Below are 115587 nucleotides of genomic sequence, written 5' to 3'. Positions count from 1 at the left end.
GCTTCTCCTCTCTTCTCTAGACTGGCCTGGAGGTCCCTGCAGATCCCCAGGGAGAGCAGAGCTATAGTTCCAGCTCCCCAGGCCCCCTCAGTCTGGAGGGCTGCCGCCTGGCGTATCCACACCTCTTCTGGTCCCTGCCTCCTCAAGAAATTTATTCTAGATACTGCCCCAGGGTGGGCTGGACTCTTTCCTACTTTTTTTTTTTTTTGGCTGATGTTGGTTCCACCACATCTGCCACAAAGCTCCAGGTGCCACCAGTCTCCCCTGGGACCTCCTCTGCCCCATTCCAGCCTGCTCCCAGCTCACGCAGAGGGAGAGCTGCACCGAGGGACCGCACAGGGCCTTGCTGTCAGCTGCAGACCGGTTCCCTGATCAGCCCAGAGTCAGAAAAGACCTTCAGGCTCTGGAGGCAGCTGGAGGGGGCAAGTGGCCTCGGCAGTTGGAACTTAGAAGCTGCTCAGCCCGGGCTGGCCTTGCCTCCTCTTCCTTTCTGCTGGAACATCTCACCGACGACTCAGCCCTTGACCTTGGCCTGTTTTGCCCAGGCCTCCTCTCTGCTGGGATGTCTCACCAATGACTGGACCCTTGACCCTGGCCTGTTTTGTACAGCACAGACTTCTTGGCCCTGTTGTCAGGGTTGGGGGGTATGGAGGGGACCCCAGAGGTGGGGAGTTGGGGGATGCACTACCCCTTCTGCCCCTTTTCATGCCCTCCACACCCCAGGCATCTACCAAGGGCAGAGACTGTCTTGTCTCTTTGATACTTTTCTGCATAACTTGAACTTGCAGGTCATCTCTGAACAGGGTACCCCTGTCCCCTCTCCTAGGCCTCGTTACCCTGTCCCAGCCTCTTTGTCCTCCTGGCCCACCTCTCGCCTTGCGATATGCCCAGGGTCTGCACCTATGGGCAGTGCTTGGAGCCGAGGCATGAGTGTATGTGTATGTGAGTGAAATGTGTGTGCGTGTGTGTGCGTGTGTGTGAGAGTGTGTGTGTGTTGGGGGGCAGGTGAGAAGTTTCTCCCCCCTCCTCCCACTGTGGGAGCAACTCCCTTCCCCTTGGCAGGGAGCAGGTGAGGGAGACTCCTGGTATGTTTTGAACACCCCTCATTCCCCTATGGGTCTGGCGGCAGAGCCATCTCGCCCGGGGAGCCTCCCTGCCCTGGGGCCTGGAGAGCTCCCCTCAGCACTAGTAGCTGGTGCAGACCAGCTTCCTCCAGCGCCCCCTCCTCGCAGCCTGGACCCGCAGGGAAGGGGCAGCGCCCTGCAGGATGCTGGGGGAAGCCGCCTTGGACCTCGGAGGAGGGGAGAGGGTCGCTTGAGCTCCATGTGTTTGCCAACCTTGTGTTCATTTCCACAAGACTTGGACCTGAGAGGGTTTCCAAGACAGACCCTAGAAGTCCCCTGCCTCCCCACTCTGGACCCTAGCTGGAATCAGATGCTGGGGCCTGGTGGGTTCCTGCCACGTGTAACTTACCAAGTCCCAACCCCATTCCTCCATTTCTCCTGGGCAAACGCCTCCCCGCAGTGCTCTGGTCCCAGCGCTGGGCTCCCCTTCCCCCGCAGCGCCTTCCTGGGCAGTCCAGTCGGCCTAGGATAGAGGTGCTGCGGGACAGAGGGTCCAGGTTAAATGCGGGAGGGTGTGGGAGCCCCGTGGAAGGGAGTGGGGGTAGGAGGGAGTTCCTCAAATATGCAAACCAAAGCCCGGCATTGGAGGGGAAGAGCAGAGCTAGGAGAGAGTGAGGGGAGGGGCGGAGCAAGCGACTGGGAATGGAGGAAGACACGGGTGCGGAGAGGAGGGGTGCAGAGACAGGGAGATGAGAGACGACTGGAGAAGGAGCGAGGGGGACGGAGAGGCACAGAGAGAGATAGCTCGAGGAGAAGAGATAGAGAGAGACGGGGCAGAGGCTGAGAGAGATGAGAGACCAGCTGAGAGGCTGCCCGAGAGCTTGGGGTGGGGGAGGGGAAATGGACGGAAAGGCGGAAAAAGGACTCGGGAGCGGGGAAGAGGTAAATGGATATGTGGGTTAGGGGGCAAGAATGGGATGCAGAGGAGGGAGAGGAGGATGAAGGAGTCAGGATGTGGGGCAGTGGGGAGCGGGTTTCTGTCTGGGCACTGGGTGAGGGGAGAGCTTGTTCCCTCAAGGACGCCTGCTACCAGGTGTCCTTGCTACACCTTGTTCCCCAAGGACACCCACCAAACCTGTGCCCTGGTGAGGGGGTTAGAACTGACCCCTCAGCGGCTGGAGGCCGGGGGCACAGGTAGCCAAGGCCACATCCTTTTGGGGAGGACTGGAGTGAAGGAAGCCACTTCAGAGGGCAGAGGGGGCCCAGCTGACTTAGGAGTGGGTCAGCGCTGGGTGGAGAAGAGGGAGGCTAGTTCCCTGGTGGGGTAGCCTGGCAACATTCCCATGCCACCGCACCTGGCCAGCTGCCATCTTGGCAGAGCCCGGGAGAGATGCACCAGGGAGTCTGGGGTCAGGAAGGCAGAGTTGTGTGGGCTGAAGTCTGTGGGAACCCCAGGGTGACACAGGCAAGGGGTAGAAGTCAGAGTGGGGACCAAACCATAGAACGGGGCCCTGGGTTCTACAGACCTGTGGATGGGGTGGGTGGCAGGTGCTCCAGTGGGGGGCCCCAGGTGAGGCCCTGATGGCTCTCCTGGGGCAGTAAAGACATCATGGGAAGAGGGCTTTGTGGTTTGCCTCTGCTATGGTCAGGCAATCTGGCTTTAGCCTTCAGGAGGAGATAAGCAGAGGAGATCAGTGCCTGTTTCTGACCCCAGGAGGGCCTTTTTGGGCTCCAACCTAGAGCCTTCTGGCTTCAGGTCCCAAGAGAAGTACCCCCCTAACTGTGACCGGATCAGGGGTCTACCACTGCCCGATTTTCTCTGCCTGATCTGAGGACTCAGGAGAGGCCACGGCAGCCACAGCCTAGGGGTGTTCAGTCCCTGGCCCACAGCGCTGGTCAGTTGAGTCCTTCTGGGAATTGGAGCTATGAAAATTTTCAGCTTTGGGGACAGGTACCCATGGAGGAAAACTTTCCTGAGGGGGTGAGGACCAAAGAATCAAGATCCTTTTCAAGGCCTGCGATAGCCAAGATGATGAGAACTTTTAGATAAGACTGTGGGGAGAGTCCCTGGCCTTTTGAGCGTCCCGCTTGGGCACGCGGGGAATAACCCTTCTCCAGCTTCCAGTGTGAACTGAGAAAGGGAAATCCTGCCTTTGGAGAAGCTGGGATCTTCCCAGCACCAGAAACTTCTGCAGGCCCCTGCCTGGCTCACGGCTAACCTTTGGGTGGGACTGGAGTTTCCTGAACAGGGAACAAGGGAGCCTTCCGCAGAGCTCTGACAGGCAGGCCTCTGAGGGCCTGTGCTGTGTGCTGTTAGGATAGCTTGGTGTTGTCTACACCCCATTAGTAAGTTCTGTCTGAGTGTGTCCTCACTGTTCATTGTCTAATTTGGTAACATTTATTTTGGTCCTGACCCCTTCTGCTGCTGCTGGGTTTGAGCTTCAGTGCAGGTGGAATGACATTCAAATAAAGAAACACTTTCTATCACCCATGCTGGCTGCTACTTCTCTGAGTCACTGGGATCAAGAGGGGTAAGATTCCAACCCCATGGATCAGGTTTGGCTGGTATTAACAGAGCCCTACTACTGTGGCTTAACAAGATAGTTTATTTTACCATCACATTAAAAAAAAAAAAAAAAAAAAAAAGCCTGGAGATGGGTAGATCATGGCTGATATGGCTTTCAGTGTTATCCAGAACCTAGGCTCCTATCTTTCTGCACTGCCATTTTCTTTTCTTTTTTTTTGAGACGGAGTCTTGCCCTGTCGCCCAGGCTGGAGTGCAGTGGAATGATCTCAGCCCACTGCAAGCTCTGCCTCCCGGGTTCATGCCATTCTCCTGCCTCAGCCTCCCGAGTAGCTGGGACTACGGGCACCCGCCACCAAGCCCGGCTAAGTTTTTGTATTTTTAGTAGAGAAGGAGTTTCACCGTGTTAGCCAGGATGGTCTCAATTTCCTGACCTTGTGATCCGCCTGCCTCGGCCTCCCAAAGTGCTGGGATTATAGGCGTGAGCCACTGCGCCCGGCCTGCACTGCTATTTTCAATCCTGGCTACATCCTCAAGAACACCTCATGGCCCAACGTGGCTGCTGGAGCTCCAGTCACCTGGTCCACATTTCATTTGAAGACTTCTGGAAATTCCATAGGACTGTGTCACATGGGCCACATAACTGTAAAGGAGGCTGAAAACATGTGGTCTGTTATCTCGGCACATTGCCAGCCCAAATAAAACTGGGGTTCTTGGCTAGGCAAGGTGGCTCATGTCTGTAATCCCAGCATTTTCGGAGGCTGAGGTGGGTGGATCACCTGAGGTCAGGAGTTTGAGACCAGCCTGGTCAACATGGTGAAACGCCGTCTCTACTAAAAATACAAAAATTAGCCAGTCATGGTGGTGCGTGCCTGGAATCCCAGATACTCGGGAGGCTGAGGTAGAATTGTTTGAATCCTGGAGGCAGAGGTTGCAGTGAGGTGGGATGGTGCCATTGCATTCCAGCCTGGGCAACAGAGCAAGACTCCATCTCAAAAAAAAAAAAAAAAAAAAAAAATAGAGTTCTGTTACAAAGGAGAAAGGAGTGAATAGAGGGAGTGATACAGTAATCTCTGCATACTTCTGACAGCACAGGTTTGATTTGTCCAAGTCCACACAGGCAGAAAAGAGTGGAGCCTCGTTCACTCTAGCCAGAGCGCTCAGTCCAGTCACTTTGCCTCACTCTAAAGCCCCGTTGAACAGAAAAAACAATAGTGACTCCCCGCAAGGGAAGCTGTAAGCAACACACCAGGAAATGTGTGTACATCGCTCTGCAGAGTGTCTGGCATGCTGTAATGTGCCCAGTACCAGGTAGCTACATTGGAGACTTGGAAATGGAGTCCTCTTTCAACACATTTTAAGCACTTAGTGTATGCTAAGCACTTAAGCTAGAAAAAAAAATGAGCAAAACAGAGATGCTGTCTTAAGCATAATTCTGGCTGTGGAGATGAACATGTGAAAATAATACATGACTTGCTACGGGCAGGGTATTGTGGGTGTCCTAGGCAGGGACACCTTAAATGGCTTTTGGTGACGTGGGCAGTGTAGGAGGAGGTCTTGCTGTAGTATGAGAAGTTAGGCAGGAGGGGTCAGGAAGGCCATTCAAAGAGAAGGCAGCTTGAGGAAAAAGACTGAGGTAGGCAGCAGAACTGTTTATGGAGGACGAAAAGCAACTTAGTTTGAAGCGTGAAGTATGAGGCAGGGAGGAGTCAGAGATGAGTCTAGAGAGACAGGCCAGGGCCAGACCATGAGAAAGCTTGGGGGCCATGGACAGGAGTTTGGACTTAAGAGCAATGGGGAACCACTGAAAGATTGAAAGCAGAAGGAAAAATGACTCAATTTGCATTTTAGAAAGAGCAATCTGGTGGTAGCATTAGGGGGCTGGATTAGGGGTAGACTGTTAGCCCATTTTTGCATTGTTATAAAGCCATACCTGAGACTGCATAATTTATTTTATTTATTTATTTATTTTGAGATGGAGTCTCCCTCTGTCACCCAGGCTGCAGTGCAGTGGCGCAATCTTGGCTCACTGCAACCTCTGCCTCCCTGGTTCAAAAGATTCTCCTGCCTCAATCTCCTGAGTAGCTGAGATTACAGGCGTGCACCACCACACCTGGCTAATTTTTGTATTTTTAGTAGAGACGGGATTTCACCATGGTGGCCAGGCTGGTCTCAAACTCCTGGTCTCAAGGGATCCACCTGCCTCAGCCTCCCAAAGTGTTGGGATTACAGGCATGAACCACTGCACCCGGCCTGCATAATTTATTTTTATTTTTTTGAGACAGGGTCTTGCTCTGTCACCCAGGCTGGAGTGCAGTGGTGAGATCACAGTTCACTGTAGCCTCAACTCCCAGGCTCAAGTAATCCTCCCACCTCATCCTCCCAGGTAGCTGGGACCATAGGCACCACCATGCCTGGCTATCTTTTTTTTTTTTTTTTTTTTTTTTTTTTTTTCAGATGGAGTCTCACTCTGTTGCCAGGCTGGAGTGCAGTGGTGTGATCTCAGCTCATTGCAACCTTTGTCTGCCGGGTTCAAGCAATTCTCCTGCCTCAGTCTCCCAAGTAGCTGGGACTACAGGCTGTGCCACCATGTCCAGCTAATTTTTGTATTTTTAGTAGATATGGGGTTTTGCCATGTTGGCCAAAATGGTCTCCATCCCTTGACCTCGTGATCCACCCGCCTTGACCTCCTAAAGTGCTGGGATTATAGGCGTGAGCCACCACTCCCGGCCTTATTATTATTATTTATTATAGAAACGGGGTCTCGCTATGTTACCCAGGCTGGTCTCAAACTCCTGGGCTCAAGCAATCCTCCTGTCTCAGCCTCCCAAAGTGCTGGGATCGCAGGCATGAGCCGCTGCACCTGGCCAAATTGGGCAATTTATAAAGAAAAGACTTATTTTGGCGCATGACCCTGCAAACTGTACAGGAAGCATGTTGCTGGCATTTGCTTGTAGTGAGGCCTCAGGAAGCTTACAATCATGGTGCAAGGTTAAGGTAAGCCAGCATGTCACATGGCAAGGGCAGGAGCAAGACAGAGAGAAGAGGGCAGTTCCAGGCTCTTAAACAGCCCGACCTCATGTGTGCAAATTAACTGTGCGAGAACTCACTCATCACCAAGGGGATGACGCTAAACCATTCATGAGGGATCCACCCCCATGATCCAATCACCTCCCACAGGCCCCAGCTCCAACACTGGGGATGACATTTCAACATGAGGTTTGGCGGGGACAAACAGCCAAACCATATCAGAGACCACTTCAGTGAAAGAGAAATCAGAAGCCTGGCCTGAAACAAGGAGGTCACAGTGGGTTTAAGAGAAGAAGGTCCATCTTCAGGAATTAAAAGGGAACCAACTGACTGTGGGAATAACGTACAGGCTGGCAAAAAGAGGGTTAAAGTTTTTGCTTGGGGACTAGAAAGATCTGCCAGTATGGCAGGGGAGCAAGACGATCAGTTCAGTCTGAGATGTGCAAAGTTTAAGATGCAGGCCGGACGCGGTGGCTCACGCCTGTAATCCCAGCACTTTGGGAGGCGGAGGTGGGCGGATCACGAGGTCAGGAGATCGAGACCATCCTGGCTAACATGGTGAAACCCTGTCTCTACTAAAAATACAAAAACAGCCCGGTGTGGTGGCAGGCAACTGTAGTCCCAGCTACTCGGAAGGCTGAGGCAGGAGAATGGCGTAAACCCGGGAGGCGGAGCTTGCAGTGAGTGGAGATCACGCCACTGCACTCCAGCCTGGGCGACAGAGCGAGACTCTCAAAAAAAAAAAAAAAAAAAAAAAAGATGCATGTGAGATGCCTTAGTGGAGTTGTCCAGCAGTCAGCTGACACATGGATTTGGAAGCTCAAGAGAAAAATCTGGGTCAGAAGCATCGGTATCCAGGTAGTGGTGGAAATCGGAAGCATAGAGGAGCCTGCCTGCTCTGGGTGACTATGTGGTGTGGAGACAGCACTGAGCTCTGGAATGCTGGAGAGCACTGCAAAATAAAGCACTGTCAGAGGAACAGATGTCCGCAAAGGAGAGGACAATGGAAGAGTCAGGGTCAAGAGGAGAATCATGAGTGTGGCTTTATAGAAACCAAGGATGTAGAGTTCAAGGGGAAAGTCAACTGGTCAGGTAGAGCAGAGAGGACCTGTATAAGAGACTGAAAAAAGTGTCCACTGGATTTGGGAACAAGGAGGCCACCCCTGAAACTTGATAAGAGCACGTTCAGGAGTGCAGGGAGAGCCAAACTGAGGTCTGTTCAGGGAGGGAGTGGGCGGTGACGGGTTGAAGATTACTATTTGGAGACGTGTGGATAAGAAGGGGAAATGAGTGATTGGAATTCATTCAGGCAGCAACAGTTACACTCCATGAACCAGCAGCGGGCAAGGAGCAGCGTTACCTGGAGTAGGTGTGGAACCTCTCTTTGATTACGGGGCATTCCCAGTGCTCACTGGTCATGGCAAGTAAGAGGATAATGATAAAGAAGAGAGGATGACTAAAGGAACAGGGTCCCCAGGGAGGTGAACGCAAGGCAGCCCAGGGTATAGGGGGTGGTCTTGAAGATAAAAGAGATAACCTATTCAGAAACACTGGGGAAGAGGTGAGGGAATGAAAAGACGTAGGTCTCTTTGGGGTAGAGGGCAGGGCAAAGTTCAATGCATTCTTACCCGATAGCATCCATCTTCTCAGTGAAGCAGGAAACAAGGTTGCTTACTGAAAGAGAAAAGGGGGTTCGGCCAGGAGCACTGGCTCATGCCTGTAATCTTAGCACTCAGGGAGGCTGAAGCGGGCTGATCACTTGAGGTCAGGAGTTTGAGACCAGCCTGGCCAACATGGTGAAATTCTACAAAAAACACAAAAATTAGCCGAGCCTGGTGGTGTGTGCCTGTAATCCCAGCAACTCGGGAGGCCGAGGGAAAAGAATCGCTTGAGCCCAGGAGGCAGAGGTTGCAGTGAGCCAAGATCACACCACTGTGCTCCAGCCTGGGTGACAGAACAAGAATCCATCTTAAAAAAAAAAAAAAAAAAAAAAAAAAAGGGGGGGGTTCGAGAAGAGTGGTGAAAGCTTGGAACTGCTGCTAAAGGAGCTAAGGCTATATAAAAGGAATGACAGACGATCATGAATCTGTCGTGGCACCAGAAGACAGGAGGGTGCACACAGAGAAGGTAGACTGTAGAAAATAGGTGCAAGGTGAGTTGAGTGTCCTGAGTGTTTGAGATCCACCATGAGATCTAGGCTGCGTGTTGAACATGGGGAGCCCTGGATGGAGTCAATAAGTGGAGAATGTATCAGGACAAAGGGACCGAAGTTTCTGTGAAAGAGCTGGGAGGACAGGAGATTGTGGGTAGAGAGCTGAGTGTTTGACTTGAATATTCCAAGGAGATCTTGAAGAAGACTTTAAGATGACAGGAACCCTGGTTAGGATGTCCACCTAAATAGTGGGGAAAATGTCAGAAATTAGGGTAGAGGGGCAGACTAGTCAAAGTTATCTAAGAATCAGAGAGGGGCTGGAAGATTAAAAGATAACAGCAATGAAGAGGTATAGGCTGGGCGTGGTGGCTCATGCCTGTAATCCCAGCACTTTGGGAGGCTGAGGCGGGCAGATAACTTGGGGTCAGGAGTTCAAGGCCAGCCTGGCCAAATGGGGCAACCACATCTCTACTAAAAATATAAAAATTAGCTGGGCGTGGTGGCATACGCCTGTAGTCCTAGCTACTCAGGAGGCTGAGGCAGGAGAATTGCTGGAACCCAGGAGGCAGAAGTTGTGACATCGCGCCATTGTACTCCAGCCTGGGCGACAGAGCGAGACTCCATCTCAAAAAAAAAAAAGATATAATCACTGATGCTGGGAGCATTGGTAGAGGAGTTTTTAATCTGAAGGACAAGATGTATGTGTCTGGACAAATGTAGGGAGAACCTCTGTGCAACAAGATATAAAAGATCCAGCAGCCTCCACTTCAGTGGGTTGCAAGGTAGGCGGTGTCCTAATGGAAGGCCACAATTCAGCAAGGGCCAAGAGATTTGATGGAGGGAAGTAGTGTTTTCTACCAAGGAAACGCGAAGGTGTCCCGAATACACAGCAGAGAGCTTGGGAGAGAAAGATGGACAGGGAAAAGAGAACTGCTTTGTAGGAGTAGAGTGTCGGTAGGCCAGAGGACACAGAACATGCTCTTGTTGAAAGGGATGGGGGACAGAGGGTGAGGGTGGTGGAGTTTACCAGACGCACTTCCAAACACAGCCCTAGTTTGAAACTCCCTTCCAGTCCACTTAGGCAGAGCAAAAGGCTGGGGGTGCCCACACAGATCCATCCAGCAGCACTGGAAAGCTCCGTGAGGTGCCAAAATGGGTGTGGGAGTGGGTTGGAGGCTTCTTCAAACTTATGTACTCACCCCACAAAACATTTATTGAATACCTACCCTGGTCAGGTACTGTTAGGCTCTAGGCATACAGAAATAAATCAGACATGAGCTTAACAAATTACCTCTTAGTAGCAGAGCTGTTCGCCAGTTTATATTGGCCAGATAAGATTCTGTTTGTTTTCTTAAACATAACACACACAGAGAATAAAACAAATGTACAGCTTAATGATAGCATACCCTTCTAACTGCTACCAAGGAGATGGGACCCTGCCAGTCACTCCAGAGCTCTTCACGTCTCCTATAAACTCCATCTCCTCCTTCCCTCCTAAGAGTAACCATGATCTTTTTACTATAATAATTCCCCAACTTTTATTTATATTTTTTCACCCAAGTGAGCATCTCTAAACAATATAGTTTAACCTTAATTTTTTTTTTTTTTTTTTTTTTTTTTTTTAGGCAGAGCCTTGCTCTTTCTCCTAGGGTGGAGTGCAGTGGCGTGATCTCAGCTCACTGCAACCTCCACCTCCCAGGTTCAAGTGATTCTCCTGCCTCAGCCTCCTAAGTAGCTGGGATTACAGGGATGCACTACCACACCCAGCTATTTTTTTTTCTTTTAGTAGAGTTGGGTTTTTACCAGGTTAGCCAGAGTGGTCTGTTAACTCCTGACAGAGTGATCTGCCCCGCTCAGCCTTCCAAAATGCTGGATTACAGACGTGAGCCACCACGCCTGGCTAGATGTTTTTTTTTTAAGAGGCGAGGTCTTGCTATGTTGCCCAGGCGGGCTGACCTCAAACTTCTGGCCTCAGCTTCCCAAGAAGCTGGGACTACAGGTGCATGCCACTGCACTGGGCTGCCACTTTTTTTTTCTTAATGTCTTTCCCCACTTCATCTCTTTTTCTCCTTTGCAATTTACTGCTGAAGAAACCAGACCATTTGTTATGTAGTGTTTCACTGTTGGAATTTTGCTGGCTTCATTCTTGTGGGGTAGTTCAGTAAGTTCTTCTATTCTCCTCTGTATTTTCAGCAAATTGATAATTGGATCTAGATACTTAACCAGATTCAGGGTGTATGTTCTCACATTTTAATAACTTTTTTTTTTTTTGTCAAGAGACACTTAACATCGAGTTTTTTTTTTTTTTTTTTGAGACGGAGTCTCGCTCTGTCACCCGGGCTGGAGTGCAGTGGCCGGACCTCAGCTCACTGCAAGCTCCGCCTCCCGGGTTTACGCCATTCTCCCGCCTCAGCCTCCTGAGTAGCTGGGACTACAGGCGCCCGCCACCTCGCCCGGCTAGTTTTTTGTATTTTTTAGTAGAGACGGGGTTTCACCGTGTTAGACAGGATGGTCTCCATCTCCTGACCTCGTGATCCGCCCGTCTCGGCCTCCCAAAGTGCTGGGATTACAGGCTTGAGCCACCGCGCCCGCCCATCGAGTTGTTTTTGTTTTTGTGTTGCTAGTTGCTGTTAATCCTCAATACTTACATCTTTAATTCTTTAAGAGTCGCAAAATAGTGATGTTCCAATTCTATCATTCTTTATTTACTTGTGGAAACACTTCTATAAACAGAAACTTACCATCATTTGCTATGTAGTTACTCAGTGGTACAACTCAGTGGTACAATTCTCTTTAAGTTGCAACACAATTCTCTTTAAAGCTAACCCTAATTATCTTTGATAGTATCCTTGATGACTGGTATGACAAGATGTTCCAGGCTAATCTTATACATTTCTTCCCCCAAACCTGGAGTCAACCATTTCTCTAAGAAGCCCTGTCTTTCCAGTTGACAGGGCAAAGATACACATGATAGATGATACATAGATAGATAGATACATAAATACACAGATAGACAGATGATAGACAGACATATGGGATCTCTTTGTACCTATGGTAAAATGCCTCATGAGTTAATATTAATACTTAGGGTTTTGGCTAAACCTCTTCACTCTTCAAATTTAACAGCTATACCTCCTTTTCCCCAACACTGGGAAATATTGGTTCTGAAGGACACTGTATTCATTTGTTTTATCACACGTTAAAGCACTCAGACTACTGCCAGGATGACTATTTAAAACATTCTTTCCTGCTTATTTATTTAAAGTTGTACTCTATCTACATTGTGCAGGTCACATAAACCATTTTATACTATACACTCTCATATCTCTCATTCAGTCTATTCTGCATGTAAGTATATACAAATAATACTATCAGGCTTTTTGTTGTTTGAAGCTCAGTTTCGTTTTTCTTTTTCTTTTCTTTTTTTTTTTTGAGACGGAGTCTTCTTGCTCTGTCGCCCAGGCTGGAGTGCAGTGGCGTGATCACGGCAACCTCCATCTCCCAAGTTCAAGCAATTCTCTGCCTCAGCCTCCCGAGTAGCTGGAATTACAGGTGCCCGCCTCCACGCTCTCTAATTTTTGTATTTTGAGTAGAGACGGGGTTTCACCATCTTGGCCAGGCTGGTCTTGAACTCCTGACCTCGTGATCCACCTGCCTCGGCATTCCAAAGTGCTGGGATTACAGGCGTGAGCCACCGTGCCCAGCCTTGAAACTCAGTTTCCAATAGATCCCTAAAGAAGAATTAATGAAAATAAAATTCCCAAAGTTTCTGCATGATGATGATGAGTTTGTGGCTACTACCCTGGAAAGTAAGTTCAGTTGGTACAAAATTCTTGGCTTGTCTCTTTCCTTATCTTAAATTATCCCATTTGCTTTTGACTTTTTTTTTTTTCTTTGAGACAGAATCTCACTCTGTTGCCCAGGCTGGAGTGCAGTGGCGTGAACTCAGCTCACTGCAACCTCTGCCCTCTGGGTTCAAGCGATTATCCTGCCTCAGCCTCCCGAGTAGCTGGGATTACAGGTGCTTGCCACTGCGCCTGGCTAATTTTTTGTATTTTTAGTAGAGACAGGGTTTCACCATCTTGGCCAGGCTGGTCTTGAACTCCTGGCCTTGTGATACACCCACCTCATCCTCCCAAAGTGCTGGGATTACAGGCGTGAGCCACTGCGCCCGGCCTCTTTTGCCATTTAAGTGTTGCTGTCAAAAAGTCTGATACAGTCTCATTTTATTTCCCTTATAAGTAACAAATACGCGACGCGCGTGCACGCGGACACACACACACACGTCATGTACTGCACGCTTCTCTCCACGATGGACCGCATAATGGTCCCATGAGATTATATGCAGTATTTTTACTGTACCTCTTCCATGTTTTGATATGTTTAGAAACACAAATACTTATATTGTGTTACAATTGCCTACAGTATTCAGTACAGTAACATGCTGTACAGGTTTGTAGCCTGGGAGCAATAGGCTATGCCATACAGCCTAGGTGTGTAGTAGGCTACACCATCAAGATTTGTGTAAGTGCACTCTATGATGTTCATATAACAATGAAATCACCTAGAGATGTATTTTCCAGAATGTATTCCTATTGACATGATTTATGTGTGTAAGTATGTGTGTGTGTATTTGCCTAAGATTTTTTGTTTTTAAAATCTAACAACTTTACTATAATATCTCATTATTTATCATTCTGGATTGAATTGACTAGGTATGCAATACGCTTTTTCAATTTGTAGTTTAAAATATTTCAGGAAACTTTCCTTAAATTATAGCTTTTATTTTTATTTTGAGACAGGGTCTTGCTCTGTTGCCCAGGCTGCAGTGGTGCAAACTTGGCTCACTGCAACCTCCACCTCCCGGGTTCAATAGATTCTCCCACTTCAGCCTCCCGAGTGACTGGGACTACAGGTGCACATCACTACACCTAGTTAATTTCTATATTTTTTGGTAGAGATGGGGTTCAACCATGTTGGCTAGGCTGGTCTTGAACTCCTGATCTCCAGTGATCCATATCTGCCTTGGCCTTCCAAAGTGCTGGGATTACAGGTGTGAGCCACTGCACCTGGCCAAATTATAGCTTTTGATATTTGCTCTGTTACCTTACTTTTACTTTTTTGGGAACTCCTATTATACATATGGTGCCTCTTCTTTACCTGTCTTCTGTGTTTGTCCCTTTTAGACTTTACTTTTCCTTCTTTTTAAAACATTAAATTAAAAATTTAAAAAATAGAGACAGGGTCTCTTGTTGCCTAGGCTGGTGTTGAACTCTTGGTCTCAAGTGATCCTCCCACCTTGGCCTTTCAAAGTTTTGAGATTACAGGTGTGAACCACTGCACCTGGCCTTAAATAGACGTTAGTTTTCAGAATAGTTTTTTTTTTTGAGACCAAGTCTCGTTCTGTCACCCAGGCTGGAGTGCAATGGTGCCGTCTTGGTTCACTGCAACCTCTGCCTCTTGGATTCAAGTGATTCTCCTGCCTCAGCCTCCCAAGTAGCTGCGATTACAGGCATGCACCACCACACCCCACTAATTTTGTATTTTTGGTAGAGGCAGGGTTTCACCATGTTGGTCAGGCTGGTCTCGAACCTAAGGTCAGGAGACCTCAGGTGATCCACCCGCCTCGGCCTCCCAAAGTGCTGGGACTACAGGTGTGAGCCACTGCTCCCATCCAACAGTTTTAACAGCAAAATTTAGTGGAAAGTACAGAGTCCCAATATCTCTCTTTTCTCCCACACACCCACAGCCTCCCCGCTATCAACATTCCCCACCAGAGTGGTACATTTTTACAACTGATGAACCTGCATTAGCACATCATTATCACTCAAAGTCCATAGTTTACATTACAGTTCACTCTTGGTGTACATGTTATGAGTTTTGACAAATGTATAATGGCATGTTTAGCCACCATTAGAGTACCATACCGAATAGTTTCACTGCCCTAAAATGCATTGGTGCTCTACCTGTTCATCCTTCCCTCTCCCCTAACATCGGGCAAGCACTGATCTTTTTGCTGCATCCTTATTTTTGCCTTTTCCATAATATCATATAGTTGAAATCATATGGTATGTAGCCTTTTCAGATTGGCTTCTTTCACATAGTATATGCATGTTAGGTTCCTCCATGTTTTTTTTCACGGCTTGATAGCTCATTTCTCCGCCCCACTCCAGCTTTGAGGTACAGTTGACAACAAAAAATGGCACATCATCAAGGTGTACATGACGTTTTGAGAGAGAGAGAGATATATACACACACACACACACACATTGTGAAACGATTACAGTTGTGAAATGATTACAATTAAGTTCACATATTCGTCACCTAACACTTACCTTCTTCTTTTCTGGTGAGAATGCTTTTTATTTTTTAATTTTTTGAGACAGGCTCTTGCTCTGTTGTCCAGGCTGGAGTGCAGTGGCATGATCACAGCTCACTGCAGCCTCACCTCTCTGGCTCAAGAAATCCTCCCGCCTCAATCCCCCAAATAGCTGGGACTACAGGCACATGCCACCATGCCCAGCTAATTGTTTTGTGTTTTTTGTAGAGAGGGGATTTTGCCATGTTGCCCATGTTGGTCTTGAACTCCTGACAAGTGATCTGCCCACCTTGGCCTCCCAGAATGCTGGGATTACAGGTGTGAGCCATCATGGTCAGCCGAGAATACTTAAGATCTATTCTCTTAGCAAATTTCAAGTATACAACATATTTTATTAACTACAATTACCATACTGCACATCGGTTCTCCAGAATGCACCCATAACCGTAGCCTGTACCATCTGACCAACACATCCCTGTTTATCCCCATTCCTTGACCCATAGTAATCACTCTTCCACTCTGTTTCTATGAATCTGACTTTTTTAGGTTCCACATATAAGTGAGATGCAGTATTTGTCTTTTGCTGTCTGGCTTGTTTCACTTAGTATAATGTCCTTCAGACTCATCCATGTTGTTGTTGCAAATGGCACGATTTCTTCTTTAAAGGCCAAATAATATTTTACTGTTGTGCATCTCTCTCTCTCTATATACATATATGCAGTGGAATATAATAATATTGTACTATGTGTGGGCATATCTATATCTATATATAGATAGGTATGCACACACATATCTAACAGGTATGAGGTGATATCTCATTGTGGTTTTTGGCTTGCATTCCCCTGATAATCAGTGATAGTGATGGTGAGCACCTTTACATTTTTGTATATATAATGCATCTCCAACATTTTCTTTATCCATTCATCCATCGAGGGACAGTCAGGTTGTTTTCATATCTTGACTACTGTGAATAATACTGCAATGAAAATGGTAGATGGCTCATTGAGATAGTGAGATAGCCTATAGTTGGGATTTGTTGTTTTTTTTTTTTTTTTTGAGATGGTGTCGTGCACTGTTGCCCAGGCTGGAAAGCAGTGGTGCTGTCTCGGCTCACCGCAAGCTCTGCCTCCCGGGTTCACGCCATTCTCCTGCCTCAGTCTCCTGAGTAGCTGGGACTACAGGCGACCGCCACCACACCCGGCTATTTTTTGTATTTTTAGTAGATGGGGTTTCACCGCGTTAGCCAGGATGGTCTCGATCTCCTGACCTCGTGATCCGCCCGCCTCTGCCTCCCAAAGTGCTGGGATTACAGGCATGAGCACCACGCCCGGCCGAGATTTGTTTTTTATCTACTTAGCTGCTCTGTCTTCTGATTGGAGAATTCAGTCCGTTTACATTCAAGGTAATAATTGATAGGCAAGGACTTACTATTGTCATTTTGTTGAGTGTTTTCTGTTTTTGTAAATTTTTTGTTCCTTTCTTCCCCTTTTGCTGTTTTCCTTTGTGATGTGATGATTTTTTACAGTGGAATGGTTTGATTCCTTACCCTTTGTGTATCTAGTATAGACTTCTGCCCTGTGGTTACCATGAGGCTTACACAAAACATCTTGTAACAGTCATCTATTTTAAGCTAATAACTTCACTTCCATACAAAAACTGTATACTTTTACTTCCTCCCATTTAAATCTTTGAAGTAATGACTTATATATTTTTATACTGTATATCCATTAACAGATCATTGTAGTATAAAATTTGTCTTTTAACCTTCATACTAGAGTTTATATTAAGTGATTTATACACCATTGTAGTACAAGATAGCCCATTTCTTTGTAACACTGAATAATATTCATTGGACGTATCACCGTTTACTTAGCCATTCACCTACTGAAGGACATCTCGGTTGCTTCCAAGTTTTTGCAATTATGAATAAAGCTGCAATAAATGTTCACATGCAGGTTTTTATGTGGACCTGTTTTCAATTCTGGGGAAATTATCCAAGAGTGCAACAGCCAAATTGTACGTTTACTTTTTAAAGAAACTGTTAAAGTGTATTCCAAAGTGACTGTACCATCTTGCATTCCCATCAACAACAAATGAAGAGTACCTGTCACACATCCTTGTCAGCATTTGGTTTTGTTAGTGTTTTAGATTTGACCATTCTAGTAGGTGTATGGTGGTATCTCATTGTAGTACTAATCTGCAATTACTAAATGATTTATGATGTTGGGAATCTTTTTGTATGATTACTTGTCATCTGTATATGACGTGTCTATTTAGATATTTTGCCCATTTTTAAATTGGGTTTTTATTTTTCTTTTGTTGAGTTTTCAGAGTTCTTTGTATTGAACAGTCCTTTATCAGATATGTTTTTTACAAATATTTTCTCCTACTCTGTGGCTTGTCTTCTCAATCTCTTGACAGTGTCTTTTGCTGAGCAGATGTTTTAACTTTAACGAAGCCCAGCTTACCAACTGCTTTTTTCATGGATCCTTTTGGTGCTGTACCTAAAAAGTCAGTCAAATCCAAGGTTATCTGGATTTTCTCCAATGTTCATTATTTTAGGAATTTCATAGTTTTACATGTAGGTCTACATTCTATTTTAATTTTTATGAAGGATGTAAGATCTGTGTATAGATTCATATACATATATACACATATATAATACATACACACACAAACACATAGCATGTGGATGTTCCAGCACCATCTATTGCAGACTCTATTGTTTTGCTTTTGCTTCTTTGCCAAAGATAAGATGATTCTATTTGTGTGGGTCTACTTCTGGACTGTTTATTGTGTTCCAGTTATCTATTTGCCTTATCTTTTGCTAATATCACACTGTTTTGATTACTGCAGCTTTACAGTAAGTGTTGAGGTAGTGTTAGTTTAAAACTTTAAAATCAGCCAGGCATGGTGGCTCATGCCTGTAATCCCAGCACTTTGGGAGGCTGAGTCGGGCAGATCACTTGAGGTCAGGAGTTCGAGACCAGCCTGGCCAACGTGGTGAGACCGCCCCTACTAAAAATACAAAAATTAGCTGGGCATAGGGGTGCACACCTGTAATCTCAGCTACTCAGAAGGCTGAGGCAGGAGATTCACTTGAATCTGGGAGGTAGAGGTTGCAGTGAGCTGTAAGATCATGCTACTGCATTCCAGCCTATGCAACAGAACAAGACCCTGCCTTAAAAAACAAAACAAAACAGACAAACCCCCTTTAGAATCAGCTTGTTGATATCTACAAAGTAACTAGCTGGTATTTTGGTTGGGATTGCATTGAATTTATAGATCAGGTTTAGAAGAACTGATATCTTCACAATATTAGTCTTCCTATTCATGAACATCTCTCAATTTATTCAGTTCTTTGATTGTTTTCATTATAGTTTTCGTCACGCAGGTCTTATATGTATCTTGTTGGAATTACACCTAAGTATTTCATTTTTGGGTACTAATTTATTTTAATTTTATTTATTTATTTATTTTTGAGACAGAGTCTTGCTCTGTTGCCCAGGCTGGAGTGTAGTGGTGTGATCTCAACTCACTGCAATCTCTGCCTCCTGGGTTCAAGCAATTCTCCTGCCTCGGCCTCCCGAGTAGCTGGGATTACAGGTGCTCTCCACCATGCCCGGCTAATTTTTGTATTTTTAGTACAGAGTTTCATCATGTTGGCCAGGCTGGTCTCGAACTCCTGATCTCAGGTGATCTGCCTGCCTCGGCCTCTCAAAGTGCTGGGATTACAGGCATGAGCCACCACGCCCGGCCTTTGGGCACTAATTTAAATAGTACTGTGTTTATTTTTTAGTATCAGAGTATTACTCTGTCATCCAGGCTGGAGTGCAGTGGTATGATCATGGCTTACTGCAGCCTTGAACTCCTGGGTTCAAATGATCCTCCCACCTCAGCCTTCCAACTAGCTGGGACTACAGATGTGCACTCCCATGCCTGGCTGTTTTAAATTTCAGATTCCATTTTTCATTGCAAATATACAGAAATGTGATTAACTTCTGCACAACAATCTTGTATCCTATAGTCTTACTATAATTGCTTAATTAGTTCCAGAGGTCTTACAGGGCTATTTAGGGTTCTTCTGGATTTTCTACATCAACAATCATGTCATCTGTGAATATGAAGTTTTATTTCTTCCTTCTCAATATATAGCCCTTTTAGTTCCTTTTCTTGTCCTGTTGCACTGGTTAGGACTTCCAGTACAATATGAAAAAGGAGTGGCAAGAGGGGACATCCTTGTCCTGTTCCTGACCTTACCAAGAAAGCATCTAGGTTTTTGTAAATGTTCTAATTAAATTGAGTAAGTTCTGCTCTACTTCTGGTTTCCTGAGATATTTGTCACTTTTGAAAATTAAGAATTGTTTTTTTTTTTGAGATGGGTCTGCAACCTCTACCTCCCAGGTTCAAACGATTTTCATGCCCCAGCCTCCCGAAAAGGTGCGATTACAGGTGTGCACCACCATGCCTGGCTGATACCATGCTGGGCTAATTTTTGTATTTTTAGTAGAGATGGGGTTTCACCATGTTGGCCAAGCTGGTCTCAAACTACTGACCTCAAATGATCCAACCACCTTGGCCTCCCAAAGTACTGGGATTATAGGTGTTAGCCACTATGCCCTGCCATTTGTTACTTTTTAATGTTTTATCTGCATGTCTTTGGCATACTTTTATTGTCTCTATAGATGTTACTCTGCTCATTTTTACCTGTAGGTTTTTAAGACTTGGTTTTTTTTAAATCAATTTTTATATAGAATTAGTGATTCTGCACTTTTAAAAAGCAGGCATGACTTATGATAGTTTTTCATTTCATGGCTGTATTCTCATTTTTGGTGTATATGTGAAATATTGAAATATGGACTGTGTGAACCATAGCTATTTAAATTCAACAATTCAACACAATATACTTGCAACTTTATGAACAATTGTTTCAGGAGTTAAAGAACAAGTTATTTAATATCCTTGTATTACTTCTGTAAGGATAGTACATTCTGAATTTTACAGGATAATCATAATTTTATTTTTCAAAATACTTCATTTAATCCAATGAATTTAATCGCTCTACACCCCCTCCCATCGTTTTGCATGTCCTGTTCAGTTTGGATTCTAACAAGGAATTCTGGGGTGGGGCATTGTCCTATAAGGGCTGTGAATTAAGTTTCTTAGGTCCAGACCGTTCCAGTCCTTTCAGGCCTAATCAAGCATCCTTTGTACTCACTGCAAACGCCACCTAGTTTCTCAAATTGGCTTGGTGAGCTTTCAAGTGTACTTTTTTTTTTAGATGGAGTCTTGCTCTGTCGCCCAGGCTGGAGTGCGGTAGCTCGATCTCAGCTCACTGCAAGCTCCACCTCCCGAGTTCACGCCATTCTCCTGCCTTAGCCTCCTGAGTAGCTGGGACTATAGGCACCCGCCACCACGCCTGGCTAAATTTTTGTATTTTTAGTAGAGATGGCGTTTTACCATGTTAGCCAGGATGGTCTCAATCTCCTGACCTTGTGATCTGCCTGCCTCGGCCTCCCAAAGTGCTGGGATTACAGGCATGAGTCACTGCTCCTGGCCTCAAGTGAGTACTTGTTATTTTGAATTTCTGAGATCCATCAGAAGTGCCATTGCTTCCACTAGAACAGATAGTGATACCATGCCGGTCTTCTGGCTATTAGTGATTTCTCTCTACCCATTTTTTGTTTGGGGGTTTCTGGGGATACCTAGTTTTGCTGTCAAGTTGTCCAAGGTTTCCAGGTTTCCTATCATGACTGCTTTGTGGTGCTTTAATGGGTAATTTGAGAAACAGTAAAAACTATAATTTCAGAATCCCTGCCAGTTAATTTTTTAATGCAGGAGCAGGTAAAAGTTACAAGAGCACCATCTCCTTCAATAAGTATGCTTTTCTCCAAACTGTTTCCATCATTTATCTTTAGAACTGATCATTTTAAGAACCCTAGGCAGGCCGGATGTGGCGGCTCATGTCTGTAATCCCAGCACTTCAGGAGGCTGAGGCAGGAGGATCGTTGAGCCCAGGAGGTTGAGACCAGCCTGGGCAATATGGCAAGACCCTGTCTTTACAAAAAAAATAATTAGCTGGGCATGGTGGTGCAGGAGAATTGCTTGAGCCCAGGAGGGTTAACGTTGCAGTGGGCTACGATTATGCCACTGTGTTCCGGCCTGGGTGATAGAGTGAGACCCTGTCTCTTAAAAGAAAAAAAGAATGAACCCTCAGTAAACTCCTTTCTCTCTCTGAGATTCACAGCAGAATATGGAGGTTGTCACCAGTGCAGTTTAAAAGCAAAGGGCCTGCTTCATTTGGACAACTGCATTTTTTTTTTCCCTTCAGGGTAACCTCTGCTAAACAGAGACCCCTACACTGTCAAACTGATACCTGGGGGGCAAAAGGGCCAGACTGGTGTTTTTAAGATAGTAAAGGGTATCATACACTTTTTCAGTTAGGTAAGTGGTTTCTGGTTGTAGTGTCACAGTATCTCTAGCTGTTTCTATTTGTTTTCTGGGTTAACTGCAAAATTTCCAAAACTGTTGGTTTGGGTCTGCCACTTAAAAGAGAGAAATCTTGGGTAAGTTGTATCTTCTGAACTTATATCTACCTTATACATTGTTACATGTAAATGAGGTAGCTGATGACTTAAGAGTCCAGGAAAATGTAAAGTGACATAGAAGGTGCCACTGTTGCACTAGCTTACTTCTTTAATTGTCTAGCTTCTATTTATAGCAAACTTGTCCAACTCACAGGTCATGGGCTGCACGTGGCCCAGGATGGCTTTGAATTCGGCCTCACACAATCATAAACTTCCTTAAAATATTGTTTTTTTTTTTTTTTTTTTTTTTGAGACGGAGTCTCGCTCTGTTGCCCAGGCTGGAGTGCAGTGGCGCAATCTCGGCTCACTGCAAGCTCCATCTCCCGGGTTCCCGCCATTCTCCTGCCTCAGCCTCCCGAGTAGCTGGGACTACAGGCGCCCGCCACCACGCCCGGCTAGTTTTTTGTATTTTTAGTAGAGACGGGGTTTCACCGTGTTAGCCAGGATGGTCTCGATCTCCTGACCTCGTGATCCGCCCGTCTCGGCCTCCCAAAGTGCTGGGATTACAGGCTTGAGCCACCGCGCCCGGCCTGTTTTTTTTTTTTTTTTTTTTTCTCATTAGCTATTGTTAGTGTATTTTATGTGTTGAATAATTCTTCCAGTGTGGCCTCGGGAAGCCAAAAAGATTGGACACCTCTGATTTACACCATATCAAAAGCAAAGTACCTAGCAACACAGTAGGTACTTGAAAAGAACAGCAAATAGGTTAACTCTGAATGGGCAGTTGACTGTCTTACCTTGATATTCTCAGCACCTCAGATATAGCCTAACACACAGTAGGTGTTCGGCCAATGGTCATGGAACAGAACCTTCCAATTATGGCAGAAATCAGTTAGTTTTATTCATTATCAGAAGCCCTGTGGTATAGCTGAAACACTGTACTAGGTCTCAATTTCTCATCTTTAACTTCTGGCATTTGGCTTGCTTTCTTCACACAATTATGAGTCGAAGGAAGACACTGTATATGGAAATACTTTCTAAAGACCATGCACACTGTTCTCATCCTACCCCAGGCGGAATTAGGTTGTGGTTGCTGGTAGGTTACCTAGGTACTCCTAGGTCATTTTGGAGGGGTCTTCTAAGAAAACAAGCAGTTTTGTTATGTTTCCACTTACTTCCTTTTTTTTTTGAGATGGAGTCTCACTGTCGCCCAGGCTGGAGTGTAGTGGCACAACCTCTGCCTCCCGGGTTCAAGCGATTCTCCTGCCCCAGCCTCCCGAGGAGCTGGGATTACAGGCACGCGCTACCACGCCTGGCTAATTTTTGTATTTTTAGTAGAGATCGGGTTTCACTATGTTGGTCAGGCTGGTCTCGAACTCCTGACCTCGTGATCCGCTCGCCTTGGCCTCCCAAAGTGCTGGGATTACAGGTGTGAGCCACTGCACCCAGTCTTCCAATTACTTTCTAACCTCCTTCAACTAATAAATAGCATCTTCATCTTTGAATTCCTTACGTGCTTCGCAAAATGCAGTCTACCTTAGTTACTCAATAAACATTTGTCAAACAAATGTTAGAACACAACACTGCCAATTCAATCCATTGGCAAGTTCTGCTGTGTACTTGCAAAACATATCCTGATTCCAATCACTTTTTGTCCCCATCATTACCGTCTTAATAGAAGCCACCATTGTATTGTTGCTTGCCTGAACAACCGCTCTACCTTCCAAACCAGTTTCTCAGCTCCTATTCTCTCTTTACCAACAGGATCAAAACAATCAGAGTAATTTTTAAAAATCAACCAAATATAAATTAGACAATGTCACCTCTCTCCTTAAAATACTGCAATGACTCCTCCACTGTACTTACTGAATGCAGTTTATTTAAATTATACCTACAAGGTTCTACATTAGGGACCAGCAAACTACAGCCTGCAAACCAAGTCCAACTTGCCACTTGTTTCCTGTAAATAAAGTTTTATTGGAACATAGCCACATATTGTCTATGCCTACTTTTGCACTCCAATGGAACAGCTGAATAGTTCTGTTTTTTTTTTTTTTTTTAAGACAAGAGTCTCGCTCCATCGCCCGGGCTGGAGTGCTGTGGCGTGACCTCGGTTCACTATAACCTCCACCTCCCAGGTTCAAACAATTTTCCTGCTTCAGCCTCCTGAGTAACTGGGATTACAGACGGCACCACCACGCCTGGTTAATTTTTGTATTTTTAGTAGAGACAGGGTTTTGCCATGTTGGCCAGGCTGGTCTCGAACTTCTGACCTCCAGTGATCTGCCCGCCTCGGCCTCCCAAAGTGTTGGGATTACAGGCATGATTCGCACCCAGCCAAAGGGCTGAATAGTTATGACAGACACCACATATGGCTTGCAAAGTCGAAATATTTACTATCCGGTCCTTTATAGAAAGAGTTTGCCGACCGCTGCTCTACATGATATGACCCCTATCTCCCTCTTACAGGATATTCTATCCTCTTGCCCGGCCCCACCCATCTACTACATCTTAACCAAGCTTTTTCTACCACAGAGTCTGCAATGTTCAAGAACAAACTTCACTCACATTGTCCCAGGACTGCCTCCTTGTCACTGAAGTCTCAGTTTAAATGTCAACTCCTCAGAGACTTTTCTTGACCAACCAATCTAGAGTGGCTCCTTCATATCTGCTATGAAACAATTAACTGTTAACATGGCAATGACTATTTAAGATTATATACTAGTTTAGGTCTCTCCTCCATTAGAATGTAAACTCCATGAAAGAAGAGACCTTACTTTGCCCACCCTCAACCAGCATTCTAATCACAATAAGCCCAGCACCAAAAACAATGTCTGGCATTGTTTTTGAATGAAAAAGAAAAAGACCAATGAATAGCTGCTCCAAGATCAGGAACACTACTCAAGTTCAAGGCAGTTTTTAATGTTCACGTGCCCTATTGCAGGGTCTGCCTTCACACTGTCCTGACTGCAATCATAAAAAGCGAAGGAAGGTCAGACAGTATTCCTGGCCCCATTATGATGGGGAAAACAACTCCACCAAGAGCACATTCTCCTCAGATAAAAATGGCATTAACCAGGTAAGGCAGGGCCACAAAATTGGACAAAGAAGTTCTCAACTTTATGATTATTATGGTTAAGAATTTTATTATCAAAATTATTACATCTCTTGTGAAAGTTCAAATGTTACAGCAAGGTGTAAACACTCCACTTGAGAAAGAAGTGATACTTCTTCCCTTCCAAGAGTTCCCCCCACCCCCCCGCCCTACCCCCCCAAGAGGTCTGGTCTTGACAGCACCCTGCCCACACAGAGTGGCTGGGGTCTCTGCACGTGCCAGGCAGGGTGAGGGCCGCCTGCCCGCTGGCCTCTCCCCTTGGTTAATAGCCAAGGGGAGAATGCAAACCCCAGCCCAAATGGAGAGACATTTACATACGTTTTATATAATATACAAAGAAACCAGCATCCCAGGCAACATGATTTCCACTCCCAATGCTCTCCCAGACTGATGGGTTTGTGGGGGAAACAACAAAAAGAAAAGTACTCTGCTGAGGTCTCAGCATTAAAAAAAAAAAAAAAAAAAAAAAATCTCCCCTCATTTGAGCAAACACCTGATTTCGATTTTGAAAAGTGAAATTTTGTAACAGTCACACACAAAGAGAGAAGACTGTGCATATGATAGTTGTAGGACAGGGTAGAAAAGAAGGGGATGCAAGAGGCTGGGGGAGAAAAGGAAAACAAATTAGAGGGAAGGAAGGAGGGAAACTCACAGTATTATCTTGTCCAAAAGAAAGAAGGTCCACTGCAGCACCAGGGATTACACCTGTCATATATTCACTACCCCTACCATGGTTATAACTGAATACAAAATTAGATAAATAAAAACACGCCAGATATTACAGTAAACAAGTGAAAGAAATAAGCTGGCAACCATATGGAATTTAAAAAGATTGTGTACCCCACCTGGGCTGGCTCCAGGGCTCCTCCAGGGGTGTACAACAGGCACAATGCACTGATGGGGAGAAGCCGGTCTGCTCTCGTCTCTCATCCAGAACAGTGTTAGGGGTGTGGGTGGCTTGGTAACTCTTTCACTGGGCCCACTCTCACGTAAGCATCCCCCAAAGAAATGTGGGGCGGGCCCACACACAATCACAGTCCTGTCGGTGCCACTCCACAAACCTATCTTCCCACTCTTACCCTGCAGTCACAAGTGCATGCTCCCCAATCATGGAGGCGGTCCTGCTCATGGGATCATCAACTCCTGATTAATTGGGAGTAGAAAAAATAAAATTCGAAGCATTCCCAAACCACTCGGTATCCTTCCTAATCAAATTTATTGCCAAAAGCTGGTAAGTAGCAATGCAATTGGCCTATATCCTGTCTCATTCCTCTTTTCCTTGTCTACTTACTTCATGGGTTACTGAGCTGCAAAATAGCTTGGGAAGGGGGAGTAGGATAGCAACAGTTGGAAGCTCAATCTACTCAGATAATCTGCTCCCGAATAATCAAGAGCTGACCATGAGCGTTTCTTCGAAGAGCCAGGCACCCTCCAGTCGGTGCAGGTTCCAAGCTTTACTATCCCTGCCTATTTCTTGGTGATCTTAAGACACAGATAGGCAGTATTCTTGGTGGACACACATTGGCCAGATACCCGCTTTTGGAATGGTTGTCTTAGGATGAACATTTATATACCTACCTTTTTTCTTAAGTGCATAAAACCCTAACAGTACTCAGATGGCTTGGGGCCTTTGAGATTGGCTCTTTTCACTTTTTTTCCTTTGAAAACTTTTTTTTTTTTTTTTTTTTTTTAAATTGAAAAAGATGTCCTCACTGCACAAGTGACTACAGGCTACAGGCAAGGATGGGAGACGGAGGCTTCAACACAACTCATTGCACTTAGAACCGTTACTAACTGAAACACTATTTGCTTGTCAACAATGTACCCTTGACAGCAGGGAGAAACTTCTTTATAGTCTCTGCTTCAGACAAGATTTACATCTTTCTCCAAGGCCAGAGGCCAATTGTGACCACAAGTCTTGTTTCTTGTCCACCAGACCCAATCCTCTGGCACCTTGTATCCCCCCTTCCCCAGCAATATGCTCGGCCTAGGTTCCAGAGGCAGCTGGAAGGAAGCAGCTATGGGCTCATTCAGTTCTGTTTGCCCAAATCCAGAAGCCCTAGGAAAGTCCTGTCTGAGTCTTGACTCCTGACCCTTGCAGTGGCTGGAGTCGGTACTGGTGCACACCCCCACTCCCACGGTGTGGGTAGTGCTGTGAATTGGAAACCGCAGATACCCTGGAGGCCTGGTAGACAGCTGACTGCCCAGCACTGGGCAGACTGATAGTCCGTAAGTCTGATGGCAATGATGACCTAGAGTTCTGAGGAAAGGAGGTGGAACTCAGAGTTCCTGTGCTGGACTGAGAAACCGAGTCTGAGGTTGGCGAGTCTGAGGGTCCCTGCAGGGTAGGGCTAGCAGCACTAGAAGGGCAGCTCCTCCTTGGAAGATTGCTGCCAGTGCTGTTTCCAGAATGTGGCTGGCTGCTAAAATACCCTGGTGTCCCCGTAAATGGGGCCAACGAGTCTGTGGACACAGGGTGGGCGGGGCTGGAATAGGACGTGGAAGAGAGGGATGATTCTGAAGAACCGTGAGAGGGGGGGTTTCCAGGTCTCAGTGCAGTAGTTCGATAACTGTATCCTGGAGATTGTGTAGGATGTCCTCTGAAAGGGGAGGAACTCTGCTGAAGGAGGCTTTGTGATTCTGTCCGAGGACTATCACACTGCAGGAGCTAGCAAAGTTGGGAGGAAAAGAATAAGGAGGTGAACAAGTCCCTTAAATGGCTGACTTTTAATATAAATGGTGAACGTTTACAATACCCTATGTTTTTTTTTTCTTCATCTTTTCACCATGTATTCCTTTTAGGAAACCAAAGGCAGTAAAATGTCTGTCTTTGATCACCTTATTCATTTTCTGGCATAATTTATTACCTGAGGGCAAGCAGATGATGACTTATTTCCAAGGTTGCTGAAACTATATGCAAAGACAGCATCTCAATGGCAAAGGATGGCCAGGACAATTTGGAACCCAGAACACACTCCTACATCTAGGTATCAGCAATTTCTCATCTCACCTGGTAGCTGTATCTGGAAGGGCTGTAAACAGTTGCTCCTTTAGAGAGTGCTGAGCTCAATGTCTCTGGACCTTCTCCATCTGCAGGGTCTGGAAGGTAACACATAAAAAAAAAATCAACTTGGCTTCTTAGAATAAGTAAGAAACAGCCATTGTTCATTCAAATCACCAATGCCATCACCAACCCATGTTGCTCTCTTTGTGACAAATTGGGTGAGTGCAGCATGCCAGAAGGGCAAAAGGAGTGGTTAATTATGGGCTATGTTCTAAATGCCTGATCTGATTCCCGTCTCCTTCTTTCTCTTCATCCTTCATCGAGGTAGATTTCCAGGACTTTGGAGAGATGAGAGTTACAGAAAGGTATTCCTTGGGGAAAAAAGAGCAGACAGAGAGCAAGCAACGCTAGATCTTACAAATGTTATAGCCCAAATGAGCATAAGTGGGCTAGAACCTAGCATACGGCAGAGTCCAACTGCATCAGAAACTGACTCACCTCAACTCAGTACTCAGCATGAACTGTACAGGACTTGGCTCATGTGTCCCTGAATGTGGTGGCAGTAGAAGGCCATGGGCTCACCTGAGTCTTTCTCTGTGATGTTACTCTCCCACGTGGGAGAGGGCTCTCCCTTTGGGGCCACCCTCACACTGCTTCGGAGGACCTTAGGGATGCTTCCTCCTTCTCGGAGTCGTTCTACTGATGTGGGAACCATCCTGTAAAGGCAACAGGGTGCAAGTTCAAGCCACAGGACTTAACCAAAACAAATGAAGCCCTAACCAAGGTGCACAGTGTATTTTCTTAAAACAGCCTCTTAAACAACACTTTCTTCAGAACCAATTTAAAACAAGGTATTTCCTCTGCCTCCAACTATGTCAGGCACAAAAGAGAAACATCATCATCATCATCAACCACCACTTTTAACAACAACAACCACTTTTAACAACAACAACAACAACAACAACAACAACAACCACTTTTAAAGAAAAAGAAATCGGCCGGGCGCGGTGGCTCAAGCCTGTAATCCCAGCACTTTGGGAGGCCGACACGGGCGGATCACGAGGTCAGGAGATCGAGACCATCCTGGCTAATACGGTGAAACCCCGTCTCTACTAAAAAATACAAAAAAAAAACTAGCCGGGCGACGAGGCGGGCGCCTGTAGTCCCAGCTACTCGGGAGGCTGAGACAGGAGAATGGCGTGAACCCGGGAGGCGGAGCTTGCAGTGAGCTGAGAGCCGGCCACTGCACTCCAGCCTGGGCGGCAGAGCAAGACTCCGTCTCAAAAAAAAAAAAAAAAAAAAAAAAAAAAAAAGAAAAAGAAATCAAGGAAAAAGTGGATTAAAGATGTCAACTTCCCTTAACCCCCATTTAAAAATGTTAAAATTTCTCCTTTGGGAAATCATGTGCCTGATACATAGTAGTGGTTTCATAAAGGTTTCATAGATTAATGAACATTAAACATATGAGCCAGGACTCTTCTTTCTCAGACTTATTTTTTCAGTTCAAGATCCCTGAACTCCTGTGGTTCATTCTCTATTTCACACATTTGATCCTCAGTATTTGCCACCAGTATTATTCATTTTTAAATTTGTGGTCTCCCCTAAACCAGACAAGTCCTTTCAGAATGTCTTCTTGCTCTGTATATGCTAACTATGTGGAAGAGAGACATTTGTTGTTAATTCATGTGGAACTTGGCTGGATTCTTGACTCACCTTTCATGTGAAATGAGAAATAGAAGAGGCAGTATTAGTGCCCACCAAATAAAAGAGCTCATCTGCATCCATAACTACATGTCATCCAAAGCGCTGCTCCACAGGCATGTTGGTAATTCTTAATTCTGCAAAGCTGGGGGGTTGCAGCTGACACTATTAAATCAGCTGAACAGGACAGATGGTACTGTTGGCTGGCTGTCTCAGATGTTCCCATCAAGTGTTCCCATAGATTTTAGGTAAAACTGGGAATGATCCTAGATATATACTCCCCCCACCCCCAATTTAACTATAAAACATCAGATATAAACTTACCACCTACTGCTGATATTCTCTTGAGGTCTGCAGTGAGATGAAGAAGTGCCTCTGGAATCTGATGGGCTTACCGCCTCCAAATGGGACATAGAGGAATGAGATGGGGAGAATTTTTTGTGAGGGGAAGATGGGGTTCGGGCTGAGGATCCCTGCACACCATGGGCACCAGTGTCAGAAACGGAGTTACTGCTGCCTTGCCCAGTTCCTGCAGACTTGCTTTTGCTCTGGGCAGAGTCACCTCCCCCACCAGCAGAATTTTCCTTAGCTTCTTGTTTCCGTTTTCGGTACTCCAGCAGGGATACCTAGAAAGGAAAAAACAAACAAAAAATGGTACTCTAGCTGGATATCTTTAGTGGATCACTAGCAACAGGGAAAGAAGGAAAGATGGTACCGTAGTAAACCACTAGCCAAGCCACGCCAACAAAGCAGATACCAACCCTGACAACTTTTTTTGGGGGGTGTGAAAGAGATATGAGCACAGCTACATATTTAAGACAGCTGGAAATTGGTAAGAGGAAGATAATAAACTAGGAGGTAAGTTTCTAAAGAATGTTTGCCAATTAGACCACCACGCTTTTTTCTGTCTTCAGAAAAACTTGTGAGGCTACCGTTACACAGTAACAGAAGTGTGCTATCATAGTTATTTGCAACAATGGGAGTACCCAGAGAAGGGAGAATTGGAAGCTTGTATAGTTTAAAAAGCCTCCCAGGTGACTCTGATGGCTCTTCTGCACTCCTTGGGAGCCCCTAGAATTAGCTGTTTGAGAGCATGAGAGAGAGAGAGAAGCAGGGAGAGGAGAAAAAGGAGATGGAGGAGAGGGAGGTAGACAGAGAGAGAAGGAAAAAAAAAAAAAAAAAAAGAAAAGAAAAAACCAATGCTCCAGGGTACTTAAATATGCTCAATTTTTCAAGAAATAAATAGGAATTTATTATTGTTTCTGTCTTAGACATAGATGTAATTAATGTAAAAAGAGGAAATTATTATTTCCAGTTTATACTTTTAGCAAGCTAGCTCTAGAAAACAACTTGGTAACTTCTCCCCAACTTCCCCTCCATCTCCCTAACACTTGCTCATTCTTTTCTGACAGCAGACCCCCCACCCCACCCTGCTGACCATAATCCCTGCCCTGCCTAGTACACCTCCTCTTTGCTGTTCTGACACACTACTTACACAGGCCGTAGAATCTACTACTGTGTCTTGATTGCTCCCTGAGTAAACTATAAGTTCTAGGAGGGCTTTTTATCTTAAACATCCAGCACAGAATTTGGATATGCTTAAATTTATGCTTGCATATGCCCAATAAATTTCAGAAGTGTTTCTGAAATAACACACTATGATTTCCATGACTTTTGCACATAGTAAATATTATAAAACCAGAAATCTAAAGATTGTTTTCATCTTTGTTTCTGGTAGTCAATGCTGTTCATGCAACAATCTTTGAAATCAATTACTATCCTAATCCAAATTATCTGCCAATGTTTCCTCCTCCTTCTATCCCCTTAGGGTTCTCATTTTTCTGTGCAAATGTAACAAATATAGCCAGTTTTGCATATGCATTTTCTATACATAATTTTGGAAAGAAGTTAATAAATTCTGGTAATGAGTATTATTATAATGAAAATATAAAAAACCACTAGGTTTCATTTCAATGAGGATTCTACAGATGTTTGGCCATTACATGGTACTGTCCCCTACACAGGACATTCAGCATCCCTGGCCCTGCTCAATAAATGCAAGTCACTGGGATAATTCAAAACACTCCAACACATTCCCAAACACACCTAGTTGAGAACCATTTATACAAAAGCACATTTTTGGCTTTGTGACTTCTAGATCAGGCATTACTTAGAAGTGGAGTCCCCACCCATTAGCAAGCTCTCTATGGCCTGGCCCAGCCCAGCACTCTCTGCACTTTCCTCCTGGCTCTCCCAGCCTTCCACCTGATACAACAACATCCAACTGTTTGCACCACACTGCATGCCTGCTGCCCGCCCAACTGAGTGCCACGTAATTACCTGTTCTACTCCCTCTACTGTAACATGCCTCACCCTCATTTGTTGGTTGGCTGACTCCTACTTATTGTTTGAGATTCAGCTAAATCAGTAACCTGCCACCTCTCTCTCTAGCCTTATCTCTCAAACTGGGTAGTATCCTGGTCCTTCCATTTACTAGCTGTGTGACCATGGAAAAATTACTCAACTTGCCTTAGTTTCCTCATGTGCAAAATGGAAAACTGCCTATCTTATAGGCTTACTGTGAGGATAAAACACATTTAAAGAGCTTAACACAGTGCCTAGAACTTGGGACACACTAAATAATAGGTAAAATTTCTTTTTCACTGTTCTAACCTTTCAATGTCTAGCAAGTGTATGGCACATACAGGCATTTACATTTGCTGAATATGTACAACACTCACCAAGTTGTACTGAAACAGCCTTTCACTGGATATGGCAGAGACTATGTCTCACTTGTTTGAGAGTAGTGCAGAACACATAGCAGAAACTTACGAATATCTACTGAATTACTTGGTTAACATTCTTGAAAAGTTCACCGATACAACATGAAATACTTACTTTTTTCCTCTGTGGTGGGTTCTGGGGGGCAGATGGGACTCCTTCACAGGCCCTTTCACCACCAGGTGACAAGGATCCACGAGAGAGGTCTTTCATTAAGCCATGTTCATATCTGCTGGAAAATCCTTCTGCAGGCGAACAATATCCCCCATCCAAATGTAAAGGCTTCCTATCCCCCACTAGAGGAGAACCTCGATACAGTCCATCTGCTCGAGGCATAGCGTTCAAAGGGGAGTAGGCATACATCAAGTTGAACTCTGTCCGAAATGCCTGGTCTGAGTTTCTCACGAGGGTCTGATGTCCATCTCCACTTCTGCTTGGGAAACCAGTCTCAGAAGTGGGTCCGATGGAGGGATGAGGAGCCAGGTCAGAATGACTAGAGTTGAGTAGGGAAGGTCTATCAGCACAGCTGTTAGTGTTGGAGTCAAGGTATCCTACTTTTGCCAAATCCAGGTCTTTTCGGTGACAAAGCTGAAAGAATAAAAATCAACGGAGACATGGGGTAGGGGAGAAAGGAAAAAGTCAAAGGGCAGAAAGGAGGGGAGAGGGACACAGGTGAACAGGGAAAGATAAGAGGGATGGAAGTAGAGCAGATAAAGCCATTATATTCTGTAAAAGTCCCACGTAGCAACAGTGTATATAGGACAGAGTACTAAAGAATCCCGGCCTTTCCCAAATTGCTTTCAAGTCTTTCTGGATGGGAAATACTGGGAAAGTTAGGTAATTGGCTAAATGTGACTATTTTGCCTGCTTAGCCTTTCATCAGGTTGCTGAGTCACCTTGTACTACACTAAGGGACAAGTGGTATAATAAGGAATTTACCTTAGCCCCATGCACACTACAAAGGTGAGACTGGTGTCTTAAGATAACTGGCTTCTGGGGTTATCAATTTCTAAATTAATATTGATGCAAGGTGAGGGGGAGGGAAAAAGGTGGAGGAAGAAGAAAGTAGACGGAAAGGCAAGTATTTAAGTTACTGGTTCAGTAAAGGAGGATGGCATTAAAGACATCAACCAACCAGTTCTTCACTCACTTTCACTGTTAAAGAAGGTGTGTTTCTCATACAACTTTCTGGCCACTCAGTTCTTCTTTCTTTATCCTCTAATGTATGTCAACATACCACAAGACCACTAATGCTCATCACTGCAGATTCTGAAATGCTGAAATGTACCAAAAATAAACCCCACCTACTATTTGGTTATCATAACCTCCAAACTTCCAACACTAGGTCAACTACAGCTAACCGCCTACAAAGAATGGTACCAGAAAACCAGATACCATACCATATCAGTCTTCAAATTATGCTATCTTAGAATCTTTCAACAACTGAGGAGAGAGAGCTTTACTTTCCTAATAAGCTAGAGTCAAAACACCAAGAAAATCTCTAATATACTAGTGGAATACAACCTTTTTCAGTTTCACATTAACCTATGAACTACTACTGATTCAGAACTTACTAGACTGTCACTGAATTATGCCCTAATTTTTTATTGGAAGGGGTGGGGTTAAAGTTCAGCTGAATATTTCTGAGAGACTCTAACTTTCTCTTCAAGAGAAAAAAGGTCCCATGTATTAACAGATTCAGAGTTCATTGTTATTACATCTGAAAGCTTGTAATAGAAACTCTAGCACTAAAATCTGAGTTTGACATATCCACAGCAGACGGGTTTGTGAGAAAACCACTCTACTGATATCCTAAGAGATAACACTTGTATAGCAACCATATCCTAACCATTGCAGAATGGTGGCCTGTGACACAAAGCCAGGGACTCACTTGGTTTCCTTGTGCACCCAGTAAGGAGCTAGAGAAAATGTAGGAAAGCTGAAAGACAGAACGACTTTCCCTTCCTGAAGAAGCTGCTCAATCTATCAACCAAAGGCCAAAACATCTGGTTTAGAGAGCTGTTAGATTAACCCTAGAACAAAGCATAAGTCACCACCCAACTCAAAAAACAGCTCTTACCAACTTTTGACTCAATTTTCCTTATTTATTAGCCTTTCTTTAACAAGGCTCCTACCACATATCAGCATCTTGACTTCTAGATTCTATTCTTTAATAGAACTCCAGCCACCCCCTCCCCCAAACAACAAAAACCAACCCCACCAAACACACACACACCACACACTCACGCACACCCCTACTTCATTTTCCTCCATCTACATTGACAGGCCTGTGTAGTCACAGTCACACAGGAAGGCTCATTTAACTTAACTGTGACTGAGTGGCCGCCCTCCAGCCCATCACCCCACTCACTCAGATCCCCAGCCCTCCCCACACACTCAGGAACACATTCATGAACACTCACTCTCAGCCTCCAAGTGTGATTGAGATGGTGTGATAACTACCTCGGGTGACAGGGACTCGGGCCTATGCGCAGGGGAACTCTCAGGGGAGGATATGTTCTAGAGGAGGGAAAAGCATCTTGTTATTATTCATCTACTCGAAGTCAAGAAGCAAAACAAAACAAACAAAAAATAAAAGCAAGCATAGATGTTAGCCACAACTTTTTTAGGGGGCGAAGAAGTTGAATAAGAATGCATAGGGGAAATAATTAACTGCAGAACTCATCTCGATGGACAGAATGACTTGTTAAAATGCTTCCTGGTATCTTTGAAAGCATTTAAGGATAAATTGGTTATAATGTTTCATGCTGTAAGTAAACATCTCAAGCACATATAAGGAAAGAGTTAGACTGGTGAAATTTTAGTGTTATACGTCTTTGTATTTTAGATGAGAGTTTAGCAACCTATAGTATTTGTTATTGAGGGGCACCCTACCCCTTATTCCTCCTTAGATGGACCTTGTTCCTTCACCCAATGCCTCTTCTGCTTGTCACATTTCTTTATTCTCTTATATGCCTCAGGTCCTCCCACTGCTATCCAGGGGGAGACGTTAGTGTGCTGGGGGCTGACCTGGTTAGGGAGATGGCCAGTTCTTCTTGAATGAGTTACAGGAAATGTGATTGATGGAATCCCTAGCTCACAGGCTAGAGGTGGTTCTAAGCATAATCTAATTAGACCTGAGCCACCCCTATTTATGTTATTTTGTAAAATCCATTGTACTTTTGGCAACAGAGCAGAAAAAGCATGTATGTGTATACTTAAGTCCCTGCATCCTATAGAGGGTAGGATTTCACCTTGGGACTTTCAGGTGAGGCAGCACTCCCATAACAAACAGAGACTGAGCAATGAGTGCTTAATGGAAAGATGTAAATGGGAACACGTGAAGAGAGTGATGGTGGTAGCGTGACAGTAATTCAGGGGTGCTAGGGCTGAGGTAAGGACAGGGTGCCTAATGTAGACTCTGAATAACTGTGGCCTAGGTGGCAGGCATATGCTGAGGTAGGGGAAATGAGGCTGCTTCAGCAAAGCAGGGTTTTGGCTGTGAATTTTACTTGGCATGGAGAGTGAGTGGGTGCTGTACATCTATGTGTGAAATGGTGAGTGGAATATGGCTGTCAGGGCAAGAAAAGGAGAGGCTTATTCTGGTAGAAAGGAGAGGCTAATTAAGCTTGCCCTCCCAATGTTGCTTCCACTGTTCTTTCTAGATGCTTTCCCCTCCTGAAAATCTTGTTCTGTTCTCTTCTACTGTTTATCTTCTTACCTTCTTCCCTTAGCACTTAAGGCTTCTTACCATTTTCTTGAATGCTTTTTTCCTTTTCAAAAATATCCGTCCCCAAACTAAGTGTTTTTTTTTTTTTTTTTTTTTTTGAGACAGAGTCTCCTTCTGTTGCCCAGGCTGGGATGTAGTGGCGCAATCTTGGCTCACTGCAACCTCTCAGGCTCAAGCAATTCCTGTGCCTTAGCCTCTTGAGTAGCTGGGATTACAGGTGTGTGCCACTGTACCTGGCCTAAGCTGGTCTTTTTTTTTTTTTTTTTTTTTTTTTGAGACGGAGTTTTGCTCTGTCGCCCAGGCTGGTGTGCAGTGGCCGGATCTCAGCTCACTGCAAGCTCTGTCTCCTGGGTTCACGCCATTCTCCTGCCTCAGCCTCCCGAGTAGCTGGGACTACAGGCGCCCGCCACCTCGCCCGGCTATTTTTTTGTATTTTTTTTAGTAGAGACGGGGTTTCACCATGTTAGCCAGGATGGTCTCGATCTCCTGACCTTGTGATCCGCCCGTCTCGGCCTCCCAAAGTGCTGGGATTACAGGCTTGAGCCACCGCGCCCGGCCTTAAGCTGGTCTTTTAATTAATTATTTTTAGAGATGGGATCTCACTGCTGCCCAGGCTGGCATGTAGTGGCACAATAATGGCTCACTGCAGCCTTAAACTCCTGGTCTTAAGTGATCTTCCTGCTTCAGCCTCCCAAGTAGCTGGGACTATAGGTGTGTGTCACCACACCTGGCTAAGTTTTGTATTTTATTTTTGGAGAAATGTGGTCTCACTATGTTATCCAGGCTGGTCTCAAACTCCTGGCCTCAAGCAATCCTCCTGCCTCAGCCTCCCAAAGCACTGAGATTACAGCTGTGAGCCACCATGCCCAGCCTAAGCTGGTCTTTATATGCGAAACCTTTTTGATATTTCACAATGTGTCACAGCCTTTGATACAAAAAAGCCTCCCCACCTCTCTGTACTAGAACACAGCAAAGAGTATGGCTATTAAAATGGTGATTAGAATGGTTCAGGGTGGTGAAATCTGTTCTATTATTGATGAGAAAGGAAAATTTTCCTTAAATTGCAAGTGAAACCATGCCTTGGACCTTTTACTATTTAGTATTTTCCTTCCCTCCTGGTACTCTAACATTAAGGTTGGACTGTATTTAAAATGATCACCAATTAAAAAAAAAGAAAACCAAAACTACTTTATATTTGCAGTGTTTAATAGTTATCCCAAATGCTACAAGGGATAAGGAACACACTGAGTGCTGAACCTGCTTGTTTTGGAAAGTGACTTACCTTCCAATTTTCTTTTTCTTTTCTTTTCTTTTTTTTTTTTTAAACGAGACGGAGCCTTGCTCTGTTGCCCAGGCTGGAGTGCAATGGCACAATCTCGGCTCACTACAACCTCCACCTCCTGGGTTCACACCATTCTCCTGCCTCAGGCTCCCGAGTAGCTGGAACTACAGGTGCCTGCTACCACGCTTGGCTAATTTTTTGTATTATTAGTAGAGATGGGGTTTCACCGTGTTAGCCAGGATGGTCTTGATCTCCTGACCTCATGATCCGCCCGCCTCAGCCTCCCAAAGTGCTGGGATTACAGGCGTGAGCCACCATGCCCGGCCTCCTTCTAATTTTCATAATCCCACATTTATAATAAAGTCTGTATTGATAAAGTATGAAACTCTATTCCTATAATCGTACGCCCTCCAGGGAGAATTCCTCTCATGATACCTTACTGTAAAGCTCTAGGTGCCAACTGCAAAGTCAATTGCAAGTAGACAAAGTTAGAAAGGCTTGAATCAGCTGCTGTATTATCTGGCTGAAAGAATTCCATAAAGAATCTGGTAAAGAGTAATTTCTCTAGATAACTCATATGTAACCAGGAGGTTTTTTCCCTCAGCCAGAAAGAGGTCTGCTCCAAAAGTAGAGATCTAGGGTAAGACAGAATATAGTTCTGCTTTCAATGTTGCTAGCTACCTCTTAGTTACTCATATAAAAATCCAAGTATTCTGAATCCTCATACTTGGAAAAGCTGAATAGGAAACATAAGATTGGTTAGGACATTCACCTTTCTCAAAAAACACATCTGGAGAAGTACAAGCAAGGGGGCAGAGCAGCAGAGTGTGTTTAGTGGTCAGAACAAATTTTTCTGAAGAAGGAAGGAAAAGACAGTGTCCATTTTAATTACAAATCAAAGTAACATGCAATAGATGAAGTGTTTTAAAAAAGTATACATGGATTCTGTTGAAACCTGCTGTCACCCGAACCTGAACACTAAAGTGATTCAAAATCACTTTTTGAAATAGCTGAGGCAGACATTTCTAACTTAATCCCAGTGAAGGTAATAAATTTGTCTCATGAATACATGTTGCTAGTCTCCTGTCTACTTCTCACTCTTAAGACATTATAACAAAGAGGGAAAGTAACCTGGAGTGGAAAAAATCCGCATTCGCCATAAGTCATACCCCAATGTTTTCTAAATCTGTTCACTAAGGCCACAATGAAAATACCAAACAACCTGGGAAAGACACTTCACTTATTTAAAGGCCTAGAAACGAAGACACAATCAATCAATATCATCTGTGCTCTCAGGCTGGTGTTACTAACAGATACTACAGGCAGCTAGAGGCCTATTTTGACCAAAGTTTACAGTAAAGATAACGATGGAGATCTAGCATGCTTACTACCTAAACATATGGAGACTGATGGACTGCATGCAAAAGATACACAAATGGGATCTGTGGTAGCACTATGCCTATTTTGGGAAGTACAGGGGCTGCCAAGATGAGAGGTGACCAGGTAATAGGCCACAATGACCCTGAGGTTTCCCATTCTCTTACTGAGATGGGGAAGGAAGATAGTAAAGAAATATTTGGAATGGTATTATATTTGAAATGAGAAGGTACAAATGGTGATTTTCATATCCAGCACTCCCGGCAACCAAACCCAAATCACCTCAAACTGCAGAGGAGTGTTGCAGCGACTAGCAGTAGTAAGAGATGTGACTGGTGAAAACATGAGACTGTATCCATTTCGACACTCCTCTTCTCCTGGGTGAGATGAGCCAGGCGTGGCCAGCTGGGGGCTCTTTGAGCCTGAATTGGGAGGGGGTGGTGTGACTGGAGACAGAGGCCGAAGTAACTTGGTGACATTCTGCTCCATCAGATAGCGAGACTTCCATTTCTTTAATGGGCTCAACAAGTCTGTGAAACACAAAGCTTGGATGAGAGCTTGAAATCACAGATTAATTTAAGGCTCTACAGTAAAGCCATTAATCTGTAATCTACAATGGCTCTTAACTGTTTTCTGCCTCATCCCATTAAGTTATCTCCTCCAATCAAACCAAAATCCCAAAGAAACTCTTTAATTACCACACTTAAAATGATTCTGAAAACATTCTATCTCCCAAACTCCAGGTAAATCGAATGTGACTGATCTCTAATTTAATTTCTACCAGTGCAAAATATAAAATTCTTTCATTTATTCATTTATTTATGTATTTATGAGACAGAGTCTTGCTCTGTCGCTAAGGCTGCAGTGCAATGGTGTTATCTTGGCTCACTGCAACCTCCATCTCCCGGGTTCAAGCAATTCACTGCCTCAGCCTCCCGAGTAGCTGCGATTACAGGCATGCACCACCACACCTGGCTAATTTTTGTAGTTTTAGTAGAGATGGGGTTTCACCATGTCTGCCAGGCTGGTCTTGAACTCCTGACTTCAGGTGATCTGCCCGCCTTGGACTCCCCAAGTGTTAGGATTACAGGCCTGAGCCACTGCTAAATTTCTTTCTTTTACATTGAGTTTCTGAAAAGTCTTCATTACTGTGTTAAAGTTACTCTCTACTAAACTGCTATATCACCAACTAAAGGTACGGGGATGCTAAATCCAAATTCCTTTCACCATCTCTCATATATTGTGTCCCTTTTCAGAAGCTCTTTCTATAATGTTCTTATATGATTTCCTGATCCACGTCTAGCCCCTTTTCTACCTAAAAAGCGTGAAATGATTTCTACAGAAACTTCTCTCAACCATTAAAAAATTAGGTTTATATTCTTTTCTTTTTTGACTAGAATAATCCTATTTTCTATACTTCTTAGATCCACTTAAAAAGCAAGTTACTACACTTAAATATTTTAGTAACCATTTAGGCGAAAGCACCTTTCTCACTTGATTCTCAGAATAAAAATACAGTTTTATTCATTTACAGTTAAAAAGATACATATTTATTTAATACCTACAGACTACTGAACTAGGTATGAAGGGAAAAATGGTCATCAGTCTATTTTCAAGAGGCTTAAAATTTGTAAGAAATAGAAAGAAGGCCAGGTGTGGTGACTCACGCCTATAATCCCAGCATTTTGGGAGGCTGAGGCAGTCAGATCACTTGAAACCAAGAGTCTGAGACCAGCCTGGCCAATATAGCAAAACCCTGTCTTTACTAAATACACAAATAGACTAGGCAGATGTGGTGGTGGATGCGTGTAGTCCCAGTTACTCAGGAGGTGGAGGCACAAGAATCACCTGAACCCAGGAGGCAGAGGTTGCAGTGAGTTGAGACTGCGCCACTGTACTCTAGCCTGGGTAACAGAGCGAGGAGACTGTCCCAAAAAAACAAAACAAAACAAAACAAAACAAAACAAAACACCAAAAGCAAAAAACAAAAAGAGAACATATTAGTAAGATCAAGAAAGGTGATCATATTGCTATGCGTTTAAAAAAAAAAAAAAAAGCTGTATTCTAAATGATTATTATATACTATGGACTATGCCATGTGCTTTACTGTGAAATATCTAATTTTAACAACTCCATAACAAGCACTATTATTAACATCCCCATATTAAAGGTGACAAATTTGATGTGTGGAGAGAGACAAAACACGTATTCTTGCTCCCATCTATCTACATTCTTAATTTTTGTATTTTTAGTAGAGACGGGGTTTTGCCATGTTGGCCAGAATGGTCTTGAATTCCTGACCTCAAGTGATACACCCACCTGAGCCTCCCAAAGTGTTGGGATTACAGGCATGAGCCACCACGCCTGGCCCCATCTTTCTGTATTCTTAATCAATAAAGTATATCCCCAAGTCTTGGTGGATGGAAGCAGTGACATTTATTCCAGGCCTTCAAGGAAAATTTTTGGGTCAGGAAGATTATCTGGAAGCAATGGTCAGTATGAGACTAGTAACTGGGAAACCATCTGGAGTTAATACAGTAGTTAGCAAAGAGTTATGAGGCACTAAACTAGGGTAGGAGATGTTTAGATGAAGAGGGAAGAATAAATGCAAAAAATTATTGAAGATGCGTATTTTTCCTTTCTGATATCTCAGAATTTTTAATATTCCTAGACTGGAAGTATATTCACATTTTCCTTTTGTTCCAGACACTAAATTTTCTTTCCTTCTTTTAAAAAGTGCCTAGGTATAAAACAGAAACAAACATGTAATTCATGGCTTATATTCGGAATAACTTTTACATATTTAATATTTCAAGGGTCTTAAACAATGGAATCTTTCAGAAGATCTCTGTACTGCTAGGTCCAACACTATAACTACTAAAGTCAATTATGTTAAGTGATGAAGTTAGTTGTAGAAAAAAGTTAGAAGATACAGGTGAAATGTGCCATGTGCAAATCAATGTACATGGCATTCATTCAACATATATTTACTGAGTACTTATTATGATACTGTATTCAACAAGAGACCTGATGTCTGCCCTTAAGAAGTTTACAGGCCAAAGAAGGCCAAATAATTTGTCCACTTTTTGTCTTTTTCCTGCATACATAGTTTCCAAATTTTATATGGTCAAATCTATCCATCTTTTATTTATTTTTTTAACCTTTACTCAAAAAATAACCAAGGTTATATAAACACATACACAACCTGAAAATCATATCCACAAATAAACACATGCTAATATCCTGGTAAATTTTTATCCAGACATTGCTTCACTGACTCTTGCCTTACCTACACTACTCAGTAACTATTTTCACTCAGAAATACATGGTCAACATTTTTTTTATGATAATGAATAGAAATCTACAGTTCAGGTTTAATGGTTGCACAACATGAGTATTATCAAAATTTAACCAATTCAAGTATTTTTCATTTTTTGCTATTAGAACAAATGGCTACATGTAGGATTATTAAATAAAAAAAAAAATCTACATATGTGCAGTAACTTTATATTTAGTCCTGTGAGAACTGCTGGCACCTGTTCTTTAGCCTGCATTCTACTGGGGTGTTGGGGTCTTTTTCTTCATCTGTAAGGGCTCTTTAAATAGTAAGAATGTTGACCCCTTATCAATAAAATTACAAATGTATTTTCCCAGTTTACTGATTGCCTTTCAATTTTATTTACAAGTCTCTGCTATATGTTTTGTTTCTATTTAGTCAAATGGACCACTTTATTTTCTGCTTCTGATATCACATCTTTGCTAACCCACCCTGACATTGTAAAAATGCCAGCCTATTTTCCTTTTATCTCCATGTTTAATTTTTAATTTAGATCTTAATTAAAAAAGAACATATTTTATTTCACACTGACAAACTGCCATTAAAAAAAAAAGGAAAAAAGAACATACTTAAGTATGGGGTAGCAATTAATCCATTCTCTTCCTATAGCAAATAGCTAGCACCTTCCAAAATCTTCTGTAATTGTAGAATAACTATAATTTTCCCATTAATTTGAAATATATTTATCTTATTAGATTCTTACATATACTGGGTTTATCTTCAATACCAGCATACTTTTTACTAAAATTGTTTGGGCAATTCCAGTTATTCTAGTCTAGTTCTCCAAGATGTTTTAGCTATTTTAGCAATGAACTAACTATAGAAGTCATTCAATGACCATGCTCATACTATTAAAAAAAAAAAAAAAAGGTTAGGATTCTGATTGGTGTTACATGAAATTCAGGAGTAGTTTGAGAAGCATTCTTAGGAACATGGCATAATCTTTATTATTAACATATTGATTTATGTCCCTCTTCATACCACATGTCTAATTAAGTTTATCCTTCAGCGTTCTTTAGTTTTTTTTTTTTACTACTATGAAAAAAACATATCTCCCCCTTTGTTATCTAAATGTTATTAACATTTAAAAAGTTTACATACTTATTTTTTATCCAGTTACTATACTAATCTCTACCAGTTTTTCAATTAATTCTCTAGGTAGATAATAGTATTTCTACATGATAACACATTAGTACTCTTTACCAGTACTTATATCTCTTATGTTGATTTTCTTTTTTTGGGGGGGGAGGGGAGTATAATTACTTTGGCTAACAATTACAGACTATATTAAATAATAATGGTAATAGTGGTATAATTTGATAGCCTATTTTGATGTTTAACTAGTTTTCATGATGCATGACAACTGGCAATTTCTTCAGCTAGATGTTAAAAAATCATAAGTATGTTATTTTATCATTAAATTGATAACAGTCACTGTGTTATGACTTCTCCTCCCCCATTTGACCTGCTAACAAATGAATGTCATTAAATTTTCAAATATTAACTTATCCTTACATTCCTAGAAGGACCTTAGTCATCATGTATTATTCTTTTAATATTCTTACAAATTCAAGGTGCTAGTTAAGATCACAAATCTAATTCAAAAGTGGTACTATGCTGTTTTGGAGGGTAGAGGGAGTTAATTTGATAAAATGAATGAAAAATAAAATTTTCAATAAATACTATATGATACTCCATTACAAGTATGTGCACAAGCAGATAAAATTACAAATTCTACCATTCCTGGGGTTGGAATTCAGATTATTTTTAACCTATAGTTTTTGCAATTGTTAATAACTAAGAATTAGTTATTCTAACAACTAATTCATTCAACTTTTGAAGCTGTTGAACAAATCTGACTACAAAGTTTTGTCTCACCCTCCAGGTTCACCTGACCTCTCGCCAACCAAGTACCACTTCAAGCATCTGACAACTTTTTGCAGGGCAGGTGCTTCCACAACCAGCAGGATGCAGAAAATATTTTCCAAGAGTTTGTCAAATCCTGAAGCATGGATTTTTATGCTACAGGAATAAACAAACTTATCTCTCATTGGCAAAAATGTGTTGATTGCAGTGGTTCCTATTTTGATTAACAAAGATGTGCCTGAGCCTAAAGTGTTTTAAAATTAATGGTCCAAGACCGCAATTACTTTTGCACCAACCTTATATATAAATTTTGGTTTCTGTGTCTATTTCTGTAGGAAACATACCAAGCAGAACAAATGAATACTAGGTTAAGGATTATGAATATTTTTAATGCACATGATAAATCTTATCAAATTGCTAGCAGGGCTCTCCTGTCAGTTTTACTGCAAATCCTTTCCCCAATGTATTAATCCTCTATTAATTCAGAGGCAGTACAGACACAAAAACATGGTTAATACAGATTGAATTATTTATTATTATTATTATTATTATTATTATTATTTTTTGAGACGGAGTCTTGCTCTGCCGCCCAGGCTGGAGTGCAGTGGCCGGATCTCAGCTCACTGCAAGCTCCGCCTCCCGGGTTCACGCCATTCTCCTGTCTCAGCCTCCCGAGTAGCTGGGACTACAGGCGCCCACCTCGTCGCCCGGCTAGTTTTTTGTATTTTTTAGTAGAGATGGGGTTTCACCGTATTAGCCAGGATGGTCTCGATCTCCTGACCTCATGATCCGCCCGTCTCGGCCTCCCAAAGTGCTGGGATTACAGGCTTGAGCCACCGCGCCCGGCCGAATTATTTATTATTTTTAGAGAGAGATGTCTTGCTGTCATTCAGGCTGGAATGCAGTGGCATTATCACACCTCATTGCAGCCTCAAATTCCTGGGCTCAAGCCACCCTCCTACCTCGGCCTCTCTAAGGCTACAGGCAACACATCATCATGCCTGGCTAATTTTTATTTTTTGTAGAGATGTGGGCCTCTCTCTGTTGCCCAGGCTGGTCTCAAATTCCTGGCTTCAAGTGATCCTTCTGTCTAGGCAATCCAAAGAGTTGGAAATTGCAGGTGAGAGTCACCATGCCAGGCCCAAGTTTGAATTAAAAAATATATATACATTTGAATGTGCCTAGAACTTTCTTTGGCAAAGGACCTTGTTCTTTTAAAGACAGGGTCCTGCTGTGTGGCCCAGGCCTAACTTGACTCCTGGGCTTGAGTGATCCTCCTACCTCAGTCTCCAAAGTAGTTGAGAGTTACAGGCATGTGCCACTGACAGTCCAGCTAGAATCTAATTCTTTTTCAATCTCCTAAGTAAAAATTCCACGACAATTTACCAACTTTTACATTTATATTTAGGCCTGTTATGACTATTTTGTTCCATATATACATCCATTCTTGCATCAATATTATACTAAATTTAGCTATTAGCTTCATACTAGAAGCTAGTCTTACACCTCAAGAGAAAGTACTTCATTATTATTTTTTCAATTTTTTCTTATTTTTTAAAAGGTAGACTTCAGAATCATTTAATCAAACTCCGAAAACAAGGCAGTTTCATGGGAACTATATAAAAGAGAGAGAAAAAGAAATATATATATACACATATATATCTTTACATAATGAACATGAAATTTATCAAAGGTTCATATGTTTCATGAAAAAAAAGAAAAAGTAAAAAAGAAATTTCAATTTCCTCAGACTTTAAAAATATTTCTCAGTAACAGTTTACTCCATATATCCAACTAAGGTTATTCCTAGGCAGTTTCTTAGTTTTGTTAAATTTGGTAACAAAAAAATTGGTATTCATTTACTGTCTTAGTATATAAATGATTTAAAAAAATTTATTTATACTTTTTATATATTTACTCTTCTATCTAGTAATATTAATAAACTCATTATTATCAAAAAAATTTTTTTTTCTTTTTTGAGACAGCACTGCAACCTCCACCTCCTGGGTTCACACTATTCTCCTGCCTCAGCCTCTCGAGTAGCTGGGACTACAGGTACCCGCCACCATGCAGAGCTAATTTTTTGTATTTTTAGTAGAGATGGGGTTTCACCGTGTTAGTCAGGATGGTCTTGATCTCCTGACCTCGTGATCCACCCGTCTCGGCCTCCCAAAGTGCTGGGATTACAGGTGTGAGCCACCATGCCTGGCCTAAACTCTTACTATTAATTCTAAGTTTTCCAGATGATTATTTAGGCTCTTCTAGGAATACACCCACATCATTTACAAATAATGAACATCATGCCCCTGCCCTACTTTGATAATAACTTTTATTTCTATAAAGTTTCAGCTTTTAGGAACTTAGAATCTTTAATGTATTTATTTATTTATTTTTGAGATGGAGTCTCACTCTACTGCCAGGCTGGAGTGCAATGGCATGATCTTGGCTCACTGCAACTTCTGCCTCCCAGGTTCAAGCAATACTCCTGCCTCAGCCTCCTGAGTAGCTGGGACTACAGGCGCATGCCACCACGCCCAGCTAATTTTTTTGTGTTTTTAGTAGATACGAGGTTTCACCATGTTGGTCAGGATGGTCTCAATCTTTTGACCTCGTGATCTGCCTGCCTCAGCCTCCCAAAGTGCTGGGATTACAGGCGTGAGCCTCCACGCCCGGCCAGAATCTTTAATGTATTTATTAATACACAAATACTCTATGAGAGAGTATTCTGTTTAGAATAATGACCGTATAATAATTACTCTTACCGGCCTAATACTAAACTGAGAACTTTATATACATTATTAATTCTAATGTTAGTCCTATAAAACAGGTATTGCTATTCCCATTTTACAGATGAGGCTCAGAGACTTCTTTTTTTTTTTCTAAAGACAGAATCTCCCTCTGTCACCCAGAATGGAGTGCAGTGGCACAATCTCGTCTCACTGCAACCTCCGCCTCCTGGGTTCAAGCAATTCTCCTGCCTCAGCCTCCCGAATAACTAGGATTACAGGTGCGTGACCAGGCCCAGCTAATTGTTATATTTTTAGTAGAAACAGAGTTTTCCCGTGTTGGCCAGGCTGGTCTCGAACTCCTGACCTCAGATGATCTAGCTGCCTTGGCCTCCCAAAGAGCTAGGATTACAGATGTGAGCCACCACACCTGGCCTCAGAGACTTTTAGTAACATGATATAGTTAGTAAAGGGGACAGCTGGTTTTCAAATAAAGGTCTGTTTGATTCTATTATAGAAATCCTTTCTCTTTTCTTAATATCGCTTTGGTATTCTTGAAAAAAAAAAAACAAAAGAGCCAACAAATAAAAATAATTCCTCAGAATTTATGCTAATTTTGTAGCAATATAACTTGCGCATTTTACAGCTGCTTGATTTTTAAAATCAAATATTTTCCTATGTTGCTCTTTAAGGGCAAGGTGTGTCCTGTGAATGTTTCTCACTGTTAGACTAGGGCAGAAGCTCAACAACAAAAAAAAAGGCTGGTGACTAGGAATCCTCATTTCCTTCCATCCAGGACATGTAATAACAAAGACACTTTTTCCATAATCCTTTGCTAGTCAGGATGTGAACTGCTATACAATCTCCTGTTCCCGACCTTAACTATACACATGCATTAACATGCACACCATAAAGATACACAAACATGATAGTCTATTTCAGCTAAGTTATATTCTTAATACACCTTTAACGCTGTTAAAAAAGAAATAATATAAATGGAAATCTGGTACCAAGATTTCTTTATAGTACCTTATTTGACTAAATCTCCCTAATCTTTGGTGAATAACAGAAGAAAATATTTTAAATAAACAGTATAATTTATCTTTCAGATAAATGGAATTTTATTATCCTGATATACAGGTGGTAACTTATGAGGTATAATCTAATCTAGAGACAGAAGAATAAACCAAATCCATAATTTAAAAAACGGCAATTCACAGCCGGGCATGGTGGCTCATGCCTGTAATCCCAGCACTTTAGGAAGCCGAGGTGGGCGGATCACCCGAGGTCAGGAGTTCAAGACTAACCTGGCCAACATGGTGAAACCCTGTCTCTACTCAAAATACAAAAATTTGCTGGGCGAGGAGGTGGGTGCCTGTAATCCCAGTTACTTGGGAGGCTGAGACAGGGAGAATTGCTTGATTCTCCATCTCAACAACAACAACAACAACAACAACAAAAAGGCAATTCACATTTTCCGAAATAAAATCTAAAAAGAAGTAAAATCCAAATGAAATAAGAACTTTAATAAAATTCTGATTTTAGTTGCAATATCTGTTGCTAAAAAATTATCTAATTAAATTCAAGTTCATTATATTTATTCAGCATGTTGGTAAACAGGAACAATGAGGTGGTTTTTTTAATGAAAATCTGAAATATTCTGTTTGTTGCAACCTGAAAGGTTGCTTTAGCATCTAATTTACTTTGGTATTTTGACTGTCTAATATTTAAAAAACGGATTTAGAGACAAAGTTATGAAAATCACAAAGAACTTTTCAATTAAGCTGATATTTGCAAGAGAAACTGTGGTAAAAAGATTGTCACAAAATACATTAAGATATCACAAGTGCTTTCTTTCTTTTCTTTTTTTTTTTTTTGAGACGGAGTCTCGCTCTGTCGCCCAGGCTGGAGTGCAGTGGCCGGATCTCAGCTCACTGCAAGCTCCGCCTCCCGGGTTCCCGCCATTCTCCTGCCTCAGCCTCCCGAGTAGCTGGGACTATAGGCGCCCACCACCTTGCCCGGCTAGTTTTTTGTATTGTTAGTAGAGACGGGGTTTCACCGTGTTAGCCAGGATGGTCTCGATCTCCTGACCTCGTGATCCGCCCGTCTCGGCCTCCCAAAGTGCTGGGATTACAGGCTTGAGCCACCGCGCCCGGCCCCACAAGTGCTTTCAATTAGATCCTTTGCAAGTCACTGTGAAAACCAATGGACCAGATGATTTTTCATTGACATCTAGTTTAAAAATGCACAAGGACTTTAGATTTAAAGCTGTCTGAAATTTTTTTTTTTTGAGACAGAGTTTCGTTCTGGTCGCCCAGGCTGGAGTGCAGTGGCATGATCTCAGCTCACTGTGTAACCTCCACCTCCTGGGTTCAAGCAATTCTCCACTGCCTCAGCCTCCCGAGTAGCTTTAGGGAGGGATTACAGGCACCTGCCACCACACCCAGCTAATTTTTGTATTTTTGGTAGAGACGGGGTTTCACCATGTTGGCCAGGTTGGTCTCAAACTCCTGACCTCAGGGGAGCCTCCCATCTTGGCCTCCCAAAGTGCTGGGATTACAGGTGCGAGCCACAGTGCCCAGCTGTTCTTTTAAAAATTGTATGCTAATTATATAAGCCCCTTTGAAAACAATCAATTGATAATAATTTCTCACTTACTTTATTCATCCCCTACTCCCTCAACCATGTCCCACCCAACTTAATCACTTAGAATTTTAATTATTTCCTGAATATTAGTGTTCCACCACTTTCTTGCCCTTTCCCCATCTTATAAATATGAATATAAATTTCCTAAACTTACTACTTTAAATGTATCTAACCTTTTTTATAACCATTTCTGCTGTTATCTGTACACTGTCTAGTCCTTCTTTGTCGTCCTGGGAAAACTGATCCCTGACTTGAGATCTCTCTCTTCCTCTGTAAAGACAGATGTAAAGTAACTATTTAGAAAACACGCCATTTCTTTTTGTATCAGAAGTACTCATACTGAAATTTTTTATGCAGACCTGAAACAATCATTGGTCACATATTCAGAAAGGTTTTAGATACGTACCTGCGTTGTCTTTGCAGATACTAGAAGAGCTACTATTCTCATTACTTTGGTATAGGTGCTGAGTTCTAGTCTCTTGGGGTACAGATGATGTTTGAGTCATCCCTTCTTCTAAGGCTTGTTTTATCCAGCGCTATAATTGGAAAAGAACCAGAGAATTATCAGTAATTATTTAAAGCCATTTAGTACACCTGTTTTAAATGTACATCAACTGGTGAGTGATACAATTCAACACACTAATTCAGCTACACAGTCAAGCATTTTATTGTCCTGTGTCTCAGCATATTGGAACATTGCCCTATCAATTCCTTTTAACTGACAGAATTGAGGAAAACTGGATTACATATAATGAGATCCCATCAAAAGACAAAAACCAATAAAAAATGATTACATCTTTTCACACTGTTTGGGATGGTGTAAAACGGCAAGACTTAGGAAGAAATCTTAACATTTATTTAGGAGAGACTCTGATCGTATAGAATAAAACTAACACATAAAATAAGTGCCTAGAAAGAAGATAAAGATCTCTTAAAAGTTGTCTGCCCTGTGCTGGAGACAAGTGAAGAGGTAATAAAAAAGATTCATAGGAAGATTTTGGATGAGGATTAACAGCTCTTCAGTACAGGTACCAAAAGGTTTATCTCAAATGAAATAACCTATGGGATCCCCCCTCCAACAAGTAGTTTGGTTAAATTATGCATGAGTAATGCAAATCACAAAATGAACTTCTGTAGAAATAAAAAAAAGGGAAAAAGTCAAAAAGAAGACCTATCAGTCACAAGTTTTTGGTAGTAAAGATTAGAACAATAAATTGACGAGAAATAAATTTAGGCGAGATAGTAAGCCTGCAAAGATTAGGATAGTAAGATTATGCATCCTGTGGAAGACAGAAAATTTCTTACCTGTAATTGTGTTCTCTTAAGATATACAGTTGTAGGTTGCTCACCACTCTGTGGCTCTCCTGCCCTGACATAAGACAGATCGAATTTTGATAAACATCAATTTCTGAGTAAGACCCTCCCCCAACAGGAAGAGCAAAGGTGAATTATTATAATTTATACCTTTAGAGAACATGTATTACAGGTAAGTAAATATTCTCTTCACCAAAGAGAGCAATTCTTATAGATTTTCCCTCTTAGAAACCTAGGAAATAATCCACAAAAATTTTACTAAAAAAAAAAAAAAAAAAAAAAAAAATCTTATACCAAATGTCATTGTGGCTGGTCAAATGAAAGCAAAACTAATATTGTAAACATTTGGAAGGAAGAGTGAACAAGTATATAAAAAAGAGCTCTCAATGGTAATTTGAATTCATCACATAAATATTTTAGGATACAACCAGGTCTCTGAAAAGCAAACACAAAAACAAAATAAAAAACCCCCAAGAACGAACTCTCTTAGATACAGAATATTGATGTAAAGATGAATTGTCAGAACCACACATATAAGCCTTAAAGCTTAGAAGAGAACTCAGAAGTCATCTTGTCCAAAGCACTCATTTTATAAATGGAAAAATTAGGCTCAGGAGTGAAAAATCTTTTGTTATAGCCACTTTTAAGTTTTTCTTTTCAGAGCAGAAAACAGACTCATTTGGGGTCACTGAGCTTTCCTATATGACTAATTTTTTAATATTTCCAGGATCTAGTAGATGTACTCAAAAAGAATTTACATTCTGGATCTGATGACTACAAAAAGGGAACATAAAACCAGAACAGGAGTATTCTAGAAGAAAGATGTTACCATGGTTAGCTATGAGGTGAAACACAGCAAATACGACCAAACCTACTCCTCCAGGTTCTGTTGTATAATTTTACAATATTTCAGGACTCATATAAAAAAGGAACATGGACATTTGTCTATATCTAACAAGATACAATTAACCTCATGGATAATAAGTTAATTTTAAATGCAGCTACTCAGCAAGTTGTTAAAATCAAAAGAACATTTCTCCCTTCTCTGAAACTCTGTATTAAAGTATATCGCACAAGAGTTTTCTGGGAGGCTCAAAGATGGATAAATGTTTTAAAGGTCTCATTATTATGGGGAAAGAACAAGGAAGTAATACAAGTTTTGGAGTCCAAAAGCCCTGGCTTGACACTTGGCTGTGAGGCTGGGCTCAGTGGCTCATATCTGTAATCCCAGCAGAATGGGAGGCAAAGGTGGGCAGACTCCTTGAGCTCAAGAGTTTGAGATCAGCCTAGGCAACATAGCAAAACCCTGTCACTCCAAAAAACATGAATATTAGCCAGGCATGGTGGTGTGCCTGTGGTCCCAGCTACACAGGAGGCTGAGGTAGGAGGACCACTTGAGCCCAGGAGGTCAAGGCCGCAGTGAGTCTGTGATGATGCTACTGCACTCCAGCCTGGACAACAGTGAGACCCTGTGAACCCTCACTACCCCCTACCAAAAGAAATTTGGCTCTTGTCACTTACTAGCTGCCTCACTTTGGGCAAGTTACCAAACATTTCTGAGACAAAGCTTCTGGATATATAAATTTAGGAAAATGATTCCAATTTCATGAATAGTAAGTGAGACTATATACGTGAAGAAAGCTTATAGTACAGTACTGAACACTCAGCAGGTTTTCAACGAGTCCTGGTTCAACTAAATTTCAATGTAATGTTTGGAGATTTACAGAAAATGCTCCAGTGTATAAAATGAAATATTAATATCAATGTAAAGCAGTGTTTCATTATCAGTCAGATTGGTTTTTCTAAGAAGTCTGGAGACCAAATGCCCTATATACATTGCGTTTAGAAGAGGAGTTTAGAGAGAACAAGCTGAAACACTACCGAAAGCCTTGTTGGCCACTTATAAATGCTTTTAAAATAACAACTGAGGATCTAAAAAAGGATATACTATAAAATGCTTTTTAAAAACTATGATTCAATTTAGAAACTCCAGGAATATCATAAAATGGTCTGTCAAATACTTGAACTTCTCCTCTTTTCAGAAGTAGCAAAATAATAATGATAAAAATAAAAATAAATAGCATAAGAATCTGAGTACAACTATACAGATACAACTTTAATTTGTCCTACACTGGTAAGTTTTTAACTTACGAGGCCAGGCCCTCACCTCTTTAGTGAGATATGAAACAGTGAGCCTATGACCCTATTAGAAATATACATTGTTCTAAATAATCCCATGGAGGGTTGTTTTTCTCACTTATCTGATTAACTTATATTCTGAGGGATTTTCCGAATTTTATTAAGATTTTGTTGAATAATGAAAATGTTCTTAGGTTCTGCATTAGATAAGTCCTCTTTAACCAATCTAAGAAATCTTCTTCACTGCCATAAAGCCAAGTTCAATTATAGCTAAGACATTCAATTTCATTGTATTCTGCCTCATAAAAAGCTGTATTTTAAAAAATAGACTCTTTATATGTGAACAGCACACAATAACGCAATGATTTAAACTTAAACAGTTTTAAAAGACCCTATTTAAACAGTCTTGTTATGATAATCCTGTGTATGCAGCCTAAACTCTTCCTAAAGACTAACCATGACACACAGATAAAAGTGCTTGAGTAGAGCCTGTATAAATGAGATTAAGGATAGTCAGATACATTTGGAGAATATAACACAGACTTGCGTTAAATGGAATTTCTATGTTGTCTGTAGAAATTTAAGGATGTGCTATAGATAGAAGTATAAAAGCAGAACCAGGTTAAAAAAGCTTAAAGAAATGCATTTTCTACCAGATTTGAAGTTACGGTCCTAGACACATGTTTTTGGTTTTTGTAAGTCTCTGCTAGTTGGAAAAGATGGAAACAGAAAGACTGCAACCCAGCATTAGAATTATCAAGAAGGAATTTCAATTCAAGAGCCTAGTTCATATTATTTGCAGCTCAGATTTCATTACTAATCTGTAATAATCACCTACACTCCTAAAAGGACCAAAATAGGATATTGTATGACCTGGCTGGGTAAGACGCTTCAACAGTTAACATCCTTAGAAATGGTTAAATTTCTCTTTAGGAATTCTTCTACTAGGGTTTCCCCGAACAAACCAATGAGTGATTCCAATACTTAGGTAAGATGTGCAATTAGGAAAAGACTTTCTGCAATTAGAAATGGTTAAATTTCTCTTTAGGAATTCTTCTACTAGGGTTTCCCCGAACAAACCAATGAGTGATTCCAATACTTAGGTAAGATGTGCAATTAGGAAAAGACTTTCTGCAATGTGCTGCTCATTCAGCAGTAGTGTCCTTCCTTTTTGCAGATTCCTATTGCCCTCCTCCCCTCCATATCCCACACCACTTTGGCTCATCTTTCATGCCCCTCTCCCCCCAAGAAATAATTTCTGTTCTTTGGGGAAAGAGAAAAGCTTTAAGTTTGGAGGAGTCAGGGAAGACCTGCCTGGAGTTGGAGACTTCATCACATCAAATAATCTACATGCAGCATCCTCATGTACGTGATGCCAGTGGAGGAGGGCAATGGCAGACACTGAGGAAGGCAGCCTGAATCCAGATCTGAGGATAAGAGAAAAGGGTGTTCCAGGGAACAGACTCTACCTCAAAGAAAGACCAAATGAAAGGGTGTCCTATACTTCTAGAAACACGGAAAACAACATCATAGATCTGAGGGTGTGATCTATTCCTAAGAGACACCTTTGGAAAATATGCAGGGCTTCTGGGAATTAAGAAAGAGCATTCCAAAACAACACCAAACGCTACTGCCACTAGATCCAAAAACAGTAAGTAACTAGAAAGAGGAGAAAGAGGCAGAAACAGAGAGGGAGAGACAGTCTTTTAGGGTAGATTCCGTATTCGCTGGGAATAAACAGTCCGACTTTTCATTTGATCAAGGAACAGGAATTATGTCAATTACAATAGGATTTTTCCTCTAATTTCCTTCAAGTGATGATAGTGGATAACAGTGGTTCAATTGATTCAAAACACAATTCAATTATTTTTCATTTATGCAATAGTGTTCTAGAGGACCCAGGGCCTAATCTCACACAATCATCATAAAAGGACATGTTAACCCATACTACAAGAGCACACAAAAAATATATCCGTCCCTACCCAGTCATCCACTGCTGTGTGCTCTCCCTCAGGAACCTCAAAGGTTCTCAGAAGAGACATCAGTGACCAGTCACAAATCTGAGCACCAAAAATGCAGTATATTCATTCCACCACAGTCTCACAGACTCTTGAAGAATCAGTATTTATGGCTGAACAACTAACTCATTATAAACTCACATGGGCAGAGTGGCTATTAGAGAACATGTTATTTATGTCATGATGATAGGAATCTTAGGCTTAAAAAAAAAAGCACACACACACAAACACAACACACACACAAAAACACAGACATACCTTCTTACAGGAGCTGAATGTGCCATCAGGCAGAAGAGGCCTTCGACGTCTCTCAGGGATAAAGGGTGAGCCAAAGCGAATGTAGTGTTTGGGGGTGGTGCAAATTAATGGGGAATGGATAAGACCTGGTAACATGTTTAGGGTCGTTGCCAGTACAGTTGGATCCGTCGTGATACGTAAAGGGCACTCAACAGGGCACTCTTGCTTCTCTGCTTTGTCATTCAACCATTCTGTAACTAGATACTAATGTAAAAAAGAGATCATTAATTTAAATCAAGAGGTAGCAGTGTAGTTCATAAAGACAAATGTCATCTAGAAACTAGGACAGAGGGAGATGCAGCAGCTACAGTATGAATTGGGCAACCAGAACACAAGGATATCTTCCTTTACCCTCTCCACGCCCAGTAAGAGAGGAATAATTTCACCTATCAGTGATTTAAGCTGACTAAAAATAAGGTAACAGGTAGCAGGATGGCTCCAGCCTTTTATGTCAAAGCATTTTAGAACTTTCAATCTAATAATATTGAGATTAGTTTCTTCTGGGGATTATAGGTCCTCTCATTTCACTAAGACTTGTGAACTTGTGAACTTTTATAAGTCCACTTGCCAGACTGGACTTATAAAAGATGTATTTGTGACTCACCTTTTTGGTTTTGGGGTATTTAGATGCAGCACGGTTGACATGGGATCCAGTAATTGACACCACAGTTGGGTCAGACCCTGTTAATGGCCTGTTTTCTCCTGAACTGTCTATACTTCCAGCTTCAGTAGGAGTTACTAAACTGTTACTTCCTCCCTCTTCTAAGGCAGCTTGTGACAATTCTGCCTGCTGTGCATTGGCCTGTTTCTGACGCTTTAGTCTTTGGGCTGAACTGGTCCTGTACCGAGAAATTCGACTCTTCGGCCGGGGCCTAGAAGGCTTTGCTGGAGGTGGCTTGGGGACTGGTTTTTCTGCAGCAATATCCTGTAGCAATAGTAGGGTCAGATGTTTACCAAAAATGTTTTATCAGCAAACAGTCTAGTTTCCTATTCACTTTAAGCATTCAGAACGTCTACTGATGAAAACTATAAGGATTAGAAACACTAATTTAAAATATAATTCTTGGCCAGGTGCTGTGGCTCACGCCTGTAATCCCAGCACTTTGGGAGACTGAGACGGGTGGATCACGAGGTCAGGAGATCGAGACCATCCTGGCTAACACGGTTAAACTCCGTCTCTAATAAAAATACAAAAAAATTAGCCGGGCGTAGTGGTGAGCGCCTGTAGTCCCAGCTACTCGGGAGGCTGAGGCAGGAGAATGGTGTCAACTCAGGAGGCGGAGCTTGTGGTGAGCCGAGATTGCACCACTGCACTCCCGCCTGGGTGACAGTGCGAGACTCCATCTCAAAAAAAAAAAAAAAAAAAAAAAAAAGGTAATTCTTAAATGCAAAAATGTATACACTTAAATGAACTAAAGAGGCTAGGGACAAACGTTTGGGTTATTTCTATTTCTAATAAGCATTTATAAAATAGGCCAATGAAATGGTTCCAGTTACACAGTTAATGGCCTTATTTATTGTGATACAGAGCGAAGGTGAAAAAACTGATTTTAAAAATTCCAAAAATTAGGTAATTGACATTAGCAAAGGTGAAGATGTCTAAGCTCTGAAGTCTTTTCAACTCTTACCCCTGCTTGGGAAGACCTCCGGGTATTCACACCAACACTCTGTGGGGTGCTTGGGATGGTAACATTTGAAGCAGAGTTGCTAACTTCAGATTCAAGGGCTTCAGTTTTTGTCTCTTCACCAACAGGAGTCTCTGAAGTGGTTGTAGTAATCTCTACATCAGAGTTGCTCTGTTCCAAAGGCTGATCTCGCCGCTTCTTTCTTTTCTCTAAGTTTTCAAAAGCATGCATGATGGCTTCTACCTTTCTATCTTCCCTGGTCTAGAAAGAAATAGTATTGGTGTAGAAGAAAGCTTCAAATGAGTACGAGGGGATAGCCTTTATAAAAGTATTTTTAATGGAAATTTATAGAAATTCATTTAACTACCAGTAAGATGACACATATAACTTGGAAAACACAAGAAAAAACTAAAAATAAAATATTTCATTTTAAACGTGGGGAATAGTTGTAAATAAAGGCAAAGTCAAACATAAACTTTTCAAAAAGGGTCAATTATTTTGAAACTTTTTAATATGAAAACAGGATGGGTGCGGTGGCTCATGCCTATAATCCCAGTACTTTGGGAGGCCGAGGTGGGAAGATCACAAGGTCAGGAGACTGAGACCGTCTTGGCCAACATGGTGAAACCCCATCTCTACTACAATACAAAAAATTAGCGGGGCATGGTGGCACAAGCCTACAATCCCAGCTACTTGGGAGGCTGAGGCAGGGGAATTGCTTGAACCTGGGAGGTAGAGGTTGCGGTGAGCTGAGATTGTGCCACTGCACTCCGGCCTGGCGAAAAAGCAAGACTCGGTCTTAAAAAAAAAAAGTCATCAAATCAGGGTCATAAACACACAGGGCTGGTTTCAGCATAAAAGCAGAGAATTTTAGTTCATATGACTAAAAGGGTTTAAAAAAAATTCAAAACTCACACAAACCTAGAAAACTCCTAATTCAGAGCAAACCAACTATAACACATTTTGATTCTGACCAGCCAGTTTTTCGGAAACCAGACTGTTATAAAAAAAACCTCTTAAAACCATCACTAGATAATAATCACTAGAAAACTACTGTGTGTACAGAGAAAAAGAAATCAAAGAATTATAATAAAATCTTTATTATGAAAAAGCTGAAATTATAACCTCCAGGTCAAATCAATGAGATGATACAAAGTTAAGAGAACAAAAGAACATGATGGAGGTAGCAGGAATAAGGAGCAAAGGAATGTCACAGTACTCACCCTCCTGCTATGAGCTAGGTTCTCCTGGTCATCTATAACCTCTTCTTTCTCTTCTTCTGGTTTTTCTTCTGGATTGTCTACTTCCTTTAAGATAGAGGCAATATTCAGCTGTACTCAAGCTCTGAGAAAAAATCAATCTGTTTTATTCTGGTAGCTTAAAACTCTCTATAACAATCTCTAATGCTTTCAAGTGTTAACTCATGTGAGGCCACATGGTAAACATAAATGATAAGCTCTATTCTCTGGTGCAAAACCAGCAAAGGATGTTTTTGACTTTGTAAAACAGAAAGAAATGAATGAACACAATACACGCACATTGATATAAAGGGCATTAAGTGTTACTATAGCTCCCCTACTTAAACCATGCGGCAACTCAGGTTCCCCTTCCTTCGGAGGATTGATGACATAGCATCATCATTTGACCAGGGGCGATTACCTCATGATCACTGGATACAGGTACTTTTTCTGGAACTTCTTGTGATTGCTGGTCATTATTCTCCTCTGGAGCCTCATTCTGCTGCTCCATCTCTAGCTCTTTCCGTCGTGCTTTTCTACGTCTAGTCTCTGCTCCAATGGTGGGTAGGCTTGGAGGAGGTGGTGGGAGTGGCAGTTCTGTAGCATTAGGATTCCTTTTTTGTATAGGACAATTCCGGTTTCCCTTGTGACAGGCACAGTCCACTTTATAATTACTGCTCCAAAGAAACAACCAAAATGCCTGTCTCAGTATCCCTGAAATTCAGTTACATTATCCATTTACCCTCTCAAAATATCAGCCCAGTAATTTCCTCTGATATGATCACTGAATAAGTTAAACAGAGAAATTAGAGAGTCCTATACTTTTGTTTTTCTTTTTACTGAAGATGGAGTCTCACTCTGTCATCCAGGCTGGAGTGCAGTGGTGCATCACAGTTCACTGTAACCTCTGCTTCCTGGGCTCAAGTGATCCTATTAACTCAGCCTCCTGAGTAGCTGGGACTACATGCCCAGCTAATTTTTTTTATTTTCGGCAGAGATGAGGTTTTGCCTTTTTGTCGAGGCTGGTCTCGAACTCCTGGGCTCAAGTGATCCTCGAGCCTTAGCCTCCCAAAGTGCTGGGATTACAGGGATGAGTCACCGCGCCTGACATAACACTTTCAATATTCTGTCTTTCTCTGTGTAACCCCAATTCTACTCCATGGTCAGTGGGAAAAAAAAGAACACCCTCCCTAAATCCAATCCCCCTAGTGGTTTATTAGCTAGTTAGTAGGCAATGAATCAAGGATAAAGGCTGATGTGGCCATACTCATCTTGTGCCCACCATTACATGTCCTCACTTTTACCTACTAATTCCCTACTTCTTAAAACCTTTTCTGGGCCGGGCGTGGTGGCTCACGCCTGTAATCCCAGCACTTTGGGAGGCCGAGGTGGGCGGATCATGAGGTCAGGAGATCGAGACCGTCCTGGCTAACATGGTGAAACCCCGTCTCTACTAAAAATACAAAAAAAATTAGCCGGGCGTGGTGGCAGGCGTCTGTAGTCCCAGCTACTCGGGAGGCTGAGGCAGGAGAATGGCGTGAACCCGGGAGGCGGAGCTTGCAGTGAGCTGAGATCCAGCCACTGCACTCCAGCCTGGGCGAAAGAGCGAGACTCCGTCTCAAAAAAAAAAAATAAATAAAAATAAAACCTTTTCTTTTCATTTTCCTTGATGAATTAAACAGAACATCTTTTTTCTTACACCTGGGCCAAACATCACGTTACCACATAACCTCTATTTTGCCCCCAATGACCAAGGAACAAAAAACATATACTTTATAAAATCCACCACATATTCATCTATGAATTGCCATTTATGGTTTTCTGCACTGTCATATACAGCTAGATAACATGGTTTCTGTGGACAGGGTGGATCTTTAAATCCCACTCCTAGCTTTATAAGGTTATAACTGACAAATTCTATTTTTTATTTTTTTAAAAAATAATAACATCAAATTCTATTTTTTTTTAAGATGGAGTCTCCCCTGTTGCCAGGTTGGAGTGCAGTGGCGCGATCTTGGCTCACTACAGCCTCTGTCTCTCAAGTTCAAGTGATTCTCCTGCCTCAGCCTCTCGAGTGGCTGGGACTACAGGCGTGTGCCACCACGCCTGGCTAATTTTTGTATTTTTAGTAGAGACAAGGTTTCATTGTTGGCCAGGATGGTCTCGATTTCCTGACCTCGTGATCCGCCCACCTCAGCCTTCCAAAGTGCTGGGATTACAGGCATGAGCCGCTGTGCCTTGGCCTAAATTCCCATTTTATATGGTCCCTGACATAAGTACTCAGCACATAACAACAGGATGCTATTTTAATTTCCAGGAGTATCTCATACATATATATCCATTTTGCTATTCTTGCTAAGAAGGCATAAGTGAAAACACTTTTGTCAGGAAACTTGTGAGCAGTATCATATAAGGTATCCATATCTCTAAAAAAAATCTTGTCTTTTCCTTTACAATTTCTAGGCAGAAAATTCATTAGTCATGGAAAGATTAAGTAAACAAAGGAAAAGGCAAGAAACAAAGCAGACTTTAGAGTGAATAGCTTAATATATAAGACAAGGACATTCATGTTAGGAAAGGGTTTTGAGATCTTACCAGTTACTATACTCATAATCAAATGCTATGGTGACCTCAGCATCCTTGGTGATGGCAGACACAGCATAGATGCACAGGTGAATCATCCCATCTGCAATCATGTGTCGCACCTGTGTGAAAAGGCATCTGGTTGGATTTTTCACAAAGACCATGAACTTTCCGTAAGAGAAAAAAAACCATACTTTCTCTCTATTTTAGAGTTATAGTAATCTCTATTTAACTCAATCTTTTTATCTGAAACTATTATACTGTACTGGCTTGAAAATTTATGATACTTCTTGAAATACGTGGAGAAACCTTGAGATGTTAGAAATCAGGGTAAAAATCTCTACTTTTACATCTTTTTTTTTTTTTTTTGGAGATGAAGTCTTGCTCTGTCGCTCAGGCTGGAGTGGAGAGGCGCGATCTCGGCTCACTGCAACCTCTGCCTCCCGGGTTCAAGCAATTCTCCTGTGTCAGCGTCTTGAGTAGCTGGGAATACAGGCACATGCCACCATGCCCGGCTGATTTTTGTATTTTTTTTTAGTAGAGACGGGGTTTCACCATGTTGGCCAGGCTGGTCTCAAACTCCTGACCTTGTGATCTGCCCGCCTCAGCCTTCCAAAGTGCTGGGATTACAGGCATGAGCCACCGCGCCCAGCTGCTTTCACATCTTATAGCTGTTTCCAGCTCCACCAGAGAATTAAAATTCCTTAGCCAGTAAGTAAAGCTCTGTGGATTTTCTTGCTTTATTTGATGTGGCTGCTCTGAGTAATGAATTCTAGAAATGCCTAGATCCTCTCATAGAACACTACTTACTAAAATCTAAAGAAGCTGCAACCAAATAACTTAGTTAGGCCTGATGACATCTACTTACACCGTATGGCAATTTCTTTAATACAACTACACTTGATTTTCTTATCCAGTCTAGCTTTCTCCTTAGCAAATGCTAACTTGCTCTTTTCTATTTCTGCCTTCTCTAAAGAAAATTCTTTCCTTGCTCCCATTTTCTCAGTATAAAAGCACCATTACTTTTGTTTTTCACCTCTCACAACGAAATATCACGACTATTATCTACAGACCTTTATGTGAGTGAAGTTTTCACACTGTTTCTTCAGTAAGCTTGTCATTTGATGGTTCCAGTCAAAGGGAAGTTGCTACAGATATCTTACCTCTGCATTTGGTGTACATGATCTTCTGATGAACCGAGCATCATTACCGAAAGTACGGGCATCCACACACATCTCTACACCATTGAATTTTGAGTAGAAGAGCACAAAGGGGTATGGTCTAGGGATATAATTAAAATTCCTGTAATTCTCAACACAAATAAGAAAGCCACCCCATGACTCCAAATATGAAGCATATGCTGAGAGAAGCAGCAGCAGTCTTTTACAATGCCTAAACTTGGAAAACATCACATGCTTGTCTGCTTTTGATTAAAGAACAAGCACAAAGCAAGGAATGCTTGGCTTGGAAAGGAGTTGTCACCACTTTGTACATTAAACAATTTGCAGATTTACTTGTACTTCTCTACAAATAGCAGACAGGCGTGAGCTTATCTGAGCTGTGATTTTTTTCTCCCAAGAGCATCCTATCAAACAGAATGATTTTTACAACAACACTGGTCAACCAGGTCCACCTTAGCCCTCACTGCTTAATGAATGATGTTCTTACTTTTTGAAGAAATGCCCATTGACCTCAAATTGCTGTCGTAACATGACTTTCCCACGATACTCTATTATAAGAGTGTCCAAAGCCAAATCTCTTGCAGCCCTCAGGATCTTCCGATGCTTTTGAACACGAGTGACTCTTCCCAGCTGTAACTGAATAAAACCAGAGCAGTAACATTACACAACAGCAAGAACACCTTAGTAGACACTCATTTCAAAATTAAGGAAAACATGCTAACATTTTCAGGTTTTATCTGTATATGTTAAATTTAGATCAATGATGAGAAATTTTAAAATGTGACAAAAGCTCAATTTTTCTAAGAGACATACTACATCTAGTGAAACTGCCTCCCCAGGAAAGGCAAGATAAAAAAACAAAAACAAAAACACAAACAAACAAAAACAAAACAAAAAACACAAAAAATCATCATTAAAATTTCAGTGACTCTATCTCTAAAATAAAGTTGAGAAAGAACATGCTTAACTTTCTATAAATCTTAGATAATTCCTACCTAGGTTATATAAAATTTCCCATACTAAGTCATCTTTTTTTTTTTTTAAAGAGACAGGGTATCACTGTCACCCAGGCTGGAGTGCAGTGGTGCAATCATAACTTACTATAACCTCAAATTCATTCAAGTGATCCTTCCACCTCAGCCTCCCCAGTAGCTGAGACTTACAGGTGTGTACCATCACAACGGCTAACTTTTAATTTTTTTGTAAAGAGAGGGTCTCACTATGTTGTACAGGCTGGTCTTGAACTGCTGGCCTCAAGCAATCCTCCCACCTTGGCTTCTTGCCAAAATGTTGTATTCTAGGAGTGAGCCACTGCACACAGCCTCAATTCATCTATTTTTTATTAATAAAGGTAGTTTAAAAATATGTATCCAGATAGTTTCCAGTTAATATAACCTACTTTTGGTTACATATGATCAAGACCTGTCTAATCTGTTATTCTATGGCCTTGTACATTTGGAAGGAACAGTAATTCCAATCCATTACCCTCTTTCTGGGTTCTTAAAATTTCAGATACTTAAGAGAGTCTTCAACCCTTTGGTGCTTACCTGCATTTGGGAACCAATAACTGTGTTATTACAGGCCAATTCAGTCTTATTAATAGTGTCTAAAATAGTAGGTTTGCCCACAAATTCCTTGCTAGAATGTAGGTGTTGTTCAAGGGCGTTCTGTACATCTGCACTGTACTGATTAGTGAAAGCTTCTTCATACTGGTCAGTCCATAGTCTTATCCGATTTTCCCAGCCCTCAGTTGTATTCTCATCTAAATTCTGTGCTTCAGAGGGAGAATTCTGTAGAAAACAAATTAAGGGAGGTTAGTAAAGTCCATGCATAAATAGGGGGTTGGGAATGGGGGTGGGACAAGTTGGGGTTCCAGAGAAAATTTATCACTTGGCAACTGATGTGGCATAAAAGAGTAATGGACTGGGAGTCAGAGGATCTGGTTTCTATCATGCTTTTGTTACCAATGAGAGGTGAGACCTTGAACAACTTCTTTAAATGGGGAAGCTCAGTTTCTCCATTTATAAAGTAAGAAATTAATTGGGATCATAGTTTCACCCCATCACTGTGATTTTATGACCATTTTAAAGTCATAAAAATCAATTTTCTTATCAAAAGACTGACATCAAGTTCATAAGAAAATCTTCATAAAAATGAACAGCAGAGACCTCACATTTACCACTGCTTAAATTTTTCATACTCACTCTGTAGTTGGTGTTAGCCCAAATTGGTTTTTTGACTATTCTCCAGGAGAATGAATGTTTTCGTGTCACTTATTATTTTCATAATTCATGTTCATTCTAAACCTACATATGACCTTAATCAGTCAATCAATCTCATCAATCCAATCATAATCTTACTACCCATATAAAAAGTTATTATTTGAGTATATCTTTCTAACACCCTATTTTCAAAATTTTAAATTACCACATTCTAAATAATCTGAAGAGGTGAAGTGAGGGGAGAGGAGTAGGTAGGGAGAATACAGAAAATGTCTAAGAGGTACTTTGCTATACTCCTTTAGGAAAACCATTGCCTTCTATGGTGACAGTATTGAGAAAAGATTACAACAACTCAGGAACAGCTTCCTAGGCAGACAGTGCCTGGGCTACAAAGACAAAGCTTAAGCCCAATACATGCTCTCCTCCATGGTGTTCAAGACTTAAGTGCCATCAGAAAACAAAACAAACACTGACAGTAATGATGTCATGCTAGTGATGATTAGAAGGAAAAGACACTGTAGTACCAAAGCTACTTGAAAATCCATGTCCACATTAAACTTGCAAACAGGCACAACAAAATTAAATATACTTTCCATGAATGGCACAGAAAACACGGATGCTTATCATAACACTTTCTTTTGCCACTTTTGCATCACTGTTGCTGACTGATTATTGTCTACTATCCTTTCTGCAAGGAACAGGAGTATGAAGAAAAAAAATCAACACTATTGTTTCCACATTTCTTACTAGAGTCCAAAAGACTGAACAATAAACAAAGGGATCTAAAGAAACACCTAAGGCCAACATACTGACAATCAGATTATCACCTGCTTGACATCAGTAGCAGTTATGCAACAGAATAGTGCAAAATCTTAGGCTTAACTGAGCTTACAGACTAGTGGGATTGGCAGTGTTCAAACAATATTCCCAGCTTTAAGTAGCAATCGTTAAACTTGCGACTTGGTAAGTGTACTGTATTCTGGAAGTCTGTGTCACAGTATTAGCCATTGTTTACTAATCTCACTATGTGTTTATTCTGCTGTCCCATCCTTCAAGGCATTAGAGACTCTACCTCGGTTGGGTTTAGAGTAGTGGTTCTCAATTGAGGGAAATTTTGCACCCAGGTGACATTTGGTAATATCTGAAGACATTTTTGAAAATCTCAACTGAGTGTATGAGTGTTACCGGCATCTAGTGGGTAGACACCAGGGATTCTGTTCACATCTTGAAAGCACAGAACAGTACCTTCCACAACACAGATTTGGTCCAAACAGTCAGCAGTGTCAAGACTGAGAAACCCTGATTTACAATTAAGTCTTCAGTAGGGAAGCTGCTCTTGACACTGGGATTAAAAATCCAAATGATATGTTTTTTTCTAATTCTTAGGGCTCCCACCTGGAACACTGGAGGAGTTTTAAACTAGTAATTCTGAGCATAAAATTTATAACTCAACTTAGAATTAAAAGACTCAAAATGACTAGTAATTGTTTTTTTTTTCTGTCTAAATTTTAACACACCTATGAGGCTGTCAACCTCCCAAAACTGAAAGCAAAATATGGGGTTTATGTGCAGTTTTCTGGTAGCGCCAGTCTATACCTTTCAAAAGGTTTCGAGCTTCTGGAGATGAGTTATGATAGTTGCTTGATGAGAGAAAAGCATTTAGTAGCCGGGATTAGGGCAATTATCTGCCTCCAAAGTCTATTTAAAAGGCCCCTCTCTAAGCAAATGAGACAAAAATAAAGGGGCAGCTAAAGCAAACTTGGCCACTTGCAGGAGACAGATCCAGCAAAGAAATGATTAATTTGTCTTCCAAGACACATCCCAGGCCTCTGATGCTCTCCCAACACTTTCACAGGTATGTGCAAGTCTGTTTACAGATATTAAGTGAGGTCTTTGAACTTTAGGTAAAGTGCTACCTGTAATCTTTGCTAACACCAGTCACATTGGTGCTGCACATAAAGCAATTCTAAAAAAGCTTATCCTTACTGAATTTTTTTTTTTGAGATAGAGTCTTGCTCTGTTGCCCAGGCTGGAGTGGCGTGATCTCGGCTCACTACAACCGCTGCCTCCTGGGTTCAAGTGATTCTCCTGCCTCAGCCTCCCAAGTAGTTGGGACTACAGGTGCCTCCACCATGCCTGGCTAATTTTGGTTTTTTAGTAGATACGGGGTTTTACCATGTTGGCTAAGCTGGTTTTGAATTCCCGACCTCAGGTGATCAACTTGCCTTGGTCTTCCAAAGTGCTAGGATTACAGGCATGAGCCACTGAGCCTGGCCTTACAAAAGATTTTAATGTTTATGCCCTATAACTCTCAATAGGAAAGAGCTTGCTTTTGTATCATTTAAGAATATGAATACTTACAAACTCGAATTTAATTCTAATTAAATGCTTTGAAGCCCTCAGTAATAATTTGGGAGGTATGTTTTCCTCCTATATAGATATATACATAGGTAAAGGAGGATACCAGACAGCATAATCAAATCTCCTTTTGGCAAACTGTTTTTAATCAACCAGCACCTAACAGTTATTTTAAACCATTCCACATAATTGCTCTATTCTCCAAGTTCTTTACAAAGTCGTACCTCATAAACTCTTTTATTTGATATCTTAAGAAACACGCTAGCATTATCTAAGTCTTTTCCACCAAACAGATACGCTAAGAGAAAACAGTAATTCTTATCAGTAATACAAGCTTCCTGCAATTAAAGCCCACACAGTGCTAGGGTAGATGCACAAGAGATCCTATATCATTACCAGAAAACTCCACTCCTAAGGTTGAGTTCAATCACAGTGACAGAATATACCAGCCTCATGTTGTTTGGAAAAATGTCACTTACCCCCTACAAAAGCAATGCATGAAAAACCAATCAATGAAGGCTGATTACAGAAAGGGAAAATATTTCAGAAAATGGCCAAGAAAATCTACTTTGGAGAAAAGCTCTATGAAAACTGAATGGCAACAACTACAAACTAATGAAAAGCAGACTCCAAGATTCCCAGACCATCAGTGTCAGGAAAGAAGCTGACCAAAATGCAAGATCACAGTGAAGTAAAACACAGCATCAGCGAAGATTACCCCTTACCTTCATCCGCAAGGACTTCCGGGATCCCTCTCGAAATGCCTATCCCAAGGAGGAAAACAAGTAGAACAAACAAAACTTGGTACCAAGAATGACAGTTATACCTGAGACTAAAACTAAGGCACAAACTAGTGTTCTATTCTGTCCCCGTTTCTCTAGGTAAAAAATACAATAGAATTCCCCAAACTATTATCAAGAATAGGGGTAGCTCAAGGCCAATGAACTCTGAGACTAATTTTAATGCTTTCTACTGTGAAGCTAGGTAATTAACAGGGAAGAGCATGCTCTCTTAAATCCTATATGCACCTCTGATACTAAGAGAAAAAGTAAACAAAAAAAACTTTAAAGTTGCAGATTTACCAGTTTTGCAACTAAGAAGGAAACAAAGACCAATCCCCTTAACAAGGGGTGAACAAGTCACCTAGAAGCAACAAAGTTGCTGTGATGGGGAAGAAAGAACACAAACCAGAAGTTTCTCCCGGAGACTTTTTAGCTGAGAATACAGGAAAGTGACCATGACACTGAGGAAGCCTAGACCATTCAAGAGATGTTTCCTGATTTTTATTTTTTTTGAAACAAGGAAAAACAATCAACCCAAAGATATGAGGCATGTAACCAGGACAAGAATTTCAGACTGTACTTTGGGATTGAGAGGTGGGGAGATACTGTAAGGATAGTGGAAGCCTAGACTTGAGGCTGCAACACATATTGGCTTGTGCCAGGTAGGGCTGGAATTTCATACCTGGGATGGGGGCTGGAGTAGAAGAAACTTTGAGCCAGTGGTGATGATATGGTGTGGCAGAAGAGAGGTTGGTCTACATGTACATAACACAGATTAGCTGATTTTTGCAAGTAGAACAAAAGTGGCCCTTCAAATACCTTGGTCAAACTTCTTAAAAGAATTCTGGTGCATTCTTGCTCCAAAATTTGAGCTATTTCAGACACTTCTATTTATTTTTACCCTACATACCTTGATTTTCTTTGTCTTTGGTGCTGCACGACCCTTTTCTGGACTCTTTTTCCGCTTCTTGGGTTTGGTTCTTCTAACAGTTAAGGTGATGCTTGTAGGTGTGTGCTGTGTTGCTGTATACAACACAGTGGAAGGAGAAAGCTCCTCATCCCAGCTTTCTGTTGCACTGCTATCCCCACCTGAAAAACGATGATTTATTATTTCAGGTACTAATAGCCTCAAAAGTATATTAAAAGTAGCTTATTGTTTTAGATGTACACCACATGCAGTAAGTCATTACTTACATTATTAACTCTCATCATCTGTAAAGCAACGTTAAGTACCCATCTTCCTTATGAAAACAAGATTCTATGTCATTGGCATTAAGCATATAAACCCTATTCCTCATGGTATCTATTTCTCCCCTTGTATTCAGTCTCTAAGCTTCACTGACTCAATCTATAACAATTTGAGACTGGCTAATTTTTAAAAGAGGGATCCATATTTTTGGTGTTCACAAGGAATGCTTTGCTACAGGGCTAAAATGTTCCCAATACATTTCGTTTACAATGGGAGAACTATACTGTGGTCTTCAGAGGACTTCTATCTCTTTCTGTGAAAAGAGCTGGCTGGGGGACCATGGGAACTTATAAGAGAGGTCTTTTTTTTTTTTTTTTGAGACGGAGTTTTGCTCTTGTTGCTTAGGCTGGAGTGTAATGGCGCAATCTCGGCTCATGGCAACCTCCGCCTCCCGGGTTCAAGCGATTCTCCTGCCTCAGCCTCCCGAGTAGCTGGGATTACAGGCATGCGCCACCACATCTGGCTATTTTGGATTTTTAGTAGAGATGGGGTTTCTCCATGTTGGTCAGGCTGGTCTCAAACTCCCGACCTCAGGTGATCCGCCTGCTTTGGCCTCCCAAAGTGCTGGGATTACAGGCATGAGCAATTGCACCCGGCCAAGAGGGGTTCTTAAAACCAACATTCAGATCACAGAATATTTATATGTCAAACTGTGGACCTAACCCATCTTCCGCTCACCTGATATGTTGTCCTGCTTCCGCCGATGAAGTCTAATAACCTTCCCCCTGCTCATTCCCCTAAAGAGGGAAAATAAAGTAGTCCTTTCAACAGCATGCATCACATCATAGCACACATGGGCGAAGTGTCTCTGCATATGCTACCCCCTCCCTCCCACCTACCAAATGTTTCCAGGACATTAAATTTCATATCAAATTCAATAGCTTTAACATCAATCTCTCATTCCTTGTTGTCAGCAATTCTCACCTAGTGCAGAGAATTCGAGCCAAGGAGCACTAAGGAATCATCTACATTAACAAACACAAGAAAGAATACTTTGAGCTTTTCCCTACTTGTAAGAAACCCTAATCCCAGCAACCCAGACTTAAATTTAGATGGAACAGGATCTTACCTGCACTTGTCACAGTTGAGAAGGAAGCCATCCTGAGAAAGACCACAAGGACACCAGGTAGGTACTGTCTCTCCTTCAGAGTTCGGGCTGTCTCCACAGCGTTCCTCTACGGGCGACGGCAGGCCATTCAGGTCAGAACAAGGGATGATCGTCTGGACAGGGGGAGAAGCAGGAGGTGTCGGAGGAGGAGGGGCTCCGTAATTATGATCCTGAAAATAAGATTTTTTAAATCAACAGTGTCCAAACACTGGCCCCTCTCTCCCCTAAAGTATGGTACATATGGAAAGAAAGAAGAAAGTAGTACCCTTCGTTTTTTGGCTTCAACCAGGAAAGTGATAAAACAAAATGCCAAGGTCAACTGGGACATAAAAACAAGAACAATGATGCAGGGCTAGACGTCCGCTGGAGTCAGGGAAGTGCAAAAGGGGCAACTTCGTCATGCTGCATATAAACATTTCAAGAAAGTCACAATGTATAAGAATGGATTACACTCCAGGAAGATCACTGTTCTGGAGAGAAACAAATGCATACTCACAGCATAAGGCAGTCCTCGACACCCATGCCTCTGAGTGGTCCCATAATTATGAGTGGAATACACGCTCTTCTCATTAACTGCTGGACTAGCCTCCACAGATTCAGGGCTGCACAAAGGCGAAAAGCAATGCATGATAGCATAACACCTAATCTTCCCTTAAACTAACACTTCATTTCCCATTCTAACCCCTCCTCTTTCCACAACCACTAGCCACTAGGATAAGAGAAAGAACTCAGTGAAACAATCTTATTAACATAACTAAGCCTATAAATAACAGTAGGAGTGTTATTAAATGTGGATTTGTGTGTAACACGAAGCCAGTACAGGCAGATGTCTGAAGGCAGGCACCTGAGATACAAGGTGTCCCTAATGACAAACACAAACGTACCAGCTGAGCGGGGAGTTTCCCCTAGAGAAGCCACTCTGGGCTGGTTTAGACTCAGAACTATTCTTCTTAATTGGATCTCTTAATACTTCCATGAAACCTCACATGACATTTGCAGTGAGTGAGATGATGAAAGTGCCTTCTGCACTGCCCCAGGGACCAGGCCCTCTTCCATTCACTACCAAGACAGGATACCCTGAAGAAAGTACAGGTAAAAACAATGGCATCTTATATTTATCATACCTCTCATCTTGACGAACCCCCAACACCTTTCAAATATTAGAGTAATAATTTCTCATCCACCAATGACATGCAAGCATATTAAGGACAAAATAATTTATCAGCTGCATGATAATACCATAGAACTTCAAAATAAAAACTAAACTGGAAAGTTATGTTAGTCTAGTGACAAGTAATAACAACAGTAATGGCCACCATTGTGAACTGCCCATTATTTGTTAGGTGCTTTATATATCTATTAATTCAATTTCAGCAACCACTAAACATGGTATATACCCTATTTTTACAGAGGGGGAAGATGTGGTGGTGAAATTACATGACTTCCCCAAGGTTACATACTGACACAGCTAAGATTTGAAACAAAGTCTGTCTGACTCCAAAGTCTATGCTCTTTCCAATACAGAAACGAGGATGACATTCAGTCCTTTAAAGAAAATTATTTGAGACCTTTATTGACCAGGCTTAGTGAGAAGCTTGGTTTAGTATCTTTTTGTACCCTTTGTGAGTAGAAAATAAACTATTCAAGCACAATGTATTATTGTAGAATTATACATGTATTCAAACTTAGAAAATTAACGTAAGCCTTTACAATAAAAAGGCTTTCATGGCAAAGGATAAAATTCAGGTTTATGGGAAGCAAGAACTTCAACTCTGATTGTTACCTGGTTAGGTTTTAGGGAATACTGAAGAATAATTCAAAAATATAAAGTTTGTACAGCTTTGCAGAATAGAATAGTTTGTAATTTATATTAATTAGAACACAGATTCACAAATTAGAAACTCTGATGATTGGTATAACACAAACTTAGAGATTAATGGGTCTTTCAGGGAGTCAAATAATGCATATTGTTTGCTTGAAATAACAGACATTTTTTCCTGCTTAGAGATATACAATATATAGTACGGCAGGAATAAGTGTGCAGTTCAATGTGGTGCAATGTCAATTGAGAAGTGAGGGATCAAAGAAAATTCTGAGACATGTATCCAACTCACCCAGTTATATGCTCCAAAACTGTGAGAAGGGATCTTATTAATAACAGCAAAGGAAATTTCTAGGTGAAGAAGAACTTTAGACAGAGGAAAGTATTCTCTGTTAGTGAGGTGCATGCATTTTATTACTTAAAAGTGTCTGCAAGATGGGAACGGGGGAGGGGTACATCAAGAATGCAGGTCAGTATTCTTGAGAAAAAGATGATCTGAACATGGCTCACTGAGAGGCAATCATCTCTGAGTATTAGGAAACAGGTGGGGTTTCCTAAATGAAACCAAAGGCAGACAAGCAATAATAAAATGAAGGTATAATTTAGTTTCTATGATGGACAGTTAAAAGAAAGTAATAAATTTATACAACATTGTTAATTTACTAGGTACATTACTAAACAAGTATTCCAAAAGCTGTATATATTTTATATATTTTGTACCACTGAACACATGGAGTGAAACATGATAGCTGTTTACTAGGAATGGATTTTTTTGGGGGGGTGGGGACAGGAAAAAGGAAAGTTGCATGAAATCAAAGATGGCCATGGAGATGGAGCTATGCTGGTTGTATCTTACCCATCTCCAAACGGGTAAATATGAACATATGCACTTCATGTGCAAGTCTAGGGAATAAAAATAAAATGTATATTGTGGAGGTTAAAAGGCCATCATATTGCACAATACTTTCTAGTTAAGCACAGCATTGAATATATTGCTGTGCGTGCCAAATTTAAAATTTAAACTCTTATCTTCTGATGAAGAAACTCTGCAATTTCCATATTGGTTACTGATTAAATACATAGTTAGACATTGACAGGTAACTATAAGATTTCCTAAAATATTCCTTGATATATATACTGGTTTTTATATTTAAAAATAAGAATTAAAAATTTGGAATGGAATTACATCTCTTTAGCAGTCAAACACTTTATGCAAATCTAATTACAGCCTTTCTTCTCCTATCACTGAATTGGACACATACACAGAAACCAGGCTCACAACAGATATACTCCATCAACTGTATTCTAAGTACAACATGCAACCCAGCTGCTATCATGCCATTTCTTGGAAAACGCCTGAAATTCTGTAATGGTAGAATTGGAAATTCAGAAAAATCTTTGCTTTGCTTGTTACATCTACAAATTTTCCTACAAACACACACAAAAATAAATGCATATTGCATATAGTTGCCATCAGATTTAAAATCCTATGAAGTCTAGGTCTAGTTCAGTATGCTGCACTTAATACCAGGTTTAATCTTAAAGTGCCCAGAACAGCGAAATAGGCATGATGAAACATTAATAAATATTAATAATTTAACAGAATGGTATGTAGCTAGTTATTGACATTCTTTCCTTTTGTAGAAATGCGTAACTATGTAGCCAGTTACGACCACAGTATCAGAAATCTGTCTGGAGATCATGAAAGAAAATGTTTCAGGAAATCCTAGAATATGCTGGTGTTAACAGAGACAGTGCAGTCACATATGTAGACCAGAAGTATTTTTATTTCTGGAATTACTCCTGGACTCCCTAGCAGTATTTATGGGCAGTCATGTCTATACTTTGGGGAAAACACCAATTGTAAGATTAACTGCTCTGGGTCTTTTATCTACTAATTCCAAACTTACTGGTTTAACCTCTTTGTTGAAATTTTTCACAAATGTTAATGCTATCTATCGACATAGTTAGACAATCTACATAGTACCAGGTTAGTAGCCGACTTTATAAAAACCTATAAACACAATACAACTGGGCTACCTACTAATGCAGGAAGAGTTTAAAGTATTTATTTGGGGAAAGAGTTGTAAAATGGTAAGTCTCAGTTACTGACATAACTAAATACCTTTTGCATGCAAAAAAACCCAAACCAAAATAAAACAAAAAAAAACAAAAGAAGAAAAAAGCTCTAGAAGAAACAAATCAACCCTTCCCCACTCCCAACCCTCCTTTCTCCTTTTTATATGGGAAAAAGCCCAAACGCTGCTTTCCATTTTAGACTACCCCAGAATATTATACACTATTTCTCAGGGTAGCTTTAAGTCTTCCTCTTTAAGGAACTCAGTCAACAGGTAAGTTATATTAGGTGGCTTTATGAAGAAATATACACAATCTTCAATAATATTGTTTTAAGGAAGAAAACCACTATTAATCAGGGTTGCCATTCAACCCAGAAATCAGGTACAGTTGCTTTGCTTTGCTGAAGGGGGACGCATCCCCAGGGACTGTGAAAATGGCAAGAGAAACAGGGGAATTAGAGCAACACCCACCTCACTCAAGAAGTGGCTGTGGGATCAAGAGTCTGAACTGGACCTGAACATATTCAAAACACCAGGATTTTTCCAGCCCAGACCCTAATCCCTGGTACTGCCTGGAATAGACTTGGCTTCTGGGGGTGTGCTGCCCCCTAGGCCCCTTGGGTCTCTTTCGCTGGACTTTCACATCCTGGTGTAGTGCCACTTCGTCTTGAAAGGTAGGGGGCTTCCACTTCCTTTCTGTAAGCAAGGAAGATTGGGTACAAGGGAGGTAAAAGGACAACAGGGGGAATCTGTGAGCAGGGGGAATCTTGGACAACTTAAAAGAGAAGGGATACAAAAGACTAAAAATTTAAAAACTGTGAATAATATATATAAAAGTTGTATAATGAAGGCCTACCTTCATTGTCATTTGTCAATTACATTCTTCAAGAATTGAGAGTATAATTTTAGGGATTGGGCCTTTGGACAAACTCTGAATTCCTAAAGCTGCTCTTAGCTGAAAAGAAAGTTTGGTACCACTGATTTTGAAGGTCCTCTTTCTAGGCAATGAATATTATAAAAATAAACAGATGCCACTGCTCTCCATGTTTTCTACCCCAGATGTCAGAAGGTCTAGGCAACCTGCCCATATAGTTTCGACCCCTTTACTCTAGAACAATGGGAAGTACATAGGAAGAGGACTTCAAGGAAAATCAGTTGGAAAGAACACCTTATCTCCCTCCACCAGAATAATCATTAACTCTACAGAAGCAGGTAGTAATACCTACTTTATTCTAATTTTCCCCACCCATTAAAATAAATGAAAATGAATTCCTACTTTGCAACTTTGGTTCTATTAATTATTTGCCCAGAAATACCCCTCTGAAAACTCTTCCTTCCCCTTCTAATTCCTTTTTTCCTCCAGCTTCAATGGGGGTAAAGGGAAAGGTCTAATGTTAATTATAGTGGGACAGGATCTGGTTAAGAAAATACTACGTATTATCTTACTAGCTATCCATAAGAAAGTTGTCTCCACACAGACTGGTAATTTACCTACAACCTAGAAAGTAGCACTTACTCTGATCCAGCAGCCATATCTGAGTAGGATGTATCTGGTGTGGTGACTCCCAGAGGGATTGCAATGCTCATGACGTCCAACACAGCAGAGATTGGAAATCACGGGGTCCAATTAATGGAGACTGACCACTCTGAGAGTGGGGGTGAGCTGCAGAGCATTATCCAACATGTTATGGACATGAGGAATCCTACAACAGAAAAGGAAAATATCTAGTAAAATAAATACCTAGTTATCAGATAGTTCTTTAAGTTTATCTTAAATGCTACTGAATATTTTTCTGCATTCTTGAACAAGGCTTTTAAGGGATAATTATAAAATAAATATAGCCATAGTGTCCCATGTTTACTATGCATTTCATTAATGTTTCACAAAGCAGGGGGCAAAAAGTTATGCTTACTTTTGTTTTTCTTTTCAGTTGAAGGGAAAGGAAGAGTCTGCCCATCTCACTAACCAACACTTTCTCCCCATTCTAAAACTGCCCAAACAAAATTTTCTGGCAGCCTAGGATCTAGCAAACAGGTTTTAAGATAAAGGATGGTTATTAGAAATATCCTAGTTTACTTAAACTCTTTAAAAATTCAAGATCTTCGTTTTTTTTCCTAGGCCACAAATATATGCAGTTTCATAAGCAGTCAATAATGTTATTTCTTCCAAATTAAAAGAGATCAATTTGTTGTTTATACTTGATTGGAAACAGCTGTTTCTTACTGCCTTCTTTTGTCACTGAACACTCTCTTGCTTCTTTTAAATCATCTTAACTATAATTTTGGGAGAAGATGCAATCATCTCAGCAACTTTATTTGTGGGGTAATAATACGCTGCTAGATATGAACAAAAATATAAACCAGGAGGAGGCTGTGCATGCGTGGGTGCAGAGGGTGTATGGGAAATCTCTGTATCTCCTGATGAATTTTCCTGTGAACCTAAAACTGCTCTAAAAAAGTCAATTGTTTTTTAAAAACAACGAAAAAAATCCCGAAATCACGAAGAGTACAGTTTCATGATAAAGACTAAAGAACTGTGTATGAAAAAGCAATGAGCACAGCTTCACATGGTGACCATAAACCAGTGAAATTTGGGAACAGAAAGACTCAGAAGAAAAAAATGCAAAAATAGATTAAGAGATTTGGAGGTATGGTGCAGAGGGAAACAAGTGTTCTTTGTGTGACTTTACGTTAGTAGTTTTACAGTAGTGTAAAAAAACATCAAAAAGATGAAACAAAAAAGCATTTTATGTAGGGGGAATAAAGTCAATGTGAATGTCAAAGATCCATGTTTAACAAGGACTGTTGCAAAAAAGACTACAAAGAGAGTCATGACTGATGCACTGATTCATAATAAGACATTAGAACCATTATTAATACTAAAAAAGCTAAAGGAATGAAAAGTACATGATACTGACTGAATCAACCTAGAGGGTTAATGTAAATTTTATTTTTATTTTTTGAGACAGTTTCACTTTTGTTGCCCAGACTGAAGTGTAATGGTGCAATCTTGGCTCATTGCAACCTCTGCCTCCCGGTTTCAAGAGATTATCTTGCCTCAGCTTTTCAAGTAGCTGAGATTACAGGTGCCCGCCACCATATCTGGTTAATTTTTGTAAGTTTAGTAGAGACAAAGTTTCACTATGTTGGCCAGGCGGTCTCGAACTCCTGATCTCGGGTGATCCACCCACATCTCAGCCTCCCAAAGTGCTAGGATTATAGGCGTGAGCCACCGTGCCTGGCCGGTTAATGTAAATTTTAAATGACAGATGGTCTGAGATGCTCCAATCTTACTTTGATATACACAGATTAATGCAAATAAAAAAAAATTGTGAGCTGGGTGCAGTGGTTCACAACTGTAATCCCAACACTTTAGGAGGCCCAGGTGGATCACCTGAGCTCAGGAATTTGAGACCAGCCGAGGCAACATAGTGAGACCTCATCTCTACAAAAATAGCAAAAAAAAAAAAAAAAAAAATCAGCCAGTCATGGTGATGTGCGCCTGTGGTCCCAGCTACTTGGGAGCTGAGGTGGGAGATCACCTGAGCACAGGAGGTAGAGGCTGTGGTGAACCATAATCATGAACTGCACTCCAGCCTGGATGATGAAGTGAGACATCTGAGTACGATAATACGCCTGTTCCTATACCCAATTGGAGGTGACATATAGCTGGGCTGGGGAATGACTGGGCCAGGTGAAGTGGCTCACTCCTGTCATTCCAGCACTTTGAGAGGCCAAGGCAGGTGGATTGCTTGAGCTTGGGAGTTGGAGACCAGCCTGGGAAACATGGTGAGATCTTGTCTCTACTAAAAATACAAAAATTACCTGGTGTGGGCCAGGTGCGGTGGCTCACACCTGTAATCCCAGCATTTTGGGAGGCCAAGGCGGGTGGATCACCTGAGGTCAGGAATTCGAGACCAGCCCGGCCAATGTGGTGAAACCCCTTCGCTACTAAAAACACAAAAATTAGCTGTAGTGGTGCACACTGGCAATTCCAGCTACTGAGGAGGCTGGGGCAGGAGAATCGCTTGAACCCAGGAGGGGGAGGTTGCAGTGAGGTAAGATCACACCACTGCACTCCAGCTTGCGCAACAGAGTGAGACCCCATCTCAAAAAAAAAAAAAAAAAAGAAAAAAAAAATCTGGTGTGGTGGCATGCACTTGCAGCCCCAGCCACTCAGGAGGCTGAGGTGGGAGGATTGCTTGAGCCTGGAAGGTGGAGGTTGCAGTGAGCTGAGATCGTGCCAGTGCATTCAGCCTGGGCAACAAAGTGAGACCCTGTTGCCAAAAAAAAAAAAAAAAAAGAAAAAAAGAAAAAAGAAAGTTTTCTGCCTTTAGGCCAATCTTACACATGTATGTTTCCTTTCCCTAACAGTATTTCCAAACAGAGACCTTGGCAGTACATCTTCTAAGCCTTTGGGAAACTGAAGTAAAATCTGTAAATGATAAAACAAGAACACTCATCAAGTAAACCCAAAAGATACAGTTAAATACCGGGGGCTGTTGGTTACAACTCTATTAGTATCACTGTATAATTCAGATTTTTAAAAAAGCCCCAGGCCGGGCGCGGTGGCTCAAGCCTGTAATCCCAGCACTTTGGGAGGCCGAGACGGGCGGATCACGAGGTCAGGAGATCGAGACCATCCTGGCTAACACGGTGAAACCCCGTCTCTACTAAAAATACAAAAAAACTAGCCGGGTGAGGTGGCGGGCGCCTGTAGTCCCAGCTACTCGGGAGGTTGAGGCAGGAGAATGGCGTGAACCCGGGAGGCGGAGCTTGCAGTGAGCTGAGATCCAGCCACTGCACTCCAGTCCGGGCAACAGAGCGAGACTCCGCCTCAAAAAAAAAAAAAAAAGCCCCAAAGCTGTCTGACCAGATAATCATAAGAAAGTCTGATTATCACTACACTTCCACTGATCAGTAAAGGGAATCTGAATTGTGTTATATTTTCAGTAAAAGACTTAAACCAAAAACCGTACTCAACATTATTAAAAACCCTTTGCTGTAGCTATTACTATTGTACACCCATTTAAAAAATGCACAGTTTAATGGTGAAACCCCATCTCTACTAAAAATACAAAAATTAGCTGGGCATGTTGGCACATGCCTGTGATCCCAGCTACTTGGGAGGCTGAGGCACAAGAATCGTTTGAACCTGGGAAGCAGAGATTGCAGTGAGCTGAGACGGGGCCACTGCACTCCAGCCTGAGCAAAAGTGAGACTCTTGTCTCCAAAAAAAAAAAAAAAAGGTACAGTTTCCAGATAAAAGACAAGTTATAAACCCAAGATGATAGTTGATATTTTTCCTAGAGCAATTTTTAAAAGATATACTAAAAGGAAAAGATGGAAAAGTTCCTTCAGATAACATCTTAACGAGTGAATAAATGAGTGCTACACCAACACAGATATTTTGGAAAGTTGATAAATAACTTTAAGAAACATTAAGTCAGCCAGGCGCAGTGGTTCACGCCTGTAATCCCAACACTTTGGGAGGCTGAGGTGGGCGGATCACCTGAGGACAGGAGTTTAAGACCAGCCTGGCTAACACAGTGAAACCCCATCTCTACTAAAAATACAAAAAAATTAGCTGGGCATGATGGCAGGCGCCTGTAATCCCAGCTACTTGGGAGGCTGAGGCAGGAGAATCTCTTGAACCCGGGAACCAGAGGTTGCAGTGAGTCGAGACCACGCCATTGCACTTCAACATGGGCAACAATAATGAAACTCCGTCTCAAAAAAAAAAAAAAAAAAAAAAAAAAAAAAAAAAAAAATTAAGTCAGTAACTATAAATTTCTATTTAAATATTTCATAAAAAACATTCCTTTATCCTTGTGTCTAGTTTAACATGACTGCTTCATTCTTCTGATGAAAGCAACTATAATAGGTTAGCTTGACCATCTCATTCTAACTAACACTTTAATAATAACGAGGCTTCTTAATTCAAATTCTGTTAATAACCCCAAATTTCTCAAATACTACCCTAAGAATAGTTTCTTCCCTAAGTAACTCTCTGTAAAATGTCACTATTAAAATGTTAACTGAGGAACATTTAACAGATCATCCAAATGCAGTATTTTCTTATTATAATTTGTTTTTTCCTACCAGACTATAAACTCTATGAGGACAGGGATTTTTATCCACTGCTGTAGTTCCAATGGCCAAAACAGTAACTGACACATAAAGAAGTTCAAGAAATATTTGCAGCCGGGCGCGGTGGCTCAAGCCTGTAATCCCAGCACCTTGGGAGGCCGAGACGGGCGGATCATGAGGTCAGGAGATCGAGACCATCCTGGCTAACACGGTGAAACCCCGTTTCCACTAAAAAATACAAAAAACTAGCCGGGCGAGGTGGCAGGCGCCTGTAGTCCCAGCTACTCGGGAGGCTGAGGCAGGAGAATGGCGTGAACCCGGGAGGCGGAGCTTGCAGTGAGCTGAGATCCGGCCACTGCACTCCAGCCCGGGTGACAGAGTAAGACTCCGTCTCAAAAAAAAAAAAAAAAAAAAAAAAGAAATATTTGCTAAGTAAATTATAATCTCCATTTACTACAACATGATTCCAGCAGTCATTAAAATGCAAAAAATAAAACAGAAATTAAAAGGATTTACTTGGGTCAGTCACCTTTATATAGACTTCTGAATATGAAGTCCCCCCAAATTATCTGCTAGTAGTTCTGAAGACCTAGAAAAAGTTGAGACACAAATTAGTATAGAAAGAAATAACATTGATCAACACACAGAATGGAATTCTATAGCTATAATTAATAATTTTGTTTCTATATACTATCTTATTTACCATCCTACATCTGTACTATCTTGTTTACCACTCTATGTCCATCTAGCACTGAATTTTTTGCCCTTTAATCTTTTATTTTTCCATAAAGCCAGAAATGAGAGAGTAGGGAAGGAAATTATTTGACATAAATTGTAAATACTTATGTCACTAGCTAATTCTTCCCCTTCCTTCAAATTAGAATTCCCTCTCATTTTCCAAGGGACTCCTTCTTTTTCTCTCTCCTAAGAGGTGATTCCCTTCTCCACTGAACAGTTCTCAAATTCAGAAATCTTTCTTTAACCCGATGTCCGACAGCTGTCCAGCCAGACAAGGGCCCATCATCAGCCATTAAATTACAAATCCATATTTATTATTCCTTTCTTTCCCTTCATTCCACACCATAGTAGTATTGTCCTACTATAAAAAAGAATGATAAAAGGGAGTCATTTCTATGTGTGGTCAAATGGAAACATGCTTAAAAAATGGGGCTTAATTTTCTACCTTCCAAAAAGAAAGGGAAAATAGGTGATCCAGGACTTTGCGGGGAAAATGATGAGTATCCTTTAAGTCTCTGGTGTTTTTTCCAAAAAGTCAAATTTAACACTGGCCAGAGTTATTAACAGCTTAAAGATTAACATTTCATAAACATGAAAAGAGTTGTTCATAGGGTTCCAGTTACCAAGCATTAGAACACATGCATTTTATTTACATTCATGTTTTATGATTTCTAATTTAAAAAAACTGGAAAATAAGCTATCTTTTAGAAACAATTTAAAATAGTATACTCAGAATTAGAGAAAGAAAAAGTATCAAAGTAACAGTAAAAGGAAGGAAGAAATAAAGTAAATCAAGGCACAAGCAATAGCAAATAAGAAAGAAAAAAGGAAAGGAGGAAAAGACAGAAATAGATATGAGTGCACAGTATGGGGAAAATGAATGCATCACAATTTCAAATTCTTATTAACTATTTCCTCAACAATCCATCAGAAACCACAGGAACACTAGTAAGTTCTCGGATTCAGAAACAGAGACAGCCTGTACCTTCCAGTAGTACCGAGTACTCTCTTTAGGAGGTGCCATTTACATACAGTTTTCTAGGGGAAGGGATGTTAGATAGAACATGACAGAAATGTTTCTTAACGACCCCATCTTTTTAATTGCGTTCAGAAATTGCCAACAGTCTCTATATCATCATTCTGACAGTCTCTTCTCTATATGACTTGCTGAAAGCACAAGACCTGTATGATCTCCCTGGTCACTCACAGAGAAGACAAACAAAAAGTGTTTTATGAATAATTCCAACAGAGATTTCAGAAGAAGAAATTGCATCAGACAGGTGAGGCGGAAGCAGCTGGGAGACAAGAGTCCAATAAACAACCAATCCAATGAAAGAAATTCAGAACAAGTCTGCTTCAGTAATCCTGTGAAGAGGACTGGCAGGAAGAGGAGTGCCGCTTCAGAAAGAGAACAGGCCTCATATGCTTCAGACAGTCTTTGTACTGAGGCTGTGGACCTTGGCCATTCTCCCAGAAATGATGCAATCCTGATGAACAAGATCTGCTGCCAGAGAAACAATTGTTAACAGCCTATGCAGACAGCAACTCAGCCAAGGAGCAATCTCACTCCATAAACCAACAGAACGCCAAATCTCTCTTCCTCAATTTCAGTATCTGACAAAACATAAGTGAACACAGTATATATTCAGATACATAAGAACAAGCCATTTTCTCAAAGTGTCCTTTTTCTTTTAATTTCTTTGGCTGTACAATATCCATTATTACATTTTAGATAAAATACTGAACATTTTTTACTTTTATAAATACAATTATCCAAGCATATCAACTTAATAACATAAATATGACAATGTATACTTATTTTCCTCATTCTCATAAGAAAACCTTTTTGGGAGGCAGTGGCTTCCCTAAGCATAAAAATTGCTCTGAAATCTATCATCCAGCTATAATATTTCAAGTAAAGACAAATATACACACATTCTAATTCAGAGACAGAAAGTATATTTCAGAGATATTTTTGAAATTAGATAAAAGTCAATGTTAAATATTGGCATCTATTAGAGAAAAGAGAAAATCTAATCTTGCTTAGGCTGACATACAAGGTAGACTGAGCAGTATCATCTCACAATAATAGTACTTATAACAACCGCTTTTTTGAAGGGCAAAAATATTACTTCAGATCTTACTAAAGGATCAGATTATTTTCATCTTATTAGCCACAATTTACTAATTTAGAAACTAACTTAAAAATATCCTCAATTTAATAATCTTCTCTAGACTCCTCATCTCCTAGGCCTGGTTTCTTTTTCAGAAGTTTTGGTATCAGGTTTTTCACACAGTATTATAAAATTATAAAAAGTTGTTTTTTCTCACTAAATAAATAAAAGTTCCTGTATAAAGCAGTTCTCTAAACGTCAACTAGCCAAAAGTCATAACTAACCAAATTTCTTCCTTTTGAAAGCAATAACCCTTAAACTGGGATTCATGAAAAAACACAAATATCTAAGATATATCCTGAAATAAATCTATTTAGCCCAATCTACTACTTCTATATACTACTAAATAACGAAAATGAACAGATACACAGAATAGCTCTGAAGCACTAAAAAAACTTTAATAGGTCAATAAATGAAAAAATTTAACTCGGGAAGAGAAAAACACTTTTTGGGACTATTTCAAAAGGGTTAAAGTAGCTAATAATTTTTTTAAAATCCAATTTCTGAACTTGACTATTCAAAATTTTATTACATATAGGCTGAATTTCTTCTTAAATACATCTATAGTTCTTTGATTTATCTTTTGAATGACTTTACAAAATAGTAAAAAGGGGAAATGGGGAAAGAATATTGGGTTTTCTGGTATGATGATTTTTACTCTCTACATAATTTTTAAATCACAGAACAGTCCAGAATACAATAAATATATGACTGCTTTTTACCTACATGACCAACTTTTATGAGAATGAATGTCAAAGTCAAATATCTCAAGTAAAATCACTGTAGCTGTACCATGACAAACAGCCTTTTACCTTAGGAGAAGAAAAGTATGCTAGGAAAAAGCACTATTAGAGGCTGGGTGCAGTGGCTCACACCTGTAATCCTAGCACTTTGGGAGGCTGAGGCAGGAGGATCGCTTGAGCCCAGGAGTTCAAGACCAGCCTGGGCAACACAGTGAGACCTATCTCCTAAAAAAAAAATAAAAAAAGAAAAGAAAAAAAGGCAGTATATTAGGAGTTAGGAGACTTGAGTTCTAGTCTACAACATAGTTAGTAACCTCAGAAAAATCACTTTACCTAGATGATCCCTAAATTCCTCAAAGTAAAATCTTCATTGTGTGTCTTCCTGCTCCAAATTTCTATGAATCCTGGCACTGCTGCCAACTAGCTTAGGAAATTCACAGAATGTCTCAGTCTGTTTTCTCACCTATACCAAACAAACAAACAAACAAACAAAAAACACCAACCCCCCCAAAAAAACCAAAAAAAACAAAAACAAAAAAACCTGTTGTGCTGACTCATAGGCACACATGGACTAGCATTTGTAGCAACTAAGAGCTTAAATAACTTTCTGGTCCCTTTGAGTATACGTGAAGAAAGAGGAGCTGCTGCTAATAACTGGAATATGGCTAAACACTGTTTTCACTCTTCTCCAAAAGCATGTATTTCAAGTTTGCTACAGCAGATAATGTGGAAAGAAAAAATGTGAGAAACATGAAAAAAAAAAAAAAGAGAGAAGTGTGAAGCATTAGAAGAAACAAATATGAGTTACTGGAAAACAAAGAGATGAACTCTAAAAGACCACTCAGAGATACAGTGAAAAGTTCATGTATTTGGAACAGTATACACTAGGCTTATAATCTGAAGCAAATTAATACAAGCAAAGAATTTAGGGGTTGAGGACTGAAGGGAAAAAAGAAAAGAGAGAAACACTGATTGGGATAAGCACTGAGAGACAGGAAACACCATGATTTAGTCATTTAAAGCAAAAATAAAAATTTCCTTTTCCCCCATCCCTTCTACAATACCAGTTTATTCCTTTGCCTAAATTTACACTCACTCTAGGAGCTACTGAGCTTGGATAATAAACTGATGTCTGTAAGAAATCTAAGTTTACTAGAATAAAAGGCCATCAAAAGACAACTTAAAAAAATTCTACTTTAGTCTATATTAAGAATTTCCTTCTCCATAAAAAACTTCATAATTAGTGAGTATTATAGAGACCAAGTCATACTTAGTAGTACGTGCAGCAGAAGAAGGGAGTGGCAGTAGGATAAGATTACATACCATAAATGATACAATTATTATTATCTAAATAATATGATTGTAAATTAACACTGAAGAAAAAGAAATATTTTATTTACAACCCATTTAACAATGATAAAAAGGTATTTACTGCTAAACTAACCAACAATACACAGACTCTTTGTAACCTTAACAAGAATCAGGAAGATTTTAGACTTCTAAGTACCAAATAAAAATGATGCCCTCAAATAATTTAGACTGACTAAACCTCTTTACAGAGTTACTCTCTCAACACTTTCTGAAGGTTCTGTCCTACTGTGTTCTTAGGCTCAGAACATGTGTGAGACCAACGTACCAAACTAGAGTAGGAAAAGAACTTCTCATATCTCTACACGTGCCTCCTTTGTGAATTCAGATCTTCTTCACTTTCAAACCCCAAAATGGGAGCCACTTTTACTTACTATAGATGAGGTGGGTTGTGCACATTTATGAGCCATTAATATCTGTATTTTTACTTTCATTAATTTAGGTAAAATTTCTCCAACCGATGAAGAAACAGAAATGAAGAAACAGAGCTACAAAAAGATTAGCTTGTATGAAGTCTACTACATACCTACAGTAGTAGAGTTCAGAGGAAAAAAAATTAAGATTTTAATGTATAGCTTCTGTTTATTATAGTAATTACTACTTACCTTAGATAGTAACATCTGAGTTAAAACTAAGTGTTTTTTATTTTTATTTTTGAGACAGGGTCTGTCACCCAGGTTGGAGTGCTTTGGTGCAATCACAGCTCACTGCAGCCTCAATTTCCTGGGCTCAAGCGAGCCTTTCACCTTAGCCTCCCAAGTAGCTGGGACCACAGACAGGTACTGCCATGCCCAGCCTTGTTTTTATTAAGTACCAATTGGTGCTATGTTAGACAATTCGGTCTAGACAAAATTCCTGGCTGTCTTGGGATTTATATTATGTAGATTTGCTACTTTTTTCATTCATTCATTCATTCATTCATTCATTCATTCATTCGTTCATTCAACAAACATGAAGTAACTACTATTAATATACATATATATATAAATATAAACTATGTTAAGTACTATTTTAAGAGGTTTATTTTATCCAAAGTAGAAAAGGGTGGGCAACTTGCAAACTGTTTAGGTTTGCCTATGTGCCAAGTATTGCATTTATACAACCATGAAGGAGGAAAAAATCCTGTAAGTGGGCTGGGCGCAGTGGCTCATGCCTGCAATCCCAGCACTTTGGGAGGCCGAGGCAGGGGGATCACCTGAGGTCAGGAGTTCGAAACCAGCCTGACCAACATGGTGAAACCCTGTCTCTACTAAAAATACAAAACAAGCTGGGTGTGGTGGCGCATGCCTCTAATCCCAGCTACTAGGGAGGCTGAGGCAGGAGAATCGCTTAAACCCGGGAGGTGGAGGAGGTTGCAGTGAGCCGAGATACCATTGCACTCCAGCCTGGGCAATAACAACAAAAATCTGTCTCAAAAAACAAACAAACAAACAAACAAATCCAGAAAGTGTGTCTTTAACAATTAATGAGTCAAATTCTGAAGGAAAACACTACCCTCGCCTGAATGGAAGAAATCCCTAACCCATTCCATAGTTTACCAGTGAAGGAGTCTCTTATAGAAATAAATTCTTTTATAAATCCCTTTTAAATTAGCTTAGACAAAGCTTACCATTGGTCTCAAGGAAAATACTATGAAAAATGAAGGCCAATGGGCAGCAAGAATCCTCAAAGTACAGAAAAAAACCTGACTACACGTTCTGTGATCATCTGGCAAACCATGTAGCTAAGTATACAGCAGGAAAAGAACTTAAAGCTTGGCCCAGCCCAGCGGCTCATGCCTGTAATCCCAGCACTTTGGGAGGCCAAGGCAGGTGGATTACTTGAGGCCAGGAGTTTGATACCAGTCTGGCCAACATGGCAAAACACAGTCACTACAGAAAAAAGAAAAAAAAACTAGCCAGGCATGGTGGTGCACACCTGTAATCCCAACTACTTATGAGACTGAGGCACGAGAATTGCTTGACACTGGGAGGCGGAGACTGCAGTGAGCTGAGATCGCGCCACTGCTCTCCAGCCTTGGTGACCGACCGAAACTCTGTCTCAGAAAAATCAGTATCAACAACAACTTACAGCTTAATAGTTCTAATATGCACAATAGTGTTCCCCTCCCCCATGAATGGCTATATCAATACAAATAATGCCTGGAAAAATATGCAAATATTACAAAAGCATAAAAAGTAGAAGTTAAATTCTCATGCAAGTGATAACCCTACTGCTCTGTAAACTGCTTTTTAAAATTCAGCAGTTAAGTTTTAGATATGTTTCCATGAGTACGTACAAAACCACTAATTCCTCTTAAGCAAGTATTCTAGTCTATGCATCTACTGTAATTTAAACCAGTCCTCTGCAGGTGGATGTTTATGATTGTTGCTGCTTTTCCATAACATATGCAATGCTGTGTTGAATGATCACGTACTTAAACCTTTCTTTATACACATGCACAAATATTTCATTGGGACAAATTCCCAGAAATGAAACTGCTAGAATGGCATTGGCATATTTATTAGTGACGACAAACCACCCTCCATAAAGTTAAAACCATTTTACATTTCCACAAACATTTAGGTTCTTGATAAACATGGTAGAAGGCTAAATTTCCTTAAATAATTTCCTTAAAAGAATTTTTCTTTCTTTTTTTTTTTTTGAGACGGTGTCTTACTCTAACGTCCAGCGGGAATGAAGTGGTATGACCATGGCTCACTGCAGCCTCAACCTCTCAGGCTCAAGGGATCCTCCCATGTCAACCTCCTGAGTAGTTGAGTCTACAGGCGCACACCACCACTCCTGGCTAATTTTAAAAATTTTTTGTAGTGACTGGGGTCTCACTATGTTGCCGGCGACGGTCTCAAACTTCTGGGCTCTAAGCAGTCCTCCTGCCTGGGTCTCCCAAAGTGCTGGGATTACATGCATGAGTACCACGCCCAGTCTTAAAATAACTTCAATTCTCACTTTCCTCATACAGTCTTTTCCATAGAAGATTCTCTACATTCTAAAAGAAAACCCTAGGGCCGGGCACGATTGCTCACGCCTGTAGTCCCAGCACTTTGGGGGGCTGAGGCGGATGGCTCATTTGAGGTCAAGAGTTCGAGACCAGCCTGGTCAACATGGTGAAATCCTGTCTCTATTAAAAACACAAAAATCAGCCAGGCATGGTGGTGGTCACCTGTAATCCCAGCTACTTGGGAGGCTGAGGCAGGAGAACCGCTTGAAGCCGGGAGGTGGAGGTTGCAGTGAGCCAAGATTACACCACAGCACTTCAGAAACCCTAAAATGAAAGTTATCTGCAAATTCCCAATGTTTATGTATGTGATTCACATTTTTTTTTTTTTTGAGACGGAATTTCACTCTTGTTGCTCAGGCTGGTGTGCGATGGCATGATCTTGGCTCACTGCAACCTCTGCCTCCCGGGTTCAAGGAATTCTCCTGTCTCAGCCTCCTGAGTAGCTGGGATTACAGGTGTCCACCACCACACCCAGCTAATTATTGTATTTTTAGTAGAGATGGGGTTTCATCATGCTGGCCAGGGTGGTCTCGAACTCCTGAGCTCAGGTGATCTGCCTGCTTCAGTCTATGTGATTCTCTTTTAAGACTACTACTGATTGGATGTTCTGTAAAATTCTTACACACTAAATATTAGATCTTGGTTGCATTTCTACAAATTTGGGCTGGGAGCTTCAAAATAAACCCTAGCTGAAGCAGTATTTCAGAACCAAAGTATTTTCTTATAGTTGTCCTTTGACATAATCTTCAATTCTTTTAATAGACTGCACTAAGCTCTAAATTTCTTCTTTCTGTAATGAAAAAACTTATGCTAGCCATCTGTAATCTAGCTGGCATCTGTAGAGGTCTGACTGCAAATGCAAGTAAGCTAGAAGATTTGAGTGCTTCGTTTCAAACAGATAATCAAAACTCTGTTCTAGCAGTTCTGCCTCAGAAGTATAAAATACGATGCTTCATTTTTAATCACCTTTGGAAAGAAACCTAGACATTATAAGAGACTTATCTTAGAACATGTGGGAAAAAATAAAGAAGAAAATAATTAAAAAAAAAAAAAAAAGACTTGGCCAGGCACGGTGGCTCAGGCCTGTAATCCCAGCACTTTGGGAGGCCGAGGTGGGCAGATCAGGGGGTCAGGAGATCCAGACTATCCTGGCTAACACAGTGAAACCCCATCTCTACTAAAAATACAAAAAATTAGCCAGGTGTGGTGGGGGGCCCCTGTAGTCCCAGCTACTTGGGAGGCTGAGGCAGGAGAGTGGCGTGAACCCGGGAGGCACAGCTTGCAGTGAGCAGAGATCACGCCACTGCACTCCAGCCTGGGCGACAGAGCGAGACTCCATCACAAAAAAAAAAAAAAAAAAAAAAAAAAAAAAAAAAAAAGACTTATCTATACTGATTTACTAAAAGACAGGAGACAAAATACGGACTTCATTTTCACTATAGGAACAAAATCACTTGGTATACTTCATTTTGACACCCACATGGTCCAAATCCACACCCTGGCCAAATGAAGGAAAAACCCCTTTTTTGTTGTGCTGGCACTAGCAACTGACTGAGAGTCTGAGTGAAGAGCTATTCTCCTTTGAAATTTTTGCAGACTTTTAGAAATCCACATCAGTCGCCTCCCTATGATTTCAAGGTAGCATTATATAATAGCAGTGAACTGGTCTCACTACATCTGGGGTGTGAACCCTCCAATCTACTCTACGTTCTTCCATGATGTTATCCCTTCTAGAACATAACTTTGGTTACTATCCTTCCATTATTTGAAATCTACAAATAATGCTTTCCTTAATGCTTATTGGGCTAGTCCAAACTCCTTTGCCTGAATGGAACAAGAACTTTTTTGTTAATGAGCTACTAACCTGTTTTCTTCTTCTTCAAAACTTTGTTTACACTATTTATGCTTTTTTTTATCTTTAAAAAAAAACCAAAACTTTAAGGTGAAAAACTTCAAATAAATATAAAACCAGAGAAAATCCCATGGTCCCTACCCAGCTTTAATCAACAATCAATTCACGGCCAATCTTATTTTATCTATAACCTCTCTTCCTCCCAGGATTAGTTTACAGCAAAATCCCAAAAATACCAGTTGTGTCTACGACATCTGGTGGGTGGAGCTATCCCTTGTTTATCCTTATAATGAGTATAAGGACACATAAGAGGGGCATGTTTATCCTAATGATAGGTCATGGTGACAGGAAATCAAAGGTCATCATTCTTTAGCAAAAGTTCCAATGAATAGAAAGCTTATGCAATTCCACAATTGCTAGATTTGCTGAGTAATGCTTAGGTTTACAATTATACACTTATGGTTATTAAAAAAGTCTTAATCATTGAAACATTTTAAGAAAAAAATCACTGTAAATTATTTTTATGACACAAGTTTGTTGATAAATTTCTTGCATTCTTGGGAATGCAAATTTCTCCTTAGAGCAGAGCTAACTGCTAGTATATACATAACCCACAGTTGTGACATAGCATTCCTATATTTGCTATATGCCAATATTCAAAAATGAATGATGACACAGGAGAAACACCCCAAAGCAGGCAGACAGTGAGTGTGATATTCCATAAATCTGTGTCCTAAAGATAAGGACTGATTGTATCACAAAAGTGATGGCTCACATTTGAGGTAGATGACCAGCTGTTCTTATTTTTAGTGAGCAACCTCTTAGAGTACTTGGAGTCTTAGAGTGCTGACAGACTTAGGGCAAAAAGGCTCACCCACTCTGAGGCACACCTTCCAATGGAAAATGACTCAATAATAACACTAAGTGTCACAAAGCAAAAATATTTTGGGTGCGTGTGGAAGATTCCCATTTGAACCACAAAAAAAATTACGAAGAAAGTAGCCAGGCATGGTGGTGCACACCTGCAGTCCCAGCTACTCAGGAGGCTGAGGTGGGAGGATGGCTTGTTATGAGATCCAGGACCTTCAACAGTTGCCGTCATCTAAAGCATTAAAACATTTAACTTATAGATTACAAAAACTTTCTCTGGAAATCTTAATATGAAAAATGTTTTTAAAGCCTTGACACATATGCTCATCTTTGATCCAGTTTCAATAAACATTTCAACTGTATTTGGGCCAAAATGCTCATGTCATTAATTAACTTATAATAAATTAGTCTCAGGAAACTGATAAAATAGTACTTTTTAGTTAGGAATACAACTGGTATAAACTGCTTTAATTCTTATACAAAATATAATTACAACCATATACCATATTCAAACTTTCCCATTTATGTTACTGTCTCTTTTAATAATCTGTTAATTTTCCTGTCATATCAGTTTGACCCCAAACAAAGCCCAGAATTCTAGCACTTTTAAACAGAGTGAAGCAAAACACAGACTATCTCGGATTTCCATAAATTTGCTATTTTCCTTTTCATTAAAACATCTATTTATAAACTTATTTTTCCTCAGTAAAATACTTCTAAATCCTGAACATTATTGTTTTCAAACACTGTATTTCCTTTTCCAATATCCAGTAACCAATAATAATAACATTAAAAAAAAAATCCATGCCCCAGATTTTTAAAAAATCCATTGTAGACCACCATTAATAACTTAAAAGCAGTGGTTCTCAATCTTTTGGAGAAAAATGCTTGTTTTTTCTTCTAAGTTTAAAAATATTCCATCTGTTGATGAGGAAAATACAGTAAAAAAAATATACTATGAAGAATTAGTAATTCTTCTGCACAATATCCTTCTATTTTATGTCCTTAAGGACCATTATCTATTTAGCCAAGACAGGACTAAACAATGCATATCCTGGTAAATACATGGAATGATACTACTAAGGGGAAAAAGGGAAACCAAGATCCCTGCTCTAGAAAGTGCTCCCCTTTTACCTGTTGTGCCAAGCAGCAAACTATCATTAAGCAGCCTTGTAGAAGCAATGATAGTCTCATACACATCCCTGAATTCTTAAAAACAACATGCACACACCTGCCCCTGACAAAAAACACACATGACCAACGGCTCTTCAATGAATTAAGAATTTCTTAAGAATCTACTGAGATTCAAGACGGCTTTTCACATTTTGAATTCCAACTCTTCCTACATCTGAATATGAAAGTAAAAAGGAAATCTAGTAGCTACCCACTTGTTCTTGTACCAATATTCAAAAACATCCTAGGCATAACTACCTTACGATTGTTTTTCTAGAAAATTTCGAGCTTGCCGGGCACAGTGGCTCACGCCTGTAATCCCAGCACTTTGGGAGGCCTGTAATCCCAGCACTTTGGGAGGCCACGGTGGGCAGATCACGAGGTCAAGAGTTTGAAACCATCCTGGCCAAAATGGTGAAACCCCATCTCTACTAAAAATACAAAAATTAGCTGGGCGTGGTGGTGGGCGCCTGTCGTCCTAGCTACTAGAGAGGCTGAGGCAGGAGAATCACCTGAATGCAGGAGGCGGAGCTTGCAGTGAGAAGAGATCAGGCCACTGCACTCCAGCCTAAGAGACAGAGCCAGACTCCCTCTCAAAAAACAAACAAACAAAAAAATGAAACTTCTAGGTCTCTGCTGTATATTCTTTCCTGAACTGCAGCCAGTCAGAGATAAAGGAAGTCCCAAACTGATTGAAAGGCAAGGTATTATGTTTGGAAGAGGCTAATTAACTTAAAAACACATACACACACACACACACACACACCCCCACCCACCCCCCCTACAGAAGCTAGAATTTACAATCACTCCAGCAAGGGATAACATCTGAAAAACATTCATCCTCTTCCTTTATCTGTGTTCCAGATCCAGAAGGCCCATGCAATTCTAGGCAAAGAATCCTAGAGAAAAAAGATCAAAACTACAGATGGGCAGCAATAAAGTCAGGGGGAGAGAGAAAGGCAGATTATATCAGTAGAAGGCTCCTTAAATAAGGTCTGATATTTATAAGATACCTTTCCAGAAATTCAACCATATCATAAAATGTTACCTATTGCATACTGAGCACACTATTACATTAATTAATCGATTTGCTTCCTCAATCTTCTGTTCAGGATTGCTCTCCAGAATCTGTATAGACTTCTTTATAATATTAAAATTTCCCTCTTAGTATTAACTCATTATATATCTATGTAGGCTACTCTATTTTTCTGTTGATTGGAAATAGGAGGTGATGATCAGGAGAGGAAAGGGGCTCAGAGGGCAAGCAGTACCAACAGGGAAAGACTGAAACATCTGATTATGTTCACTAGTCTGCATTACCAGGACCCATATAGCCAAGTCTATGAATACTTTTATTTTAAAATTTAAAACTTTCTATTATGGGCTGGGTATGGTGGTTCATGTCTGTAATCCCAAAGCTTTGGGAAGCTGAGGCATGAGAATCTCTTGAGGCCAGGAGTTCAAGTCCAGCTGGGCAACATAGCAAGATCCTGTTTCAAATAAAGTATGAAAGTAAAATGGTATAAAGAAGTCCATTTATTCATTATCCAGTATCAACAATGACCAACTAATAAGTTGTCTGTTTCATCTATTATCTCCTCTCTATCTAAAGCAAACCCCAGACAACATTTCATTTCATACACAAATATTTCAGAACAGGTGCGGTGGCTCACGCCTGTAATCCCAGCACTTTGGGAGGCCGAGGCGGGCGGATCACGAGGTCAGGAGATCGAGACCACAGGGAAACCCCGTCTCTACTAAAAAATATGAAAAACTAGCCAGGCGAGGTGGCCGGACGCCTGTAGTCCCAGCTACTCGGGAGGCTGAGGCAGGAGAATGGCGTCAACCCGGGAGGCGGAGCTTGCAGTGAGCCGAGATCGCGCCACTGCACTCCAGCCTGGGCAACAGAGCTAGACTCTGTCTCAAAAAAAAAAAAAAAAAAAAAAAAAAAAAATTTCAGCATGTATCTCCAAAAGATAAACACCTGTTTAAAAAAAAAAAAATGTGGCCGGGCGCGGTGGCTCAAGTCTGTAATCCCAGCACTTTGGGAGGCTGAGGCGGGCAGATCACGAGGTCAGGAGATCAAGACCATCCTGGCTAACACAGTGAAACTCTATCTCTACTAAAAAATACAAAAAACTAGCCGGGTGAGGTGGCAGGCACCTGTAGTCCCAGCTAACGTAGTCCCAGCACCTGTAGTCCCAGCTACTCGGGAGGCTGAGGCAGGAGAATGGCATAAACCCGGGAGGCGGAGCTTGCAGTGAGCTGAGATCCGGCCACTGCACTCCAGCCTGGGCGACAGAGCGAGACTCCGTCTCAAAAAAAAAAAAAAAAAAAATGTGGGCTGGGTATGATGGCTTATGACTGTAATCCCAGAGCTCTGGGAGGCTGAGGCATGAGACCACTTGAGGCCAGGAGTTCAATCAAGACCAGCCTGGGCAACATAGTGAGACCCCCACCTGTATGAGGTATTTTTTAAAAAAATTAGCTGGGTGTGGTAGCACATACCTGTAGTCCTAGCTACACTGGAGGTTGAGGTGGGAGGACTGCTTGAGTCCAGTGGTTTAAGGTTACAATGAACTATGATTGTGCCACTGCACTCTAGCCTGGGCGACAGAGTAGGACCTTATTGCTAAAAAAAAAAAATAAATAAATAAAAATAAAAATAAAATCCCAAAAACGTGCATTGTAGTTTGCTGCTTATTTTTTTTTTGGTGGTGGGGGAAGAGGAAAGATAACTTTATTGTACCATTTTGATCTTTCCTAAAATACTATCGTCTAATCTGAATTCCTTATAGCACTCTATAACCTCACTCCAACCCCAAAGTATTAAAAAACAACAAACAAACAAACAAACAACAACAACAACAACAAAAACCTGAACTAACGAACAATCTGGTGTTATGTATCTTACTTTGAGGGCCCGTAAAGGCAAATGTATCTCAAAATTCTAGACTTAAACAAAAAAACCACCTGTGACTCTGGTCAGCATACAAATACCCTAAGGCCACATCAAATAATACAATTTCAGGATCCAGTGTTTGTAAAGGACTCTGGATTCTGAAAAGGAGACTTGTTTCCTTAAAACTTTATTAAATTTTTAAATGTGGTTATATTTATATAGTAAGTACTGGTATACCTGTGAAGTCAGAGGCCTCAAATTTTAACTAGATACCAATTATTCCTTTGTTAACAGTTGGTTCTTTTCATATAACCAATGAAGTATTGAAAATCAGGTGTTATTTACAGCATATGAACACTACTAATTCTAAGTAAAGTTCAGACAGACTTTAGAGAACTGATCAAATACTTGTAACAATAACCACTTCCAAACAAAGGCAGCATTTACTGGATGCTTATGTTGCACCAGCCACTGTTCCTTTAACCACTTTTCATGCATTAGCTCATATAAAGCTCACATGTTTAGGAGAAAAGTATTATTCCTATTAGGCCAACAAATTAAACTCATCTTGGCCAAAGCCAAAGCAAGAAAACCACAGCTAGAATACTCATTCTTAATCACTGTTTCTTCACCTTTGGTGTATCTTGATTTAGTATTTTTAAAGACTATATTAGTTATTAGAAAAGTGACATATTGCTGAAATATGATAATTGTAAGATACTGTAATTAGGAAGGATAAAACAGATTTGATATTTAGCAGGTACAAGACTTTTAAAGTTTTAATATTTTATTTAAAACACATAAAATCAAATAACTTGGATTTTAAACAACAAAGTTAAAACATATATGACATCCTTTCTAAATAACACACATTTCAGGTCTAAGGGCAAATCATTCAAGAAATGTTAACTGATGAGCTCTCTACTTCAAGTAACACCACTGTCCCAAGTGTACCTGAAATTCCCAGACACAAATATGGTCTGGAATTTCAAGAGAGAGAATTTTGGCCAGGCACAGTGGCTCACGCCTGTAATCCCAGCAGTTTGGGAGGCTGAGGTGGGTGGATCACCTGAGGTCAGGAGTTCGAGACCAGCCTGACCAACAAGCAGAAACCCTGTCTCTACTAAAAATACAAAAATTAGCTGGGCATGGTGGCAGGCGCCTGTAGTCCCAGCTACTCAGGAGGCTGTTGACAGGAGAACTGCTTCAACCCGGGACGCCCAGGTTGCAGTGAGCTGAGATCACGCCACTGCACTCCAGCCTGGGACACACAGCAAGACTCCATCTCAAAAAAAGAAAAGAGAATTTTTACTAGAGAAAGTAAGTCTCTTATCTCAAACTATTTATATTAAGCCAAGAAATTCTGGTTCCAAAAAAAAAAAAAAAAGAACAGAAATTTCCACATTCCTCTTCTACAGTGTGAAAATACTAGTTACTGAAAAATCTAGAAGGAGATAGTTTTAGTAAATGAACTAACCCAAATGCTTCTTGTGCTAGCTAAAAGGTGAAATATCACTCTGAAAATTCATGATGACTCTGTTGAGTCTAACATATAGGGACAGAGAGAGAACCAGTTGGAAGGCGCTAGGATAGAAGGTCAATTTTTCTGATTATACCCAGCTTCATAAATTTCACTTACTAACCATTTAACTATTTTACATAATTATAAAACAAAACCTAATCCCTGCAAAATCTGAAAGTAAAATGTAACAAACTAACCTCACTGTGTATCAAACTGGTGGCATAACTATAGACAACTATTCTAAGTGGGATTTCAAAATACTGTAATCTGACTGTATATGGTCATGTGCCACATAACGACATTTTAGTCAAGGATGGACCACATATGATAATAATCCCATAAGACTGTAATGGAGCTGCTCTACACAGGTGTACCATTTTTTATCTTTTATGCCATATTTTTGCTTTATCTTTTCCATGTTTAGATACACAAATGCTTGCCACTGTGTTACAACTGCGTATAGTATCCAGCGGTCACATGCTGTACAGATTTGTAGCCTAAGAGTAATGAGCTATACCATGTAGCTTAGGTGTACCATCTAGGTTTATGTTAGTACATTCTAGATGTCCCGGTATGACTATCTCTATCTCTAAAGGGATATACCCTAAGAGCAAAAAGACATGAGAAAACAAAACAAAAAACCACTTTCCAGTAATCATATTGTTCTGTCACTCTAAAATTGTAGTGTGTGTTTTGTGGCACAAAATAAAGAGAAATTACATTGGTGTTAGTGAAAACTGAGATTTTGGGGATGGGGAAAGGGAGAAAGATTAGGTTTACATAAACATCATGTAGCACTGACTTTGAAATGGAGCTTTTCCAATACCAACAACTGATATTTTTAAAAAGAAATAAACACTTTTAAACTTTGTCCATTGAAAAATCTAGAAACAAGGCCCAATCCAAGAGCAATGAACACTCCTACCATCCATACTGTGGTTTCTAAGTACCATTTCTCATGAAAAGAACTAAGAGGTTTTTGCCGAAATGGCTGATTCCAGGTTTGGGGCAAAAAATGTACAAAACTATCCTAGAACATCTAGTAATAGTAGGAAGCAAGGAAACAAGTAAGGAAAGTATTAAGAATGAATCAAAAGAATTTAGTAGGCCGGGCGCGGTGGCTCAAGCCTGTAATCCCAGCACTTTGGGAGGCCGAGACGGGCGGATCACGAGGTCAGGAGTTCGAGACCATCCTGGCTAACACGGTGAAACCCCGTCTCTACTAAAAAATACAAAAAAAGCTAGCCGGGCAAGGTGGCTGGCGCCTGTAGTCCCAGCTACTCGGGAGGCTGAGGCAGGAGAATGGCGCAAACCCGGGAGGCGGAGCTTGCCGTGAGCTGAGATCCGGCCACTGCACTCCGGCCTGGGCGACAGAGCGAGACTCCGTCTCAAAAAAAAAAAAAAAAAAAAAAAAAAAAAAAAAAAAAAAAAAAAAAGAATTTAGTAGCCAACAAAGGTAGGACAACCTGAATGTCAAAAATGGCAACTGCCAGCGACTGTAACATATCAAACATATTTAAAACCATGAGTATGCAATAGTAATACTTCATTTACGTCTTTAGATGTTGCTAAGTTACCAACCCATTATTCTGAAAACTGGTAAATAAGAGGGTAAAAAAACCCAAGTGCTTATCTTACCTTCTGTATATAAACTATCTTAGTATAGCCAAATAAAAATGAGGGTGAGTATTCCAGATAATAAATGAAGAAGTAATAAAATATCTATTATGAAGTAAATAATGAATATAGACTGGTGATTCTCAAAAAGTGGTTTGAGAATGCCTGAAGTCCTCTAGATTCTGTCAGAGGGTTATATGAGGTCTTCCATTTTCCAATCCATCATCTGTACAAGGCCAGTTTTCTTCAGTCTTCAACCAAAACAACTTATCACAAGAAATTAAATGCAGAAGGAGTTACGAGAAAGCAGCTGTCTTCTATTAAGTCAGATATTAAAGAGATTTGCAAAAATGTCAAACGACACTTAAAAAATTAGAAATGTAGTTATTTTTATAAAAAATCACATTACTTGTATTAGCAGGCTTTATTACTGTTATTTTAACATTAATAAATAACTTAAAATTTTTCTCAGTTTTAGTTTCTAATATGGTAAATCTTGACATAATTCGCACAAACAAAAGCTCTTCCGGGTCTTCAATTTTTAAGACCACAGAGTTTGATCTAGGCAATGAATAACAACAGCTGCTTAACATTACATAGACAAGAAGACATTATGTAACTCTTAATGGAAATACACAGTACTATTATAAAATATGCTTGCAATCTATCACTAATTTACATGAAATACAGGTGGGGGGAGGTTGTTTACTACAGGAATGTGTTAAATGATTATCCAACCTTCAAAATCCAGAGTAGGAACTCTACAAAAGAATCAATTTCTTCAACAAGAATCCTACACGGAAAAAACAGAGAGAATCTATAAAAGACTCAAACTTATCAATCAATTGCAATGTATGGACCTTATCCTGGTCAAATGGAAACTTTTAAACTAACAGTTTAATAAACTCCAAAGGGAGTCTATTTTTCTATTTTGTAGTATTTGGATTTTTTAATAATAAAAAATTAATCAAATCTATACCTACCCCTTCCCTTACTACCAACTAATGGGAAAAGAAAAAAGACATTCTAAAAACTGCTGATTTGGAAATGGGGGTTCAGAGAGGTCAACAGATAAACTGCAGCACGGGAAACTCCAGAATCAGAAGAGCTTTATCAAGAAAAGCTAGGTTGCTAAGTAGCAACTAAAAGTCTCATAATCCTCTGTAATTATGGCGAGTATATAAATTATGGTCCAAATGGAGACATTTTTGAGAGTGAAAGGGGTGCTATTACTAATTATGCTAGGACAGCAGGTATAAACCAGGACTATCCCAAAGAAAGTAAAACATATGGTCACTATCTATAAAAGATTAATTTTTTTTTTTTTTTTGAGACACAGTTTCACTCGTTGCCCAGGCTGGAGTGCAATGGTGCAATCTCAGCTCACTGCAATCCTGCCACCTGGGATCAAGAGATTCTCCTGCCTCAGCCTCCCGAGCAGCTGGGATTACATGTATGCGCCACCATACCCGGCTAATTTTCTATTTTTAGTAGAGATGGGGTTTTTCCTTGTTGGTCCGGCTGGTCTCGAACTCTGGACCTCAGGTGATCTGCCTGCCTTGGCCTCCCAAAGTGCTGGGATTACAGGCATGAGCTACCACACCCAGCCAAAAGATTAATTTTAAAATTAATTTTCACCAGAGATATTTGACATAATCCTTTGGGGTAACTATCTGCCATGGAAACATATTCCTAGTATTGAAGTGTTTTAAAAAAAATGAAGTGTGCTATTAAAAAAATTGTTTTCCATCTCCCTTGGCTGGCATGGTCATTTCATGAAGTGGGATATGTTTATTTCTCTTGCTGCTCAGTGTACTATTGCAAACTTCCAGCCATTCCTTTTCATACTACTGTTCATGATAAACTGTAAGAGGAAGGTTACACCTACCTAGAGTCTTCCTTCTCTAAAAATACATGTCTTCCCCTGGGACTTCACACATGGCCTAGTAAGAGTGGTATGGCTACAGTAACTTCTTTATTTTTTATTTATTTGAGACACAGTCTTGCTCTGTCTCCCAGGCTGGAATGCAGTGGTGCAATCTTGGCCCACTGCAGCCTCTGCCTCCCAGGGTCAAGCAATTCTTATGCCTAAACCTCCCAAGTAGCTGGGATTACAAGCTCACACCACCATGCCCAGCTAATTTTTGTGTTTTTAGTAGAGATGGCGTTTCACCATGTTAGTCAGGCTGGTCTCAAACACCTGACCTAAGATGATCTGCCTGCCTTGGCCTCACAAAGTGCTGGGATTACAAATGTGAGCCGCCAGGCCTGGCTGGCTGGCTACAGGAACTTCTGAGATCTATATATGATGTTAGCGTAATCTTCACATTTTTGGATTAACAGTAAATATCTGGCTTTAGTACACTTACATAATATGCCACCAATAAAGTGGCTACCTGATTTATATGTGAATATTTTATGCCACTTTGTTTTTAAAGGTTTTTAAATATTGGGTAAACTTTTTCAATAAAAGTAGCCCAAATATTAAAATGTGTAACAATTTGGTATGTAGACCCTATAATTTTTAGCTCCATCCTAAAATGTGCATGGACACATAAACCCACCCTTATTTTGTTCTATTACTGAGTTACAACATTAAAGTTCTATTTGCCACAAATAACACTAAATTTGTCTAGGAAAAAATAACATTTTAAAAAGGACTTCAAAATTTTAGACTTGCTCTTACATTTTCCTCAGATCTATTCTTTTTTAAGGCATTCTACCGAATATATTTCAGAATGTGGGCATAAAGGCATACTTCCATGGGCGTAGTAGTTTGTATCACAGAAATTGAGAAAATAAAAATTTATGCTTTCATACAACATTCTAATGCTACATTCAGCATGTAATCCATCATATTGCTTCAAAGGCCCTTCTCTTTGTTCTGTTTTAGGTTAAACTCTTTTGTCTTTAGAACTAAAAGTTTTTAAAAAATATTTCCTTTAGATTCTACCCCAAATGTTAACATAATAAACACATTTCTTTTTAAAATAACTCTATCTGATTGGGGCTCTCCTCTGTCAATCTGGTTTCTCTTACAAAACAAGTCAACTCTCAACAGCCTACGTCAATAAGGAAAAATGTAAAATAAACGCAGAAGTAGTCTAATTGCCAACAGCTCCTTCCAGGTTCTTCCTTCTAAGTAAAACCTTCCTTGGATACCAAGAATACCCAAACAGTTGATTATTAACTGCAGATCATCCTCCTTCACAGAAGCTGTGAAAGTACAAATTGTATGTGTTGTGGCATGTACAGAGGTTGGTGGTAGGAAACAGAATTTTTGAAACATAAGCCAAAGAACGTTAACAGGACACGAAGATGGGGGAGAAAATCCAACAACAAAAACCCCTCTCATACAAAATGACAAACAAGTGGCACAAATGAAAGCAAGGAGATCTACCAGGGCATGTATTAAAATTAACATGTCAACAGTATTAAATATGCTAACATGATCCTGGAAACCAGATTCAAACCAGATCATAATATCTAAGAATGATGAAACAATCGTCTTAACTATATTCAGCAATGCATATACCTTACTAGATTACTGAGTTTTATTTGAGTCTTCACATTTCAGGAATGGGGAGGGGAAAATTTCACCACTGAAAGACAATAAAAATAAAAAATAAAATTTCCCCCTTTGTGGGGGTGGTATGGGATAAAAATGGCTTGAAGAACATAAATTATGCAGCTTGAAAAAAGAACTCTGAAACATGAAAAATTTATATTCAAAGAGCTAATTAATTTCATCCCCACGAAGGTAACAGGGTAAACATACATAGAGGTCTAATTTTGTAGCCTTATTTTAGTCATAAATCAGATTTACACAAATTAGTATTTTCCAATACAAATTGCAGATATTATCCACAGAAGACAGTCCACCTTTCTTCAAGCTAATAATACAGTGGCATCTGGTGGTAATAATGACTGTGTGAACAGCCAACGAAAATTAAGTATGCTTAAAACCTTTCTTTCCGACAGGCTGAGAATCTGAAATGGTTTATCAAGAAAGAAAGAAGATACAGAAGTTATAAAATCTCTATCACTAGAGACTTTTAAGAATGTGGCAAATTAGCTTTGTATTTAAGTACATATAAACAAGCCCACAACCTAAGCATAATTAGCCCATCCAATTTTCCCCCTTTGTCCTAGTTTCTTTTTGCTGGGAAGAGGCGTTGTGAGATAATAATAGCAGGAAATAAGGTGGAGCAGCTGCACAGGCAAGATGAGGTATAGTGCTTGTGTTTCACCTCCATTCTAAGCCCTCTGCTGGGTAAGTCTTAGTGAAAATGAGATTAGCTGTTTGGGGAGCCCTAACAGTTATCAAAACCTTTGGAATCAAAATGTGGTCCCTTACTCTTTCACTTTTGCCAGGAACTTCTTAGGTCCTCTAGCAAGATCCAGGTAATAGGAGCAATGGAAGCTACACTGAAGAAATTTCTAATTATCTGGGAGGAGGGAGGGTGTAAAGGATGTTTAATACTGGCAATGTGGGTCACAGCACATGCAGAGAAAACTGTCTGGTATGGAGACTGGGGCTTGACTAGATGGCTTCTATTTTAGTCCCACAAATTTATGGAAATAATCCATGTGAATAAATTATAAAGGGAAGAAATGACTACCCTCAATTTCTGTAGTAATATAAAATACAGCTCACTAGATTTTGTGTTAATGCTGTTGCTATCTTACTGATGAGAAACTTCTAACTAATTGCAATAATAATTACTCAAAATTTCTTTTTTTAGGTCAAAATACTATATAATTACTGCCAAGACCATTACACATAACAATATAATGTTAACTAGTAACACATCCAGTTTTCTTTAACAGAGAGAAGTAACACAAAACTTGGTCAGGCTTGCTTAATATTATGTGTATTAAAGGCAGTTTTTTGGTTACTAACTGGTTAAAACATGTCTTTTGCTAATCCATAAATGGAAATTGGCATTCCAGTTCCCTTTATTGTTGCATGCAGTATAGACAGAAGGGAAAACTTTAAGGCCAGTTTAGTAACATTGCAGTATAGGTGGTACCTCAACCCAAGCAACAGATGTGCTCTTGGAAAACTGTTCAAACCAAATATTTCTTTTTTTTTTTTTGAGACGGAGTCTCGCTCTGTCGCCCAGGCTGGAGCGCACCACCTCGCCCGGCTACTTTTTTGTATTTTTTAGTAGAGACGGGGTTTCACCGTGTTAGCCAGGATGGTCTCGATCTCCTGACCTAGTAATCCGCCCGTCTCGGCCTCCCAAAGTGCTGAGATTACAGGCTCGAGCCACCGCGCCCGGCCTCAAACCAAATATTTCTAAAAATTAAAGTCTCTTAAAATACATTAAGCATTTTGAAAAACCTTGTCATATATTTCTTCATAAAAGAGAAATTCTATCACAATGCAAATAATTGCCAGCTAATTTGCCTATAAATGAAATTCTTTATTTTTAAAAAAAGAACTGGCACAAAACATTTATTTTAAAAGTAACTAAAAATGTTGTTCACAACACCGATCCTTTAACATTTTAATGAAAACTTCAACAGGGACCCAAATTTCAAAATATTTCATTATGATTTTGTTTTAAAGGACCAGATAACCGACAGATCTTTTCCAACTCTATGATTCATATTAAGTCTAATAAACTGGATGCAACCATCCCACTTGCATGGGAGCTGAGCATAAATATATCAAAGGAGGTTGCCTAAACCAAAAGGTGGGGTGAGTGAGTAATCTCCAGGGAATATCAGGTTCTCCAGGAACTAAGGATGAGGCTGAAATAAAAAGTAGCCTTTCTTCAGTTAGCATTTTACATGATGGCAACCCAACACATGAATGCTGTAAGGTGCTCTCCATCTTAATGAAATAAAATTGTAGACAACGACATGCAACTATTTCATAAAGTGAAACAAATTATTCTACATGTTCAGGTTCAATCCCAACCCAAACAAACACATTGTATTACAATGTGTTTTTATTCAGATAGATAAAAAAGATTTATTCTTTTCCATTTCTTACTGAGAATTCAGCTCTAGATCGGGTCTACTCGGGAGGTAACTTACTTAGGAGGGTGCAGAGGGTGGGATTTATTTTATTTTAACCTATACAGAGATTTATTTTTTTTAATTTTTCCTTGGTGAGAATGGATCCCTACAAGATATTCTGAAACGTATCAAATTTGGGGTTAACAGTATGTGGCTGGCAAAAATTCAATGCTTGAGTGGGAACTAAAAATGATTTCTTTAATTGTATGCCAAACTGAATAATCTCCCAGGGAAAAGAACCTCCTCCTCCTGCCTTTCCTACCTCCTGCCCCTCCCCCACCAACATTGCCTCCCTGCTGTGCAAAGAGCCCTTTGTCCTGCCCCGCACTTATCTAGCTGTTTGGCCATATTGACAGGCCTACTGGAGGCCTAATAAGGGAGTCAGTCTGACATAAGCAGCTGGCAATTTGAAACAAAAATCTTCCTTTTCTACTTAGACCAAATCCTGCTGCAGAGGTCTCTGGCTCCTCCCATGCTTCCATTTATTTCTCAAACAGAGCAGCAAGAAATTCAGCATTTTTCCCTCCATTAGGTAGCACAAATCAAAAACTTGATTCCCCAGACAGAAATCTATTCTGTATACATTCCTATAGCTACCGCTTTTTGTGATTCATAACATAGGCCAAAAGTGTACACGTAACTAACATGGCTAAGGCAATGCTTCTTATTACTTCAAATTGCCATGAAAGCTCTGGGAATCATTATACCACAAGGAATCCAGAAGAGCACAGAAGAGAAAGCAGCAGCCCAACCAAAGCAACAGACATGAGCATCAGGCAAAACTGGCCTGATATAAAAAATTAGTGTTTTAAAAATACTAAGACATTATTCCAAGAAGCAGAAAATTCCTTTCCTGTCTTCATATCAAACATACTTAATGTGACCTTACATTAAGTAAGGTATTCCCTCAGGTATTCAGCAAACAAAATCAATATGATGGAATAACCGAGTGAGGCACGATGGGATTACAAATTCCTTGCTCAGTAGGGCATATATAAAGCAGACTGAGCTTACCTTCATTGTTTGTTTTATTATATCCCAGAGTTCCCTTCAATAAGTGTTAAAGACTCTGAATGCATTTTGTCCCAGGGTAAGGGAATTCTCCAACATAATGCTTTCTAACAGCACCTCCCCTCAAAGTTACTGGGTATCTTATGCAATTCATAAAGATACAATAAAACAGTTTTCCTAAGACTTAACAAAATGTATACAGCTAAGTGAAGGAAACTGTATTCTCTCCATCTTTCATGAACTTCCCAGAATCCCAACCACAAGAGAAATCAATCACTTTACCACATATTTTGGAATTTTTGGCAACAAGGAATGGTACCAATCCCTGCCCATCATAGGTATATTACACTTATTTTCTAAAGAGTACCCTTGAAAAAACATTTTTAATTATAAATGACTACCAATTATATTACTAAATATACATTACACATTTTGCACAGTTTTATGCCTCAAACAAAATATACTATCAAGAAGTTCCAGTTTTCAACACTTGAAATACAATTTTTATAAATAAAATTCACTGCTAGACCTAACTTCAAATTAAACTGATGAATCACCAGAGTTCAGCCAAAAATTATTTTTAAAATGTTATTTTATTCATGATCCAGTTCCCCTCTGATAAAATGTATTCAATAGTCATTGACTGCTGTTAACTACGGCCTAATTTTTCATAAGTTATTTCAATAGGGAGAAGATAAAGCAAAAGTAATGATCTGCAAATTTGTACTTTGCACTTTATTGTTTCCTCATTCAAAGGTAAAAACGAAATAGTCATTCTCCCCAGAAAAGCCAGAATAATTTCAGAAAGTCAGTACCTGGACAGAAAACAGTATCTAAAGATATAAAAAAGTTTTCAAGGATATTACTTAAGTAAATCCTTCTATAAAAAGGCCCTGTATGATCCTCTAAAAAATGATTATATCAAGAGCACAAAAGGTTCCAAACAACAGGAAATTCGAGTGAAAAAGCAATTATTTTATATGGCAACTTAAGCCACATAGTAAAAAACTACAGACATTTTTATCTTAAACCCTAAGTATGTCAAACAGCCAGTATACATGAAATCATATTTATCTGCTATTGCATCTTATCTATGTGATAGTAATAAGAATTGGAACCTCCTAAAATAGTATCCATTAAAGGTTCTGTTTCATTGGTCTGCTTTTATTACTGGGAAAACAACGTGAGCCACATTTGTGAATGACAAAACTCATTTCCATTCTTTTTGGTTCCCTGCCACAAATGCCAGAGTCATACTACAAATTATAGATGTTTATGAGATTTAAGTACATTTACACAAAAATGAACAAATCAAAATTCTGAGGAGAAAAAAGTATAGATACATGAGTCTTGGGAGAGAAAAACAGCACACACGCATATGTCCAGTATTGCATATAATTGGTGGTGGTGGTTCTCCTTCAAGCTTTTCCACGCTCAGATTGTTTTGCTTAATCAGAGATCATCCTAATGTTCAAGAGTTGTGGGGGAGGGGAGATCAACTAAGGGGCTCAGAGGCCATCTTCTCGGTATCCTGAACTAGACTTACTCGATTTCTGCATATTTCTTCTAGTGTGTCCTACATTTCAGATGGATTACGGCCAAAGACATATATTTGTGATGTCAGAAGGCTATACCCAACAAGTATATAATGAATCAATCTTATAAGTCAAACTCCAAAGAAAATATCTAATCCGGAGAAGTTTATTACTAATACACAAATTAAGAAGAAATATTTATTTAGAAACCACTCCAAAATGGCACCTCTTTTTAGAGTTTAAGAGTCCAAGCTTAGTAAAATGTTAAGCAAATCATCTATAAGGTAAATATGGTCTAATAGAAAGGAGACACATAACAAAATAATAAGAATTGATTCTATGATTAAAGAGATGGAGGAAAACATGATATGTCAGTTGCAGGAAAAAAATTCCTGTTATTTTCTTCCCATTGTGGTTATCAGAAAGATCCTTAAAATTATTACTTGGGTTTTTTAACTGATTCAAAAATTAAAACTCTAATGGAACTTTTAGTCCTGTCCAAGCACAATTATCTAGATAAAAAACAAATATCTGCCAAAAAACAAAAACCAAATCAAACAAAAAAAGAAAGTCTTTATGATCCAGTTTCCAGATGCCAATACCCATAAATGGGTAGGAGGTTATGAATTGCTAATTCCCATCTCCCCACCAATAAAAAGCAAACCAGCTCAGCAGTGAAAATTCTCAGAAAAGCAAGGTTTCTTCTTAGTCCTGAAGCAGCCATCGCCTAAGTGCTGCTCCCTGCAGCCAGCAGCATTTAATGGACGCTGCACTGCTGTCCTTCCCTGGAGACAGCAGCCAGCACTACTCAAGCTTCTCACGTAGCAACCAGAGCTCCAGAGCCAGCAGCTGCTGCTGCCTTGTATACTCACCCCTGTGATCCAACCCAAAGGAACAACCTTCTCTTTACCCCACCCCCACTCCTTACACACACTTTTTTTTTTTTTTTTGAACCAGTGCTCCATGCCAGAAGGGCTGGAATTATGCTTTTAGAAAGAAACAATCCTAAGGTCACCCTTTTAAACCAAAGCCTTTTATTAGAAAAATCAACATTTACCAAATTCTAAATATCCATCTGAATTAAGCCAGCAGTTTAGAAGTGAAGATTAAGCTTTGGTCTTTTGCAAGCCAATTTCCCAAGCACTCTACAGTCTAATTTAAATTTGCAGCTAGAAACAGAGCCTTGTGTCATGTCCTACCAAAGGGCATAATTCATTTTTCTACACATAATGCCCGTCTGAGTAAACCTTAAAGACTCTAATCCCATAACAGGCCAGAATTTTTGGCTACAGAAGAGAACTAATGATCCTGAGAAAACTGGAAGAAATCCAATAGAAAAAAAATGCCCTATGTCCTCCATGGAGTCCAGAAACCTCTGCTTATGTGAGTATTCTCTGCTTTAGTCCTAACTCAGATCCCACACATCTAAAATTACCATTTACAACTTTCTGTGACCTAAAAACAATAATAATAAAATTAACAACCAAAAAATAATTTCAAAGAGAGAGTACACACTCTCCTGAAAAGCTCAGCACACTCCACTCAGCTGGATCCTCCCCAATCACAAGTATAGCTATGTAACATCTGCCCAACAAAGAAATGTAAATATGACCTTGGTCACAAATATGTCATCTAAAAACAACTTGTTTAGTCAAGTGATGAAGGGAATTAGCAGAGAACTTGGGGATTCGTTCAGTACCTATGTGCACGAAGGAAACTGGAGAAATGAACTTAAATATAGACAAAGCCCAGTGGAACCCAGAGGTCTGGGAAAGAAATGAGTTACTGGTGAATACATTGCACAAGTAACATGAGAAAGCAGAAAATGCAGGTCATACACGCACCCCTGACCCAGACGAGCAGAGCTGGCTGCAGCATCCGTATCCAAGAGAAAGACCACTGACGCCCAATAAGTGAGACATGCAAGGGCTCTATAGAATCAATTAGCATAGAAGGGGCTTTCCCAACAGTTAAACTTTCCCTCTCACGCGATTTACCTACTTGAACCAGGGCTCTTTCCTACCCTCCTCTTTACATTCCCGACTTACAAGCAGAGGAAAAGAGAATTCATAAAAGGTAAAATTTTCTGCCTTTGAAGATATTCTCACAAGATCGCTCTCCACGCCCAAGGCAAGTAAAACGACACAATCTGGCTCAACTCCAGGCTCGAACCCTACACATTCAATGAGGCTATCTCAGACACGCTGGGGCACACGCCACGGGGAGCCAGAGAACGTGTGGTGGGGGTGGCGAAGGTAATGCCTTTCGGAAGCAGCCATCTGAGGTGGGAAGCCAGAAAACGAGAGGGAAGGCGTCCAGGAAGATTACGGAGGGGAGATTGCGGCCCCCAGAGCGATCAGAGTTGTCTGTCACAAGGCCGCGAGAACGGGGGTAGGGAGTGGGGGATCCGGGAGAGAAAAAAAGTATGCCTGTGTATTTCGAGCGGAGGGCAGCGAGAGGCCTCTCCTCAAGGCAAAGGTAAACGTAGAGTAGGCAGTTCCCAGGAAAGGGGGTGAAGAGGCGTGGGGGGAGGGGAAGCGTCCTGACCCAGGAAAGACATGAAAAGGGGAGTTGGGTCTCCTAGGTTAGACGGGGCCTCTCTCCCTGGGAAAATGGGGTGCTGCAACGGTGTGTGCGAGGCGGCGAGGGGGATGAGAAGGGGCAGCATCCTCCTGCTAAGAGTTTGGGGAGGGCCAAGCCCACGACCCAAGGAGAGCGAGCGCGGGGAAACGGAGGAGGTGACCCTTCCCACCCCTGGGGCCCGATCGTGAGGTTCGGTCTCTTTTCTGTCGGACCCTTACCTTGTCCCAGGCGCTGCCAGGGCCTAGGCCCGGGCTGCGGCGCACGGCACTCCCGGGAGGCGGCAGGACTCGAGTTAGGCCCAACGCGGCGCCACGGCGTTTCCTGGCCGGGAATGGCCCGTACCCGTGAGGTGGGGGTGGGGGGCAGAAAGGCGGAGCGAGCCAAAGGCGGGGAGGGGGGAGGGCCAGGGAAAGAGGGGGGCCGGCACTACTGTGTTGGCGGACTGGCGGGACTGGGGCTGCGTGAGTCTCTGAGCGCAGGCGGGCGGCGGCCGCCCCTCCCCCGGCAGCGGCGGCGGCGGCGGCGGCAGCTCACTCAGCCCGCTGCCCGAGCGGAAACGCCACTGACCGCACGGGGATTCCCAGGGCCGGCGCCAGGGGCACCCGGGACACGCCCCCTCCCGCCGCGCCATTGGCCTCTCCGCCCACCGCCCCGCACCCATTGGCCCACTCGCCGCCAATCAGCGGAAGCCGCCGGGGCCGCCTAGAGAAGAGGCTGTGCTCTGGGGCTCCGGCTCCTCAGAGAGCCTCGGCTAGGTAGGGGAGCGGAACTCTGGTGGAAAGGGAGGTGCGGTGTACTGGGGGGGGGATGGGTGGCTGGGGTGACCGTCTGGTGGCTTGCGGGGGTTGCCTTTCCCGTGGGAAGTCGGGAACATAATGTTTGTTACCTCGGGAGGGAAAGGGGTGGTTGGATGCAGGCGGGAGGGAGGCCCGCCCTGCGGCAACCGGAGGGGGAGGGAGAAGGGAGCGGAAAATGCTCGAAACCGGACGGAGCCATTGCTCTCGCAGAGGGAGGAGCGCTTCCGGCTTGCCGCTTGTCGCTGATTGGCCATTTCTCCTCCCGCCGTGTGTGAAAACACAAATGGCGTATTCTGGTTGGAGTAAAGTGCCTGTCAGTTACAGAGTCGGGAGTGCGCAGCCGCCTAGTGACGCTCGCGATGCCCCCTGGGTGGGGCGGGTAGGTAGGTGGGGTGATGCTGGGTGTGCTGGCGCGGCCGGCCTCCCGCGGCTTGAGGGGAGGGTCAGTGAAACTGGGCTCCGGCGCGGGCGTCCTTCCACCCTCCCCTTCCTTCGGGGGAGTCGGTTTACCCGCCGCCTGCTTGCCTTCGACACTTGATTGGCTGCCGATGCTGTGGGAGCGGGCCTTTGCTACTGGCTCCAGTCTCGCATGAGCGAAACCACTGCGCGGGGCGCAGGGGTGGCGGGGAGGCGGGCGTTGGTACGGTCCTCCCTGAGGCCCAGCGCCGCAGTGTCTGGCCCCGCGCCCCTGCGCAACGTGGCAGGAAGCGCGCGCTGGAAGCGGGGGCGGGCTGCCGGCTGAGACTTCTGGATTGCGACGGTGGCGGCTCCGCCCCGGGTTCCCACCGCCTGAAGGGCAAGACAAGCCCAACATGCTACAGGCACTCTTGGGGGTTGGGGAGGAGCGGGGGTCGGTCCGGCTGGTTTGTGAGTGGGAGGCGCATGTTCTCCAAAAACCGGCGCGAGCTGCAATCCTGAGGGAGCTGCGGTGGAGGAGGCGGAGAAAAGGCCGCACCCTTCTGGGCAGGGGGAGGGGAGTGCCGCAATACCTTTATGGGAGTTCTCTGCTGCCTCCCGTCTTGTAAGGACCGCCCTGGGCCTGGAAGAAGCCTTCCCTCTTGTCCCCGCCCGCGTGATCTCGTCATCGCCTCCATGTCGAGTCGCTTCTCGATTATGGGCGGGATTCTTTTGCCTAGGCTTAAGGGGCTAACTTGGTGCCTGGGCGTTGCCCTGCAGGGGAGTGAGCAGGTGTGAGATTTGAGGGGCGAGTCGGGTTAGTTATCTTCCCACGGACTTGACTTGGTGTCGAGGTTATTGTAATAAGGGTGGGGTAGGGAAATGGAGCCTAATGATTCACCTGGGGCTGATTTTATGCAACTAGACTGCAGATTATCACTACTTATGATCAGTTTTGGAGTATTTTTCTAGAGATAGACGTAAAGCTTGATCACCTGAGTTTTACACCATTTGAGACCCTTGCTGCACTCCCAAAGTGTAGCATCAGATTAAATCTTAATAGAAAAATTTTAGCCTTTGCTTGAGAAACCAGTGCTTCCCTGCCTCCACCTCTCCCCCCAGGCTCTCCCCCTTTGCATCCCTACCAGGCATCTTAGCAACTCTCACTCATACTTGATCCTATTTTCCATTTGTCGTACTTGCTCATCCAGTATTCAGACATAGCACTAGCTTTCTCCCTCTCTTGATCTTGGGTAGCCTGGTGACTCACGAAACCAGACAGATTGGTTCCACCACAAATTAAGGCTTGAGCTGGGGCTTTACTCTTACCCAGCAGTGCTTTTATTCCTCCCTAGTTCTCGTTCTTTAAGTGGTTACCTGGATTTTCATTTTATCCTTTTTCCTTAGCTGGGATTCTATCCCTGACCCTCTTCACAGTCCGGGTGATCTTGACTACTTCTTTACAGAGAATTGGACCTGAGGTTAGGCAACATCTCCTTTTCTCTTCCTCTAAATACCTTTCGAGGCATCCCTTCATTTCTGTTTTCAACAGTTAGTAACTGAGCTCAGATGCCTGTGTGATAGCTTCCAAATTGCTGTCTCTGTCTTTAGTATTATTTTCTGATCCATCTTACATCTTGTTAGAATGATTGTCCTAAAGGAAGATAGAGCATGAAAATGACAGATGAAACTCCATTACTGGCTTTCACTGTTTACAGCAAGTTGTCTAACCCGCGGGGTGCATGGGACCCAGGACAGCTTTGAATGCAGCCCAAGACAAATTTGTAAACTTTCTTAAAATGTTAGATTTGTTTGTGGGGTGTTTTTGTTTTTGTTTTGGTGGTGGTGGTTTTTTTTTCTTTTTTTCTCATCAGCTATCCTTTATGTGTGGCCCAGGGAAGCCAAAAGATTGGACACCCCTGGTTTACAGGATGAATTCTGTTCTCATGAGTGTGATGCATAAGGTCCCCGGATAGACTTACCTCAATTTAACAGCTTTTTCATTTTTCACTATTTTCCACATATTACACGCACAAACATGACCTCTCTCCTGAAGTCACATGGAATGAATTGCAGTTACCAAAATCATAGACATTGTCATATATCTTTGTGGGGTGGTTCTTTCTGGAATGCTACCCTTGCTGCTTTTAATCCTGCAGATTCAAATGTCATCTCCCTTTTGGTCATGCCTTCCATGGTCTCTTGTTCTATGAGCCAAACTCCCCTATTAAGCCGTTTTCTCCCGACTCTTGAGCAGTTTGTACTGCGTGGCTCATAGTACTTCTCGGGTTGTCATTGCTGATTTAAACTGTCTTTATTCTGAGCTTTTTGAAGGAACAGTGTCTTGTGTCTTGTACTCCTGAGCTCCTAGTATACTCTGATGTCTAGCCAACCCTAAGTAAGTGAGTGAGCGACATGTAAATGTATTTATGGTTTGACATTTTATTCATCTTGAGCATTGGAAAAGTGGCTGGCATGACTGAAGAACTGAATTTTATCTAATTTAAATTGCAGCTGTGGACAGTGTAGCTGTAGCCACAGACTTATTCTGTGGATTACAGAATACATGGACATTGATTGTTTCTTTGTACTGAGCAATAAGGAAATAAAAGCTGAAGCTCTCTGGCCCATTAAATTTTATTTAACTGCTTGTTTTATTTTTTATATATTTAGCTGAAAGCTAAGTCCAACAAACCATTTTTAAAGATGTGCCTGCCTTGGACAACAGTGAAAGCAAGTGTTAATGAGTTTGGATTTAAAAAAAAATGCATAATGAATTTTAGGGAGGTGAGATTCCATTAAACTGTTACAGGAGCTACATAGTTAAATATATCAGAACTTAAATGAAGAATAGGTCTGTATGATATAAATGCACCCAGCCTGAATTTCTGTCCTACAAGTTTTTACTTCTTGGAAACACTTGATTGGAGGAGCTCTAAGCATCATATCTTGAGTTACAGAAAACAATCACAAAGTAAATTTTATCTGAGGAATTATAATACCAACATTTTAACACCAAATGCTTTTTATATGCTAATATAGCGTCTTACACATTTTAATTATCTTTTTTTTTTTTTTTTTTTTTTTTGAGATGGAGTCTTAGTGCCACCCAGTCTGGATTGCAGTGGTGTAATCATGGTTTACGCAGCCTTGACTTCCTGGGCTCAAGTGATCCTCCTGCCTCAGCCTCCTGAGTAGCTGGGACTACAGGCACATGCTTCCATGCCCAGCTATTTTTTTTTTGTTTTGTAGAGATGGAGTTTTGCTGTGCTGTGCAGGTTAGAACTCCTGGGCTCAAGTGATCTTCCCACCTAAGCTTCCCAAAGTCCTGGGATTACAGGCGGGAGCCACCGCCCTGGGCCATTAAATATACTTTTTAAAATACATTTAAAAAATGTTTTAAAGTTTCTCTTTAGAAAATAAGACCCTTAGGTCAGCGGTCTTCAAACCTCCTGTGTGCTGAGAGTTCTCTTAATGCAGATTCTCAGACCACCCAAAAATTCTGAATTCTTTTGGGGAAGGTGGAACCCCATAGAGCAGGCAGTATAATTCAGTATCTTTTCAAGTTCATTTGCTGACTCCGATACGCCTATTTACCTGCCAAAAATGATCACAATTTCATAGAAACTCTTCTCAATTGTACAGTATGTGTCCCTCAATTTTTCCTCAAATGAACTTTTTTCCTCCTAAAAAACAACAATGGGAATTTTGAGAGGCAAAGAGGAATAGTAATATTTTTGGAAACTTGCAGGTCAGGTTTTCCTTTTAAAAGGAATGTTAAAATACATTTTTTTGAACAAGAGAAGTTCACTTTATTTGTGTTTCTCCTGCTTAATTGCAATCCTTAAGGAGAGTGATTTGTTTTTCAGTGCCTAAGCACAGAGCTGGGAGCTCAATAAATGTTAGTTTTGTTGGTTTATATGTGAAATTGATTCTCCAGTAATAGTTAAGCTCACAAAACATATAAACAAGGCTACTTTTTGGGACAGACTTCAGGGTCACATTTCATCTATGTCTCCTAATATTCTATTCATAGAGGAAACTGATGCCTCGTGGTCTCTGAATACATCTATCCCACCATTCAGTTCTTCTTTGGGTTTCCTGTACTAACCACTGCAGTTATCCTTATCCTGTGCTTTACTTCCTTGGGCTTTTTGTTTAAATTAACCAGCTACCTATCTCCTTTTCAAGTAGTTACATACTACTTCTTACCCTTGTAAGACAAATTTATTAAGTATATTATACACTTGTACTTGCATGAGAAAGCTGGTGAAAGTTTTGTGAGGGCTAGTGTGTGTGTGTTAGATTTGCAAAATTTAAACTAGATAGGTTACTTCCATATATTTCTTGTGAATGGAGGTTTGGCATAATTATATAATTCTGGTTTGCAACACTCTAGTTTGACTATTAGGTTAATTGTAGAGCACCTTGTTAGGTCACAAATAACAGAAGTCTGGTACTGGACTTGCAGGTTGCTTTCTTAGTGGCATATTAGTTTATATTAGAGGACATCTCAAGAAGACTTCTTATCTGTGACTCACTCTTCTTGAGATTGGATAATATATTGGATTATTAGAAAAGTGTTAGTATTGAATCAAATACTTTTATTTTATCTAGACCAGGGTTAAACCTGATGAATTGTTTCTGCTTCTGTTATGCTGTGTATCTTCTTGGTGACAAAGACTTTCTGCCTCTGATTTTTATCTTAGTCATGGTTACATTTAGTAATCCTGCTTTCCAGCTTTTTTCCTAGAGATCAGTCATCAGTGACCTTTTTTTTGTCCTGATACTTTGTCACCTTTTGTTTTCTGGTTTTGGGTTTTTTTTTTTCTTTTTTAAACGTATGTAAAATTGACTTTTCCTGCTGACAACAGTAACATAGTTTCAGATCATGTTTATAGAATGGTTATTTTATCACCTAACTAATCTCATCTCTAGTGTATGGATTCTGATAAACTCAGTCAACAGTCTTCATAGCCTTTTCTATTTTTACTGACCTTGATTTAAAATCTAATCTCAGACCTTCAGGTACTGCTTACAAATAATGTAATAATGAGGTACTACTTATAACAAATAATGGTAACATTCTGTAGTGCATACTATAGGCAAAAGCTAATGGAGACGTCGGTAGAAGAAATGAACTAATAGTTATTGAATGCCTTTTGTGTACTGCAGATGTGGACATAGCAAGAGAACTAGAATTGGAAGTAGAGTGTTGAAGATGTGACTGAATTGCTGCAATCTTATGATCAAATTTGAATGGATAAGGAGTTGCTTCTTAGGGATGAGCAAAGAAAGTGGTTTTTTTGAGATGGAATCTACTGGTGAAGTTGCTGTGAACATTGTCAAAATGACCATAAAGGATTTAGGTATTACAGAAACCTGGTTGATAAAGCAGTGCCGGGGTGTCAGAGTTGACTTCAGTTTTGAAATAAGTTCTACTGGCTGGGTGTGGTTGCTCACTCCTGCAATCCCAGCTGTTTGGGGGGCCAAGGCTGGTAGATCACTTGAGGTCAGGAGTTCAAGACCAGCCTAGCCAACATGGTGAAACCCCATCTCTACCAAAATTAGCCAGGTGTGGTGGTGCACACCTGTAGTCCCAGCTACTTGGGAGGCTGAGGCAGGAGAATCTCTTGAACCAGGGAGGAGGAGGAGGTTGCAGTGAGCCAAGATGGCACAACTACACTCCAGCCTGGGCAACAAAGTGAGATTGTCTTTTTTTTTTAAAAAAAAAAAAAAGGGAGGCCGGGCGCAGTGGCTCATGCCTGTAATCTCAGCACTTTGGGAGGCCAAGACGGGTGGATCATGAGGTCAGGAGATCGAGACCACCCTGGCTAACACGGTGAAACCCCGTCTCTACTAAAAATACAAAAAATTAGCTGGGCATGGTGGCACATGCCTGTAATCCCAGCTACTCGGGAGGCTGAGGCAGGAGAATGGTGTGAACCCAGGAGGTGGAGCTTGCAGTGAGCTGACTGCACTCCAGCCTG

General features: G+C 41.1%; 1 protein-coding gene and 1 pseudogene across 24 annotated transcripts; one reads left to right on the top strand and one right to left on the bottom strand.

Annotated features, from left to right (window-relative positions):
• Positions 1 to 24727: 24727 nt before the first annotated feature.
• On the bottom strand, positions 24728 to 108968 carry SETD5 (SET domain containing 5). Of its 23 annotated transcripts, none has more exons than XM_030927332.1 (27): positions 108623 to 108968; positions 79815 to 79874; positions 74712 to 74898; positions 73667 to 73891; positions 70180 to 70372; positions 69792 to 69897; positions 69257 to 69465; positions 68866 to 68924; positions 67849 to 68027; positions 66882 to 66920; positions 63124 to 63366; positions 62064 to 62212; positions 61559 to 61676; positions 60408 to 60517; positions 58234 to 58489; positions 57798 to 57881; positions 56578 to 56835; positions 55554 to 55874; positions 54911 to 55153; positions 49588 to 49717; positions 38889 to 39136; positions 34681 to 34737; positions 32335 to 32805; positions 29761 to 30062; positions 28318 to 28451; positions 27742 to 27830; positions 24728 to 27399 (listed from the first exon to the last, which is right to left on the bottom strand). In XM_030927332.1, the coding sequence occupies exons 5-27, from the start codon at positions 70269 to 70271 to the stop codon at positions 26791 to 26793; spliced, it is 4506 nt and encodes a 1501-aa protein (XP_030783192.1). In that variant the 5' UTR covers positions 70272 to 70372; positions 73667 to 73891; positions 74712 to 74898; positions 79815 to 79874; positions 108623 to 108968; the 3' UTR covers positions 24728 to 26790. The 23 variants fall into 23 exon arrangements, with proteins under 23 accessions (XP_030783192.1, XP_030783198.1, XP_030783209.1 ...); XM_030927338.1 differs by having other exon boundaries at positions 58234 to 58486; XM_030927349.1 differs by having other exon boundaries at positions 69257 to 69408.
• A 304-nt stretch (positions 108969 to 109272) lies between these two features.
• On the top strand, positions 109273 to 112643 carry LOC104667470 (annotated as a pseudogene). Its single transcript, XR_004056353.1, has one exon. The product of XR_004056353.1 is annotated as an uncharacterized LOC104667470 (transcript).
• Positions 112644 to 115587: the final 2944 nt, after the last annotated feature.

Source organism: Rhinopithecus roxellana, chromosome 1 (assembly GCF_007565055.1).
Source record: "Rhinopithecus roxellana isolate Shanxi Qingling chromosome 1, ASM756505v1, whole genome shotgun sequence".
Classification (NCBI taxonomy): Eukaryota; Metazoa; Chordata; class Mammalia; order Primates; family Cercopithecidae; genus Rhinopithecus; species Rhinopithecus roxellana.
Note: the sequence above shows the minus strand (reverse complement) of the source record. Positions and strands in the feature narration are given on the sequence as shown.

What these genes read in the sequence shown, in the direction of transcription:
- SETD5 (XM_030927332.1), bottom strand. Translation starts at nt 70,271, where the DNA reads ATGGAAGTATTAAGAGATCCAATTAAGAAGAATAGTTCTGAGTCTAAA. An exon ending in GGAAACTCCCCGCTCAGCTG is followed by an intron (nt 69,898 to 70,179) that starts GTACGTTTGTGT and finishes GCCTTTGTGCAG; the next exon opens with CCCTGAATCTGTGGAGGCTA. An exon ending in GAGAATATCAGCAGTAGGTG is followed by an intron (nt 28,452 to 29,760) that starts GTAAGTTTATAT and finishes TTGCCTTTACAG; the next exon opens with GATGGTTCCCACATCAGTAG.